This window comes from Corvus cornix, chromosome 1, assembly GCF_000738735.6.
Source record: "Corvus cornix cornix isolate S_Up_H32 chromosome 1, ASM73873v5, whole genome shotgun sequence".
Taxonomy (NCBI): domain Eukaryota; kingdom Metazoa; phylum Chordata; class Aves; order Passeriformes; family Corvidae; genus Corvus; species Corvus cornix.
In genome coordinates, this window is record NC_046332.1 from 114,039,046 (window position 1) to 114,182,830 (window position 143,785).

The window sequence follows — 143,785 nt, forward strand, 5'->3', positions numbered from 1 at the left end:
ACACCACAGCTCTAAGCTCTCCTGGCCTCTTTCACCACCTTATACTTGCACTTAATTGTACAGGAGAGCACTCTGAATGACATTCTAAGTCGTACTCTTGTCCCGAAATGGCTTTTTTAGTCCTGTGTGCAGGAGGCTGATCCACACACAGAATTGAGGTATTTGGTTTATTTACAGCTCTGCACAGAAGGAAGTGCTGGGTGGCAAATCCACAAAGCCAGCACAGCGACTACCAAAACTTTTCACTATTTATACACAAAGGCATTTATGTTCACTGGCTACAAGTCACAGAGTTCTCTTCTTAACTAGTATTTTATCTTCTACTGATTAAATGATTCTCTCACTTCTTTTGCTAATTAGTCCTCATGCTCAGTCTTTCTCCTCTTTTGAATCAGTGAGTTTTTTGGGTAGGTGGGTGGTGAGTCAGTGGTTGTGATCTCCCCTTGCCAAAATTACCCATTCCCGATTTAATGAGCTGGCCTTGCTTTGTTCCTTGCTATCTGGCATTATCTTAGTTTATTCACCAAACGTCCTTGGGTTTTGGTTCAGCAGTGAGCTCTGTCTGGCTGCAGTTGATACATTAGCTCAAGTTTCTTCTATTCTTTTTTTTTCTACGGCTGCTGCAATTACTGAGACACACTAAACATAATTTATCTTTTAGGGAGTTGTTCATCATTTCCTCCAGCTGAGGTTATGAAGCCACAACAGCACTCAAAAGCCTCACTTTTTATGAACATCACACATTTTCCTGAAATTAATCACAGGGATGACTGGCAAGTTAATTGCTTCAGGATTTTTCAAATGCAAATATTCAGTGCTGCAATTAAGACAAAGCATAATAGGGTTAGCATTAAGAGAGCAACAACAGGGTGAAGTATCTTACTGGAAATCCCTGTAAGCAGTTGGTGACCATCCAAAAACAGTGTCCCACCATTGATGTTCTGCAGAAATAGCTGCACCTTTCTTTCTGTTGTCAGATTTCCCCCCTCAACACAAAGTCTGGCTCTGCTCATCCTCCAGAATGCAAAAAAAAGCATCTTTTAAATCCAAAGCAGTCAAATAATTATTTGTCCATGATTGTTTTACTGCTCTTAAATCCTGTACCAGCCTATACTGCTGAGAACGAGGCTTCTTTTCTGGGGTCTGATTCAGACTGACCCTCTCCAAGCAGTATTCAGGATGCCATTCTCAGGTTCCTCTGAGCTCTGGTTCATTATTAAATGGATTCAAGCCTCCCGTGCCTTTTCTTGTGAAATACATAGAGGTTTTCTGAAAAAGGTTTTCAAGCATTTAACTTGCAGAGTACATCTTGTCCTAACAATTAGGGGACACCCTGGCATACAGAAACTCGTCAGTTAGTTTAGTGTCTCCAGCTGTGCATTCCATGGGTTGTAAGAATGCCTGTGAAGCTCATTTTCCCATTACCCCAACAACCAGAATTTTAACTCAGCAGGCCCTTGCAGAGAGTTATTACTGAATGTCTGGCTCTGCTATCCACCAGAAATGCCTGGTTTCAGCTGATGTATTATCTTAAATTTCTGTCTTCTACTCTTTGTTTTCTATAGCTGATGCAATTACTGAGACACGTTAAACATAATTGCTCTATTTGGGATCCGTACATCAATACAAGTGATTAACTTATGAATTTTCAGCAGTGCCTTTGTTATGTGATCAGTTTTGTTTAATCACAGGACTATGTTTCAAAAAAAGGAGGAACTCTGAGCAGTATCACTTGCTGTGAAGGGTGAAATCAGGGTTCTCCTTTCTCGACACATCAAGTACTTTCGTTCTCATATTTTGTCCTGAAACAGCAACATAAAAACTTGAGCCCCTTAGTGGGAAATGTTTTAGTGTAAGGCACTGAAAACAGTTTTCATGTTTATGTAATGATTTATAACAGCTTGTTTCACTGGCAATACAGTTCTACAGATTAACACAACACAACAGGGATGTTTAAAATAGACTAAGCAAAATTTAATTTCAAATCTGAGAGCAGAGAGTATGTTTTGAAATAATTTTAATGAACAGAAAAAATGGGGCATGATGCAAAAGATGAATGACCAAGCATTTTTCAAAGCCATTTCACACCATAATTTAAAAAGAAATCAAAATATAGTGTAAATGCAGTAGTTGGCAGGATCCTTATGTGACAGAAACAACTAGGCAAAATCCTTACTCATAAAATTATGCAGGTATTATACAGGATGTTGTCTAGTCAAACCTTATAAATCAAAGTGGTTCAGACCATGTTGCCTCAGGCTTTATCCCAGTGAGTCTTGAAAACCCTCAGGTATAGAAATTCCACAGCCTCACAATGATATTCATTCAAATGACTGACTAATAACTTTTTTCCCTTCTTCAGATCCAGTTGGATGTACTCCCCATGTTCCTACCCCGTCTCTCATTCCCCCACTGAGCATCTCTGCACAGATCCCAGTGCCACCCCATCAGACAGGGGTGCTGGGGGGCTGCTACAGCCCCACCCCCAGAACCACCCCTTCCCCAGTGTCCTGAATATGGCTGGGACAGAGTTAATTTTCTTCCTGGTAGCTGGTGCAGAGCTGTGTTTGGAGAATAGTGTTGATACCACACAGATGTTTCATTGTTGCTAACTACTGTTTACCCTCAGTCAAGGACATTTCAGTTTCCAGTGCTCTGCCAGTGAGGAGAGGCACAAAAATCCAGGAGGGAGCACAGCTGGAATGGCCAAAGGGATATTCCATACCATGGAATGCCATGCTCAGTGTTTAAATGGGTAGAGTTAGCAGAGGGGTCCTACTGCTGATCAGGGACAGGCTGGGCATCAATCATGGGTGGTGAACAACTCCACTGTGCATCACTTGGGCTTTATTTCTTTAAATTTCAATTAGTAATTATTACAATAATATTTTACTTGTTCCAATTATTCAACTGTTCTGATCCCAACTCACAAGCGTTTTTTGTGATTCTCTTCCCCATCCCACTGTGGGGGGATAGATGAGGGAGTTACAGCTCCTGCAGGAGCTTTGCAGCTCCAGTGCAAAGCTGGTTCAGTGCAAGCAAAAAGCAGCATGTCCCACGTGGTGGGAAGGAGTGGGTGGGGATTTGAAAGGCTTTAAAATAAACAGAGGAATGGAAAGATCAGAGAGAAAATATAACTGGCAGAGGGTGCATTCTTGGGGGGGGGTGTGTGCATAAAAGGGTCTGAAAAATACATCAGTGGGTAGAATGCTCTCCCTGGTTTGGAGCAGAGAGAAACACTTAAACCCGAGGCATTCTCTTTAGTTACGTGTTCCTGAGCCTTGTTCTTCTCTAGTAAGGGATGAGCTATAGGGAATTGGGTGATTTGCTGTGTATGAACTCTTCCACCTCTTCCTGCAAATGTCTCAAGTGTATTTGTCTGCTGTTTGACTTGGCTGAAGTTTGGGTCACAGTGTTTGACATGCAGGTTTCATCCTTACAATGAGAAGGACAATTCTGAAGAGTGTGAAGGGTGGGGTGAAACCAGTCCTCATTCATGTGAGAATCCATCCCTGTGTGGCTTCCTGTTAGTCACAGAGAGGGAGCCAAGAGTGTCTTTGTCTGAGTGTGGTTTGGTGGGCCTGATTGCCTTATGTAAATTGGATATTGTAATTAAGGGGATCTTTTTCCAGTACAAAAATACCTGAAATTTGAGAGATCCAAATTACTTGAAGCAGTCAGAGCTGCTGACATCACTAATACCAGGGTAATCCCATGTGCATTGGACTATCCAGGTAATGAGTTTTCTGCAGTCTCAGGTCCTTCCTACCATCGCCTTGTGGGCTGTGTTCTCTTCAGCTGCGTGCAGAGACTTACGGCTCCTATTACCTATTCACTGTCTGGGGGCTTTCCCTTCTTCCAGCTTTCCTGCACATTTGTTAGGCATTTCTGGGCAGAGGGGGTGATTCAAACTGTGCAGGGCAGACAGGGGAAGTTCAGGTTAGACATCGAGAAGAATTTCTTCACTGAAAGGGTTGTTAAGCATTGGGAGGGACTGCCCAGGGAGGTGATAGTGGTGTTCAAGAGACAACTGGATGTGGCACTCAGTGCTGTGGTTTAGTTGATATTATGGTGTGTGGTCAAAGGTTGGACTTGATCTTGGAGGTCTTTTCCAACCTAATTGATTCTGTGATTCTATGATTTGTTAGACTTCAAGCTTTCTGGGCAGAGGGGGTGGTTCAGACTGTGCAGGGCAGATAGTATCTCTCCTGTTTTTACTGCAGTGATCCTTCCTTCCACCTGCCCTCCCTTCTGCCCCCCTCCTCTCTTCCTCTTTCTCTTGTGTAATCCTTGCATGGCTCCCCCCACTTGGAACTTTCCACCCTGTGGCATGCTAGCTACTATCAAGGCAGACAAAGAACGCCACAACAACGAGTTTTGATGTAAAAAGTCGTTGTCTTCGTCTGGCTTTATTGCAGCATCAGCTACATTTATACTGGTTCAATATACATACTGTTCTAAAAATAGCATAGCGTTATTTCCAAACATGGCATAACAATAACTCATTAATTAATTTCAGCTTCTTACACAGTTGTCAGTTCTAACATCCTATCTTATCGTTTGCATCCTGTCCACAGCAACTATCCAACAGTCGACCTCCCTGCTTCTCTTGGCTTGCTTCTGCTTTCTAGTTCCTCCTCATGTCTCAGGGGTAGATGATGATTGGTTTGTGGTCAGAGGACAACTCTGCAAGGTTATCAAGCCAGCTGACGGCCTTCACACCACCCCACCATGGAGCCAGGCACATGGAGCTCATCATCCTGGAGACCCTGACCCGTGATCACCAGCGGGGATCTGCAGGGAGCAAAGGGACCAGACCCAGATGTCACCCCCAAGGTAGGTGTGTGAGGACTCCAGTGGCTTCTGTGGTGGACAGAAGTGATTCCTATGTTTGAGTGTTGAGCAGTGGTTTATTCTATATGAACAGGACAGTTTGAAGAACATGTGGATCTTCTTGGGGTCCTTTACTGCAAATTTTGTGGTCATCGGAAGTGATCGTGGTAATGGGTAAAGCAAAGTGAAATTCAGATGTTCTGCTTGAGAGGCATGGAAGAGACTGTGGTTTCAGTTGATGCTTTAGCAGAATGTTGAGTAAATATACAAATCTAATGATGTAGAAACTTGGGTTCAACTTTTAAACATAGAGATTTATGTTTCCTTTCTGCTTTAAACAAAATATTTCTTTATTTCTCATAAATATTTATGGAGAGTCCTGTAGCTAGTCCCAACTCCATGTGAATTCCCAGGCTGGTTACTCTCAGCCAGAGCTGGATTCATCAACCAGAGCAATGATTTCACCTGAAAATGCTGTAACTGTTGGCTCTGTTTACAAATTGTCTGTGCTGGTGCGTTTGCCAAAGCCATTTTGCCTGCCTGGACACTGAATATTGACCTAGGGCTTTTCTTTTTTACACTATGAAAACCTCCACTCCTGGCCCAGAAGTAGCTTAAAAAGAGAGTCTGAAGTCAGTCCAGGAACTAACATCTGAACTCCCTCTTAGTTGTTGTTGTCCAGGCTCCTGAGCTTGTTTTCAATTACATGTTGCATTTTTTTATCTCTTTCGAAAATGATGAAATTTCCTACTGTACAGGGAGTATATGGTACAAACTTCACTGAATAAAGGAGTAAAGATTTGCTGAGAAGCAACAAAGAGCCTAACCCACCAACAGCTGATAAGGTGATGTATTTTTCTGTCTTCAAATTGCAAGGTAATCAGAAGTAAAAACTGAACTAATGTATCAAAAAAGAAAGAAGAGCTTTAACTGTGCAGTGGATTGGACACTCCCCCAAAGCAAACTCTACACAGCAAGTCCCAAAATTAATTAAATAACCCCAATGAGTAGAAGCTATCAAAAATGGGGAAGAGGAAAAAATGAAGAAAAATATCCCCCCTCCAAGACAGGGACCATTTCTTCAATTTATATAGGACAGTGTGACTAAGAATTAAAACTTTGTTATCTAGAATATTAAACCTATTTGTTCAAGGGGTATTGAAATCTGTTAATGATCATTATGATGACGGTATTTAAACAGTTGCCACCGGGACATTTACAAGTGGTGATATTTTTCTCTAACCATTTTTCTACTTCCCTGGTTTCTGATAATAAAATAGGAATAGAAGAGTGCCATCTGTTACCGATAAGGCAAATAAAGGCAGTTCCTCACAGCTGTTTAGCATTAAAATATTACAATTTGGGTGGGGCAGGGAGAGTCTGAAACCTAAAACACAGCACATGGTGTGTTTGATTGTCCGTGAACTGCTCAGGTGCAACTGGCTTTGCATCACCTTCCTCCTGCCGGTCCCTTTAATCTTGTTACATTAAAAATTACAGAGATGAGCTCCTCCATTCATGTAAAATACTACTGCTAACAGGAAATTAAATGGTAGCAAAGGATCCAGCAGAACAATGTTGGGAGACTTTTGTATCCCTCGAGGTGGATTAAGCATGTTTGTGCTTAAATGCAAAAACATTTAATGAACAATGTCCAGAGCAGAGTCCTACTGCCATAACTGGTTCTACAAGGACAGTGCAAAGATGTGGCACGGGCTGATTCCTTACATTTGCCCTGGAATCCATCGTGTCAGTGCTGGCACAGGGCGCCTCATCCCTGTGGTCCAGTCCCCAGCACCAGCTCTGCTTCCCAAAAGTGGCTCCTGAGTGCCCCCATTGCACCACTGCTACCAAAATGCTGCAGCATTTCTTATCACCCAGTGGAAACTCCCTCCCTCCCTCACAGGGAGCAGCCCTGGCTCTGGCCAGGGTCCCTGCCTCCAGCCAGGGTAACCCTTTCTTGCCCTCATTCTGTCCACGCCAGAACATTCCTTGGTCAGGAATGACCATTGCTAGGCAGTTACAATTTGAATTATCCCTTCTATGCCATACAAGAAAACATGTTATGGACTTAATTGATGCTCAATCTTTGCTATGAAATACGTCGGTATTTCACTGACATATTCACTTCACTGCAGTAAAACACAAATAGAGGCGCAGACACCAAGCAGTGGACTGTGAGAGAAGGAAAATGCTTTCCCCACACCACAGAGTTGAGGAATACAATCAGTGCAGGTGGCTCAGGATGCAGCTGCAGGAGCTGCAGGTTGAGCTCTGGTGGGTGGGAGCCCCAGGCAAGAACTGGCACTGACCCTTTGCCCCTCAAAGGTCACAGGAACCTGTGGCACCAGCAAGGGGAATAAATTGCTTTAAGGATCCAGATGCCTGAGACTCTGCTACGGGAAACCTGGGCTTGAGCTGCCAAGTCCACAAGGAAGCCATGTTATCTCAGGAATAAACATGGGAAAACAGCATCATGAAATGTGCAGGGTCATATCTGAATTGCACCAGTTGTGCCTTATAAACGTTCAAGAACACCAGAAACAGTCTTTTTCCAAGGAGCAACGTGATCCCTGACTGATCACATACACGTTCCACTGATGTTTTCTGGCTAAATTACATATATATGAAACAAACCCTGTAAAACTCTAAATGCAAATTTCTCTGTGGGAAATCCCTGGGATGTTAGACATCAATATCAGCAGCATTAGAAAATGATGATCATAGTGAAATATGCATAAACAAGGAGTATTTATGCTCTTCTGAGCAGGGTGAGGAAGCCTTCCTTTCATTAGTTTTACTGCATCCCTAATGGAGTTAGAGCCAGCCCAGATAGATAAGGGATATGTTGCATTCCTGTTGAGGTGCTGTGCAACAAAAACTGTGGGAAATTATATCTTAGGAAACTCTTGAGCCCTCATTTCTAGTACAGTGCTATGAAAGTTTTAAGATAACAACAACAAAATAAAACCTCCCCTTTTTTGTCCATGGGATTGTTAGGCAAGGGATCAAAGGAGTGTACCATTGGACTGGGGTCCTATCTGACTGGAATGTTACATAATCCAGAAGGGAAGAGCTGGGAAATTTACTTTGTTGAAGTTCCCCGGGGTATTTAGGAAAGTCCTTGGAGCTGTACATCGACATGGGGTTTGTGACAGGGAAGCCATGAACTTTCTGTGATCCTGGCCCATTTCCTGAAATGACACCAAAAAACCCTCACAGTTCATCCATATGAGCTCTGAGAAGTGGGACTCAGTAAAGAAGAAGAGATTGCTCTAAATCAGTTGCTGGTTATGTGCAGAGCTGCTCTCAGGCCAGTGCTAAGTCGAAGTGAACAGGGATGCAGGGCGTTCCGGTGAACCCTGAGCTCCACACATTTTACATATCACTAACAATCATCAGTTGTTTATTTGTGCAGGAGCTGTAGCTGTGTCCCCCAATCCTGTCTGTCAAGCTGAGCAAACAGTTCCTAAACCAGGTCTAACTATAATATACTTGGACATGCACATATACGATGAGTTGTAAGTGAAGGAAATGAAAAGCTTGATCAGGAGATTCTCCATGTCAGGAGAAAGCAAGCACCACAATAAATGTCAATTCCCTGTTCTTTAATATTGGGCAACTGCAGAACAATTATGGGGTGTGCCTTAAAAAGATGAAAGACAGATTTGTGATGAGTCACACAGCAGTGATCTCTGAAGGGCAGGTGAACATTTGTTTTTCATTCATCTGTAAAAAGGGGTTGCTTTCATTTTCCTTTTAACACATCAGCTCCTGCAGCACAGTGAGGGAGAACTGATTTTCTGTTCTGATTTATTTTTGTAGCTCCTCTGAATAAATATTCCTGTAGATAGAGTGAGTATTTGGCCTCCTGTCTCTAGACCAGGATTTAATGGTTGCTAGTGGAAGGGCCTTAAAGATCATCTAGTCCCAACTTATTATCTTCTGCTCTGTCTCTGAGACCTCTTTCCTATTTCTTTCTATCTCTCTACCTCCCCTTTCTTGGTAAATAAAATCCATATTAAATAAAATCCCTATGTTGTCCTCATATGGTCTCCTTTGCACTTTCATTCGGGCAGAGGCATCTCTCCCTCATGGGATCCTAACACCTGCGCAGGGTCCCTTCCAGCCACAAGCATTCCCGGGTTCTGCCAGCTCCTCACTTCCCTTTTCTTCTTCCCTCTGCTTCGAGCTGGGGCTGTGCTTGGGAATGTCCAGCAAAGAAGCCTTTGCTGTTTGCTCTGGGAGCCCACTCAGCTTCGGGACCTTGTCACCTGAAGGTGTCTCTGTCACACCAGAACGCCTCTCCTGGCCTACTCTCCCTAAGGAAAGTGCCCCTTTTTGCCCATCCTTGGCAGCGCTCTTCTCGTCCCATTCTGCCCGTTCTGGATGGTGGGGCAGAGCCTGCCTTCAGCGAGTTTGCTGGTGACACAAAACTGGGAGGTGTGGCTGACACGCCAGAGGGTCGTGCTGGCATCCTGAGGGATGGGGACAGGCTGGAGAAATGGGCTGAACCTGGCAAAGTTCCACACGACAAAGTGCCAAGTCCTGCACCCGGGCAGGAACAACTGCAGGCACCGGCACATGCTGGGAGCAGCTGGCTGCAAAGGAGTTTTGTGGAAAGGACCTGGGGGTCTTGGTCCACAGCAAATTTCATACGAGCCAACAACATCTCCTTGCAGCAAAGAAGGCTAAGGGCAGCCTGGACTGTATTAGGAGCGTTGCTGGCAGGCTGAGGGAAGGAGCCCTTGCCCTCTTCTCAGCAATGGTGAGGCCACTCCTGAAGTGCTGTGTCTCCACTGGAGAGGGGCCACTGAAAGGCCATGAAGATGATTCACAGGCTGGAGCATCTCTCAGAGGAAGAAAGGCTGAGGGAACTGGGGAGGAGAGGCTACAGAAGTCCACGGGGGTGTAATAAATGAATTGGTTTCAGGGTGTTGGTTATTACTGTTTAGATGAGATATAAAAAAGGGGAGTTGAGGGTGGAATAGATGGACATGTTAATTGAAGGGAAGTTGCGAGACTGTACGGGTGTAATGCTGGAATGTAACCACTGGAAGGGGATATAACAAGGACCCAATGGGTTTAATGGAAGGAACTTTCTAGTACATTGCTTCGTAGGGTACAAGGGATGAGGACGATGCCCTGGACTGGGATTGGAGAACGAGCCAACCAATGAAGAGAACTCATTTGAAAATGATTGGTGAGGGATGCACGGAGGAATGGACCAACCAGCGAACAGGAAAGGGACCAATCAGCACGAGGATTGAGAAATGCACCAATCCGGTGGCACCAAAGGCTTTAAAAGCTACCAGGTGCTCTTCGTCTGGTCCTCCTGCGGAACTTGGAGTCCAAGGCAGCACCTAGTGGATCTCACTGTCTTTTCTTTGTGTATTGTTTTACTCTGGTTTGTCATGTGGAGCCTGGGCTTATCCTGGGTTCCCGCTCTCAGCAGTTAATAAATAAACGAGTTGACTTTTCTTCTCAAAAGTCTCAGCCTTGTTTCACAACAGGGGGGCTTGATCAGGGTATAGAAATGCCTGAAGGGAGGGTGCCAAGAGGACAGAGGCAGGCTCTTGGCACTGGTGCCTAAGCGACAGAACAAGACACAAAGGGCACAAACTGAAACACAGGAGGTTCCCTCTGAGCAGGAGGAAAAGTGTCAAGGCCCCGCAGGTGGCGGCCGGCCCGGAGCCTGCTCGGCGTCCTGAGGGAGCCACACGGGCTGCCTTTGATGTCCAGGTGTCAGGGACATCAGTTCCTTGTCGGGGAGAATCTCCTGGCTGAGGCTTAGGGCTTGACAGGCACCAGTGGTGTCAGAGCTAAGGGCAGGTGCCCAAAGCCTGGGGAGAAGGAGCTCCTGCTCAGAGGGGACACCAAGGATGCAGGAGGGACAGGCCACCAAGGACATTCGGCAGAACTTCCCAGATGAGGAAGAAACTCGTAAAGCCAACTCAGCAGCTGTGCTGAAATCAGCTCTGACCGGGGATAAAAGTGCTTCAGGCACGGGGAGACGGCGACCACCGACCCCCAGCTCAGTGACCCCAGAAACCCAGCGAGAACAAAGGAAACTCTTCAAAAGAAGAGACAGACCGAGCACAGAGAAGGACTAGTTAGCATAAGGAGCAAGGAAACCTTCTAGCCAACAGAAAAATAGTAAGAAATTAATATCGAGATATTGATACTAAGGTATCAGTAACTTACTGCAATTTGATACTAGTTAGTAAGAGAAAGCATTAATTTAATATTCAATAAACAGCAAAACTGGCTAAAGGGTCTATGTTCTCATCTTCTGAAGAAGGAGCTGCTAGTGTAAAGCCTGTATTTTTGAGGAGAAGCTACATTTCCTATGCTGCTAAAAATGTCTCCCAGAAAGAAAAACAAGACAAAAAACCAAACCAAAACAACCAAACAAAAAACCAAACCAAAACAAAAAACCCAAATCTAAAGCAAAACAAAAACACAGCACAAAGAAAACCCCAAAAACAGAGCAGAGAATTGAAATCAAAACTTCAGAGTCCCCAGAAATGACGAACTGCTGTCACTCAAATGTTATTAAAACCACCCATCTCAATCCCCTGAATTCTAGTCATTGTTCAGCATTTCACTGCAGCTAAGAAGAGATCACATAAATCACAGTCATATATTACTTCCCTCCCTCCAGGCACTATGTTTAAGTAAAAGCATCAGCTTCTCTTTGCTTGTCTGGGTGGATTGCACTTGGTCAGAGTCTTCCTTTAAGCACAGCCTGCCTCAAAATGAGCATCTTTCACCTTTCTTTCCTTTCTTGTATTTTGCTTTTAAATATAGTGGAAACTTTCCACTTTGAGTTAGGTAACACTACACAAAGAACATGAAGAAATGGTTGCCACTGAGAAACTGAAAATGTTACCTATTATTTGATCAATATTTCCTACGGCTGCCATTGAGTTGGACCGCCAGGGATCCATGGAATTTTAAGAGACATGTCAGGACCCTGAAACTCTTCTCATGCTCTTAAATGGAGAAATAAAAAAGGAACTCTGTCCGGGTACTTTGTTCTTTATAGGACTGGTTGTTATGTTAACATAGGAGATAAAAATGGGAGCATCTAAAATGTGTTTCTACATGGTCAGGGGGTACGAGGGACCTCTTCCTGTGGAATGCTCTGCTAGGGATATTTGAAATGGGAGCCTGCCCCTGGCAAAGTGTAGGAAAGGAAGGTCTGGCACATTAGGGACAAAGCTGCTGGTGTCCATCCAAGGTGACCACCACCCATGTCTGTGGCTTCCATTGTCTGCCCAGGACAGGAAAGTACCTAAAGGTTGGATATTTCTAGAGATGTAGACGATCTGGAAGCCACTGCTGCCACCTGCTGTGCCATCCCATCTTTAAATCCACAAACCCATGCCTTGAGTAGTGCCACAGCCTAAAGCTCATGGCTACCCATGGGATTTACCTACTGGGGTTAGAAAAAGATGGATTGCTGTGCAGGCTTTAACCTTATTGCATGGTGGTGACCCCACGTGTGTAATAAGCACCCCGAGGTATTACTGCTGGCCTGGTTCCTACGGTATATCACCGTGTCCTGCAGCCATAGGGAGGAGGAGGAGGAGGAGATCCAGCAGGCAGGAATTGTGCAGCAAGATTGATTTATTTAATTATTTTACAAACTCTTTATAGACTTTTTTCTTCATAGTCTAATTGGACAAAGGACCAGCCACCCCTTGGGGGTGATTGGCCAAAATCCTAAAACATCCATGTCAAAATATTTTTCTACTATACCGTAAACAAGACTTTTCAAGGTTGCAGGTGGCTTGGTTGTTTACATTCCCTGCTACCTCTTCTGTGAGAGAGAAAAATCTCTCACGGACTTAGAAAATAGCAAGAAAATCCTTGCTAGCAGCATTTTTGTACCTACACAGAGGTGTTTCCCAGCCCTTTCCCAGCTCAGGAGAACACAGGAAATCACTTCCTACCTGCTGCCTGTGGTTGGAAGCGTCACCTGGCATGGAGAACATTGACCTCCACCACTGCAGCTGTTTTTTTCCCCCAGATTAGTTTTTCAGAATTAGGATTCCATGAAAAAGCTTTTCACTTCTTCCTAGGAGGCAGTTCCCTTGAAAGTGTTCAAGTTGTAGGTGCCAAGTCAAAATCCCACTTTCAAAGCAACTCTGCAAGATTGCTTCTAATCTGAAAAGTGACTGAAAAAGTGGCAAGTGGTCACTTTCCCATGATTTCTTCAGATCAGAGGGTTGCCAAAGTATTTGAGGGTCCTCTGCCTGCCATATTTAAGTACTGTGTCATGAACAAATGAAAACAAAGCTGATGATGGCTATTCAGCCCTGCAGATTATCAACACACTTCAGTCCAGTCCAGGCGACTCAGCTTCATCTCCGAAAAAGTGAAAACCCCATGGAGTTAAAGACCATTTTTCAGGAGTTTGTGCTGTGAAAGGTTCTCGGGGTGGTTCGATCTTTGATTCAGATGACTTGGATGATGATTGCTTTTACTGTTGCAAAGAGTGGAACACTTGCACAGACCATGAAGAACAGAGCAAATGTAAAGCCATAAGAATGTTGTACTTCATGGTAACTGCTAAACAGAAAGTGAAGTAAAATTTAATTGTAATTGATGCGAGATTAATTGTGGCCTGGAGCAGAAGGCAGTGACTGCCAGACTGCACAAAGCTCGAGGGCTGTCTCAGATCTTGGCACTCTGAGGACTGCCAGCCATTAGCACTGCAATTATGTTATTTTTACAATTCAGGCATGTAGCAGAGGGTGACTATGATGAAAAGGAATAAACATCCTGCCAGTAACACAATCACCACCAAAAGAATTATTATTATTAAGAAGAATTACTTAATGTGGAAAAACATTGAAACAGCTATTGAAGTGCTCAGTTTGTATCCACCTCATCAGCAGCAAGGTGCTAAGGAGCAACCACTGAGTCTGCCAAAGTCAAATTGAGTCAAACTAATTTAAGTGTTTTTTTGGTAGTGCCCCTGGGCTATGGAGCAGTTTGCCAACCAGTACCAGGAAACTTCAGGGACTGGTGAGGGACACACCACCAGAAAGCTGCTGGGAACACAGCAGTGACCACAAGTGGCAGCCATGGTTGGAAACTTGAAGCTTTCAAGCTTCATTTGACATTTCAAAGGCGGCTTCAAGCAGGAACCACAGAACTAATATTTTAATGGTGAGAAAAATGTAAAGAAAGATTAAAACAGGTGGGTTCAGTCTAAGGAGGAGAGAGTAGATGAGGACAATCATCAGACACATAATGGACCAGTATAAAAAGAATAGTGATGAGTTATTCTCCTTGCAATTGGCTTGGTCCTTTTTGGCTAATTCCATATATGGAATGCTGCAGGAAGCAACTTAAGTTAGGGAATCAGCTATATGGGAGACTTCTGAACAACAGGGGGACACCACTTACAGCCAGTCCAGACACTTTCTGTGCTTCAAAAAAAGGGAAATTGAATAAATGTTCCTACAGCTTCCTTTCAGTCATGTGCTTGATTCTATAGTTAACATGAACAACACTTAAGCTTGCATGAAGTCACTGCAGTTTTTAAAGTAAGTTAAACTTACAGGAAGAAAAAATAATTACATCAAACTATGTAGACTTGCAGCTTAAATTTGGCAAAATAATTCAGGTAACTGGATCTTTACATGTTAGCATTGCTGTTCTGTGTTGTCAGCGTCACTAAAATCAGCTCAACAGATCTAACTGCTCTTGCCATACTTTCTCCAAAGAGATGTTATTAATAAACTGACATCAAAGTAATTTGCTGTATTGCTAGTGTTTTTATATTACAATTTACATTAAGTTCCATTTGCATATTAGTATTTAAAGGGAACCAAAAGAAAAGACATACTAAAAAGAAACAAGTAAAACCAACCCCCTAAAAGTATTAATGATAATGTACACTCACTTTCAAAAATCCCACCATTTTATGACTAACTTCCTGAACATAGTAATTCCAAACCAGTCTATTCCAATTCCAGACTATTTTATTTCCACTTACCAAAATACCTATTTGTTTTCAGATTAGAATAAAACCACAGAGGGGAAAGAAAGGTTAAAAACTGTGCATTTGACCTGTTTTATAAAACTTTTATATACTAAAAAGCTAGGAGCAGAGGAATTTTCCAGCTGCTGCAGCATCCTGTGAAGTTCTTCTTTCTCATGCAAGCTAACTGAGAAACAGTTTGAGGTTTTTGTAAACCAAGGCTTTATCTCACAGGTGCTAACTTGTTATGCACAGTCTTGTTATGGTACACTGAAGAAAATATTTTGAAATGGGTCAGAGCATTCCACCAATTACCCTGAGAGGTGGATGGTCAAGCAACCAATGGTGTTATGCCACCCTTGCAAACAAAGCTATATAAACTGATTTCTATAATTAAATATAGCCACTTATCCTGAAACTGGACTCATGTTGTCTTTTCACTGTTCTCGGTACAACAGCGACAGTTTTACTATTGGTGTTTGGATGCTTACTGAGTTCTGGAGGCAATTTAATAGGAGCCATAGATATAAAAATATAGAATTGTCTTTATTAATGAGGTATGCATTTGTTCAGATCAGGTTTCTTGGGATACAGCCTTCTATTTGGATTTCGGCTGGCCAGCCATTGTATCTGTTCTTCTTCTGGTCAGAGTGGTTTATCTGTAAAAATAAAATAGTTTTTTAAAAAAAAAAATCAATATTTAGTTTTTTCGATTTACATACCAGTTTGTCAAACCTCATACAAGAGGAGGGGGTACTGAAGGAGGACTGGGAAGCTGAGGAGAATGTTGCACATCTTGCTTAATATAATGGGTGAAGATTCTGCCAGTTTCTCTCTTACACAGAGTGCTTTATTTATTTCCCAGATGGCTGTCATGATATACACTAAAATGAATATCTTTGTCCAGCAGAAGCTCTGGAATGTGAAGAATATTGCAACAATATTCTGCACCAGCACAAGCTGGGGGTGACCTGCTGGGGAAAAGCTCTGTGGAGAAGCACCTGGGGGTCCTGGTGGACAATGAGCTGTGCCTGACCAGCAGAGCGCAGAAGGCCAGTGGTGTCCTGGGGTGCAGTGGGAAGAGCATTCCCAGCAGGTCAGGGTTATCCTGCCCCTGTGCCCAGCCCTGGGGGCACCTCTGGGGTGCTGTGCCCAGCTCTGGCTCCTCAGCCCAGCAGGGCCAGGGAGCTCCTGGAGCGGGGCCGGCGGAGGCTGCGCAGCTGAAGGAAGGGCCTGGAGCAGCTCCGTGCCCAGCACAGGCTGAGGGAGCCGGGGCTGCTCAGCCTCGAGAGGAGCCCCAGCTGAGAGGGGCCCTCAGCCCTGGCTGTCCCTGGCTGCAGGGAGGGCTCAGGGCAGGGCCCGGGCTCTGCTCCGGGGCCCGGCAGCGGCACCAGAGCCACGGGCAGGGCCTGAGCCCGGGCAATTTGCCCTGCCCAGGAGGCAGAACTGCTGCCCTGGGCAGGGCCAGCCCTGAGCAGATTGGCCACAGAGGCTCTGGGCTCTCCTCCCTGGGGATATTCCAGAGCCATCTGGACACAGCCCTGTGCTCTGGAATGGCCGTGCTGGAGCCACCGTGGGAGGTGGAACCAGAAGACCCAGCATGGTGCCTTCCAGCCTGACCCATTCTATGAGTCTGTGATATTCTGGGAAAAGAGCCCCATTGTGGAAGATTGACATGACTGTGGAGGGAATCAGCATCATCCGTGGACCTGACCTGTGTGTTGGGTTTTCTCGTTTGTGTCTGCCTCAGCCACACAGATGAATGTGACCGGGCTTACAGAAAGTGAACACAACAAGGGCACAGATGGAAACAGAAATCTCTGTGAAAAACAGTATCTTTAGTCCTCCTGAAACCTGCAGGCAAGTTATTCCTAAAGTTTTTGTTTTGGTATGCACACAAATATGAAGTGAAAATAAACCAAATCTGACCTTTTCTTTTTGGAGATTATCTGGCAGCTTGAAGCCTTTGGCAGCTATAAAAACCCAGCTTGACCTGAACTTTATATTCTTTATTTCTGTACTTCCCAGTTCTTCTACTAATTTTTTGGCGTCATCTTTCAACCTAGGAGAACATAGTGAAAAAAATAAGTGTTAAAAATTCAGGATGTGAAAAATGATGAAAAATATCATGGCTGATTCATGCTTTACATTCAGCATTAAGCCTGCAGAAGCAAAAATAAGATTTAAATAGTCCTGAGAGCTGTGGTAGTAGCATGACATTGAATTCACAGAGAATTGAATTTATCAATGTTTTTCCTTCTCAGTAAGTTCCTGATGTTAATACAACAGCATAGTAACAGCATAGCAGAAAGAAAAATGTATCTCAAAAACTACCTGATGTTTCAACAGAACAAAGGACAAGGGCATTAAACATGGATTAAGTCTTTTCCTGGACAATTATCATATCATGAGCTTAGCTAAAAACCCTTGAGATTCAAAAGCACCTGAATAATCAGGTTAAATGTAATAAGGAACCTAAACTAGAGACATCATAATTGGGGGTGTGGATAAATAACATTTCAGAATAAAGAAGGTTATAACCCAGAGGTAACAGCAGTGCTCTTTGGGGTGCTTTTAAACAATGTAATTTCTACCCATCCTAGGGAGCACCAACACACAGATATGTGCAATCATGGGAAAAGACATGGAAGTAAAACTTTCAGAGAGGAAATGAGAGAACAACACTGAGTATAGAATGGAATTTACCATTCCTTTACACCAATTCACAACAGTAATTTCCCAGCTTTTAACTGCTCTGCACCTCAGCCTCCATAACCTCCTTACTTGGTGCTTCCATCATCGTGAGTGGCCATCAGAAGGAGGGTCCCTTCTGGTGCATTCCTGACAAAATCCGTCATCTCACTTGAGTGGTCTGTGGAATCAGTCACACAGCTGGTTATTCATGGCACACACACCACACTCCTGTCCATGCACCCATGGTCACGAGCATTTTTAGGGAGTCAGGGAATCAACTTCCAGTGCCTCGGAACGTTCTGTTTCTCCTCACTAATAGGTGAGGAAACTTATTGTTCAAAGTTTAGGAAATGTGTTAAAAGCTATTCTTTAAGTAGATTATCTTTTCAGATATGTGGAAGGATGTTAAGAGACAGATTAGCAAATTTCCTATGATGATTTTATAGCTATGATGATTTTGTAACTAAACTAGTACAAGATACATCAGGAAAAGGAATTTTGCTGAGTGAAGTATCTGGATGTAGTATCTGGTTAAGTGCTATTCCTACCACAATGAAATAAAGAAAAAGACAAAACAAAAAAAGGGAAAAGAACAAGATAGTTAATTTTTTAAAAATGATCTCAAACAGAGAGAAATTCAGCTTTTCAGGCAAAATTTGTCATCATAGCTGGCCAGAATATATTTTATGAAGACAGCAGCTGTTTGTTTCAAGCTGATCCCTATTGATAATACAATCAAAGTCAAGCAGGAAAGAGGAGGATAATGATGTGAATATAAGTCTTTTATTAATGCTGAAACACTGACAAAAGCTCTATTACCCTCTTTTCCTTACCTCCTGTCCACATTTCAAAAAATTTTGTCGATATAGCTTTTCCTGTTTTATCTGTAATTAAAAAAAAAAAAGTCTAAATATGAGGAAACATTATTCAATCTGCAAACATAGCATTTTCAGCTAAAGCTAAGCATCTCTACTTTTGTGTATTATTTGGCTTCTTTTGTTTCAGTTCTTAAATTGGAAGAAATACGAAATAGCACAAGTTTAAGATTTGGGGAGAATATATTTTGTTTCATGTAGTCTCCAAATCATCAAATGCAACTACAAAATTTGTATTACTTTTATTTTAAAGAAAAATTCTTTTTTTGGTGTGTGCTTCCATGTTTTTATATCTAAATGCACTATCCTAGGTCACAACCATAGATAGGAAAACTGGTTAAGCCAAAGACTATTTGCATGAGCTTAATTCTGTGCAGTGTTTGAGATGTCCAACCCTTCATCCCATTTGAATGCCATAAGACACTTATTGAGAACAGTCATTATCTTGCCTAATTAATTAGTGGACATGTGAAAAAATACGTTTTACTACAGACTGGTGCAGGATAGTGGACAGATTTACCTGCTCCTATTTGCCATCATTTTTCTTGTGCATTCAAGATGAGTGTTTCTGCTCTTACTCTCATTTTTAACTCATTTTTATCTGTTATACCTACCCAGTAAAGATTTTATGATTATTGGAAAAAAAGGCAGTAGTTAACTGGGAAAAAATTTGGAACAGATTCTTGTCCATGGTTAATTGAACCTTCAACAAAATCATGCAAGTTTAGAGAAAGCCAAGAGCTTAGCAATAGTGAGACAAAAAAATTGGAATATAAGTATTTTGTAATCAAAGCCTACTTGACTGTGCCTGTGAACTCCCTTTCTTCCTCTTGCCCACAAAATTTAGGGATTCATTCTTCCCTGGATCTGTTGTTGAATACACTGCACTTCATCACCATTCCCATTCATCTAAATCAAAATTTAGGATTTAGGTGCCTCCAAACCTGGAATAAAGTGCACCTGCTGCTTTCCAGTGGCTTTTACTATAAGCAAAGACATGTAACGACAGTTTAATATTAATTAAACTTTGAGTTTGTCTTTCTGTACCCTGACCAAGTCTGGAAAAGGAATTTGTACCATGGCTACACCTTTAGGCAGTACTGCAACTCTCAGTTCCTGCTTCCTCCTTATCAGTGGAGCAGCAGATGTATTTTATCAAGGACTGAAGCTGAAAGTTGAGTTCTGCTGCTGGAGATCACAGATATTCTTGCTGTGCTACAATTCTTTTGTCTAATAAAATACACTTATACCACTTCTGTGGACACATTTTCTGTTCTGTTTTCCTATACTGATTATGAACATGTTTCTTTTGTTTACCCAGAAGACTGTTTTTATCACACTGATTTGTTTTTCTTACATTAATGTGAATTAAGTTTGCAGTATTTTCCCTTCCATACTAGCTATTAAAAAACCCCACAAAACAAAATATCCAACCCCCCAAGAACATTGGTAATTTATTGCACTACAAAAGTATGTCTTTCTCTAACATTTTTTTCTCGTACTTACAATTCACAATGGCAATGTTTATACCACTTCCAGCATCATCATTCCCTTCACTTACAAGCCTGGAATTGAAATTAACACAATATCAGTAAAATACATCTGTTTGGCAGGGCTGGTGCAAAATTATGTTTACCAGTGCTAAGTAATTTTCTGATATTTATGTTTTCTTCAGTTATTTAATTCAAGAGTTTGTTGTAAACAAGAGCTTAAAAATCTTGCACAATGCATCAGTCAGTTTCCTTCAGTGACTCTTTCAAAATGAGCCATATAAAGAAAATATTCCATACAAGTGCAGCCAGAAAGATAAAGGAGAAAAAAAACCCCAAAACCAAGATAAAGTGGTTTTGTGGCTGTATGCTCTGTGGATTGTGTCTCCAGAAAAGGTCACTGCAAGGTTTTGAAGTTATTCCACCTGTCCAGTAAGAAAAGCCATGAAAGAACCTGACTTTCAGAAGGTGCTGAGCAATCAACCTTCTGTAAATCTGCTATCCTGCACCATGAAAATTAAAAATCCCACTGAAAGCTAACAGTTGTCTGCAGCTTATGTAGAGGAACAAAGAAAATCACTGGAGATTAGGTTAAAAAAAAAAAGATAGAAGAAGAAGAGTTAAATGTTGTCAGATAAATTCTGATGTTTTCTACCAGAATAGGAGCCCCTGGATGGAGCTCAGTTGCTGCTACTGAACCAAACCCAAACACCTTTCCTCACAGTACAAAGCACTTGCTTAGATGCCAACTTGGAGTGGTACTCACTGCTCATCCTCAAAACAAATTTTAGCCCTCCTCTGTTTGCCACCGCCGCTGAGGATGCGATAGGCAAAGTTCCCAGGCGGGCAGGGAGACCAGTGGTCACACTTCTGCCTTTTGGGGGCTGGGGCTGCAACAGCAAAGATGAAAAAATGTTTTACTGGATCCTGCATGAACAATTTCTACATGGGATCAACCCCCAAAAGTCAAGGTGCTAAACTCAAACATCTAAACACAGAATCCTGACAGTTCTCTGGGATCATGGCAACATTATCACAGGTTTGTTTGGGCTGAAGGTGATCACTGATTATCAAATAGATGTTGGGTCCAAGTGCAAGCTTATCCAGGGAAAAATGCCCCATATGGTAGGATTTGGTATGAATACAAGGTAATTGTTATCTGTTATTCCATCCACAAGGGCTACAAGGATAAAGGTTTCCTACCCACAGCTTGAAGTGAATAGTATCATTCTTATTTTAAGCCCTTTTTTTACACAGTAACTTAGTTGTAGAATGACAAAAATATACACGTAAGTCACCTGAGCTAAAAAATAATGAGAATTTAATCACAAAGTTTAGTTAGTGGTTCAACTGCTTATCATAAATATAAACTACATGTGATGGAAGATACAGCTTTGCACTTCTATGCCAGCAAACAGATACAGTGTTCTTATATCAGTGTTCAATTAATTACATTTACACACTGTCAGATACAGGCTGACATTGTGTTTCTTCAAAAACAGTGTCTAAGAAAAAGTTTAGCTTTGCTTTAATTAACTTTACAGTCAATTTTACTCTTACAATAGCACATAAGTAATTTCTTAGCTAACAAGCCATCTGTCATTTAGCACATAAATACACAATATCAGATATAAGAAAAAAAAGAGGAAATAAATACAGCTACACACCCCTCAACACTGGTTTCTTTCCCATCTCTTGAAATACAGCAATAGATACTGTGTTTTGGGGTACATGAGCAGCAACAAAGTACCCCAAATACCAAGCAGCCAACGATGTCAACAGCAGTCCGAATAATCTCCAAACAGCTGTGAAGGCAAAAATAAAAAAAACAACACCCCACAGACATAAAAATGTTTTCTTAGCAACAAAAAAAATCTTGTAATATTTTCTGGATTGCTACCCAAACTGGCTGTTTTCTGTCTGATTCACTGTGCTAACCACAGCCTTCAGAGATGTGGCAAATAGAGTATTTGTGGCATTCCTATCTAGGACAACCCCTTTCATTTCTAAAACTTGATCTTCAAGCAGAAAATTCCCCCCAACATTCCCTTTAATCCACATCTATAATACCCCAAAGAAACAAGAAATTCAACTTAATCCTAGTAGGATTTTGACTCTGAAAAGTAAGTACCAGCTATTACAGAGGTGTTTTGCAGTTACTATTGATTTTTTGAGACAGGCAAACACTCCAGGAATAGTTTTAAATGCTGACCACACAGGGAATTCCCTGCACCCACCCTTGCAACACGCTGGGTTAAAACAGCAGAAGGCCCAAACAACCCCTTTCACACCATGAGCTCTGACTGCATTCAAAGAATCACAGAATAATTGGGATTGGAAGGGACCCTCACAGTTAATCTATTTGACCTCCTTTCAATGAGCAGGGGAATCTTCAACTGCCTCAGGTTGCTCAGAGCCCTGTCCAGCCTGACCTTGGGTATTTCCAGTGATGGGGCAGCCACCACCTCCCTGGAGAACCTGTGGCAGTGTTTTACCACCCTTGTTGTGAAAAGCTCCCTCCTCATATTGAATATCTACTTTTCCTCAACACCAGAAGTGCTAACAGGCTTTCCTGATGAAATACACCACCTAATTTTATGATGCTAAACAAGGAAATATCACACTGCAGTAGTGGAACAGGCTGTTTGAGGCATGAGTCACTTCCTGATGTGTAAAGAAACGTGTCCTTGAAAACAAGGGTCTGTTAAGTGGAGAAAAAGAAAATTATTAGTTTTATAGTCCTGAAAACTGAGTTTGACAGGACCAATGTCCAAAAATACCCAGTATGTTCACTTTGCTAGCCTTCTAGAAAATACTGTGTATTATCTAGTCTAAATCTTCCTTTTAACAGTTTACACTCATAAGATACTTCTTTCCTTTCCTTCTTGGAACTGCCTTCTATAAACATTAAGATTTCTGCCCTACCCTTTCTCTAGAATAAGGCCAAATTTTTCACTTGTCCTTGTCAAGTCCTGTTTTGCTAGTTCTGCCACTTTCCTGTGAATTCTGCCCATCTGGTCTGCATCCAAATTCTGAAAAATTCTGCAGAATGAACACACTGCTCCAACACAGACATTCCTGAGCCTTTGCTTCTGGTTATTCATGCCAGAAGGAACTTTGATTTTTTTTTCCATAAGAGGAGACTTTACTGACTCAGGTTCTGTTGATAATCCACCGTAAAGATTGAACTTTCCCTCTTTAGCTACTCCCTATTTGTATTTGTCCACATGGTTATTCCTGCATTCTACCAGCTTTAAAAATAAAAAGCCCAGAAAAACATTGCAGAACCATTTGCGTGACTGCAGGGAAATATTATGAGAAACTTGCTGTGTTTTCATCAAAGGATTGAGAAAGTAATATAATGCATTTTCAGATATTATAAATTTCCCTGTGTATTCCCCATGAGAAATCTCTCATTCCACCACGAGCAGTGGTGCAAACCCACTCTAAAATAATACTGAAGATTACTCTGACACTTCATTTGTGCAGTGATGTGAACACAAACACTGACTAAGTTCACATGCACAAATCAGGAAGCTGCTGGAACCAAGCAGAATGACACCAAACTTTGCTCTTTCTGAACGTTCAAAAAAATTACCAGATTTATACACAAAATATATTTAATTCATAAAGGAGGCCAAGTCACAAGTTTCAAAGACAAAATCCAGGAAGAATGACGTGAAAGTGACAATTCTATTGAGAGATTTTAGTGACTGTTTTTGGGGAGGGGATGGGGCGTGGTACATTGCAAAGATCTATGAGAGCACGAGTCAGATTTTGTTTTGCTCATTCCATAGTTAGCTTGGCAGGTTTACCCTAACAGTGATTTTGCACTGTTTTTCATCCTTATTATGGAGCAACCCTGTTGCAAAACAGACTCAACAGTGCAGCATTTTACCTAAATAGACGAGAAAGTACAAATGTCTAACTGCTGTTATGCCTGATGTTATTCCCTGGTGGCTGGGAAAACCATGGAACAGATCATCCTGAGTGTGATCACATGGCACAAACAGGACAACCAAGGGATCAGCAGCATCCAGCATGGATTTAGGAAAGGCAAGTCCTGCCTGACCAACCTGATTTCCTTTTATGATCAGATGACCGCCCTGGAGGATACGGGGAAGGCTGTGGATGTGTGTACCTGGACTTCAGCAAAGCCTTGGCAGCATCTCCTGGAAAAGCTGCAGCTCAGGGCTTGGACAGGTGCCTGGGTTAAGAACTGTCTTAATGTCCAAGCCCAGAGAGTGCTGGCGAGTAGTGCCACACCCAGCTGGTGTCCAGTCACGAGTGGTGTCCCCCAGGATCACTTCTGGGGCCGTCAGGTTCAATGTCTTTATTGATGATCTGGGTGAGGGGTTTGAGGGCACATTCAGTCAGTTTGCAGACAACATGAAGTTGGGTGGGAGTGTTGATCTGCTGTAGGGCAGGAAGGCTCTGCAGAGCCATCTGGGCAGGCTGGATCGATGGACTGAGGTTTGGATCAGGAATAGTGTGGCCACAGGACCAGGACCCACCTGTGCTGGGCACTGGTGGGGCCACACCTCGAATCCTGTGTCCAGTTCTGGGCCCCTTGCTACGAGAAAGACATTGAGGGGCTGGAGCATGTCCAGAACGGAGCTGGGAATGGAGCACCAGGAGCAGCTGAGGGAGCTGGGAAAGGTGCTCAGGAACAGGGACAGGAGGAAAGGGAACGGCCTCAGGCTGGGCCAGGGGAGGCTCAGGCTGGACACCAGGAAGAATTTCTTCATGGAAAGGGTGGTCAGACCTTGGAAAGAGCTGCCCAGGGAGGTGGTGGAGTCCCCATCCCTGGAGGAACTCAGGAAACAACTGGATATGGCACTCAGTGCTACTCTCTAGTTCACAGGGTGGTGATAAATCAAAGGTTGGACTCTATGAGCTTGGAGATTTTTTCCAACCTAAATCATTCTATATATATTCTGTATTTTACTTAAAACACAAGCTTCTTAAATATTTTTGAAATATGCCTTTTAAGGCTCATACATTTACCAGCCCTCCCGCACAGTTTGTACTTGGTTCTCAAAACTCATGGAGTATTTTCACTGTCGACCAACTTTTGGTTTTGCTTTTGGGGACTCAGAAGGCACTGAGGGACCTCACTGACCCAAACTGCTGGGTCCAGCTGGCTCTCTTAGGTTTAAATTTACTGAGGTTATTTATCCTGCACACGTACATCATTTTTGGGTTTCTCCATAGACACGTGCAAACCTCTACACAGTAACAGCAAAGCCATAAACTCAGACAAAGTTAACATAGCCAAGAGAGCTTGATATTTGTGATTAAGCAATTAAGAGTTATAAAGCACAAAGTCTAGCCAGCACGCAGGAAAGTCAGACTCTGCTTTTGCTGCTAGTAGAGGCTGTGGCTGCTCAGCAACAAGGAGCAGTGTGGGGACTGTGAGCTGCTTGCTGTGCCTCCCTTGCTCCATTTCTGCCACGGAGGAGCTCCCTGAGAGCTACTGCTCTGTTACTGTCATGAAGCAGAGATACTCGGTAATACTCACAGTGCAGGCAGAGAAGGCGGCAGAGAGGAGCCAGGAGGAAGGACAGTCAGGACGGAGGTGTGGCAGGACACATAAAACAGCAGAGCGCAAGGAAAAGATGGCAGAATCACAGAATACCCTGAGTTTAAAGGCAACGACAAGGATCATCCAGTCCAGCTCCTGGCCCAATACAGGACACACCAACAATCCCACCCTGTGCATTCTTGAGAGCGTTGTCCAAACACTTCTTGGCGCTCTGTCAGGTTCGGTGCTCCCCACTTCCCTGGGGAGCCTGTTCCGTGCCCGACCACCCTCTGGGTGAGAAACCTTCCCCTAATACCCAACCTAAACCTCCCCTGAGAGAGCTTCCTGACATTCCCTCCGGGTCCTGTGTCGGCAATCCCACCTTTCAGCAGCGCCCAACTGCCCTTCTCGCTCAGGTGCCCCTTGGCAGCAACTAAATCACCAAATATAAGCCCAGTATTGGGTTATTTTGTGTTTAGCTGATTCAAAAACCCCACGTAGCCACACCTCGCTAATACACACACCCACCCGCAAGCAGCTGGGCTTGAACAGAGGAAAAAAAGCAAAAAACAGAATATATTTAAGACTCGAGCATGAATTATTCCAGACTAAGAGCTGGGTTTTGAGGCGGGATCCGCCTTCTCGCCCCTTCCCCATGGCGAGGGGGTCTCAGCCCGCCCGGAGCGGCTCCGGGACGCATCCTACTCACAGTGCCGGATCAACTTCATTATTCCTCGTCCTCCTCCTCCTCGTCCTCCTCCTCCTCCTCCTCGTCCCTCTCGCGGCCTTCCCGTGCCAGCACCGGGAAGGGAGCGGGAAGGGGAGCGGCCGCCTGTCAGCACCGCACCGCCCCGGTTAAAGTTAAATCACTTTAAATTATCTTCCGCAGAAAGCACGCAGCTGGCCGGCGGCACAGAAGGAGGGCTCATATGCCACTCACTCACATGCCCGTTCGGAAAGCTGGACTTCTTCTTTTTTCTTTCTCCCCCTCCCGCCAATGTTAAAATCATACAATCACAGAATGGCTGGGTTGGAAGGGACCTTAAAGATCATCTGGTCCCAGCCCCGCTGCCGTGGGCAGGGAACTTCCCACTAATTACATCAGGTTACTCAGAGCCCCGTCCAACCTGGCTTTGGACACTTCCAGGAATGGGACAGCCACAGCCCCCACTGTTCCAGTGCCCCACCAAGCTCACAGGGGAGAGAATTCCTTCCTAATATCCGATCTAAACCTTCTCTCTTTGAGTTTGGATCCATTCTCCAGATGAGCCAGTTATTTCTGAGTTGAACCCAACCCAGGACTTTTTTCCACTGGAGACCCCTCCTCCTTCTTCCACCCCTTGCCACAGCATTGGGATGACACCAGCCCACCCTTGGTTCATCTTTTCTTGTGTGCCAGGTGTTACACACCATCATCTGTAGGTTTCCTTCCTGCTGGGATAGCTGGAATTTTCATTTAGAAAATCGCTCCAACTACACTGTGATTCTGTAGTTGTCCTTAAAACATCTCAGATTTAGTTTCCATTTTCATCCCCTCTGCCTCTAACGATGCACAGGAATTATGTTTAGCTCTGCAAAGAGATGAATAAAATCCTACAGGAGGATCCATACAGGAACAGAGTGGGGCTTTTGCATTCCTCCCAGGACACCCCTTAAAGCTGTAAATGTTTGCAGTCCCTGGAGGAGAGCTGTTTCTTGTCCTTGTCTGTGAGTTGTATGTTATAATATCCCATCAATTGCGGATGAAACCTAAGGGAGTAATTGCTGCTGGTTATTTTCAAATGTACTGGAGCTTGCAAATGAAAAAGCAACGTCGCATAAAAACTGGGAGCGTGAATAATTAAAGAGGTAGCATGGGACAAATAAACTTACGGAATGAAAAGCATAGGACAGAAAAGAAAAAGAGTTCTAAGAGGGCAGGAGGAAGTTAAGGACAACACTAGTCTGGCATACTTTCCAACATATGCAATTATTTCTGCAGGAAGTGTTATCCTGCAAGTTGGCACATCAGAAAATTATGCCTCTGTTAATAAATGATTGAAACTGTTGAAGACTGCAATTCTAGCCCTTAAAGTAACAATAATCCATCTCTAAACCCAAAACCCTGTGTGATAACCAAATGAAAAATTCCTCTATTTTTATTAAAGCCAGGAATATTAACTAAGACTTGGAATAATTTAATTTTGAAATAAATTTCTTGTACGAGCACTGGTGGGTCACAGATTCCATAGAGAAAAGTTTAAGCCTTTAGGAACTTTGTCACCACCTCAATACGGTGAAAAGACCACTTCACTGGCAATCAGTGTCTATTGGAAAACTGCAATTTTACCTGCTTTTACCCACAAGAAAAGTGTAGCAGGTTACTTCCTTTTCATTACTGCCTAAACTACATGGAACTACACCCAGGCATTTGCTACAAATCCTGGTTTGCTGGCCTGCCAAATCCCAGGGATCCAGTGGCTGAGGGGATTTTAAGTGCCTAAGGATGAGGAAACTCTAAAATGTTTTACTTCAGATATCTCAGTTTTGCATCTGCAAAAAACCAAGCGATGCTGTCCTTTCTTTAGTGATTAATAGAAGATGTGGGGTGCAGAACCCTTCTGAAATACCAGTTCTGATTTTATCCTGCAAACATTCATTCTGTCATTTGAAATCTTAGGGGAAAACTTACAAAATATTAATCTTCACTCTCAATTCACGTGAGGCTGTAAGACCCTTTGGTGATAAGCAGGACAGGAAATCTATTCAGGAAACAAATGGCACTGAATGGAGCAGGTGAACGCATCTACAAGGTCTTAGTCTTGTCTTATCATCACAAAATCCAGTCAGCAGAGGAAGTTTATGGGCTAACACAGTTAAAACTACAGCAGAGAGCAAGTTCCTGCTTTCCCTTTGAGTCATGGCACCAACAGAGAGCTTTTCTGCAAACACCCCACTTGAATAACAAATGAGCAGAAGTGTCATTGCAGCCCTCATAGGAATTTAATTTACATGTTTTCTGCTTGCCCACAAATGGCCAACAGTGCGTTTTCAATCCTGCTAGGACCAGTTCAAAGAATTTAATGATTTGAAATGGAGGCAGAGTTTGCAAGGCAGGGAGAGAATGCTGGACTAAATCTTTGCTTGTAGAGCTCACAAGAACTTAAAAAAACAGACCTCCTACATAAAGTGTGCAGCTGATGACTAAGTTAAGTAATTTTACCAAGACTTGGGGCAGACAGGAACATGCACATGGACAGCAGGGGCAGCAATGTGGAAGAGCAGTTATTTAACTCACCCGTAATTCGCCATGTGCCTGTGCCATAATTCAGGTAGAAACTCAGCATCCTGTGTGGTGGTGGCATGAAGAGGAATGTGGAAAAATAGAGATGTAAATGTGTATTGTAATACAATTACTGTTTTTTGATTGTTTTTTTCTGTTCTGGTATACCTTGACTGTCTTTATGAAATCCAGGAGCAAATAATTAAAACAAGATGAGAGCTTTCAGATAGTTCTTTTGTGGATATAAAAGATTAAAATCACCTTCCCCAAGATATGCAAAAATGGATCATTTAACAAAGGGAAAAAAGCAAGCCTTGATTACTTTCAGCTGATAAGGTGGAAAACCTGTAATGCTTGTGAGCCTGGGACATTGCCGGCCTGCTAACAACACAAAGGTGGGGCTAATTTGTGTGTTTTTCTTCTGCTTTGTTAATTCAGAGGAACAGGTGGAAAATATATGGAATTGCACTTCATCCAGATAGAAGACAGTTACATCAGCAATCAAAAATAAATCAGCAGCTAAAAAATCAATATAAACTACCAGCCTAGAGAATGTTCAAGATGTCCAACAATAAAAATAATTTCATACAGTAAGAATACAGAAAGCTGAAAGTAATGTTAAATTTACAATTAAAAAGCACTCAAGGGAAAAGTAAATAGTATTCCTACTCATAGTACTTCAGAACAATTCTGTGTGCATGAAAAGAAAGAATTTGAAGAATCACAATACCTTGTTTATTGAGAAAAAGCAGTCTTTTCTAGCTAACAGCTATAAAAATCCAACACTCTAACATTTGTGTAGGTACTGGCAGCACAGATCCTTGCATTCTTTACAACAACCTGCGTTTCTTGGGGTATGCTGTTGAATTCCCTAGACAAACAAATGATGAGTCAAGGTGCAACCAGATGGTATTTGTCAGCCTCTAGAACAAAAAAAAAAAAAGAAAAAAAAAAACAAACCCACAAGCCACTTATTTTTAAAGAGTTTCTTTTGGTGGAGAAAGGGAAGAATGGTTAACGTTTACTGTTTAAGTAACACATTGTCCTGAAAAATTACACTGAGCACTTGCATCGTCAGCCTTCACATATTTGTCTACACTCCACTGTCATTATCAAAAAAAGCCGTATTCTTGCAATAAATTCTTACTTTTGTGTTTCATACACAAAGTGAAAAGCTGTTTTGTTTAAACAATCCAGTTTTCATGGGCAAAGATGAGTAAGAGAAGTGTGAATAAACAGTTCTGCAGCTTTGGATTCCATGAGCCTGAAGTCTGGAGGGTGCCCTGAAGATGATGGTAATTTCAAGAGCGTAAGAGAAGTTTAGGCACAAGTAAAAGAATGAAAAGTTGTGAGCAGAGCTGTGTAATAATAGAATCATGGAATGGTTTGGGTTGGAAGGAATTTCAGAGACCATCCACGTAGTCTCAGCTCCCATACCATGGGCAGGGACACCTTCCACTATCCCAGGTTGCTCCAAGCCCCATCCAACCTGGCCTTGGACACTTTCAGGGATGGGGAAGCCACAGCTGCTCTGGGCACCCTGTGCCAGTAATGGAGAGGCTTCACTGAATATCAGGACAGAAATAAGCAAAACCTGCCAGCTTTGAAGGAAAAATATTAAACAGTTGGTGCCACTCCATCGTACTTGACCAACGCCCTTAATTTGCAACATACACAATAAATACACCCTGCTGCCTTTAAAAAGCTCAGGGCTTGAAATAAGGGACTTTTTAAGGAGGCGTTTAGGTGGAGGGAAGAGGGAGATGGTAAACGATCAGAAGACCCTAAGCTAAGGGCCCTTGAGGCCGGATATTTAGAAAAGAAAATGAAAGTACTTTTAATGGGATTCGGGCAAGGAACAGAAACTGCTGGGAGGGTCCCGGAGTTGGGAAACGCCCCTTGGGCTCCACCTGGCGGGGAAAGAGCGCGGAGCAGGGCGGGCTCTGCCATGGGGACGGGGACAGGGACAGGGACAGGGATAGGGACAGGGACAGGGATTTGTGTCCCTTCCCCGCCCGCAGTACAGGGCAGCAACAGCCCAGCTATGAGCCGAATCCACCCCAAACCAGCAGCACCTTCTCAGTTTCATGCTTTCTCTGCTCGATGCTGTCCAACACTGACATGAAAAGCTGAAGCAGAAACATCTGTTATTCGGGAATAAGCAGGGAAAAATCACCTCGGAGCTAAACATGGCCACCTCCTCCTCCTCCTGCCAGGGTCAGATGGGACCTAAAGCAGCTCTGCTTTCCCCGCAGAGCTACAGCCAGAAGGTGGAATTGAGAGTCACAGGAGGAATCTGGACCGATAAAATTGATCAGCTTTGAAGTTCCATCTTAACAGGATTTAAAAAGACACACAGAATAGGCTGAAAGAATTAATAATTTATTTTACGCAGCATAAAATTTGATTTTTTACATAGTGTTTATCTGAAAATGGCAAGACCTGAAAGTACAAAGTATCAATTTTTGAAAAACTGAGTAATGAGGCTTGACAGTAAGTGGGATAGAGATCCTAACATAACCTGAAGATTGAATTAGAAAGACTATACCCCTGTTTTCAAAGTTTTGATCCCATTTTCTTTTCAGTCAATGTTAAAAACATTGTCTAATAAAAAACCAAAACAAAGCAACAGGTGAAGAAATGCCTCTCTAAGTTGGAATAATTTCCTTAAAGGTGAAATCCTTTCCACACTTCCTGAATAACTATCAAACAACAGTTAATGTAGTGTTAAAACCTTAAAAGATCTCTGCATCTCCATATAAAATTTGCAATAAAAAATGTGAACTGCCTGTTTCAGGTAAGTCTTAAACACTGAACTTTGTATAGTTTATGCACACACACAGAGTACTGGCTACCAAAGCGATTTTTTCCCCAGCACATATTGCAGTAATCCATGCCTTTGTGCTGTCAAGAAATTGTTAGTTGTCTTTTTATTTCCTCTTCAACATTCTCAAGTCCATTTTTCTTTTACCACAGAATTTTCCAAAGGACAACCATGCTGCAAATAACCATTTAAACATTCAGCTCTATAATCCCTCTCTGAAAACACAGGGATAAACATGCCCTTTGCAGGTTTGACTTGGCCCTGTGAAAATTTCCCTCATCAGAGGGGGACACGATGAGAGCATTGTTACAAACAATGTCATTTGTTCAAGTGTTTTGCCTAAGTACACATTGCTGTAAAATCAGAGCAAACTCAGTTGCTCAGCTGGAGTTGTTTTTAGGACAAAAGATGTCACGGAAGGAGCTCTCACAGCTCCTTGTGGTCCTCTTCTCCACCCTCGTATTTCCCAAGGGCAGAGAAAAATGAGAATGTACAGGACCAGGGAGTTATTTCCACGTGGGAAGTGAAAGAAATCCAGGGAACGTAGTCAAATGCACAAAGGAGTTCTTGGCACACAGTAAAATTCAGGGAGCATTGGCACAGGTAAAGCTTTGGCTCCGATTCTTCTCCTAATGGCACTGCAAGTATTTTCAACCTGCAGCTAATTTTTCAAGTGCTAAGGAACTACTTTAAAACAGGTCTGTGAAATGGTAAACAAGAAAAATGTACCTTTTGTTAGAAGGCCGAATTTGGAATATGGAGGTCGTCAGCTTTTAGGAACTTTTGGTTTTCTGGGAAAGAGAAGGGGTGAGTGGGCCAGAAGACAAATTAGAAAAATCAGATTTACACCCAGAAAATAAGTAGGACAGCAAACATACTAAAATATATTTATTTTAAGTGATTGTTATAAAAAAAAAAAAAAAAAGAACACTTATTGAGGGCTACTTCTTTTTAAATTCCGAAAATTACCTTTTGTGTTTTACTCATTGCCTAGCTCAAAAGAAATTCTGTGTGTGCTTCCCTAGTCTAATCTAAAATTCCCAGTATTTCAAAGACTACCTGACCACAAAGATCCAGCCAAATGCAAACCATTTTTGTATCACTACTGCACAGTCACTGATGTCAGCATGTTTTATGAGATCCTGTCCTGTTGCTTAAAAACTGGCCACTGCTGGGGGTGAGAAACAGCTGTGTGTGCCCTGTTATATGGAGAGGGGAATATTCAGCAGGTGGGCAACGATCCTACCTAAAGATGATCGTTGCCCTTTGTTCACCTGGGAGTGGATAATTCCCAGTAGCACCAACAGGCACCTTGGAGTGCTGGTTTCCAAAACATCCAGGCAAGTGGACCCTTATCAAAGGAACTGGGGACTGGCTGATGTTGCACCTACAGCAGCTTCTCAGCAGCTGCTGTTGCTCTCTGGCTTTTGTGTTTTGGAGCCATCCCATCCAGAAGTTTGGCTGAAGCCAGGTATTTCTGCTAGCATTCCCAAAGCTATAAGCAGGATGCTGGATTGCTCACAAGCCTGGATTAGCATCTAATTAGGCCTCAAAAGCCAGCAAATCTAACTGGCTCAGAAGATTGCTTGTATCCCATTACCAATCTGTCTTCACTTCTCTCATCAGCAGCAAGGGCTTCGGCAGCCAGAAATGAACAATTTATCAATCAGAGAGTCAAGTCTGACAGCAACTAATGTCTTGGTAAAAAGTACAGTACTTCTGAAAAGGATCAACCTGTTACGCTCTTGCCATTTTTAATGAAACTAAAGGCATCCTATTTATTTTTCTTTCCATAGTTTCCTTTACTTCTACCTCCATAGGTCACTGTACCAACACCTTTCATTACACAGCTCATATTGCCATTTATATTCAGGGCTGAGATGAGGATATGACAACCAACCAGCCCAGTTGTTGGAAACCCTACAGAAATCAAAGAAACTTCCAGCAGCACAATCATTTTGTAATATTGGAAAATTTAAAGACTTCTCTCTCTCTCTCTCTTTCTCTGGAAATGTGCTGTGTTAAGCAGCTCTCACAAGCTTTTTAATATTTAAAAGGAAAAGGTTGGCAGACAAATGGCTCATCCTTCAGTGAAACAAAACCAGCATACACAACAAGGAACTGGGTGGGGTACTCACAGGTTAACTTTAGACGATAAATTTTACAGTTGTTGAGCACAAGAGATACCAAAACCCCTTATACGTTGCATTTAGGTTGATCCAACATGCACATCCTAAGCACAGTCCTTCACCTTAAAAACAGAACAATCCCCTCTGCCTAACTTCTTTTACAGCACCTAAACAAAAGTCTTATTAAAATGCCTCATTTATTTCCCTCAGCATTTAAATTGCGCCAAAAAAACCCCCATGATAACTCTAAAACTTGCGAAGGCAGGGGGATAGGATTAACCTATTCCGAGGGCTGGACTCAGGTTTAACCACTCGAACTCAAACCACACCCCCTCAAATTCCTGGCGATTGCACCGATGACATCAAATTACCTGCAGGGCTGTAGCCAGGGGCACACGGCTTTCTGACACTTTCCGGGGACGTGGTGTTACATTCCCATCAGAGGAGAGCTGGGTCAGCAAGAAATATGGACACGTGTACAAGGGATGGTTTGGAGTGCTGTGATTTGGAGCATCCTGCCTTCCATAATAAACAAAGGATATTTTCCAGTATCATCTTTAGTCAATGCTCTGGTTTTTTTCACTCCTCTTCCCTCCTTTTTTTATTTTTTTTTTCAAGGTGTGGTTTATTCTTACACCTGAAGTTGGTTAACAGGAGCATAAGATACCTCACAACATATGTATTTTTTGAAATATATCAGGGAAAGAGATCACTGCAAGTTACCAAGTGATTACACTCGGTTATAGTGTAGTCTGTCACTGTGTTTCATCTTCTGTACAAAACTGCTAAAGAGCATTATTTTTCTTAATGTGTTGTAGGCTAAAAAGGAACCCTCAAGGGTTTCTATTGCTCTCTTTGTTGCCAGAGCAACAGAGCAATGCTCACCTGAATATCTGCCAGTGTAAGTATCAATTTACAAGCCCAGATGAAGTTTGTGTTGCTCACAGGTGTCACTCCCAGCATTTTTACTAGAAGCCACATTTTAATTGTGAAGGAATGGCAGAAAACCCAAGAATATGTTAGTATTTCATATGTGCTACTTGATTATTGCTCCTCTTCATTCAAGTGTTTCTCTTAAAATACCTTGACCAATGATATTCTAAGGGAAAGAGTAACACTTAAACCTTTTAAATGAAATCCAGTGCACTAAGAATACTTTGTTAACCAACTCAGAAGAAACCTCAGCTGTCATTAAAAACCCTCCTCAGAACCTTTCCCAATGAATTCCTTCAGGAAACTCATTGTGGTGAGGAGATAAGAGGTTCTGGGGTGAGGGGAGCAGTGATGAAACTTTTTAAGAGCATACAAGTTGTTTTTACTTTCTGAAATGAAAGAGGGTTTATTGTTTAACACTGTATCCACCCAAAATCCATACTGTGTTTCTGTTTGAAACAAGTGACAGAAGAATAACTTCTATTGCCATACTGTAGAAAAAGAAGGAATACAACTCTGAAGTTATTTGTTACGTGTAAAACCAAACCCAGGAGGACAACGTGGAACTCTTAATTAAAATATATTAAGAAAGAGATATGGAAAATAGAACACTGAGAAAACAGCTAAGCTCTATGGCTTATTTCATGTAATTCACAATTTTTCTCCTCCTAAAAACTAAGAGGCAGAGGAAGAAGGAGACAAACTCAAAATTCCCTCCTGTTTCCAACTCCGAATTCCAAGAGAAATCATTTTCAGATGTTGGATCACAGCATCAATTATTTTACTCTATTGAGCCAAGCAATCTGAAAGTGCAAGAATTGAAAAGAAAACCACAGGCACTTCCAGTTATGACGTGAAAGACACAAGTCAGTTAAAAAACCCCCCACAGTGTTTTATTTTCGCACACATGACGTGCACCTCTGTAAATGCACCATTTCTGGAAAAAAAATTAAAAAATCTTTCCTTACTCCATGCAGAGTCAGATGCAGAGGCAGTGTGAATCAGAGCTATATGAAGGGATTTTGGGCAGAAAATCGTCTAGGCGAGGGATTGGGAAATTCAGAGCTAAGCTTTTTTTCTTTTCTTCATTTCCCATACAGATATGCCAACTGCTCTGCTATCAAAATGCAAAGGAATACTTTTTCCTTTTTCTTTATAAAAAAAAATCCTCAATGTTGCATTGTTTATCTTTCCAATCCAAACACTTAGGCCGGTGTTACAGAGAAGCCACGGAGGTCCTGCAACTAGAGAAAAGAAAAGAAAAATTGTCCTATCTGCAAAGAAAACACCTCGTTCTGACCTCAGCATGACGATGTGCACTTGCAGAATGGAAGCCTGGTCAAATACATTCTGCCCTGCTCTCTCCCACTGTTGTTTCCAGTCCCACCTACATGTTTGTTTTCAGCCAGGCAGGACATACGCTTTTCATTTGATTGACACCAAAATGAACACCTCCAACTGCTGCTCAAGCTGAAAAACAAGCCAGCATAAAGACTTTCACGTCACAGCCTGTCCATAAAGACAGGTACTTCTCCCTTGAATTTCTAGGTTGCTGAGCTCAGCCAAATTAAAACAAAAAAACGGTGTCTTATTTCGTTTTCTTTTTGTTACATGCTCTCTAGAAATACAGCAGAACACAGACCTTGCTCTCTTGTCTGTCCATACATAAGCAGATCAGCCTTTTCTAAATATCAAACTCAACTCAGAAAAAAACCAACAAACCCCACATGAGGGGGGGGGGGAAACTGAAAGGTTTCTTTTTTTTTTTGTGCACCAAAGTGGAAAGTCATGAAGTATTAACTTTTATAAAATCCAGAAAAATTTCAAAGCCAAGCAGTTCTGTTTGGTTCTATGGAGCATCTTTGTGCTTCAAGACCAGTTCTAATCCACACACTTACCAGTGGTAGCATCCTTGTAAATTAAGAGAGGTAGTCTTGTTTTACTCTAAGGCTGAACAAGTTTGTTTCCCAGTTTTCACCACCTTGGACTATTTTGTTACAATTCTCAGGGAGGGTGACCCTCTCAAGTGGCAGCAGTGATCTTGAGGGCAAGAAACCACAAACCAACATTTCTTCTTGATCTCACTTGCTTTCCTCTGCTGCTTAAGTCTGACTTTCTCCCTCCCCCATACCATAAGCACAGTTTCAAAATAAACTGATGTAAACAGAAAGCAGTATTCATTTAATGCAATTAATAAGAAAGATTATTAATTTTTTTTCTCTTTTCCTACAGTCAGGGCTTGATTAGTTAGAAAATACTGACAGCTCCTTTTTCTTTGTGAAAGAGAGATGGACAATTTTGTTCAGACAGTGGAAGAACATCATGGTGTGGTTTTTTATCTTTTTTTTTTTTAAACTTTTTTTAAAGTTTTTTTTTGTTAAACAAGGTACTGTAGAGACCATAAAGGCTTGTTGTACTGCAGTAGCAAATCCAGTACTGTAGCACTTCAGAGGTGGTTAACAGTGCTTTGGTTCAGAACTGGTGTTAGAAAATAAAGCTATAAAAGTCATGATGCAGGATATTTGGTGGGATTTTCAACAGCGTTTTGTAAGGAACGTAGAAAGGACTGAGGAGGCATTGGCTTCTTCCCCTTGGCAGAGCTCTTTGTCCTTGGTCTTGTTTTAAGTCTCAGTTTTCAGGATCCAGCCTCTCATTTCCACCGGTGGCGCACGAGGGAGGACTCGTCGTTGACCACGTCATTGTCCGTGTAGCGGTGCTGGCAGCGGGGTGGGATGAGCAGCAGGATGATCAGGACGAGCAGGATGATCCCACACAGGCTCATCAGGGCATAGGAGGCGATCCACAGCACCGGCTCGTGGAAGGAAAGGCTGGAAACGCAGTTGCTGGCGACGTCTGCTGTTGAGAAAGGGCCTTCGATCTCCGACACGGGAGAGCCGTCAACTTCTGAGGAGTTACAGACAGAAAAAGATCAGGTCTACAGACACCATTTAAAACCACTTGTATATCCCTCTCCCTCTGTCACCACACATCTCAGCCCATTCACGTTTTACTGCATTTCTCGTTGCAATAAAAATGCAAGAATCTCATGTTTATAAAAAGGAACTCTGAAGCATAAGGAGACCGTGACACTCCCTCATCTCCACAAGCTATCTAGGAGAGAACAGACATTTCAATCAGTCAAAGCCCAAACCACTGGATCACTTTTTTCTCTCTGGACTAACCTTTCAGAAATGTCCTTTTAAATATCCTATGACAACCACCCTGGTGTAGGGCAGGGCCTGGGCAGTTTTTTGTTTGTTTCTGATATTTCCAACAACTGGAACAGCACCACAGGTGATATTGTGATCGTCTGTGTTTGCTGTCTTCTTAGGGAGCAGCAGGAAGGTTCATCAGTCCTTAAAGGACTTCATCCTAAACACAAGGTGCAGCGTGGAAAGCAGCACAGATACTCTTGGGGGTGAAAATCCAGAAGGAAGGGGAGGTGAGGCAGGAGAGCTGGGTGACAGCTGTCCATGAAAGGGGAGTGGAGGAGAGGAAGGTCAGTGTCAGGAGTGAGGAACAGGAACATGAAGGAGCAATGGTGCTGGGCAGGGAGAGCTAACCCAGCTGCTCAAAAAATGATGACAAAGTTAAGGCAAGAAGCAGTCATAATTCACTTCTCTAGTCAGCCACTTCCAAGACACATCTGAGTATTTTTTTATAAAGGTCTCAGTTTTAACTGTCCTGCTCAATTTCTCACACATTTTATACATATATACACAGGCACACTCTTTCCTGATTGGAAGTGATCCCATCTACTGAAAACTGGATTTCTTATTTTCACATATCTTAGTCATGACTGCTGAAACCATGTTTGAAGTGATTACCATAAAATATCCCTTGGAAGGAAGAAGGGAGCCTGGATTTGCAAAGGCAGGAAGGTGGTCTTCAAGGTTCTTTGTGGACAAAAAAATGCAGAATAGGTTGGTTGCTTTATCTGCATAGATTTTAGTCATCATTCAGTCCCTGGCCTCATAAGACCTTGTATTATTTTAAGATTTATGTTTTGTTAGACTTAATTCAACTTAATTGTGGGCTGGTGTTGAAAGGGACAATCCTGCACCCTCACTCCTGTCTCTCAGAGCCTCTTTTGTGTTGGTGGAGGGAATGGGAGGCTGCAACTTGCAGATCAGATGGGAAACCAACCTTCACAACAAACAAAATGCCCAAACAAGGAATTTTCTGTGGAATCACTCATCTGAACCAATCCCTTCTCCACCCCTAAGTGTGGGAAGACTCCTTTAGCAGGAATATGCCGTGAGAGCAAACCGGGGGAACCCGAGGCTGCACCCACGAGGACCCTGGCACTGGTGAATAACCAAACACCCACTCCCTAAATTCATTAGATGGTAAAATTCTGCCTAGAAGGTCTGTGGCAGAAATCCTTTTTGTCCAGAGTCCCAGGATTTCACTTTGTCTGCCATGCAATTATTTCTTCTGGACATCTCACCCCCACACACCGTTTGTTTGTCTCTATCAAGTTCTGCAACAACACCACTCAACCACATTTAACACCACTCTGAAATGCAAGGCCTAAGTATCATTACTTAGTAGTATTTTGAAAAAGTGGGGGGAAAGAAAAAACAGTGCAATTTCCCACCTTGGAAATAGCTTTGAAAATAAACAGTCTCTAATTACTCATTATTTGGCTTGAGCACAGTAATTACTCCTATTAAAGAAGAAAAGACAAAACTGTTTCCATAGTGGCTGACATTTTAAACTGCATTTTGAGAATGCTTGATAGCAGCACAGACTCTGCTTTCTCCCCTCCAAAAGGCAAAAAAGACTTCCCTCACACTCTTCCACCCCCAGAGAAATTGAGAGGAAATTTGCCTAAATTGTTCAAAGAAGCCCTTAACATAAACTAACAGTCACACTCAGCATATTACACATTAACTAAATTAGAGTATTTTGGTGTATTATTTTAGAGTATCTGGTGGTACCTAACTACAATACTTTTATAACCTTGAATAAATGAGATTTTCTTCTCTGTTGATGATTACAGGACAAAAAGGCGCCTCTGTGTAGAACTCAACACATGCTAGCTCACCCACTTGGGTGGTTACCAAGGAAAAAAACCTGGGATTAGATCAAATTCCTCATAAAATTGTAAAGTACAGCTTGAAAAGGGCCCCTGGAAGTTACCTAGACCAGGATCCTACTCAGAACAGGACTGTCAGGATCAACAGATCAGTTCTGCTGCAGATTTTATTTATCCAGCCAGGCCTTGTAAAACCCTGAGGATGGGGACCTGTTTCAGTGCTGTACCACCCTCCTGGTGAAGAAAAAACTCCTCATGTCCAGTTCCTGAATGTCCCTGGTGAACATTGCTCTATGTTATGTAATTTCACCTTCACCTGCCTTGGCTTGCATTCAACTTAGGGCCTACCAAAACTTTCCCACAGGGCTTTTTTTTTTTTCTTCCTTATTTTTTTTTCCTTTGTTTGGGTTGGAAGGGACCTTAAACATTATCTAGTTTTAACCCCCTGCCATGGGCAGGGAACTTTCCATTAGACCAGGTTGTTCAAAGCCCCATCCAACCCGGCCTTGAACATTTCCAGGCTGCTTCAGTGAAACCAACTCGTTGATCTGAATATCCTGTCTCAAGAAGGGACCTGATCCAAAAACCTGTCCTAGTCATCCTGTAAACAGTAGGTTATCAATGGGCAACTTGAAATTATTTGTCTAAGTCTTAAAGGGTTTCATGTAATGAGGAAAAGGCATATTTCCTGCTACAATGGAGTATCTTCCTGCAGCAGTCTATCTAACTTTCCTCACTGTTGGTACATCCTGGAGAATTACAGCAGTCCAAGGAATATTGTGCGATAAGCCAGTTCTCATCTCTAGCCAAATCTGAAAAGTAACCAGGAAGTTCAATGAAATAAAGGTTTTTAGTCCTGTTCCCTTAATTATTCTATTCATCAAGTACAGCTTTAACACCTTATAAAAGCACGGATTTAACTTAATGTTCACTCTAACAAAGCAAAGGTCATTGCAAAGCCACACCAAACTGTCTTTAACATTTCTCCATTTCTGAAGATTAAAGCCATCAGCAATTCAGTTTAATTTATGCCCACGAACAGCCTGGAAGGCTCCAAATAAATGGGATGAATGTAGTTGCTGTGGAGGGCATGGCTGGCCTCCACGGGAAGCCAGTTTGGCAGCTCAATCCCTCACCCTGCACCGAGGCGCTCCACTCGCAGCCGTGGCTCTCTGATGAAAGTGCTGTTAAATATGGAAACCACAAGCTGTGAAGAAGTGAGACTCAGCAGAACTGGCACATCCAGCGAAATGTCATCTGCCCCATGTGAGTGGAACCTGACAACTCCGTGCATCTTGTCCCGGCCAGTCAGATGATTCCTCAGGAAGCCGAGTTCCTGTGATGCTGGGTTAGACATATGCAGAAAACGTGGACGAAGAGACAAGGAGGAAATGTCTTGGAGCACCAGCTGGGTGTAATCACGTGTCCAAGCTCATGTAAATTCCAATGGCAGTTCTGTTCAGCAAGCTCAGTTCTTCGTCTCTGGCAGAGCTACGTGAAGTGGTCAAACTATGCTTGCAGGTAGCAATATTAACACCGAGGTGTTACTATGCTTCCCCGATTATTTTCCTCAACAAAGAAGGGCTGTCAGAGCAGTTCTTATGCACAGCAGCTGCCTCGTGTCCCCTGCTGACCACACGTGGTCAATATGTTCTGTCAAATGCCCCCTCCTCCCCCCACTGATGGCTGCAGCGGGACAGGGACAGGAGGCAGCTCCACACTTGCTCCCGCTGCAGTCAGGAGGCACCAGGAAGAATGAAAGGCAGTGAAACCCGGCCTGCATTGTTTGTCCAGTTACACTCTCCTGCCAGATACATTCATGAAGTGTCTTTCATCACTGCATGGCACCTCACAGGGGTGTCCATTAAGCAACTCTCACCAATATCGAGATTTTCTTTGGGAACGAGCTAAAACCTGACAAGTCTGAGCCTGTTAACAATGTAGAGATCAAAAAAACAAGCTTTAAAATTGCCCTAGAGCTGCAACTCAGCCAGCCAGTTCTCTCTTCCTCCTCTCTATTACCTGATTGCATTAAGCACGTCCTAACTACCTTCACCCTCTCTAAGAGCTTAAAGAAGCACTGTCAGTTCCAGTCCTTTTCTCATGCAAACCTCAGGTGAGACAATGTTTTTCAGGGCACAGACCACTCCTGTTTGGGACAGAGACCTGCATGTGGGTGCACATCCTTCCCCTCCTCTCCCACTTGGATGTTCTTGTCATGTTAAAGCAATGTCTGAACAACAAGGGGAAGAAACCCCAAAATTTTTGGATTTAGCTACCCTTGGTAAGAAAAGAATAATCATGAAAGTTACCCAGCACAGTAAAATCAGCCAAAAATTACGAGCTCTTTTATATCTCCTCAGCAGCTAGTTAAAAAATTAATGGCTTTCTGCTTACACTGAGAAAAGTATTTGTTTAGAACTAACACAAACACTGCAAGTCTAAATGTGAGTCCAATTTTCACCTCAGCTCTTTCTTTGCAAATTTCTGAGGGGCTGAACAGGCTCAATTTACATGAAGAGAAAAGTGTGAGTAAGGCACTTCACTGCACACTGCAAGAGTTGGTTGAAGAATCCATTTACGCCCAGCTTTGAGCAGGAACTAGCCCAAAATGAAGCTGCATTATAAGCAGGGACTCATTTGATGTAACTGTTGGGGAAACTCCACACACAGACAGATGTTCCAGAAAGACCATCTCTGTGAGAGGGAAGAACCCAGCACAGATACCCAGAGCTGAGGCTGATTCACTTCATGCCAAAAGATGTTGCAATACAGTTGGGGTGGGTTTTTTTGTTGTTTTTGTTTTTGTTTTTTGTTTTTTTCCTTCCTTTGAAATGTGAATGGCTCGGAACTTCTTCAAAATACACCCTTCACACTGCGGGAGTCACCACGCTTTTCCCCAACAGATAAATGGCAAAGGTGTTTCTCTGAGTTTCCTCACTCAAGTCCTGAGATATGTTTCTCTTACCTGCACAGGGGCTCACTGCAAAGCCCACTCTCCTCTGGGCTCTGTCAAAGATGACATAGAATCCTTCCATGACTGTAGCACCAATGACCAGAGCGTTTGTGGAGGAGGAGATGCCGAATCGGTAGCACTGCAAATTATCTCCTATCACAAGGATGGGTTGAATATAAAGCTGTTAAAAAGAAAATTAAAAAAAAGAAAAATAAATTAAAAAAAGGAAGCCAGAGTGTAAAAAGCAACACCTCACAGCAGGTAGAAGTTCAGACTTCTTCGTTTTTATAGTTCAAGCACACAAATCCCACTGGAAATAGAGAATGGATTGGGGCAAACAGATTTCTGTACATGATTTAAAAACAGTCAAAACTGACAGGCAGGTAAGAGGTAAAGCTTGTGGATTCTAAGATAAAGTTGAAACAGTCAGTCACAGCATGCAGGTCAGCAGCAAATTCTCGAGATTCTCACTATTTACCATATTTTCCATAAGGGAAGGATGGCTGAGGAAGAACTTGGGATATGAACTCAAATTAGAGAATAATTTAGTTGTTAAAAAAATTACTAGGATGGAGTTGATTCAGAGAGCATTCAGTGTCAGCTTCAAGGTTCTAGATCTTACAAATTCAAGTCACATTTCACCCCCTGTCTCCCCGAGGAAGATGAACGATTGCCAAGCTACATGATCAATACAGAAAAAGCTTATCATAAGGCTGTACTATATTTCAAGTTAAAATGTACTTAATAGGTTCATTCTTTCCTTTGCTCCTGCCTGTTCCTTGAGGTAAAAGAATGTAATAATGTTGGAGGATACCAGCCTGTAGTGCACCTTATACTGGGAGGAGAAGACAGAGAAGAAAAACAAAAGTGGCACATTATATTCTAAAAGTTGGGATGGAATATTAATAAAAGATAAACCAAGTGAGTTACAGAAACTGGTGAAGAGCTCACAAAGGGTCATTGCCAAGATTTTCATATTCAGAAGAAGTGCTCCAACTCAAAATGCCTGGAGAAACAAATCAATTCCCTTCGCAAAACGAGAAGATCAAAACGAGCAGAGACATTCTGTATTGACATCTGATGTGGCCAAAGCTCATGAAAACAAAACAATAACTTGCCTATTTTTCCCAGCAAATTAAAAAAAAAAAAATTCCCAACTAGATGGACTGCACTGAGAGGGAAATTGTGCTTTGTGCTTTTCCTTTTTGCTTTTAGGTTTGACAAGTTTGTTATTTTCCCTACTTAAAAATTGATTTTTAAAATTTGATTAAAAAAGGTTTCCCTGGCATACAATAAGCCAGTCCCCTATTACTGCTAAAAATAGCTCCTGTTTTTTAAGAGCTGTATAATGTGCTTTACAATAGTAAAAATAAATGCACAGATGAATAAACAAAGAAGGTTGAGACCTGTGGTAGGATAGAGATCCGAAACGACCTACTGGAGTTTTCATCCCTCAGGTAAATGGAGAGTTTGGGAAATAAGGACCAGGGTTTTTCAGTTCTATCCCAGCATGCAAGCTGTGAACCAGTCCAGAAACCGGAAGAGAATTCTTGTATCTGTAAAACAAACCAAGCAAACAAAATTACACTTACAGATTACAGACATTTTGATAGATTTTTGTAAATGATCACTGCCACTTGGATACTTCTTTCACTCCCATGGAGAAATTCAAGCATGAACACAAATCTCAGCTGCTTCTTTAAGGACCAAAGCAAAAACCCAAGCCCCAACACCCAAAGTGAGGTGTGTCATAACCCATCATGACTTGGGAGAAGGGGGAAGAGGCAAAAGCCAGTTTAGCTCTCCCTTCCCCCTCTGTTTGTGTCTCACTGTTTCCACTGCTGCAGAGAACATGTGTGGTGCCACAGAGCCAAAGCATCACTGGGATTTCACTGCCTCCCTACCTCCTCTCAGACCAAACACCAACGTTTTGAAGCAGCATGTTACATTTTATAAAATACACAAACCAAAATACAAACCACGTGAATATGTAACGAGGTCATCCCTGCTCCTCATGCACCTACAGCTTCTTACTCAGCTTCAGAGTTTTGAAGCCAAGGGCTAAGCCAAAAATCTCCTGGCTTCTAAGGGAACCAAGGTTTGCTGGAATGGAAAAGAACACATCCCTCTGTCTCTTTTGCTGCCCTGTCACTCCCTACCAGTATAACCTGACATGCTTTTGAAATAAAATTGATTAACAGCACTTAATATATCCATGGAACTAACAAAACAAAAAGCAAACTCCTACAGAGCTTGTTTGGCTAAGACAAACATCTTGCTCAATGCTCCTGCTCCCTGAAGTTGACCTGCTGCCAGATCTGAGCAAAAACCTTCCTTGTTTCACTGCATTACTTTGGCTGCTGGTTCTTGTTCCCCCACAAAGCATCATTCAAGGGAGGAGCTTGATCTGAGGCTGCCCAGCCAAAGCCTCCCATCTGGGTGAAGAAAAAGATGGAATCCAGCCTCTGCACTGTCCTCATTTGTATTTATCTGTGATATTGATTATTCTGTAAGCACCAGCTCATTCATTAATATATGGCATTTTACTGCTGACAGGTACTCGCCACACACCTGCCTGTGAAGTGTTTGTTGGGGCTGCACAGAGACATTTTCCTATTTCCAAGTGCTCTGCTCTGTTCTTGGGCCAACAAGCACAGACTCATGTGAACAAGGAGATTTACCACCACAAACAGGCCTTTTACCCGTAACTCTCAGCACAGGCTGAAGTGCATCCTTGGCAAGGGGCAGAACACTCTTCCCTCACAGCTAAGTCCCAGGCCAGACCTGCTGAGAAATACAGTTCTTCTCTCTTTCCATTTTGTCTTGAAAAGCAGATCTGAGAAAAATCACAAGATACCACCCAGACAGGTCAGGCCAAGCCTGTGAAGTGCTCTGTTTTAAGTGCCTGCTTTAATTTCCCACAAAGATTGCTTAATGCACTGCACTTCTTTCCCTTCCTTCTGCATGCTGCAGCAATGCACTGGGGAGATGTGAGTGCATGATACCCAAAAGGCTATTAAAACAAAGATTTTAGGATTATCTGAGCCTTCCTTTGTTCAACTTTTTAACTTAGCATTGTATTAATGCTGTCCTGACTTCAGCTCAGTGAGGTGTAGTAGCTGCCTGGCTCATCTCTGCTCATCTGCCAAAATCACCACCCTGCAACACCAAACTACATCTTAACAGCTGCTCCCTAAAAGACTTCAGTCCACAGAAGTAAGGTTTAAAAAACCATCTGCACCACTAAAGAGCACAGAGCTCACAGCCTTGTTTTTTAACGGAGCTGAATACAGGGATGTGTCACACACAGTTAACCCAGCGTACCTGAGGGGGAAATAACTTCTGGCTGGGATGCTCATAACAAGCTATGAGGAGCAGGAACTTGTTAACCTGGCTCGCCTGTGGTCAGAAAAGTGTGTCTGACTACAGTAGATGATTTTTTTTTCAGTGGTACATCTCCTGCCAGAAGCACAGAGCCGCAGTACAATTGCTGAAAATACCCGTTTTCCTGACATTGCTCCTACACAGCTGGAATCCCATCCTTGCACCCTGTAACTACTTTCTTATTTAGCAGGCTATCTCCTTTGTTTAGAGCTGTCAAAGTAAATTTTGGGGTGTGTGGAGGGAAAGGGGTACAGCAGGCAGGTCTTGAGATTAGAAAGAACTCCGAAAAAAAGCTACTGTATGCATTTTCTGTAGGAACAGAAAAAAAACCATTAAGCAGAGTGAATGGTTCCCCTCTAACACCTTAGTGATCTGTCCACTATTTCCTTGTCAGGTGGAAGGCCCCAGTTCAAATGTCCTGACCAACATCAGAGAGGAGTGTGGACCACTGTGACCCACTTCCCAGGAGGATTCCTTATCCACAGGGTGACGTTACAAGAGCCCTTGGGGTGGCTTCTTTCAGTTCCACCCCCATGGACTGAACTTGTTCCAGTCAACACTTAAGGGTTGTGCAATAGAGAAGAACTTGTACCTGGTACATTTATTTCAGATACTGGACATCTGCAGGCAGAGAAGAACACTTCATGCCACATCTCTGCTCTCAATCAAGTAGGGAAAAGGATCTCAATCTTGAATTGTCAGCACACAGGCAAATGCTCTGTCTTTGGGGCAGCTGCTTACTGTGTTTCCTGTGATTTGCATCAACAGCCACTGTCTGACTGTGAATCCATGACAAAAATACCAAGTTTGTTCACACTGAAATAGCTGGTATTTATTCTTCCTCTTTAACCTTCTTGGTGCTTTTCCTTGTATTGAACAAAAATGTATGAATAGTTTTTATTAACCAGAAAATGCTGCTTCAGCCACTCTACATACAGAGAACTCCACCATCCCCATGCCCTACTTCTAAAGCCCACTCTATTTCCAAAGAAAGATGCTTTTGAACATAAATAATTCAATAATGAAGGTCAAAAGCAGCTTTATTGATATGAATAATCCTAATGAATGACATTTATTCTAGACAGCAGTAAGAATTACACTTGGAAAGGAACTGCTTGCAGCAGCAGGTTCTCCTACTTTACAAACACTCTGTTTTGAATGAAATGACTGATTTTTGCACTCTTAATACTTTGACTCAGAGCAACAGGGATTATGTCCTGTGTTTCTGAAATGCTTAGAATAAAATACTCCATTTCTGACCTATTTCTGATGCATTTCCATACACACACTTCTTGTCTGCACTTGGCCCCCCGCTTTTCCCTCCTCCCTTTTTTTTTCACCTCTTCCTTTCCATCAAAGGCCATCAGTCATTTCTGCCTTATTAACAGGGCTAGACCAAGGAAGATTCTGCTCCCCTCAGGTGAAAAACCCACAACTTGCAAGGCAGGCAGCAGAGATGACACTCCTTTCAAAGACCCTGTGATCATTTCCCAGGAATTTCACATTTTTGAGCAGGTTTCATGGCGTTATCTTACCAGGGACGTGCGAGCTATTGCCTGCACCACAGCACTGAAGACTTTCTCAGGCAGTCGAAGGAGAGTGGTTCCACTGTCTACTATGGCTTTATCAGCATTGTACTGGGGAGGGGAGAAGAAAAAAGGAGAGAAGTTGCACGCTGTAGTCACTGTAATGCACATCCCACTGTCTCCTAACCAGAACAAAGCTGCTCCTTTTTGGCAGCTGCCTTCCCAGAACTGCATGTCACACTTGTCAGCAGCTCTCTCCAGCTGATAGCTTCAATTCCAATGAAATCTGAGAGCAAAAAAAGCAAGATACTATCAGCCCAGACGCAAGAGTGGGTTTATCTGCACCAGTCAGGAAATTACTGTGTCACCACAGCTGGTGCAAATGGTCACACTGCTGTAAAAAAGTGAAGTCTGGCCCCTCTCAGAGGGGGCAAAAGCACTTTATTATTCAGTAGAGAGGTGCTGAACATCCTGATGCAGCTTCCTGAATCAAGGTCTATGCTAGCATGGGTACAACTCTAGTTTAAACACAGCAGCCTCTTTTAATGGCAGGCATATCTAATGTAAGAATAGTCAGAAAAAAATTAGGCCTTATTACATGTCTGTACTGGCTCAAGAGTACAAATGCTACACCTTCATCCCTTGACTGCTGAAAACTGCTAAAACACAAACAAAAGCAAGAAACTTGAAATTTCAGTCTTGCTGCCTTAAAATCTGCACCACTCCCCCCAGCAAACAATGCTCTTATTATTAAAACTTCAACCCTCAAATTAAGAGATTTCAGCAAACTTCAGATATGGTCCATGAAATAGAAACTTTTTAAAGGGTAAATCCTTTTTCATGAACTCTTTAAAAACTATGATTAATTGTGGGGAGAAAAAAAAAGGCAAGCAGCAGTGGCAGCTATTTGCATTAACTACTTTTGCTGCCAGCTTAGGCAGCAGGATTAATATAACTGAGCTGTGACATGTTTATGGCATAATCATAAGACACAGGATGATATACAGCCTAAGCTACTTAGGAAGAGGTCAAATAGCAAGTGAATTTAAAATACACTGATTTAGATGTTATCAAGTCACATGGAGTCCCTTTAGTGCAGTGATGAAAATAAAACACACCAAAAAAGTAAGAAAAAGTAACTCTGATGGTGATTTCTACATTTCTTTTTGAAAGAGCTGCTGTAGGGCTGCCATACAGAGCTGACAGAAAAGCAAACAGGAAACCATTTATTACACACTTGGAAATACTGTTAAAGAGTGGAGAGAAATACCATGGCAGTTTGCAGTTCATTTTAACAGATTTGTACCACAAAATACACAATCACTGGCATCCTGGAATGCCACCCTTGGAAAAAAATAGTTAAAGAAGGTCGACCATTAATATAAAACTGTGCAAAAATCTGGGTGTAACGGGATTGTTCACACTGGGGCTAAGCACCTGGTTTTGCCTTCTTGGCTTTCCTGGTTAATATTTACCAGTGCAAAGTGCACTTTTGGCAGCTCAGGACTTCTCCCGGCCCCGGCTGCCAGGCTCAGGGCCACTGCTGTGGTGTAGCTCTGGACAGATTCCCAGCATTGAAGCAAGGGAACAAGTTTTCCCTGGCAAGGAAAGGAGCAGTCCCTGGTGAAGGCTGCAAAAAAATGTTCCATTTCCTAGAAAACAACGGAGAGGAGACAACAACATAGCTCCTCATCCTAGAGTGAATCATGCATCCTCTGCAAGCTCCTAACCAGCCAAAATTTAATTGTACTACTCCCATGTTACTGCTCTTCCTCTAAATTTCTGTGGGAAGGTCTCCTTTGATCCGGGAAGGTTTGATCCTTCTGCATCAGTGAAAGCAACCCCTGGCTCAGAAGAGAGCAACAATTACAGGAAACTTTCCTAACACACCACTAAATTTTTCAGTGAGTTGTTTTCTGGCAACAGCATGTATTAAACCACTGAAGGGCTCCCCTTCAAAAACATGTTGATTGTTTTTTAAGGCAAGAAAGAAAAGCAAACATTTGTTTTAAAGGACCAGTGGTTTTGCTTTCCTAACAGCACAATAGAGGCAGCATTTAAATAGACCTTGTTTTGCTTATTGAGTTGAAAGATGCTGCGACTAATTTTAAATAATTTATATGGGATTATGATTTCAATATTTTGCATGGAAATATAATATTTATGCACATGTAATATTGTAATAATGAATTTCACTTAATTTATATGAACTGTAAGAACTTTAAACTTATCATGTCCCATTGATCTCCAACTAAGAGCATGAGCGTAAAATGAAATTAGGATGCCTAAAGAAATTGGGGCATAAAAATTACAGAACCAAAATCAAAACATGAATAGCAACAAGCAATAGTAAGAAAGAGATAAAACACACACATACACATATATACTCCACAAAAAAAAAAAAAAAGAAATGGCTTTGGAATAAAAATTGCAACAGCACGGTCTCATTAGACCGATCCAGATACAGCAGAACATTATTCCTAATAAAAACAGAAAGCTTATCCATCAGGAATAATAACTGCCAACCACAGGAGAGCAAAAGTTGATTGCAAAAATATAAAATCGAAAAGGAGGCATAGGATGAGAACTTGATGAAGCAACCCAGGATGACACCTGTGCACTGCCACCGTGAACTGTGAGCTTAGACAGCTCTACAGGGGTCAGTCCAAAATCACCCACTGCCTTTGTTAGACCAGAATTGCTTTAATTTAATTCTCAGGAGACTGCGGTGCACATCTGCTTGCCAAGACAAAACTGATCAATCAGGGTTTTTTTCTCAGCCAAACTTGCATTTTATAGAGACAGGAACACAGAAGAGCCAATACCTCCCTGCAGTCCAGTTCGAGGTTCTGTCCCCCGACCTCCAGTTTGAGGATTTCAACCTGGTAATACCACTCCTCTTTGATGGGTGTGTACCAGATATCCCCCGTGTACAGACTTGGCTCAATTCCACCCAGGACCTAAGGGAGAGGAGAAAAGAAGTCACATACTTTAAATTCCCAAATGTTCACTTTTGGGGCAAGTACACGCAGAAAGGGGATACTTAGTTGTGATACCCAGGGGCATGAAAATTTTAATTTAGCATCATTTGTAAGGATTTTACTGTCAAGTTCTCTGTCAATAATAGAGCAGTATGAAACATCTAGACATTAAACAAACTGTCCTTCAAACAGAATTCCCATACTGGGCCAAATTAGCAGCATCTTCATCTACAACCTCACACTGATTTTGTTGTGAAAACTCCACTGTTGAAAATCAACACAGTGTCTTCAGTGGTTAAATCTAGGTAATGTATAAAAATGGGACAGAATATTGAACTTACACGTGAAAAACTTGCTTTATCAGATCAGAAAAGCTTTAACACTATCTAAGAACATTTCATTTTTTCTTACACACAAAATGGAATCCCATCCTGTCACTGCTATCACTATTAGCTTCCATCAAAACCTAGGCTGAGGATGGCTGGGAGCATTTGTGGACCCTCAGACTCTGAACTGAACATAAGCAAATTCTCTCTTGGTCTTCAATTATATGAATAACATTTACAATATGCTAATTCTCTTGAAAATGAGTATTTGTGATCAGCTCCTGTGCTGAGATGCTTATTTCAGCATCATTTGGGAAAGTCATTCCATCTCCCAGTTCCAGATACATAATGGCCAATTCATGGTCCCACTACAGCTGATGGAAAGACTTTCCAGAGTAACAACAAGCAGTAGATCTGATCTACAGATTTCTCCCCTTTAATATGTTGTCGACAAAAAAAGAAAAGCCCCTTGATTCCTCTCCCCCTTTTCACATCATGTACCAAAAAAAAAAATTACTGGAGCATTTTGATGAGATTGAACAAATTTATCAGCTGAATAAGGGACTACTCAGTTTGAGAAATATAGCAGAATCTGCCCTGAGGAAACACCACAACATTCATGTTTTCCTTTGTTGAAAGATGAAAAGTTTACTCAAACTTGAGAGAAAAAAAAGAATCGAGAATGAAAATAAATAACACTCGAATTTTGCCTAAGGGTTTAATTTTCTTTCAAAAAAAAAAGATAGAAAGCATATTTAAAATATGAAAATATATTTAAACACTAAATTTGGCAGAAGTAGGGGATAGTCAGAGAAAAGAGGGAGAGAGATGAACAAAGATACATCTTCCCTCTCCTATTGACAGATACCCACAAGACTACCTCCGTTGGTACCACTTCCAGAAACAGGGAGTCCAGCACCACACATCTGCAGGGAGAAAATGTTGGGGATCTTTGCCTGCCTCACAAGGGAATCAAAGAATGTCTCCACAGAACTCGAAGGCTTGAAGGTGTTGAAAAACAAAACAAACAAACAAAAAAGAATTGCAGGGTTCATTAGAAAGTTTCTCTGCAGAAATCAGCAAATCATTCAAACAAGACCACTTTTCATGAGTAAATTGAATTTCTGACAACCAACTGATGAAAATTCTAGACATAAGTCATTGAAACCTCAGTATCTGTCACTTTTCTGTTTCTGTTGTTTTTAAAACATTTTTACTCTTGACCACTGTCAGTGCTGCCGCCACCAAATCCCTAAAACACAAGAGTAATTTTCAATTGCAGTTTTCAAACTCAAACACCAGTTTCAGACAGAAGCTCTCACTGATAATTTCTGTCTGGAAGAAGCTTTGTGTTATTAGAACACTAAAATGTAACTTGTTTTTCACACCTTTCCATAGTTAAAAAGCAGAATTTTAAAGTCAGGATTTTCAGTTTTTCAACACTACTGAATTCTAATGAACTTTGAATTCAGTGGCCCTTGTTTCCTCTCTTTTCTTTTGCAGAACTTCATGTCCAAGCACACTCTCTTCAGCTGGTTACTGGCCAACAGGCTCTTCCCTACGCTGCAGGTCCTGTTTTCCTTTGCTATCACTGGAGTGCTGCAACTTCCCTGTAATTCACATTTCTGTGCACGAAGGTCTCATGATGGGCAGAGCCCCTGGCTCCCTCCAAGGGGCCAGGTGCTCTCACTACACAAACCCAGAGCAGCCTCAGAAGCCAACAACCCCTAAGTCCTTGGAAGAAGAGAAGAACAAATGCCCTGAGTACTCTGTTTGCCCAAGCCAGGGTTTGAGAAGAAGCTCTTCTCTTCCTGCTGACAGTCCATGAAGTCAATAAATACAACGCTCACACAACTCTGGAGTAAAGCAGAGTCATCAGGCAGAGTTGAATTGTTTGTTCTGTCTGCGTAGAACTCACTTTGAAAATTGTAACTATGTAGCGTTCCAATCACGTTTTCAGTTTTCCATTTAAGGTTATGCATTTTGGACTAAAAATTTCAGGTTTTAATTGAATCTTCTACCTGAATTTCCTACCTCCAGAGGAGCAGGATGTGCTTGGTTCTATGTTCCTGAAAACACTGTAGCTAATATTCATTCTGAAATTATCCATCCACCTCAGCTTTTACTTGATGAATGGACAATCTCCTAGAATGAACTGCCAAGGGCTTTGCCTTGGACCAGTCTTGAGAAATGTCATCAGAGCTCCAACACCTCCCTCCACACACATCCCAACACCACTCTGATACTACGAGCTCTGTAAAAATGTATTCATTCCAGAGGAGCTAAAATCAGCATTTTCAGCACCAGAAAAGCCAAAATCCTCACATGGGACTGTGGTACCATCACAACCCAATTTACTCTTTCTGGAACAAAGACAGAAGATCGGTAGGAAAGAGTGGCTGGAAGGGTGGAGTCTAATGCTGACAGATGATCTGCTGGCTTTATTTTAATAGATTTCTGTTTACTGTCCTTGTGGAAGACAATCAGTGGGGAAGGGATGGTTTACCTTGGCTAAGGCATCGTAGGCAAGACCAAGGATCCCGTGCCATTTAACCCCTGGCAGGAAGAAATTCTCTGACTCGAGGATAGTGGCAATGTTGATGGTGTAGCTGCCATAGAGTCCTTTGGGCATGGTAATGACATCTGTGCCCAGCACTCCAGTCCAGCTGCCTTGGCTGTACTTCACTGTGACTTCAATCCCTTCAGATCTGTATGTGCTTGACCTTTAAAAGGAAAGGATACACTCATGCACGAGCTGTTCATTTACAATGCAAGGCAACAGAATATATTTGAGCTCAATTTTTCCCAGAGAGGGGAAAAAAATAAAGTGTGTAAAATATATATTCATACTGTTTGTAAAAGCAGTAAAAAGCAGAAATTAAACCCAAGACTCAAGGCCCCATTTTTATGCAGAAGCCGTCAATAACTCAAATCTTCACAATGTGTGTTTAAAAAAAATACATTATCTAAGATATTATGTCACCTAGTGCAGTGTCCCTGGCTCAGACTGGTCCATCACAACAGGAGCAACACTTTTAACTGGAGAAGGAATGCATTAGATGGCACTAGGAAATGAAAAGCTGCTGAATTCAAATCTAAAATTGAAATGCCAAGCTAACTAAATAGCTGTAGACTAATACCTCATTAATATTCTTAAAAGGTCCGTTTTGGGTAAATTGGAATATTATTGTGAGTATCAACAGCAAGACAGAGGTTTCCTAAATCTGCAGGCTGGCCTATCTATGACCAAGTAATAGACTTGGATATTATTAACAAAAGATTCACTGACTTGGAGGAGGAAAGGAACTGATTTTTTCTAGACCAGGGAAGCAAAGGAAAAGAAGCAGTTAAGTATGGCAAGCAAAGGAAGGAACAGAATCCTGTTTAAAAGGCTTAACAAAAACATTAGTAAAAGCTTCAACAGATTTTTCATTTTAAAGACCTGTAATCTGTAAGTATTGTAATCATATTCCACCCACAGCTCTGCTGAAGAGCTACAAAATTTCTAGATCCCTTACAATTTATTTTGGAGCCACTCCTTGGCATACAGCTTCCCCTTTTGAACAGACCAGACTCAGTGCATCTGAAAAGACTTTTCACAGCAATCCAGCTTTAATCTAACAGCCACGTGAAGTGGCTTCACAGCCCCTGTGCCTGAGCTTGCCAGCATGAATTTGGTGTGATTTTCATTATTATGAGGAACAACCTTCAGATGGCAACATGGACAAGCCCCATAATTCAAACACTTTATCCTGAGGGACACTTTGGCCATATGGATCATGCAACTGAATCCTCCTAGCTGAGGGAGGGAGGAAGGAATAAGGAAGGAATAAGAGGCCAGGTTCTAACCCTAAGAAGTTCTGGATACTCCCAAGACCTAACCCTTCAAGGGTTAACATCCAAGGCAGCAGAAATACATGAGATAATATTCAAAAAGGCAGGAGTTCCAGAGATATTACCTGTATCTGATAATTTCCACTGCTACTGTGTAATTCTGCATTTGTATGACACTTACACAAAGGGACATCTCAGCTCAGGCAGGGTCTTCAGAACACCACTGTGACACTGGCAGTACATTTTATAAATCAAAATAGAGTCTGAATAATTAGTGGCATAAGAGAAACTGGGGGGCAGGAAATGAAAGGGAGAATACAGGGTTCTTCATGTAGAAAAGTGTCAGGCTGGGCAGCAGAAGAGGAAACATCTGAAATCAGAGAGAAAATTGAGTGCTGGGAGAATAAAGCGAAGCAAATCTGCAAATACAAGTAGTGCATGACTAGAACAGCAGCAGCACATGGCTCTTCTTCCATAAGCAGGAAGAGCCTGATGGATCAAGCTGTGGACCAGGACACAGAAAGACTGGATTCATTTTCCAGCACAGCTGGTGACCTTTCTTGTGGAAAGGCACGGCAAGTCCCTTCCTCACCATTTGTGCCTCAGCTTCCCCACCTGTAGAAATGGATATGAAGACACTCATCTTATTTGTAAAGCTCACAAATGTCATATTGAAGAGAAGACTTTATTTTTCCTTCAAGGAGTAAAATTGCTAACGTGGGAAGGGATCCCGCATAAACCTTGTAGCAGTAAATTATATTTTGTTCTGCAAAACCACCTCCTGCCCCATCTTCTTGCCTGTAATCAGCCAATCTGAGTTTTTTCACCTTTCCACCTCGCTGATCTAAAGCAAGAAAACTTTAGAGGTCAAAACTAGAGACTTATTGTAATTCATGGGCAGAGGTTTTTAAAACAAACACACAGCGCAGAAAAGAAAATTATAAACAAGCTGTTTTGGCTGTGATGAGAAAAGAAGAAATTCACATCTTCCAGCAGGACAAAGTGTATCTTAGCCAGAGGCAAAGAATAAGGTCTCCTAGATCGTGGTGCTGTAGTGACCCCTACTCCCTCCTCCCTCTCCTTCCCATTTCTATCTTCTCTCCAAAGCACCCACCAGAAACCTGGTCCTCAAACCTCAAATGGATCTCAAGCCTCAGCTGAGCAAACTAGCAATGGGGTAATTTTCTCTTGCAGAGTTAATCCTCATTACCAGCACACAGCACAGAACAAAACACAACCAAAATGTTATTTCTTATGTCACGAACCCTTTGCAGCAAGCTCAACACGGCAACAGCAAATCCACCACCTGCAGTAACACCAACCTCACCAAACAACTTTAAGACAAAGCAAACATGAAAATACAGCAGAAATTATTGATTTCTAACCAAGAAGTCCCATTTAATCTGCAGGGTTCCCACAACAAGTTTATAATTCACCCCAAACCACCAGCTGTACAGTGCACACAACCAACGCCACAGGATCACACTGCAAAAGCAGCAGGTTTTTTTGTTTGCTGGTATATAACTTATGGTATTACCTCAATTTATTGCCTATATTTCTCTTACCTCCCTATCTCTTGGAAAGATCAACACTTGAGCAGCTTGCTTTTGAACCTTCAGATGGTGAGGCAGTAGTACTCACACTGAAAAAAATGAATACTGTTCCTGAATAGTGAAAGCCCTGAGCATGTCATATTTACATATTGCTGCAGAGCCATTACTGATCACTTGGGTTCAAGTGTAAAAATCCCTCTATATGTCTGTTTAAGTAGCTCTTTTATCTTAAGTAGAGTACTCAACAAAACTACTTGTTATTTTGAACGGTGTGAGAAACAAACACTGTGATTTCTTTTCAGTTCAGGACAAATTTTGCAAAACCTTTTACATTGTGGTGACTTAGCGTGATTATCACAGCAAACTCAAAACTTTTCACAGCAAAGGTTTGTCAGAGCCACTCAAAAGCCAAGTTGTGAAAGAGTTCATGGCAACAGCTTTACTCGCCTTGTACAGAAAGAGCCAGGCAATTGAACAGCAGGATTATATCACATACATTATATGATACACAACATCATTTAACAGGTTAGTTCTAGAATTGCACCAGGAGGGCTCTTCCTGAAAAACACACTCTTCAGGTCCTTTGAAACAGAGATAATGCCTTTCCCATGCACCCCCCTCTATTTCAGTCAAAATAGAATCATGCATTCAATTTCTGATTTTGATCATCTGAATAAAATTAAACTAAGAGTGTGGCATCAGGAAATTAAGACCCATCACTCTCTCCAACACAACATGAATATTCTAATAAGCACACATCTATAACTCATAACCCATTAATTTAACTAATTACTAATCTTTCTTTCCCCTTGTCTTCAACTTGCAGTTTAAGACGTCGGAAGCACTCCATGACAATATAGGGAAAAACTGCAGGAGTGATTACCAGATGAGAGGAAACCTCTTTATCTAATCTTGAAGTGTTCCACCTAGGAAGGAAGAAAAGTGCCCATAGGTCATTTTTCTCATTTACACATGGGCAAAGGTCGCTCTTGAGTAATTTTACAGATCCAGCTGATGTGATATCAATGCCCCTGTTTACCATCTCTGCAAAATCATGACAACCAAGTGTGCTGGTTTGGGCTGGGGATAGAGTTAATTTTCTTCACAGTAGCTAGCACAGGCTGTGTTTTGGGTTTGTGCTGAAAACAGGGTTGAAATATAGAGATGTTTTTGTTATTACTGAGCAGCTCTTGCCCAGAGCTGAGGCTTTTTCTCCTTCTCACCCCACCCCACCCTTGCTAGGCTTGGTGTGCACAAGAATTTGGGAGGGGACACAGCCAGGACAGCTGACCCCAGCTGACCCCAGGGATATCCCACACCATGGTGTCATGCTCAGCATATAGAGCTGGGGAAAGAAGGGGAAAGGGAGGGATGTTTGGGGTTATGTTGTTTGTCTTCCCAAATCCCTACTACATGAGTTGGAGCCCTGCTTGATGGCTCAACACCTGCCTGCCATGGGAAGTGGTGAACCAATTCCTGGTTTTCCTCTGCTTGTGCACACGTCTTGGGCTTTACCTGTTACACTGTCTTTATCTCAACCCAGGAGTTTTACCACTTCTACACTTCCGATTCTCCCTCTGACCCCACTGCTGAGGGAGGGAGTGGCCGTGTGAGGCAGAGCTGCCATTGAGGTTTAAACCACGACACCAGGGAAGGTGTTCCGACTGCTCGGAAAAGTCTGTCCTAGGGCCAGTCTCAAAAAGAGACAAGCAGCAGGACTCAAGGGACTGGAGCTGACTGGGCTTCACCTCAGTTCAGAAAAAGTCTCCAAGAACAACCTCCCAGAACTGTTTCCAAGCACCTGAAGGACAGTAGTGCAGTCACAGGCACTCAATGAGGAATTTCACAGGCATATCACACGTGACCAGTCTCACTGCCTTCTACAACAAGACTGGATGCACAGACGAGGAGAACAGTGGCTGTAGCACATCTTGGCTTCAGTCAGGCTTTGGACACCGCCTCTCATGGCATTCCCATGTGGAAGCTGAGGATGTGGGACTGAACACATGAGACACTGTGTGGGCTGAAGATGGGCTGCACCCCTGGGTCCAAAGGGTGGTGATCATTGACTCATGACAAGCAGAGAGCCCCACAGGTTGTGAGTGGAGGAAAAACTGTCCACAGCCTGAAGGAAAGGAGGCTCAGCAGAGACTTCCTCACTCTTTACAACTCCCTGGCAGGAGGGTGCAGGCAGCTGAGAGTCAGTCTCTTCTCCCAGGCAACAGCAACAGGACAAGAGGACATAGCATCAAGCTGTGCAGGAGAGGTTCAGGCTCAACATCAGGAGGAATTTCTTCATGGGAAGGGTTGTTAAACACTGGAACAGGCTGCCCAGGGAGGTGGTGGACTCATCCTGCGTGGAGGTGTACAAGGAAGGCCTGGATGTGGCACTCAGTGCTCTGGGCTGGGTGACAAGTGGGGATTTGTCACAGGTTGGACTCAATGACCTTGGAGGTCTTTTCCAACCTAAACGATTCTGTGACTCTGTGAATGTCTTCATCAAGAACCTACATGAAGGACAGGCTGCACACTCAGATTTGCACAGGTCCTACATCGAAGGGACTAGTTGACATGCTGACTGCCAGAGCCATGAGTTACATTTTTTGAGGTTCAGGTTGGACAACAGGAAGTATTTCCTCCACAGGAGATTGTGGCACGGCACTGGAACACGCTGCCTGGATACAGCATGGATTCTCAGAGGTTTATAGGACTTGGTGGAACACAGCCATGGCTCACCTGCTCTGGTGACAGCCCTGCCTCATTCAGGATGTGTGCTAGGTGACCTACAGAGCTTTCTTGCAACCAGTGTTTTTGAAACATCTCCCTGATTTCACTGGGACCAGGATGCCTCCGAGACGGCATTTATTTAAATGTAGTTAAAATATTTAAAATGGAAGCAGCATGGTGTACCCAGGAGTCTGCTGATGTTTGTATTCTGAGCACACTGCAGGACTCCATCAGTGCAACCCAAACCAGAAACTGTTGCTGCAATTGCTCTGGAGCGTAATGACTTGATTTGGAATTTTACAAAGCACTCTTAACTAACTAACTCTTCAGGGTGCAGACTCCAAGGTTTCATTATCAACCTTATATTAAACTTCTCAAAACACAGTATCCACTGAGAACACCGACCAGAGGCTGTAACCTTCACATGATTCCACAGTCTGTCCTTTTCCCCACACAAGCTCTGCTGTTGCTGTTTCTAATGGTTTATGTTTCTTATGAGGGAGGCCTTGTCCTTCCAGTCTCAATAACATCAATTAAGAGACAAGGGAGAAAGAATGCTTGTGCTTTTAATTCCTTGCAATTAAATTTTCTCTAGCCACTGCCTATGGAAGGGGATAACTGGCTGGCAAGGAATACTCTGCAGTAGCACAGAAATAGTTATCAAGTGCAAATTCTGGATTTTCCAGACTTGTATCATATCAGTGTGATGTGAAATATCTCTGTTAACATCTAAATATATGACAGGAGGTGAGGCTATTCTAGTAAGCAGTATGGAAATAATGGATTTCCCTCCATTACCAGTGCATCTTACTGGAAAAAGTGTAAAACCCCATGTTAAAACACCTATGAGGTAGTGAGAAGGGTGATACTCTCCAGTTTCCCAGCCCTCTAAGTATTTTTATCCATATGCTTCAGCTAAAGATAGACACTGCATTTTGGAGAAGTTTACCTGAAATAATTGAAACTAGAGAAAGGCAGAAAGGGAGGAAGAAAAGAGGGAGAGTGATTCAGACAGACAAAGCTGTGCTTGGCTGTGATTAATGTCAGCTTATGTTAAACACAGCAAATTTAGTGCATAACAAACACCAGAACCACCAAGCTGTATTTTATAAATAACAAGATTCATCAGGGTCTGTCCAGATCACTGACTGATTGAGGCCTGAGGCCTCAACTAAACAACAAATTAGGTTTTGACTAAGTAATTTTGCTTCTGGATGAAATGTCAAGTAACTGCTACAATTACTGGGTTTTAATTTTTGTTTTCAAACCAAGGCAAAGCATATTGAAACTTTTAATTTCTTGCAAGTCTATTCAGGTAAGAAATTGGCTGAAATTGGTGTGATTTGCAAATGATTTTTTACCTTCTCTTTTCTCTAGCCCTAATTAGTGCTGCTGATGTTCAGCCAGAGCTCAGCTGCACTGCCATCAGTGGGGCTGTTCATGGTGTCAGGCAGGATTTTGCATCAGGCAAGGCCAAAGTTCCCACCAGGCAACCAACATCCACGGGATGTCACAGGTGTCCCAGGAGCTGCCTTATCATCCTGTCTTGCACGGAGGAGCCAGAATCCAAAAGACGCGCTAATCTCCACCACGGGGTGTTGGGGTCCCTTCCCCCCTGCCATGTGGTCCTGGGAGAGGGGCCCTGAGGGGACAGACACGGGCTTTCCCTGCCCCTGGTCAGCCTCGTTCCCCGTTGGTTGTTTTGTGTTCCCCTGTGCGGGCAAAGACCCTCGGGTCCCGTGATTGAGCAGCTCCTCGGCAGAGGCCCGGCCATGCGGCTGGAGAAATAAACATCTCTCTGAAACAGCTATCAAGAGTCGGTCCATATATATTTCTTTTCCACAGGCCTTGTTGTCTGATACACGTGTTGCAATATCCACACTGTAACAAATGGTGGATAATGCAGGCAGAACAATCCCTGATCCCTAAGGACAGCGACTGATTTGTGAGTAAACTCCGGATTTCTCTTCTTGTTTTTGTTTTGCTGTTCCATCTCTAAACTATGGAGGAACCGTGGGAAGACTCTTGGCTCTCAGAGCTGCATATGGACATTTATCTTAAACTTGAAAAGATTCTTGAACAACGATTTATAAATTTTAGCTTAATTCAAGCTCAAAAGGAACTGAAACATTTCCTTTCATGGTTGTTTAAGAACTTTTTCTACATTTCTTGGGATTTGATTCTTACCAAAGACTTTTGGAAGACTGTTTGGACACAGTTAATTTCTGAGTCAAAATATATGCCGATGGAAAAATATTTTCGTGAATATTATTTAATTACTGAGACTGTTGTCAGCTGTGTCCTGGTGAAGGCAAGCCTGACTCAGGGACTGTGTGACCCAGGCCACGTGCACCGAGCGCTCTGCGAGCAGCAGCAAGGCAGTTCCCGCGCGCAGGCGCAGTGGCGTGAGCCGCAGTGTCGGTGGCAGAGTGAGGCGCAGTGGGAGCAGCACGACCCGGCGGTGCCCGCCTGGCCCCACACAACATGTGGTGGAGCGAGCCCCGTGAGAGGAGTGGTGGCTGGTGGTGGTGGTGGCGGAGCAGAGCCGCGCCCAGCCGAGACGTGCGCTGGAGCAGGGCACAGGGGGGTCAGCGCTCGGGGGCCTGGCCAAGACGTGGGTGTGGCCCCAGGGAGTGGCTGTGCAGCTGAGAGCAGAGGAGACGGCACACAGGGAGCTGAGCGGCGCGGCCCGGCCCCGGCCCGCGCGGCCCTGAATGCGACCCCGGGAAGAGCGCGCAGGCACCAGCAGCCCCGACGGCCCCCGCAGCCCTGGCAGTTCCAACATGGGAGTGAACGAAAGCGAAAGAGAGAGCAAAAACGCAGCGAGACAGGAAACAGCTGCCACTCGGAAAAAGGAAAAAATCACCGTAGCTAAGGTTTTAGGAATAGTAAAATGGTATAATGTTAAACAAAATTATGGTTTTATAACAAGATGTGACAACCAGGAAGACATATTTGTTCATAGACCTGCTATTAAAAAGAATAACCCTGAAAAATACATCCCAAGTTTAGGAGATGGAGAAGTAGTAGAGTTCAAAATTGTACAAGGTAGAAGAGGGTTACAAGCAGCAGAGGTCACTGGGCCTGATGGTGTTTTTGTGAAAGGCAGCATATATGCTAAAAACTGTAGTCATGTTAGACAGTATCCGCATTATAAACAGTCCCTACAGTCTCCCTTTCCTAATCCCACCTTTTACCCTATATCCTATTACCCCCAGTGTATTCCCAATCCGTTTTTTCACTCGTGGTTTCCCTCACAAAACCATGCCTTTGCCAATTGTTTCCCCAAAAATCCCTTTCCAATGCCAAGTGGGGGATGAAGAGGGGGAGGGAAGAAATTAACTATTGTTGTTTAGAGTTCCAACAGGTACAAATGGAAGAAACCCTCTCCTGCCTCAGTTTCCCCACAAAGCATGCCCGGAGAGTCATGTCTCCCTTCTGTCAGCCTTAAGATGTTCCAGAGAATCTGTTTGGACATTTAAAGATGCAGGAGGGTGGCTTGTTTTGTTTTGAAACTGTTCTTGTTATGTTTATCCAGTTGTTTTCAATGTTAAGTTTTAAATCTCTTTTTGTTAAAAATAAACGGGTGAAATGTCAGGGTCTCCCCCCGCCGCCATGTAGTCCTGGGAGAGGGGCCCTGAGGGGACAGACACGGGCTTTCCCTGCCCCTGGTCAGCCTCGTTCCCCGTTGGTTGGTTTGTGTTCCCCTGTGCGGGCAAGGACCCTCGGGTCCCGTGATTGCCTCAGTTCCTCGGCAGATCCCGGCCATGCGGCTGGAGAAATAAACATCTCTCTGAAACAGCTATCAAGAATCAGTCCATATAAATTTCTTTTCCACGGGCCTCGTTGTCTGATACACGTGTTGCAGTATCCGCACTGTAACAACGGGCAGCAGAACAGGTACTTACAGCTCAGGATTGAAGTAGGACGTGACATCAGGATCAGGCACACCTGCTACAGCAAAATTGCTGCTCCCAGTGTCAACCAGAATATTTAACTGCCAAAAAGAGAAGAAAGGAGAGGTAATTTGCATATCCAATTAAACAAACGAACCAAAAAGATAAAAAAACCCAATCATTGCAGTTTTTATCTAAACTCCCTTCAGTTTTAAAATCATGGTGAGCATTGCCCTGAGAAATACATTTAGTGTCACTTTTGGGAAAGATATGCTGCTGCGGCCCCTCCAAAACAGCTGATCATGCTGAAATGCTTTAAAATAGTCCTGTTCCTGGAAGGGGGAAAACCCGCCAAGCCCACATTTGCACAGCAGATGAATTCTTGATCATCTCAAATTTTTTTGGCCCAACCCATGAGTCTTGGCAAGCTGTCCAGGAGATAGGCTGAACTATGGACTGCTTAAAGCACTGTTTGCCTTAGAGCTTATGAAGATTCCAAGGTAGGGGCTGAGTGCAGGTCTGGACAGAAATAAGCAGGAGCAGGAAGCTGCCTCATGGCTTGGAAAACATGGGAGCGATGCCCAGTTCATCCCAAACAGCAGCAACCTTCCACAGCCTTCACCACCTTTAAAAATGAGGGTGGCAGATTTATTAACACCGTGATTGAAAGGTGGCCTAAGAGGGGGCCACTTGTTTGGTTAATTGGGAGGGTGATTTAGGCTGAAAACTGCCTCACAAAACCACATGGACAAAACAAGACACCTCCTTTCCCCATCTGGCTCAGGTAACCAGGCTGGTCCATCACAGCTGCACAGTGGCAAAGCTGAAGGAAAACGCAGCCACATGCAGGATCACTTCTTTCAGTGAGACCTGGAAACTACATTAGGTACAGAGCCATTAAATGCTAAGTTCAAATCAGTCAGGGACTCTGCTGCTACCAAAAGAATGGTCACACTTCTTCTCTGCTCTTGGCTGGATGCTTCCCAGGGCTCCCTGGCGCAGCCACGGGGCTGTGATGCAAATCAGATCAGGTTCCTCATCTACAGGTACCAAAAAAAAAAAAAAAAATAGCAATCTGCCCTATCAGGCAGCTACTCAAATGGAGATGGTAGGAGCAGATACCAGAAAAAGGCAACCATGCCTCCTTTGGTGACAACACGGTCTCAGATTGGCTTAAAACACCTGTCCCCAGAAAAATATTACGGAATTAAGAATTTTCCTGTAGGAGGGAGTGAGACACAAAGATTTGGTTGCCCATGCCTTAAAGCCAGCTCAAACCAGCCCCTTTGGTTGTCCTCATCACTCCTTAAGACGTGATGTACCTTGGGATCTAGAACCGGAAGGGGAGGTGGGAAGGGCAAGAGAGAACAATCAGGGAAACAGGTTTGGTATTGACACGGGAAGTGGAGAAACAGGGCTGAACTGAGAAATGAGTGTAAACACAAAGGAGAAAGCATTTGAAGAAGACGTGCTGAATCCTTCTCTAACAAGACTGAGCGTAGACAAAAAGTGTGAGTCAATGCTCAAAAACATCTTTGGTTTGCTCATGGAGGGGGAGGGAGGTGACGGTTACTCTCGTTTTACCCCCTTAAAGTTTTACCCCCTTAAGTATGGGAGTGAGGATCCCTGAAATTTAGACAAGAACACAAAACCAAGCAGTAGTTTCTGAGAATCTCTTCTCAACTGCACGCACACTCTGTCATTGGTATTCCCAGCTCCAATCTTGCAGAAATTTTAAGACTAAAAAGAAACAAACCTACAACCTTAGCCAAGCACCTCGCTGCATCCCAGATTTTAGATTAAGCAAAGACAATACATTAAAATTTATTTTGCACCCACACGAGTGAGACAGAGACATCTAAAAACAAAAGGACATCCTCAAGTTCACCTGGCTCCAGGAGCTGGGGCTTTAAAAGAAAATAAGAACCTCTGAGACACTGCAATAAAATCCAAAGTTTGCTACATACTTCATTTCAATGATATCAAAACACAAACATTTTTTCAACCACCTAACAAAGTACAAACTATTCATTTCCACCCCCCCCCTTCCCTGGCATAGAAACCATATGAAAAATAAATAACAAAGACCAGCTACAATGTGTGCATCTATCAGGACCGACAAAATTTGCCTCAAAGGGGTGCTGCAGGGCTTAAATTAATTAGCCTTTCCGAGGTAGTCCATGAAGCTTGAGTAATGGGCACTGTACATCAGCTGCATAAATACATGTAGGTGTTACCTTAGCCTCAGTGATATGCATGGCACCGTACATGGAGGAGAACTTGGGGAAAAAAAAACAACCAACCAAAACCAACCAAAAATCACTAAATATGACACATATGAAAGATATTTTATCCCCGCACCTTAAATACAATGTTATTGTCAAGGAATTCACAAACCATCGGAGGAAAGAGCAAATTTACTACCCACAAGACGGAGCAAAATCAAGATTTCCAGAAGAAAATAGATATCCCCCACAAAGAAGGAGGGAAAGCACAAAGCCGGCTAACCATGCAAGCTCCAGCCCACTCAGACACAGCAGAGCTCACATGACAGATGCTATTGAGGCTGACATTCTCTATCCACATGTTTGTGCATAATGAGATGCAGGCGGCCAGGGCAGACACTGATTTATTGTAGTCCTCACAATAGCGCCAGTGATTAGCAGCTCATTTTGGGGTGGGTATAACTTACTGAGTTCTCTTTCTCTCCTGGCTACCCTTCGGGTCTGAATTTTCTTTAGTGCCTTCACGTCTCATTAAGAGCCACTTTCATGTTGTGAAGGCTCCACTGGAGCCTACTTCATTCCACGGTGCCCGCCGGGCTCATGGTGCTGCTGGGGCAGCTTCAGGCAAGATCTGGAGAGTCACAAGGTGGCCACTGAAGGAGCCATGGTCCAGGGCTGTCCATCCTGTCCTGTCTTGATCAACTGTGGAGAGCAGCCCTGCCGAGAAGGACTTGGGGGTGCTGGTGGCTGAGAGGTTGGAGATGTCCTAGGAAATGTCAACTTAAAGCCCAGAAACCAGCTGTGTCCTGGGCTGCATCCAAAGCAGTGTGGGCAGAGGTGAGGGGGGGATTGTGCCCCTGTGCTCAGGTGAGAGCCCACCTGCAGAGCTGCCCCAGCCCTGGGACCAGCACAGGGAGGACGTGGAGCTGCTGGAGAGAGGCCAGAGGAGGCACCAGGATGAGCAGAGGGATGGAGCAGCTCTGCTGGGAGGAAAGGCTGTGAGAGCTGGGATTGTTCAGCCTGGAGAGGAGAAGCTTTGGGCTGAGCTCAGTGTGGCCTTGCAGGGCCTGAAGGAACCACAGGAAACCTGGAGAGAGACAATTCCCAAGGAATGGCTTCAAACTGACAAGAGTGGGTTAGATTAAATATTAGAAAATACTTCCTCCCTGCGAGGGTGATGAGGCACTGGAACAAGTCACCCAGAGCAGCTGTGGCTGCCCCATGATCCCTGGCAGTGTCCAAGGCCAGGTTGGACAGGGCTTGGAGCAGCCTGGGATAGTGGAAGGTGCCCTTGCCATGGCAGGAGGGTTGGATTTGGATGATCTCTAATTTCCCTTCCAACCCAAACCATTCTATGATTCTGTGATCTCCAGAGGACAGCCCTGCCCTCTCCTAAAACACGAAGCCACACTTTGTGCTCACTCCCCAGCTGCTGCACTTTGCTGCCCGGCTCACAAGCAAAAACTGAATTCCATGGCACCTCAGCCTGATTCCCTGAGCAATCCGCTGATAGCTGGAGGGTGACCACACCTCTCTGTGCCTTCACCGTTCTCCCACAGGGACAGAGGACCCTGACACCGAGGCAGAGCCAGCAGTGGTGGCACGGTTGGTAAATCGGAGCTCTCACGGGCAGGCAGAGCAGCTTCCTTGGGTTTATCATGGCCATCCCGAGTGGAACACTTCCAGTCACCCAGAGATGCTTGTTTAGTGATCCCCTTGTTCTGCCACAGATTGTCAGATGAAACCAGGTTTTGCACAGGTCACCTTCAGAGAGACTTGGCTGGATGAGGCTTTGGAGTAAAACTGCACAAAGACTGCTGACTGATCATGTGCCCAGCATTAAAACCAATGAAAAACTACTTTCCTTTTTCTTTTGGAAGAAGCAAAGCCTTGTCTGGGATTTTTTTTTTTTTTTTTGTGGTTTCCAAGTGCAATTTCAGACCTAGACAGCAGACACTGAGAGCAAATGCACTAAATTGTTTCTTCCCCTCAAAGGTCATCTTTACCACAGCTGTGGGGCATGAAACCTGCACCTAGTAAAGCACCTGGAGATTATTTTGCTGTCTGCATTTCCTATATGCAAATAGTGTTATTATTAACAGGAGGTTCACAAAGATCCCTACTTTACAGAAAGCAAGACAGGAACATCCACCTCTGCCATGACAAACTTACAGAGGGAATCTGGCACTATCTATATGCCATTAAGTTGTGGCTATAAAAACAAGCAAATCCAAACTTCTTTACTGAAAGTCACAAACACTGAAAGCAGAAGCCTCGGAGGTTATGCATTTTACATTTTTTCTACTCTGAAAGGGTAGAGACACTAAAAAATCCCCAGTCCTAATGATTTCTTTCCACTAGAAGTCAAACACTTTGTCAATTCTTCAAGGATCCCTTAAACTTCCCACTGCTTGATTTAGCACCAGCATCAAATAGCACTTACTGTATGCTATGCTGCTTCAATAATTTAACTTACCACTATGTTTTTAATATTTCTTAGCCTTCCATTGCTAAATATTGTTGTATTTTGCTACCAGAAAAAAAAAAAATTGCCTATTGATGTGTTATCTTTTTTTCATTCAGCAAAGCTTTGGCACTCTGTGCTTCAGGCACCTGCCCTGGAACAGCAGGTGATGTCAATATGACGACATCCACACTAGAATGGTTATTCTTCATGCCTCATTTAACTGCCTGGCATAAAACAATTTGCAGTTATCCACCATGCATTCAGAAAGTGACTTTCTTCACATTTTGAAGGAAAGTGAGAGCAGCAATCATTCATTTTTTGCTGCAGAGTGGTTGCTCGTATCCCTTAGCTGGGACAGAAGTTGCCTCTGTTCTCATACACGGCCCGCTCAGACTTTGTAGAAGTTTCTCTTCCCTCTTTTAGTTTGAGGCTGGGAGGTTTTGGTAACTTCCAGAAAAATATACAAAACAAATCCCACAGGCTGAAAGTGCAAAATGCACTTCTTTGAAGCAGCTGTCTGCATGGTTTAGCATCCACAGCCTTTTCCAGGTGTGGAATCCTAGGGCTTGCCATCAAACCTCCTGCTTTTGATGTGATTCCCCAGGTCACCCACACTGAGCTAGGGATACTCTTCATCCTCACTAAGAGACTGGTCCATAGAAAAAACCACTTTATTTTTTTTTCCCCAAGTTCACAGGTCTGATCAATCCCTTTAGGTCAAGCAGTAAAGTTCCACAACTGGACAGGCTGCAATTTCTACAACTGCTTGAAAGGAGGTTGTAGTGAGCTGGTGTCAGTCTTTTCTCCCAGGAAGCAAGTGACAGGATGAGGGGGAATGGCCTCAAGCTGCACCAGGGGAGGTTTAGACTGGATATTAGGGAAAAATTTTACTCGAAAATTGTTGTAAAGCACTGGACCAGACTGACCAGGGGAGTGGTAGAGTCACCATGCCTGGAAGTGTTCAACAAACATGTGGATGTGGCACTTGAGAACATGGTTAATTGATGAACATGGAAGGTGGTGCTGGGTTGATGGCTGGACTGAAAGGTCTTTCCCAGCCTTAACTATTCCATGATTCTGTAAAGAAACCAGATTGCAAAAATGTATTTGGCTCTTCATTCCTGCTTCAGCTGAAGCATAGGCAGTAGGAAGAAAAATAAAAAAAGGAATAGGATTTGCACAGAAAGGTCCATAAATGCAATAAACAATCTCATTCAGCCTTACATTTACTCTGGGATTCAGACAAAACCTTAATGATAATTGATAACTTTCCTTCACAAGGCAGCAGAGCGAAGAATCTGGCTCTGTAAGAATTCATAGAATCATTGAATGGTTTGGGTTGGAAAGAACCACAAAGATCATCCAGTCCCACCCCCAGGGACACCTTCCACTATCCCAGGTTGCTCCAAGCCCTGTTCAGCCTGGCCTTGGACAGTGCCAGGGATCCAGGGGCAGCCACAGCTGCTTTGGGCACCCTGTGCCAGGGCCTCACCACCCTCCTCAAGGAAGAATTTTTTAAAATATCTAATCTAAATCTACTCTCTTTTAGCAATGATATCTCTTTTCCTGATGAAAACTACAAGCTATCATGCCTCCTCTGGGATTTTAACTCGACCCAAGGGCGCCCCTTTCTCTTGTCCTCAGTAAAGAGCAGCCATTCCACACCAGTAACGTTCATGTGCCACTCAAAATCTTGTCCTGCTGTGCTTTCATGATTTCTCCCAAAGCACACACAAAATAGGGCTTGTAATTCTACTCTGCTTGCTGAAGCATGTCACACAGTGAACTATGACAAAGTAAAAAAGTTTTTTTCCCCATGTAGAGACCAGAAATAGGAATCCTCTCATTACCTGCTCAGGAGCTGTTACCACACATCACAATGTACTGGCTTAGTAGAAGTCCACCCCATCTCACCCCTGAACTTGTACCATCTCTTAACTCTCTTTCTTATTTTGCCCTACACATAATAAACCCCCCAGAAAATAATCTGCTAGACAGTACTTAAAAAAAAAGACTTCAAAGAAATGCTGTTTCTTGTTAGGGATTAGCAGCTAGAAATCATTTGGGTAACAGCTCTTCTTTTTCAAGCTGGTTAATAGATAGGAAAATTAGTTGGCAATTTAAATGCTGCCTCATTTAACACAATGATTCCTAATTACATTATCACCCCATCTGGCAAGAATTGCTTACAACCATCACACAGAAAAGAAAACACCAGTAACTATGTGCTGTGTTTGCCCACAGTTATTACGTGTTATTATTGGCACTGACTGTCAGGTTATTTCAGCAATTTGTTTCTACAAATTAGTAATATTACAATATGCGGTGGCTTTTTAAGCACAGACACACTGTATGTTTTTTTTCCCCTCTGTGTTACTCAGAGTTAGCATTTACAGCCTACTTTCTAATAAAAAAAAAAAATCAGAAGGCTAGGCTTTAATATAGGTTCTTCATCTGTTCCCCTAAAGATGCAGAAATAAAAGCAATTTAAAAGACAAGTTAGAGAAATCTTTGGAAGCATTTCTAGATGTAGAGGACTGCAAAGTCAGACATAAAACTTAAAAAGCCTCCACAGAAACACATTTCTGCTTGCAGAATAACATGTACTTTGTTTAAAAGGTAAGACTGAAAATAAAAATAGATAAACTTGTTGGGCTGGCACACTGCCCATGAACATTGGGGCAGGGATGGACTCTCCCATTTCTCACTGCTCACAAGCAGTCCCTGCAGCAGAGGAACATCTCACCCCAAAGCCAAATGAGCCTCTGCACCTTGGATGGAATTATGCTTCACCTTGGAGAAGGAGGAAGAGAAGGAGGAAGGGCACAGACCCACATTTTACACCAAGTCCAGGAGGAGAAGTATTTCCAGTGTTGCCCTGAGTGAGGTCACCTCACCAGAGAAAACCTATCTGCTCCTACCTCCAAAAAAAACCCCCTCCAGTAGTCATAAGAAGGGTTCACCCATGCACCCAAGATAAGAGAGGCATTGTGAGGAAGTAAAAAAAAAAGAATGGAGATAATTTTCTAATGACGTTTGTTCAGCAGGTGGTGCCCACATTTCGCTGCAGCTCCAGGGATGCAAAGGAAGGTGATTTATTGCTGCATGAAAACGTGGGCAAACCAGAAGGTCAAGTTTATCGCCAAAGATAATTCCTGCTTTCACAACAGCAGAAGTTTGTCACAGAAACTGTGCTGTGTTTGTAGTCTGGGGAGTCAACAGGAGAACAAGCGGCAGCAGCAGGCCAAGCTCTCCAGAGTGTGTTTGGCCTTTGCTGCCATTCCCCTCACTCCATCCCCAGCTGGTGCCAGGACCTGGGATTTACATTTGCTGCCTTTACATTTGCTACCTTCACATTTACCACCTTCACACTCACTCTCTTCCCCAGCCACTTAAAACATCTATTCCCAGAAACTCTGACACCCTCACTGGGCCCCACAGAAGATTTTTTCCCCTCGATCTCTTCATGATCTGCACTGCTAGACTGGAAGGAATACTTTCTTTTCCCTGCCTGAAAAGCAATAATCTCTTTGCCAGAAGATTACAAAGTACTATCTGGATTAGCCAATCTATCCGTGCTTAAGAGCACTGCATGCTCCTGTAGTGGAGATTTGTATAAAAAACACAAATGCTAAAATGACAGATTGCTCTGAAGTATAAACTTGCTAAACTAAATTGTGAGTTGAAATATGAGCATCTGACTGCAGGACTGATGAATAGTCATTTTGAAGAAAAATATTACAGGAAGTGCTTTATATATATTATCATTTTGACAATAAGGGAAGGCTATTATGGTTTAAAGACAAAAAAAATAGTCAGCCAATCAATCCTTGTAACAAAACAAAATATCTATTCTTCATTTCTATGCTCTCCTTCCTGCCAGTGCCCTCGGTTTCCTAAACATTAGCATTCTTTCTGCACATGCCATCTCATGTGCTATCTTATTTTTCAGGCTGAAATTTATTTGCTGTGTCTAGATTTATCATACAGCACATCCATCCTATTCATGCTATATGAACATGCTTTGCTGTTGAACATGAGCCATTACTTGCTTATCTTAGAGCTGTGTGAATCGTAGCAATTTTGTCTCATTGCCTTTTCAGAAAAGATTAACCTTTTTTTCCTCTTTTTTGTATTTTTCCCCCCAGACACAAGTCTCTCTCCCACCTCACAACCTAGAGCAGACAAAACCAGGTGTGTGAAGCAATCCTGTGGTTCACATAAACCAGCTGCAGCTGAAGTCCTGCTCTAGGCACTGGGTTTTGAGTAAAATCTGGACTTATTAGAGAGTAACAACAATGATCTAGAGAGCTAGAAAAAAAATCACCTGTAAATAAGCATTGACAGGCTTTAAATGGCTTGAGAAGACTAAGGGAAAAGTGGTAGTCTTTTAACAGATGTAGGGTGCCACAGAGACCCCCAGGGAGCCAAACCCTTCAGAAGGAAGGGGTTGCACAGAAGCCACGAGGTGCCTTCATCAGCCTTCCTCAGTGCAGCCACCAACACTTAACCACAAGCAGAGTTAGCGCTTACTGAGAGCAGCAGGTTCCTCGAGGGCTCCCAAATCTGAGTGAGGAAAATCTGTAAATTTCACTGTACTTACACCACACACGTTCTTGAATGGAAAGATAATGAGTGCCTAGACAAATGAGGGATTAAAAAAACCCCCACAAACACTCTGAAATTCAAGAATGAATGCGTGAGACATCAGCTATTTGCGCTCAAGTGCACACAAAGCTCTTGTTAAATACAAAAGCCTGTTTCCACCTGTTAGTAGGTGTAAAGGAACTAAATTAATCAATTTCCTGGTAATTACAGCACAGCACTGACGAGACAGGGAGGCTGTAAGCCGAATGCCACTGGGAGCAACTCTCACATTTACCTGCAAGCCTCATGAGGAATCCCAGTGCCCACGCAGCCTCGGTTTAGAGACGGGCTGGCTACGTCTAAGCTCTGTGCCATGTCCTAAATTAGCAAGAGTCTCATCCAGAGCTCACCCCTCCCTCCCTGGAGAACAGGGTGACTTAAGGTGCAGGAGAGACAGCTACTGATTCAATAATTCCCCAGCTAGAAAGAGCCTAACTCTTGGAGATGTGCTTGTGAATGGCATCACTCATCTCACAGGCTCCTTCCCAGCATAAAACTTTCTCACTCGGAAACCCCAGACTGTACCCACCTCAGAGCAGACCTGCTGGGCACTGTCCAGCAGGATCTTGAGCTCTATGGGACAAGGGCCAGCCACATCAGATGGAGCTAAGGGTGCTGTAGGAGGACCTGAGGAGAGGGAGAGCTTCCAGCTCCACAGTAAACACGGCACTGTCTGAGGTTAAGTGTCTGCTGTGGCTGTTCTGTTCACCAGCACTGCTTAGGGCATGCTCCTTCTAAAAAAGCAGAATCATGTCAAAGAATTTTAGAGGTTGGGTTTTCTTAAGGGAGTAAAAAAGAAAAACAAACAAAAAAGGAATTATGCTAATACGTTACCTTTCAGAATACAATATTAAGGAGGGCTTTTTGCTCTGGTTTTTTTTTTTTTTTTTTTTTTGGTTAAGGTAATGAAATCAGTAAGCCTACATTAATGTATTATATCCAGTGAATGATTACAGTTAGAAGCTGCAAACAGTTCAGAATTTCAATTTTCCGAGGCTTTTGCTCTCCAAAATTAGCTTCCAATTTATTTTGTCAGGTCATTCTTCTCTTTTCCTCTATCGCTCATTAGATTCAGAGAAACTGCTATGAAACTGAAAAAAAAACCAAACAGGCATTTTTAACTCTTCTTCTCTACCTAGCCTCAGAAGTCCTACACTACAGAAAAAAAAAAAAAAAAGCTTGTTTTGAAACTAAATCAACAGCTCTCCAACTGCAGTGAGACCAAAACAGTTTTATACATATGTACACAGCCAAGACATGCTAGGCAAACTCAAGAAGGCTTGAAGTGACTAATCTTTAAACCTTCCTCACCCTGTAGGTGAGTCACTGCCCATGTTTACTGTGCCATCTGGAAATAACAAAATTAATCAGGGGAATGAAGCCCACTCCTGATGTTCTTGAGCTTAGGCTAGGAGGCATCCCTAGCCTCATGAGCACTGCTATTTTTTTGGTAATCTCCCTTTTGCCAAAGACACCACAGTCCCTCTGTCCTTCAGCAGCAGGCAGAAACCCTTCAGGAGAAGTTCAGTCTCACTCCTTTATTTCTACCTCTATTTAAAGGTCTGCCTCACACCACAGATCTGAACTTCAAACTCAAATTTAAGTAAGATCCCAGCTTTCAAACTGCATTGGAGATGTGAAACCAAGCGCCAAAGCTGCTCCTTCAGTATTTAAGAAGGTGTTTTTTTGTTTTGTTTTTGAGAGAGACTATTTACAAGATCATGGGGAATGGCTTCAAGCTGACAGAGAGTAGGGTTAGGTGGGATATTAGGAAAAACTTCTTCCCTGTGAGGGTGGTGAGGCCCTGGCACAGGGTGCCCAGAGAAGTTTCCGATGGCCCATCCCTGGCAGTGTTCAAGGCCAGGCTGGATGGGGCTTGGAGCAACCTGGGATAGTGGAAGGTGTCCCTGCCCATGGCAGGGGGTGGGAATGGATGAGTTTTAAGTTCTCTTTCTACCCAGGCCATTCTATAATTCTGTGATTTGAAGGCAGCAAAAAACTTTGAGAAAAGGCTGTATTTCGGAGGCAAATAGAAAGAAAATGAAACTTGCACAGGACAGCAGTGAGAAAAATCAGATTTTTCAGAAGGCTGCATGCCAGGTCTGATCTCTCACCTCTCCTCCCCCCATCACCTCGCTTTTGTAGTGACACGATTCTTTCCAGGCTTTTTTTCCCCCTCCTCTGTCAAGATGTTAGGTTTGGAGATGAGGTTTTGTTAGCAAAGGTTTTTGAAAGCCTGGAGAGCTGTGAGGAGGAGAGGTGAAAGCAGGACACTCCTGACTCATCAAGTCTTATCTGTTCTCCCCAGAATGAGCTCTTCCCAACAGCACTTCCATACCCACACCGTGGGGCACCACTCATTAGAGAGAACATCCTCCTAGCTGCACTTACTGCCTGCTTTCAGGAAGTCCTCCTTATGTTTTTTTAGTGCTTCTCTTCAAGGGCACTGAATGCTTAGAGACATTTTCCAGTCTGTTCCCCTAAACGCTGTAACAAACCCAAAGTGGATAAGCACAGGTTTCCCTGGGTCCCCTCTATCCACACACCACAACAGTGAAGCAACCAACCTCCCCTAAACATGAAAGTCAATGGATATGATTCCATGGGAACACCCACCTTGCTGCTTACGTGAAGTTCATGGCTCTGAAAGCAGCCTGTCCCTCCTGGAGGCCAGGAAAGAAAGTACAGACATGTTCACGCAGTGAGATCCCTGGATTAGCTGGGATAGTTGGGTATGGAGAGGTAAATAAAGAAGAACGCACCTTGGAAAACCAGCTGTGAACTCCCTGTACTTCAAGGCATGACCTCTGCTGTAAAAATGCCATGACTTGTTCTTCAGGACTGAACTGCAGCACTGCCAGATTTTACTTAACACGAGATCTGGGTTGTGTCAGCCTGAGGAGATGAAAAGGCCGATCCCACCCTCTTAACTACCTTGAACCACCTCTTCCTCACCTGTCATAGCAGCTCCCACCTCTTTCCTCCCTTTCTGCCCAGAAACAGCCACCATCCCACACTTTCACACACCTACTGGGCTGGTAGGGTGGTAAAGGGACATGACTGGATCTGCCAGTGCAGGCGAGGGAGGGGAAGGAGGGAAAGATCAGGCTAAAACCCCCAAGTTCAGCTATGTCAGTCACAAGGACTGGAATTTGGTTATTCTGATTGTGTTTCCTGTTAAAAACGTTGTGCCACCCCTCTGGGGAAAAGGTGTAGGGCCAGGCAGCTTCCCACTGCTCCGTGCCATCTTCGGTGGCCACAGGAATGTGCACAGGCAGTCCTAGGTCTCAGAGCACAAACAAGGTGATGCAACTCCAGTGGTTTTATTTCCCCGGCAATTAATAAAGGGAATACAGCAGATGGAAGGCTTTTGCTCCCCATTGCACCTGACCTATTTAGGATACTGCCAAGCAGAATTTGATTGTCATCGTGGGTGTTCCTTGGAATTATACAAGGGAGTTCAAAGGCACAAACAGAAAACAGCTTTATGCTCCATATTATCAGGAAGGACTATTTGATTGAGAAAAGAGAAAAAAAAAAAAAAAAGGAAAGGAAAAAAAAAGCTGTTAAGCAATGTCATAATGATGTGTTCGATTAATTAAAAATAAGAATCATGTTTTATATTCATATTTGTTCTAACATTTTTACTTAAAAATTTGGCAGGACAATTTAAAAGGCAGTTTTGATTCTCACATGAAATAAGATATGCTTTTAAAAAAAAAATTCTCTTTTTTGAAAGCAGCACTGTTCCTCCCCCTGCTATTGGAGTCATTTATTTTGCTCTCTCCTTCTCAAACATTCATACTTTACTCTTTCCCCTGGCTAATACTGGAGAGGCAGCAGCTCTGGGAAATGAACCAGCTTTGCCCGTGGCTCATACATCATTACAATTGTTAACCAAGTTCCACTATAAAAATCTTGATTACACAGGAGAACACAGAGGCATGCAGGAACACAGCTTCATTTCCAGATACCAGATTGAGTTTGTAGGGCAGGAAGTTAAAAGACTTTGTTATGCTCTGGGGTTGGTAAAGCCTGCCAGGACACACCATAACAGCACACGCCAGACTACAGCTTCCTGCAACCCATTCCTCCACACAGCAACCTGCAGGTAGGACTGAGCTACCTTCTACCCTGGCCAGGGGTTACCTCCTGCTGTGAGATGGTGGATGTGTGATGGGAGCTGGAATTGGGTGATCCTGAAGGTCCTTTTCAACCCAAACCATTCTATCCATACCACTGGAGCTGATGGTGCTCAGGGCATTGGAATTGTGGAATTTCGCCCACTGGCAACAGCAAATGTTGTTGTGCACACCTGCCACGGAGAAAAGCTCCCAAACCTGGATTAAAAGCTGCAGGTAGTACCACTGGCATCTGGTCACTTGCCAGTGACCAAAAGTCATTCCAGGTTAACCTGAAGGCTCAGCAGAGTGCAAATGAAAGTTAATTTTAGCTGGAACATGTAGCACACACCAGCGTTCATAACCACAGCTCCTGAGCAATTTTGGGAATTTTCCCCATCCCCAACATTATTTATCACAGCAGTTCAAATGCAAAAAATCTGGCACTTTGGATCATGTGAAATGTTTGTGTTATTCCCTGAAGGACTTTGCTTCTGAGAAGTAATGAGAAGATTACTCTCTGACAGTTAAACTGAAGCACTGTGACTGCATCAGATGTTACATTGCTCCAGCAGCTCCCAGACTTTTGGGAAGTGTGACCACCTTTGAACTCCTCTGTCTTATTCGCAACCCGAGAGTCACTGAGAAGAAAAATGAATGAATTAAATAAAAATATCTTTAGCCACAGAAAAGGTAGGATTGATGAATCATTCTCTGACACGCCTCACACCTCACTCTTTCCTGTAGCAGGCATCTACCAGGCAGCACAGCAAACAAAAGCACAGCCTTTCCAAACCATGCTTAAGCAGCACAGTAATACTGCCCTGAAGAGCTTCCAAGTTGGTGTAGTGTGCTCTGGCTTGAATCAGAGAATCATGGAATGGTTTGGGTTGGGAGGGACCTTAAAGATCATCTCGTTCCAGCCCCCTTGCCGTGGGCAGGGAACCTTCCACTAGAGCAGGTTGCTAAAAGCCCCATCCAACCTGGCCTTGAAAAGATGCCACAACTGTTAATTCCTTGTACTGCAAACACTGACAGTCAGGGTTTCTGTATCAGCACGTATCATAACGGAATTTTGGAAGTAAAGTTTCCATTTACATAGGAAAAAAAATGTGAGGGAAAAAACCTCCCTCGAGATTTCACAAAGTCACAATTTTGAAAATAGATCCAAATCCCACAGTCGAAACGAGACACCCTAGTATTTTATTGTCTGTGTCAAAACTATTGCTGCCAATGGCATTCTTCAAATTCTTTTCTTCCCAAACAGCACAATAAAATTTTCAAGTTGGCATATGCAGGACCCAAAGCAGGTAAGCCTTTTGTTCCTGTAGAAGCCCCAAATCCTGATTTTCTCTGGTGTGAAGCTTCTTATGGCAGCAAAGTAGGAAACAGAAAGAGCCTGGGTGGTGAGAAAATGCTCACATCTGACCTTGACCTGAGCCTGAGCACCAGGTGGGCTCCAAGGTGCTCTTCTGAGAGCCACTCTCACAGGCAGATCCACTCACAAATACGAAGGAATTATCTGACAGACGGCTGCCAAAAGTATCCAATTATTTTTCCCCTGTCAAATGGCAGGAGCTGGCCTTTAATCCTTCCCTCAAGTGGAAAGGTGACTCTCAGTTCTTGAGTTGTCAAGTCTTTTTCTTTGAAGAAAAAATGCCAGTTTTGGAGTTTTGGATCCCTAAGGATGGATTCTTCTCTGTATTTAGGGGGGAGGAGCTTACCAAGTGTTACTGCAGTATTAATACTTTTCCTCTTTTAAAATATGACCAGCCTAGGATGTGAGACCAGCATTTTCCCTGAAAGCATGCAATGTAGCTCAACAGCAGTTTTTGCTAGTAAATAGGTATAAAAATAAGCCAACCACAAAGCTAAATAAAATCAACTAATTTTAGTACTTGCAAGCTGAGCAGAGAGGACAAAATCTACAAGTAATTTGTTTTTCACAATATCAAATTATTAGTAAGCAGCGGTGAGGGAAAAAAGGGATTGCAGAGTGCAATTACTGTCTTAACAGATTCCCTTCAAAAGGGCCTAATTATGACACATTAATTGTATTCAGTGAATTGTAATTTTCACTCGAATAAGATTTTTTTCCCCTAGCTTGTTTTATTCAAGTTCCCTCCCCATGATACCCCACAGGTTTTATCTGTTTGAGAAGGACTCTTAAAAAAAAAACCAAAATAAAAGTCTAAAACATTTGTCCCCTGCTGCCCTCCCCAAAAAATACCCTTAGACATAAAAAGGCAGCGAGACCAGTAGGAAAGACAGGCAAAATGAAGAATGAGGGAAGAACTCTGAGGGAGGAGAGAGAACAGGGGGAAAAAAGGTGCTATTTTATCAGCCTTTGGCAAAAGAGGAAGCAAACATTGATTCTGGCCCCGAGGCTTTCTGAAGGCTCCAGGGCTGACTTTGCTACGTGGCTGCTCTTGGACGTGCACGGCCAAAAGTCCATTGGACAGCCACGCCTGGAGCAAGGCTGCTGAACAGGCTGGGCATGTGGGCAGCAGCAGCTGCCATGGCCAAACTTTCATCCTAAGAGGGAGAAGTTTGCAGAGTTCCTTGGTGAGGCTCTCAGGTGATCCCAGGCTGCTGCATCTTTCACTGTGCAGAGCACGCAGGAGCTACTGCAGCAAAACCAAAACCATGGGGTTGGTGCAGACTCAAGCTCCCTCAGGTGCTGCCAGTGGTAGAGGAGCTCCCTGAGTGTTGCAAGTCAAGGGAAAAGCACAGAGGATTGCTCATGCTGAGGTCCTGGTCTCAACTAGGCTGTTACTAGCCCGAGTGAGCTGGGTCCTGCCAGCCCAGTTCCTTAATGCCACGATCCAGTCACACGGCGGGCTGTGATGGAGGCACGTGCAGAAAGGAAAATAAGATCTATCAAGTTGTGGGCTACTTTAAGTGCTTTGAAAAGCACTGAGCTAATGGATACAAATTCAGGTGTAAAAGTGACCTTAGAACAAGCTCTGTGTTTGCTTCATGAGCTGGATCTGCAGAGCAAACCCAGGCTGGGAAGCACCAAGACATAGGACAGCCCCATCAATGGCAGGAAAAAACACTTCCTTTTTTAAGGCAGCTGAGCCTTACTTTTTACTGCCTCCTTTACTTTGAAGATTTGATCTCAAGCCTTAATCTATGCTGAAATAGAAGCAACAAGTTCCTTCACTTATTTACACAAGTTGTTTGTATGATTAAAACTGTATTTTACAGCCAGTAGGAAAAGGGAGAGAGGTCTGTCCATCTCGTACTGGAGAGGCACACGTGCAAGCCATTGTACCAGCTTCCTTCTTCAAACAGAGCTGTACTTGACAATGACCAGACAACATTTCAGGTCAGACTCGTCTCACTTACACTGAGTGAGAAAATTTCAAAGATAATAATATGTGGAGGCAATGTAATAGCTAATGTGTCCTCACATACTCAAAAGTCGTAACTGCTCTTCAAGAAAATGAAGACTCCTGAAAGGTGTAGTAGCTTTTAAATCTCTCTTGGCAGATGCTGTCCCTAGAGCTCACAGTCCTCTAGTTGGGGGGGGGAGAAGGAAGAAAAAACAAAACAAAAACCCAAAAACAACAAGAAGAGAAAGATTTCTTCCTTAATAATTCAAATGAACGAAACACATGGAAATTCCACATGGGCTTTCTTTCGTCCACTGGTTCATTTTCATCTCATTTCTACTCCAAATCTCAACTAATTTACACCTTAATCAGACAAAACAGTTATTTGCTCACCCTCTACTTTCCTCTTTCCAGATTTAACTGATGCTTTTTCCTTGATAGAGAATGAAATGCAAAGAGTGTAAAAAATGTGAGCCTGACACTTATTCCCACCACCCCTGCTCCTCACAACAGCTCTTCTGCACCAACCCACCAGGATCTGAATTCAGGATTGCCATGACCAGAGACCCTGGATAATAAAGCTTCCACTAATCCTCTGAAGAGGAGAAAGCACCTTTAAAGGAGCAGTTAGTGGGGCTCTAATCCCTAACTCTGGGAGAAGAGCACATCCTGAGGAATGACCACGGTGAGCATCTTCCATTTACTGTAATTAGCACTCGTATTTTGGGTTATTCCATAGTACAGGCTCTACTCCCTCCATGCAGTCCCTTTTGCCAGGGCTAATTTTGAATGGAAGGAGGTGCTGGAATGCTCATTTGTAAAGGCAGGGATTTTTCTGTCAACCCAAACCTGGTATGTTTGTTTGCTTTGTCTTGGGTCAAAAATACAACACAGCCCACTAGGCCGCAGCTGTTCACTGAATTAGTCGTGAATTATGACTGCCAGGTCTTTGTCCTTTTTATTTTACAGGTATCCAACAGCAACAACCACCAAAATCTACTCATCTCATCATTTAACAACAGGCATATTTTGCATTTCAATAGTGTTTCTGTGAGACAGATCTGGAGGGATTTTGATGCTGCCACCTCAAAACACTCCAGTGCACCACAGAACTCGTCGTTGCTTCTCAACTCTTTGTTTTTTCAGCTTTCATTAAGAAATCATAAATAAACACAAAAGACCCTAGTAATCACTGAACAAAATAAAATTAAAAAGACAGAAAGAAGGAGAGATTTGAGATGGAACCTGCCTTCTAATATTTGAACCAAGAAAGATCACATTTTAAAACTGCTATCTAGAAAGACAGTGCGCCCCTTTTCAGCAAAATTAAGAAAGTGGAGCTGAGGTTGTTGGGGAAGAGCACACCAGAAATCAGATTACAAGAGCAGCTGAATCTTTCCTCACATCTTCATTCCCTCCAACACTCAGGGAGTGAGAGCCACCAGCAATTAAGGAATAATGGCTGCAAGTTCAGAACTTGTTAATGTGTGTGTACATCACCTTCAGAACACGAAGCCATAAATTCTGAGTCCGTGACACACTAGAGGTATTTAATACATATCCTTCTTTATCATTCCTTTCTTTAATAGCTGGAAGAAATAGAAGGGAAAATAACCTCCCACCAATTATGTGGGAACTGAAGTTTGTGTTTTGCAGCGGAGGCCGTTAGACCCAACATCCACGCTGACCTTAAAACTTGGGAGCAAGTTTATAGAAGGGGTTTTTGCTCACCCCATGCACAGAACAAACTGCCATTAGGATAAACAGCAGATAGAAAAGCCTCTTCATGCACAGAATGAAAAACTGACACTGAAAGAAAGAAGCAGTGGCATTCAGAGTACAAGTTGGATCCTTCTGTCGTTAATCAGACCCGGAGCTCTCAGGGGCCACACACCCAGCCACTCTTTCACAGAGAAGTTGCAGGAGTAACATTTACCTGTTCTCAATAAAAACACAGCTCAGAAATGCAGTGGGACCAGCAGGACTACCACCACCTCATACAAGAGACAAGATGAGGCAGTGGTAGTGTCCCTGCAAACATTTAATGCAGTCCAGATGGACTTCAAGAAAGCTGTGAAAAGCATGAGTTTTTTTAAGAGTGACTATTCTTTTGGTCAAAAGCTTGTAGGAGAAACAAAATTAATATGAAGAGAACTGCAGCGAAGATAGCAAAAAACCCTAAATGATCTTTGATTCAATTTCTCACAGTGCCTTTAATCTCAGGATAGGCAAAATAATAAAAGATAGAGCAAAGGAATTCTATCGGATTATTTAAAGAAATAACTAAGAACACTGCATACAATTCATATTGGGCTCTTGCCACCTCTTATTTAAATCTGGAATTGGAAGAAGTGCACCTGTACAGACAGATATAAAGCACATCATCCATCAGAAGTAGGACACATAACACATCCATGAAATAAGGGACAAATACACCACACCCTTCAATTCAATAGACTGTTTTCACCTTTCACATAATCTTAAGTAGGTCTACATGTGAATGAGTAAGAATTAATGGGAGTAATAACATTTGACACCGACCTGGTAGCTGGGCTGGATATCTGATAGGATTAGGAAGGATACTGTATCATAGAACTGGAAATGATCAGAAAAACTTTGGCTGCAAACACTTTGCAAAACTGGATTGACTGCACTGAAGTTTCCTGTCTTGGAAATAAAATAAATTTTGACTTCACACAGCTGCTCTATTTTTGTACCGTCAGAACAAGTGTTTCAGAACTGCCATTGTGAATCGCAGTTCTGTGCTGTGTTTATCTGCTGTATGACAAATCAGAATTGGAATGAAAGCCAAAAAGTATGCCTTAAATGACCTGAAAAACGAAATTCTGTCATCGTAGCTTCCTTCCAAGAACAGAAATTAAAAAAGGAAAAATTCTAAAAATGCAGCTGAGCAGTAAAGCAAGCCCTGCAGTGCTGAAGCCTTTCACAAATGTTCATTCCCCATTCTGGCACAGCAGCTTCCAACACTTGACGCACACGCTCCTGAAGTCACTGGGCACCAACACTGATGTGACCACGACATCAAACCTGGTGCCTCTTCTCACAGCCTGCTACTTGGTCATGGTCCCCCACTGCCCTGTGTGCATTTCCCCATCCCCTCTCTCTCCCATCCAGAGCAGCAGCCGTGCCATCCACCTTTCAGTACAGAAGCGCAGCCGCGCTGCTCCTCCGCTCTTCCTTGCCAGCATCCTCCTTCCTCCTTGGCAAAATGTCAGGGCAGTGTTCCTGCTCTCTGGGCTGGCAGTCCTGGGGCAGGCCTGGCTGAGGCAGGGAGCTGGGAAGTCCCAAGCTGGAGGGGTGCAAGAGCAAAGGAAGGTGTCCAAGCATCACTTAACAGCGCAGCTTCTGACGTGAAGCGAAGTCAGGTTGGGAGGAGCATTTAAATCAGGAAAAGATTTTCCTTTTCTACATGATCATGCACAGCCCACTCCCAGCTCCAGCAACGACTTGCCCAAGGAGCTTAACACAATCCAACGCTTGGCACTATCCAGACACTTGCTTTTAGTAGCAGCATGTGAAGCATTCCAGCACCAACAGTAGCAGCTTTGTAGCTTTATACTACTCATTGCAAAGCAGAAAAACAGCAAGTACATTTGTGATCTTTAAGTCTTCTGGTTTTAGCCAGGGAACGAGAGAACAAATTCATCCTCATCAAAAGTAGCGAATAAATTCTAACTGCTCCACTGAGTCATTACACACCAAGATCTGATTTGGGAAATAGAAGCATTTATAACCTTACTTACAGCCTCAGTGGGTCTACTTGTAAATAAAGCCTCACATGTGTCAAACCAGTGGTGGTCTTTAAAATAATTAACTTTGCAAGAAGTCTGAACTAGTTCAAAATAGTAAAAGCTTTGCAGCCAGATTCAAAGTATGTTTTTTTCATGTGGAAAAAATAAAAATCAGAGACAAGTTCAGCTGAAACCTTACATCACCCATCATACAAGTGATACGAGTTGTTAAGCATAAGTGAAGCCTCTGGGTGTACTGAGGGCAGCACATTTCTCCCTCTTAGACCTCCAGTCATATCATTAAAGGCCTGTCACATTTTTCCTTCTCCACTTCTTCCAATTTCAGAATCCCCCAAGACATGTAAGGAGATAATATGCTTGATAGCCACTTTTTCTACCTGAAATTTTTTTTTTTTTCATTTAACACATGCTGAATTGGGTGATTAGTCCAATCAAATCTGGTGCCTCGATTCTGGCAGAAGCCAATATTGAATGTTTGAATGTTCCCTGGGGTTATGAAGCACACACCACGCCACACTAACAGAACTACTCAAATATGCATCACTCAACATGGAGGAAAATTTATTTCATGGCCTCTGTGGCTACTGGGCCACACCTTGATATGTCAGACCTAGTTAGATTTTTTTTTTAAACCCTATTTATTGATTATAAAACAATGCCAGCCTTTCTCAATGCATGCATTGATCCTAGTGTGATACCTTTTGATTAGAGAGATGATGTGGTCAATCCTCATACATTCGAGGGTCAAAAAAAAGAAAGAGCTCACAGACGTCCAAAAAATGCAATGACGGCTGAACACTCCCTATTGGCTGCACATTTTGGCATTCATTGGCTTTTTATTACGTAGGGGAGTTAAGCAGAAGAATAAAGAATTTTTTTTTCCCTGTCTACACTGGGAACATAAGGACCCAAACTCCTGAAGCAAACAAAAAGTTCTGAAGGAAAGCCCCGAGGGCTCTCAGGAAATTAATCCCAACTCAGCTGACTAGTCATCCCCACCAGCAGCCCAGCACCGCTCCTCCTGGGATCTCATGACACAGATGGAAGAGCAACTACACGGCAAAAAAAAAAAAAAAAAAAAAAAAAACCCCTGAAACAAACTTCAGCCACTCTGCTGGAGGCAGAGAGGGAAGATTCAAGGCAACACGGTCTATTTGAAAACAATATTCAGAACACACACATTCTTTGCCCTGTTAATGAGCAACACATGGATTCCCGACAGAAGGGGCTGGTTGTGCCCAGCCATCACTTAGTTTAGCAGGAAGATGCCGAGTGATTCTCCCGGGAGCACCGGGAAGATCTTCCAAAGCATCCAATCACGATGCAGAGCAGCTTAAAAAAGCAAAGAATAATAAAAAAAGCACCCTCTGTCTCTAGAACACGGTCAGTTCGACTGGCAGAACAACTCGCTTCGGATCCAAACGCCGTGACACAGCCTAAAAAAAAGCCTGGGGACCAGATCTGGAGATTTCCAGAGCAGTGCCCGGGCCGGGGCAGGACAGGGCAGCCGGGGGCTGCTTCTCTGCTTTCTTCCCTCCCTGCCGGCCGGCGGAAAGTCGCTGCCGCCGCCGCCGCTCCCCGCGCCGGGCACCGGCCCCGTCTCCCCGGGAAGGGGGAGAAAGGGGAAGGAGGAGGCGCCAGCGCCGAGCACGGCGACAAAGTTGCGTAGGAACCGGGGGAGCCCGGCAGAGTCGCTCCCACCCAGGACAAGTTTGGCCCTCTCCTTCCTTCCCTTCCCCTCCCCTCCCCTCCCCGCGCCCCCAGCCCGCAGCCCCCGGCCCGCTCCTACCGCCTGCGGCGGGGTCCCGATCAGCATCTCCAGGTAGTAGCCGCGGCCGGAGTCGCCCTGAAGGTTCTCCACCATGGCTAAAAAGTTGAGGGTGCCGCCGGGATCCGAGGCCAAGGCCAAGCCGTCCGCAGCCCCGGGGGCATCCTGCTGCCGGCTGCCGCTCGCCGGCCGCAGCACCACCGGGGCGGGCGGCGAGCCGGCGGGGGCGGCGGGGTGGGACACGCGGAGCGGGAGGGAGAAGAGCGCCCGGCAGAGCCCCGCGGTGCCGGCCAGGAGGAGCAGCAACCCGGGAGCCGCCAGCGGCGTCCCCATCCCGGCGGCAGCGCGGGGCCGGGAATCGCTTCCCAAGTGCGGCGGCTCCGGCCGGAGGCAGCGGCCGCCTGGCTGCCAGACTGGAGCAGCCGAGGGGGAGGAGGAGGAGGAGGAGGAGGAGGAAGAAGAAGGGAGCGGCTTACCCACGCCCCGACTCCATCTCCCCCTCCCCCGAAGCGAGCTCCTCCTCGCGTTTCTCCCGCACGGCCCCGGAGCTCCGAGCGCTCCGGTTGCCCGGGGGCCGTGCGGGAAAGTTGCTCCGACCCAGCGCCCACGGGAGAAACTTCCCGGCTCGGCTCAGCCCTGCCCGCAGCCCCGCTATCGGAGCGTGACGGCACGGTGGGGAGAAAAGTTTCCGAAAGCCTTAAAGGGAGAGCGGCGGAGCGGGGATGTGGTGGCGGGGGTGACCGGGGCTCCAGGCTCCTGCAGCCTCCGTGGGGAGCCGCTGCCATCACTTCCCCGCGGCAGCGGAGGCTGTGGTCGGGCAGGAGGAGGTGGAGGTGGGAATTCGGGGTCACTCGGGGATGCGGGAGCGTGTCCCCGTGTGCCAGTTCACACGGCGGCGGCTGGTGTGAGGAGCGGGCGTGTGTGTGTGCGCGTGTGGAAATTCATCTGCTGCACCGGCAGGAGCGAGGCACGCAAGGCGTCTCCTTGAGAGAGCATGCGAGGCTTTAAATGTCTTCATCATGCACGGAATTAATAACGGCAGTCAAGTGTGGCCTTTTGAAAGATGGGAACACTTAGGATGGAATTAGTCTCGACATCTCTGGACTAATGACAGTGCCTGATGGATCGTTGGATGGAGCAGATAGTCCAAAAGCCTTGAAATGTAACACTGGGCAAGTCTAAGCAGAGTCACTCTGTGGTTGTTTCTGGCTCTTCCCCCAAGTCCTGGCTAGTAGATAAAAGTTGAAAAATATCCAGCTTAAGTCATGTGTTCTCTCGGTGTCCCCTGATCACTTTGCTGTCCTAGGCAACCACCTGGTCTCTCCCTGTGTGTGAATCTGTGCCAAACTGCGTGGACTAAGATCCCTCCCGTGCCAGAGTAAACTGAAAGAGCTCCCTCCTTCCCTTCCTTGAGCTGGAGTAATCGTCCGCAAGATTTCCAGGTGCTTCACAGGTATTAAATGAAGTTTCCCTAAGAGGTAGACAGTAGTGGTGTTCGTTCCTGGGAAGGCTGAGCAGCCTGTTTGGGGGAAGGATACTTGAGTGAGGCTGTTAATCGTAGCCATTTGTCAGAGTTGCTTGAAGATGGTAATTCTTACAAGGAAAGTGAGAGCCCACCTTCCCTTGCTGAAGGAAAATAGGTGTTTTCACATTTTTTCACTGATGTTTTCATTACTCTGGCTCTGCCACCTCAGATCTGGAGCCCTTGTGGTCACTTTGTAGGGCCTCCCTTGGATCATTTCAGTGCTTCTGGTGCAGCTGGATGCTTTTCCTCCTGCATCTATGGCAGGAGGGGCTTGCAGACCCTGTCCTGGCCGGTGGAGCTCTCTGCAAGAAGGAAAGTGCTGCAGGGGATGTGGGAAAACCTGCAAGGACCTTGGCCTGGCTGGGGATGGAGGAGAGGATGTAAATGAAGCTTCCTCTCAGGAGGTTGTTGTGCTTGTGGGAAACCACACACCTCGCTAAGAGGTGAAATTGTGCAAAGTTCCCCTGCTGCACAAAGCTCTCTATTTGCCTGACAAGTAGGAATGTGAAATATCACAGCCCTGCTCTGTCTAGTCTCACCTGCTCCAGACAGAGGGAAAATGCTGCTGTGGGCTGATGGTAGCTGAACACCTGAGGGAGTGGCAGCCAGGCTCACACAAAGAGGTTATCTCCGGGGTGCTACAGTAATGGCTTTTCCTAACGTAGCTGGGATAGTGACAGGTTACATTGTGGGGTCTGTCTAGTTGCAGATGAAGCTGAAGGGAATTAAAATGCTTGGGGCTCTTCATGGGTGAGCTGAAAACTGGAGAAATGCCCCCGCCCCTTTGGAAAAGGGAATGTGAAAAGTAATCAGGAGTATAATTGAACACCCCCTCAGAGTGGTAGGGATGTATTTAGAACAGTCAGCAGCTATGTGCATTTTGTTTTAATTCTTTTACAGTACAGTAAGTCTTCCCCCTTGCCGCTGTTGCTAAGATACGTTACCACACTCCTGGCTAAAGCAATTCCAGTCCAAGGAGTGTATAGTTTTCAGAGCATAGAAGATATAGCATAGCCTTTAAGTGTTTAAGAGAAAACTTGTCCTTTTTTTCATGCTGTTTGGTAAAAGTTTTTCTCATCCTGTATTCCACAGCCCTGGATCGGTCTCGTAGTAAATACACATCAGGCAGCTGCTGCACAGGAGATGCTGTGTGTGAAACCTTCTGTGAACCATCCCAGCAGGGCCTGTTGTGGGGTTTCTGCCTTGCCTCCTCTGTTCCTTTTATTTATTTAAGCATCTGATAAGGATTAGGCTGTGCCACGTACAGGTGAGAAGTTCCAGTGCATTTCTGAATGCTGGCAGGAATGGGCCTTAGAAGAGCAATGTGAACAGCTGCTCAAGAAAGGAGATATAAAAAAAAGTCCTCCCAGAGAGCCAAATGTAACTACATCCAAGATGTTCCTTGGAGAGGAAGTCATCTGTATGCAATGAATGCCACAGTCAACATGCACATTTGGTTTTTTATGTATCACATACAGAAAATAAATGAAATGTCAGAAGTAGGCACAAGTTTACGTGTCTATATGCTTTGTATTCTACAATATTTGGTGAATCTTGTTTTTCTCTATTTTTGTGATTCCAAATATGTGTTCTTTGAGTAAATAACAATAAAAATAATTTAAAATATCAGCCTCTGTGAAAAGGTGTTTTTTTTTTTTTAAAAGTCAACTGTCCACATATAAATTTTCAGGTAAATCTTGACTTTAATCCAACTCTGCATTAATTTTATTCCTTGGTACCATGGTGCTTTAAACCGTGAGGCACTTGACAGTGAATTAACATCTGTCTCTATAACACGATCTTCCACCAATATTTACAGGATACAGAGCATCATAAAAATGCAACTGCTCTGTGCTGTGGGCAAGGTGTCTGAACTCAGTCAGAGGGGACAGTTGCTCTGTGGAGATGTTAGATCAGGCCTGCTGAGAAAACAAGCAGGAACAGAGAAGGCATCTGAAGATGCAGAGGAAGTGCTGGAGCTGATCTGAGCAGAGGAACTGTGTGTGGCTAAAAAGAGATCCTCTCCTTCCCGAAGAGGAAGCTATTAGGGGACTGCTCAGATCGAAGCGCCTTCTGCTGAGCTTCTGAAGGAGTCAGACTGACCTGTGCTATCGTTACACAATGATAAGGGCAGACGGACACAAAGACCTCTGTCCTAAAATTGCTTTGTCTACTTTCTGTGTTCTTGCTCTTAGCATAATCAATACTTTGGTTTTAAGAAGAGTGATTGTTCCTTGCTGCTAATTCCGCACTGTTCTGGAAGGAAGCCCAGGTGGACCTGCAGTGTGCAAAGGGTTAATTCACAGACTTCAGCAGCCCTGGGAGAGGGGAGGTTTTGTTCTTCCTGAACCTTACTGGGAAAAGGTCTTCTCTGTCTGTAGTTGTCTTGCAATCAGCTTTTTCATATTTTGGGCCTAATCCAGTGCAGTACTGCTTGTATGAGACAGAAGTGCAAACAATCAAGTGGCAGCAGAGGCCACAAGGTCTGGCTCTGTTTTGTGTCTGCCAAGGTTTGGCTCTGTCGTCAAAGGCCACGAATAAAACAGCTGCCCCATGGGATGAGAAATGTGCCACCCAGGAAAGCTGTTCCAGTCGTATTCCTGGGGCTCTAAAATGTCCCCTGTGCCAAAGGGAGGGCAGGGACACTTCTGGACTTTTATAAGGATGGAGTCTGTGCCCTGTGTGTAGAGCTCATGCAGAATGAATCTTGTGGCTGAAGACTCTGTGCTTGGGGATGTAGGTGCAAATCCTTATCACCATCCATCTCTTTATTTTGGGTAGAGGATGTGTGGGTGGGGGTGTCTTCTCTGGTCACTGTCTGTGCAATGAGTTGTCTGAATGATGATATCACCCTCTGGCTGCAGGTGAAAACGTAAGGTGGTGTAGAGCCAAGGTGAGCAGAGGGATGGAGCTGCTCTCCTGTGAGGAAAGGCTGAGAGAATTGGGATTGCTCAGCCTGGAGAAGAGAAGCTTCGGGGTGACCTCATTGTGGCCTTCCAAGAAAGATGGGGAGAGGCTTTCTACAAGGGCATGCAGTGACAGGACAAGAGGGAATGGCTCCAAACTGACAGAGAATAGGTTTAAATTAGATGTTAGGAAGGAGCTCTTCTGTGAGGGTAGTGAGGCACTGGAAAAGGTTGCCTGGAGGAGCTGTGGTGGCCCCATCCCTGGAAGTGTCCAAGGCCAAGTTGGATGGGGCTTGGAGCAACCTGGGACAGTGGAAGGTGTCCCTGCCCATGGCAGGGGGGATGGAATGATCTTTAAGTTTCCATCCAACCTAAACCATTCCATGGTTTTATGATCCTTTTTTCTCTAACAGAGTGGTGTGTGACCAACCAAAGGGCAGAGATGCAAAATACACCGTGTTTTGTGCTTGTCCCAGTGCTAAAGCAGAGGGGCTGTGCAGAAGCCATGGTCCCTCTTTGTGGAAAGGAGTAGGAACCAAGGAAGGGGAGGCAGAAACAGCTGCAGGTCCAAGTGGCTCCAAGCAGGGCTTGCTCAGGCCCCACAGTCTCAAAGGGCAGCAGAGAGCTGAGGTTAAGGGAAGGGTCATGAACACCCTGGTGCTACAGCACCATCAATATATTTGGTATTATGTTTGTTCTGATGGTTTATCACCTTCTGTTTGAGTGTTTCTGGTCTGGTGTAACTCGCTGCTGTCTGGGGAGCTGCTGTTTGAGCTCCTGCTCCACATCTGAGGCAACCTGCAGAGCTCTAGATAAATGCATTGACCACTCTCACAAAAGTGTTATTTCTCCTCAGAAAGTTCTGCAGGCTTCCTCAACTCTGTTCTCTAGCTGGCACAGGGGAAGAAATAATTTGTGGGTTAGACCTTCAAATGATCCAATATCGACCTCCTGATTCCAGACCTTCCTACACCACAAACAGCAATGGTTATAAATTCATAAACTATGAAAAATTAAACATGCAGTGAACTATAACAGGGCTTTGAAAACAACACATTGAGAGCTGGCACTGCTGAGATTACCCAGACATAAATGTGGGGCTGCAGCCCACTTGGCCAGAACTGCTAGACTGTTCATTTATTGTTAATAGTAAGAGTAGTAGGAACAGCTTGTTACTGAATGTTCAGGATACCCCTCAGCTAGGTCAAGACTTTTCAGAAGTGCTTAGACTCCACAGTATTTACTTGGAAGTGGAGGACATGGGATAGAGAGTCCTCATGGAAGTCTAGGCAATAGTTGTTGAACTGCAAAGTTCAACAAATAAAGGAGCTCACACAGAGCAAAATTAGTTCCTGCAACCTGTCTTTATAACCTGCTGCTTTTTTTGGTTCACCTTTCTTTATGACCCTGGTGCTGACCCTGGCAGAGCCTCTGAAGACTGGTAAATTTTGTCATAATCTATGAAAACCTGCAGTTTCCTTAACTTGGGGGCCTCAACTCAGTGACTGCCAGCCGGGCAGAGAGCTTCCTTCCTTTCCTCCCTTCCTGGGCCAGTGCATCTCTGGATTCTGGTTTAGATATGCTGCTGTAGTAAATCAAATCTGAAATGCTAAGGCTGAGCATGAACCACGTGCCTGAGTGATTCTGGGAGGAAGGAGAATTTAGAGGGGCAACCTAGGGACATGCAATTAGCAGCAATTTTTAAAAAGTTTGTTTTGATAGAAGATTATTTGCAACCTGACAATGAGCTCTTTATTTTTCGTTTTTGGCTTTTTGGTCTTGAAATGGTACTTTGTTTAAGAATTTTGCTTTTTTTTTAAGTTCGGTTTTTTTTTTTTTAATCCAAAAAAGTAACAAACACTGGAAAAAAATTGTTACACTCTTCCCAGTGACCTTGATCAAAATAACTTATTTTGTATCCTATTTCTTTCTAATTAAAATACCAAAACCATAAAAAAACCCAACAAAACAAACGAAATGAAACAAAACAAAAACAACAAAACAAAACCAAAAAACCCAAAAAAACCAAAAGCCAAAAAACCAACCAACCAAAAAAACAAAACAAACAAACAAAACCCCAAAAAAACACCCCCCCACACACCAAAAACCAACCAAAAAGACCAAACAAAATTGAGTTCTGTTTTTCCAGAAGTCTTAGAAAGGTTGAAGTTGCTCAGTTCATGCATGTAAAGAAAAACATGTACATGACAAATGAAGATGTCACCAGCAAAGTAAGTCCACAGGCACTGAAATATTCTGGGCTTCTAAGCCATGGGGAAAATCTGATGCACCAAAGAGAGGTTTGCATCTATCAGCTTTGCAAAATAAGGTCGTCTTGTCATCCTTCTGGGCCTCTGGAGATCTCTGGAAATGCCAGAGAAAGGTGGAATGGAATTGTGTTCTACAGAATGAACTTTGAGTTCAGGATGTACCAGGGTATATTTAGACTTTTGAGTGTTTGTGCTAATGATAAACCCAAAATGCTACTTAAAACTCATGCATACTCTAAAAAAAAGTGATAATGAGCTCTTTTCAGCTGTGAATGTTGGACTTTCTGCAGGATAGAGCTGAAAAATGGTTTAGGTGCTTTAAGGTTAAGTAAGTCAATTAGTAAAAGGACTGTTATCCTACATTCACCTGGTAATGACAGTAATGAAATGGTCCAGAAAAAAATGTCCTAAGGCAAAAGACTCTGATCCCTTTCTAGAAAGATGAGTAAAAAATGGTCAACTTAAAAAGTTTGATTATGTTATTAATGTGTAGAACGTTACACAACTTTGCACTTCAATTTTTCGCTGTCTTTCCAGCAGTTCATTATTCCTCATCAGACACAGACTTAGAGGTCTTCTCATCATTTATGTCTCCTGCCATTTGTTCCCAGAACCCAACAATGAGAATAATTATGCTTGCCTCTTAGAATTCTTTGTTTTCAGGAAACAGTGCATCAGGGAGGCTGTTTCAGAGATGCAGCCTCTGCCAGGTAGCCAGCCAAAAAGAGGCAGAAGGCTGAAAATAAAGCTTAAAAAACTTCAGGTGATTCTTCCCTCATTTGTAATGGTAGAGCCCACTGAAGTAAACCAGATTGATTTGCTGCTTGTAAGGGCAAGATCTGGTAACTTTACTTCAATTTGTCTTTCCTTCTTAAATAGTTTGCACTGTTTCTTATGTTGGGCATCAGAAATATATTTCTTGGAGTTGTTTGCATGATTTCTGATTAATAATGCACAGAACCTCAAATTAGAGAAGCTTGTAACTGCTAAACTCAGAGGCTGAAGTCCTTTGGGCTGCAGGTCTGCCAGAGACTCACCCTATTTTCTGCAAGTTTGTTCCAGGCAGTTCTGAGGAATGCACTGGAGAAAAGCATATTGTGCTGCAGTTTGTGTTTTTTTTTTTTTTTTTTTAAATCAGTCCATTTGGGGTATTCATGTGTGAGAAGCAAATCTGGGATGTCCAGGTGCTAGAAAACAAAAAAAAAAGACTCAAAGGAAATTTGCCTTTGTATGAGGTATATACAATAAAACCAAATGTGACGTTATTTTCCTGCAAAAATCAGTTTACATGTGCTCAGTGGCAACCCATCTGGCAGCTCCTTTCTTCCCAGGGTCCCTTTTACACCACATTCCATTCCTCTGTTGATCTGCACCCTCAGGCTGGAGGAAGCTCTTTGGTCCTGGTGTGGGGCTGAATCAGACTTTCCTTGGAGGTTCTGCTCTTGGGCACTGCAGTGCTGAACACGGGGACAGAAATCACAGAAGTGACAAGAGGCTCTCAGGAGAGTGCAGGGAGGGAGACAGCTTCCAGCTGAAGTGGCCTGGCGTGCTCAGGGGTGGACAGAAGAGCTGTGACAGCACAAAGAGAAAGGGACCTGTGCAGTGACGTGACTTGGAGGAGGAAAAGGGCCCTGTTGGAGTGACAGGAACAGGCTGTGGACACAGAGCACAAGAGCTTTAGAGCACTTCTTACCCAGTGAGGGTGTGAGTGCAGGAATCCAATACGCCTCAGATGAAGTGGTTTGGTAACTAATTAAGATTTTCCATACAGGAATCTGTTCTGTCTCATTTTGAGAGCAACGAGACCTTCTGGATTCTCCCTTTTCCTTCTTAGTCTCTACTAGATGAGTTTATTGACTGCATTTTAACAGTTTCTGAAGGACCACAAAAAAACCCTTCAGGGTTTCACCTTCTACTCTGGTCCCCATGGCAAAGGTTTGGCTGGTGTTGCTTTTGAATATGATTTTCAGGATTTAGTACTGATAATCCTATTAGTCTATTTAGGAAATGGAAAAAATAAGAAATAGAAGCTGACTCAATGTTGGAGGTAATCTCCTTTATTAGACTTGTGTGAGAGAATACATGTTTCAAAGAGGAAAAGCACTCAGGATTTTCTGCTTCATCTTTCTAGGGTCTCAATAGAGGTAGGCTGAATATAATGTCTGTGCAAAAGTGCTGAATAAGTTTTTGGTTACCTCGTATTAGCAATACCCTTATCCATCTCCTGTACCCTATTAGCACTTGAGTAAATCTTACCCATTTACAACAAAAGAGGGCTGTAACACGTAGTTCGGGTTCACTCCACCTTGTATAAGCAAGTTCTGCTTTAAATAGTTCATAATAAGTATTTGGATTTGAAGGGAAGTTGGCAGGAATGCCTTCTGCTAGGTGACCTTTGCAAATGCTTCTGCTGCTGCTACATGTAGTACCTAAGGAGATGGTGTTTACTGCGCTGGTTCTCTCCTGGGAGCTGGGAAAGAGGACAAAGCAGCTCTTTGAGGCTTGGCAGAAGATAACCAGAGGTGTCACTCCCCACTCCATTCCTGCCAAATGCAATTAGGACTTTTGCCGGGGAGAAAATCATTTAGGGGTTGCAGTTAACATCTTCGAAGGCACATGTGAAATGCTTCATTTTCGGCAGCTGATGCTGTTAACAGAATGTAGATACGAATAATGGAGTAGAATTTGTTTTTCTTGCAATGAATACAAGGTATAAAGTGTTTATTGACTTAAAAAGAAAAACTGAACAAACAGAATAAAGAAGAAAGCATTCATGGCTGCTTTGAAGGAAAGAATGTTTTTATTTCATACTTTGAAGAAATTGTTCAAGTAGTTCAGCTGTGTAAAAATGTGACCCCCTCTAATGCTGCCAAGGGCAGTGAGATCAGGGATAATCTGCTGAGGAAATGCAGCTCACGCAAGCCAAAGACAGAGTTTTAAACTTACAGCACCAATTTTTTCCAAGAGTGAAGCATGGGCAGAAGGGGTTTTTTTGCTTCCTGAAGAATCCCATTACCTGTTTTGATGAATGTTCTCTCTTTGCTGTAGATGCATGTGGATGTGAGGGACAGTCTGACACATCTTCTCCCTCCATGCTCTCTGTCTTCCCAGTTAAAAGCTCCACATAAGAGTAAAGGGGCTTTAGGAAAACTATATAAAAGTTACTTTTCATCTTGCATTATTCTTCTAAAAGAATTGCAGGGTAAGTGCCAGAAAAAGTAGACCAAACTGGTACTTTGCAGCACTTTTATATTAAGCAGGGACACTTTCCACTATCCAGGTTGCACAAACCCTGTCCAACCTGGCCTTGGACACTTCCAGGGATCCAGGGGCAGCCACAGCTGCTCTGGGCACCCTGTGCCAGGGCCTCCCCACCCTCACAGGGAGGAATTTCTTCCCACTACCCAATCTAAACCTATTCTCTTTCAGTTTGAAGCTGTCTCTGTGGCTATAGAGAGATGAATGCTGTTGTCACTGCTGTGGTGAGAGGTGATGTGCACATGCCAGGCTCATCACGGTTCTGGGTGTGTGCAATTTACTCTTCATATTTGTGTGGTGCTGTAGGGTGCCCTTGGACACTGCTGCCTGTGCCCTCTGGTTCCCAGTTTCCGCTGGAAAATTTTGGCAGTGCTCCCCCTCCACAGGAAGAAAGGATGGCAACTTTTCCTCCTTACCTCTCCCTTTGGGATCAGTGCTGCCAGGTCTGTGTGGTGCTGTGAGTACTGAAAGAGTGTCTGAAAGAAGGGTTCTGTGACACAGGTGGTCCTACAGTCCTTGCATTGACACGAGAGAGATGAAGTATCCTAGAGCAGGTCTTTATAATTAGAGAGAGAGATACCACCTCCAACACTCTGCTTCTCCTAAAATGTCACTGACTTCTTGTTCCTGGAATATTATAACATCTCTCTTTGCTATTCCTGTTGTGAGAAAACTCCAGTGCAATTGCTCAGTAGTCCCTCGCAGTTCCAAATATAAAGTCCTATTTAAAACAGGCTGCTTCAGAGGGCCAGAACCCCCAAGTAGTTTTCTGTGCAGTGAGGAGGCACCCTCTGGCCATGCCTGGGATTGGGCTTTCAGGATTTCTGTCTGGGTGGGCTGTGAACCTGACCTTCAGGATGGTGTTTCTTAGGACAGTGTGGGTGTACGTGTTAAGAGCACTGGTGAGGCCACACCTCGAGGGCTGTGCCCAGTTCTGGGCCATGCAGTACAAGAGAGACCTTGAGGGGCTGGAGCATGTCCACGGCAGGGAAGGGAGCTGGGAAGGGGCTGGAGCCCCAGGAGCGGCTGAGGGAGCTGGGAAAGGGGCTCAGGCTGGAGCAAAGGAGGCTCAGGGGGGACCTTGTGGCTCTGCACAAGTCCCCGACAGGAGGGGGCAGCCGGGGGGGTCGGGCTCTGCTGCCAGGGAACAGGGACAGGAGGAGAGGGAACGGCCTCAGGCTGGGCCAGGGGAGGCTCAGGGTGGACACCAGGAGGAATTTCCCCATGGAAAAGGTGGTCAGGCCTTGGCAGGGGCTGCCCAGGGAGGTTTGGAGTGCCCATCCCTGGAGGTGTCCCAGGAAGGGCTGGAGGTGGCACTCAGTGCTCTGGGCTGGGGACAAGGTGGGCATCGGGCACAGCTGGGACTCCATGGGCTGGGAGGGCTTTTCCAACCTCAGGGATTCTGTGATTTCTCTTTCTCCATGTATTTCTTTCTAAGCTTAAAAGGTTCCCTACCATATGAGCAGCCATCAACACTTGCCTTAAAGCAATGGCATCACTTTCTGAAGCATCTTTCTGTCCCATGGACAGCAGGCTGCTGGAGTCTTTACATCTTGTTCTCATCCTTGCCCTGTAATTTGTTTTGGCTGTTGTCACTGAGCACTTCCATTCTCTTGTTTTCAAAGTCTTCCCCAGTGCTGCTTATGCTGTAGCTGAAGTCTGTAAGGTCACAATATCAATTTGCTTGAGTGGGCAGTGCTGCTGTAGCTGTTGTAACACAGACAAATGGTGGTGCTATACTTCCCTGCACATCAGACTTTGTTCCTTCACCCTCCCCTGTTTCTGCTTTTCCCCTTCTGGGAAGAGAACCCCAGACACAAGTCAGTGGAATTTACCAAGTTAGGAGCGTGCCGAGCTAGAAAGAAATGCTGCAGGATGTACAGAAGGGTACAGAAATGTACCCTTAATGATAATCCTCAAGCATTAAGGGAGGAGCTGCTTTGTAGCACTTTTCCCTTCAGTGCTCTTGCTCTGTGTCATCCTGCTACCAGACATCCTTGCTTTGCTCAGGAATCACATCTCCAGTGCTGTGTTTGACCCAACAGTTTGTTCCTCCTTCTTTATCGTGGTGCTGGGGTTTCACTTCACCTCATTTCCAGCTTGACTGCTCAAGTTCTTAGCAGTTTTGAGGTGCCTCTTTTAGCACTGTGCCCAAGGTAGTGTTTTGGCCTCTGTGTTGTCTCTTTATTTACGCTATCAGCAGCACTTTTGCTCCTGGCCAGTGATATTGGTATGCTCACAGCACCCAGGTATGTTCCTTCTTTCCTGTCTGCTCACGTACTCATCAATAATTCTGTTTCTGCCTCCCTTATCTCCCTTTTGGAGAGATACAACTACTTTAAAGATAACAAAACCCAGAAATTCTATTCTTCCCATCTGATTCTCACCACTCATCTTTCTCCCCTCACTAGCAACGGTTGTGTCATTTTTGTTGTCACTGCCAAGAAAATACCTTTTTTAAAAACAGTGGTGCTCTGCTTTGGACCCGTCTCGCCCACACTATCAAAACATGCCATGTGTATTTTTAGGCACAGTTCATCACAATTCTTAATTTTGGTTCAGTGGATAAGCCCTTCCATGTGCCTTTGTTTTGTGCCTCAACATCACCCATATTATCTATGATTATTTCTTCATTTCCCTGCCCTGCACTCTCGTAAAGCTGATACAAACCAGACTGATTTTTTCACTTTTTTTCTGTTCCTCATAATCCCCATCTTTTCTGAAGACTACCTTTTGTAGTCTGATATTCTCACCTTATGCTTATTGTGGCTGTTCTGTTTATTTTTCTCATCTCCCTCACCACCTGCCAATTCACTTTTTTTTTTCATTTTAGCATACTTTTCTCAATCCTTGCTCTTTCTACATCAAGCTTTTCTCATTTTGTACTTTAGATTTTTTTTTTAATAACTCCTTTCACTTCTTGTCTGTTTCCAAAGTTTAAATCCCTTCTTAAAAGGACTTTCTGTGTTTTTCTCCTTAATCCCAAGCATATTGTCTCTTATAGATCAGCATTGGTTGTTTTCTTTACTAGGCTATATTGCCCTGGAAGATACTGAGCTTGCCTGATGTTTTTATGTTTTTGTTGTTGTTGGTTTCTTTATATAATCCTCCTCCAAGTGTCATATTAGAAACCTTTGCAAAGGGTATGGACCTTTATTTCCAACTTCATCATTATTCTGTTTCTGCTCAAAACTAGCATAATTTTAAGACTATATTTTCCAGCAAGACAAAAACATAAGAGGGCTTCTTTTCAAAGGAATCAAAGATATAAGAACTCACAAACAACTTCTTCAGAGCCTGAAAAAATATTGCATTGGGCAATCCAACTGTGGAAGGGAAAGGGAAACTTTGGAGACGGTTCAAGGCCCAGCTAAATGTAACACCTTGGGCTGCAGACAGTTTCTTGGCCTTTTTTTATCTGGTGTGTTTTCATCCCAAATGCCAAGCACAGCTGGTCACAGATTTCTGAAGTGCTGAATGAGACACAAGGAGAAAGAAAAAGACTACAAAACTGTGCTTGATGGGTGGCTGTAAGCGTGGAGGCAACACCCAACTCTGAAAGCCAGAGAAAAATACTTCTGGTTTGGTGATTCAATGTGTTGTTTAGGGTGCTGATTCCATCTCAAGTCTCTCTGTGTTTGAGACAACACTCAGTTCCTGAAGACAGATACTTTCCGTGCAATTCTCCTCTTTCACTGGAAAAAAACACCAAACATTATCTATCCTTTACATCTCTAGGGGAAAGAACATTTGATGTGACTGTGTCTGAAAGATTCATAAACCGGAAGGTGTATGAAGTCTTTTAAGATTTAAAAAAAAAATGATGCTACAATTTTTAAATCCATCTTCTTGATTCATGGGACAGGTGATTTGTCATTTGCCATCACAATCAGAATACAAATACCTCTCATTCCTACCAGAGGTGGGGAGATGTGGAAAGCCCAGTTCCTTCAGAAGGCCTTTGTAGGCAGATGGACAGTGGGGAAGAGGAGTATTTCTATGGGAAAATCAAGGAAGCTGCATTTATGTGGCAGAACTACTGGGAAAAGCTCCATCAGGTACAAACTGAGGAAACTAGGGAGAGAATTGTGAGATACTGTTCCACATGGTGGCATGCCTGGGAGGATTAAGGTCTCTTAAAATGCTCTTAGCTGTAGCTAAGCCTGGAGTGGGCTAACACCTCTATTTCAGGCTTGGAGGCTTGGAGATGTGTAAAAAAGCTCACAGGACCTTTAAGGACCTGGAAGGATGGTGATGTTCCCTGTGCAATCCAGTGATGCATAGCTGCAGGGATTTAGACCAGGCATTGGATTTCCTGTCTGGCTTATAGAAACCAGCAAGGGAAGAGGTGGGGGGAAGTGCTCCTGGGAAAGGGAAAGGTTATGCTTTGGGTAAGGGAAGATTGAGGGATCCTGGTCTTCACTGTACAGAGCTGCCCTGGGCTTTTTATGGGGGAGGACATGAGGTTTCTCATAAGGTTGTTGTGATCCTCCCTGTCCTGGAAGATGAAAGCAGCCTGTGGCCCCTTTCAATATGTTATCAAAACAGTGGGTCTGGCTCAGGGGCTCTGACAGTGGATTTGCTGCTGCCTCCTTGGCACCCCAGGGGTGTGCTGAGGTGCAGGAAGGGTTCTGTCAACTCAGAGGGATTCTCTGGAATGTCACACTGCACAACACAGCTGTACTCCCTTTGGGCCTCAGCCAGGATGTGTAGGTGCTGCTGTGCTGAGCAAGGCAGATTTGTTGGTCTGGGGAACATCTGCTTGGTGGTCTCCTGAAAAAGTAGAGACAAATCTGCAACTTCAGGATGGATGCAGATTGATGAAACTGGTCTGAATGCTGGACTCAACATGCGGACCCTTCTCTGTGTCCTGCACTGCAGAGTGTTGTATTGTCTGCACTCCTAAAATAGCTCTGGTAAGAATTGTTCTCCATCAGAAAACCTTCTGAAATGTATTTTCTTCCATGCCGTGGAAAAGCCTTCATGCAAACTCACACCTGGGCTGTATTTTATCAATAAAGTATAGAAATTGGCAGTAGTCCATATGGGCTGATTTAAGGGGTAGGAAGAAGAGATTTTCATGTGCTTCCCACCTGCCTGCAGTGGCACGGGAATATCTGTGTTGAAGGCAAAAGTCACAATGTGGCACTGTGGTGTCAGTCCTGGATTCTTATTTTCCTCATTGTTTTCTCACACAGACACATTCAAAAGCCATAAAATCCTTACGTGGATTTTAGGTCCCAACTATGATATTGAGGACCTTGTTACCATATTAACTTGTAGACTGCTGAGGGTTTTTTTTTGTTTTCTCTTTTCCTTTTCCCTGGCATTTTGCTCCCCTGAAATATACCTGAATGAATGTCTCTGCATACATAGAGACACAATCATATCAATATCACAGAATCATGGAAAGATCTGGTTGGAAAAGACTTCTGGAGGGTACAGCAATCAGATTTCTTTTCTTGCAGTGAACCCAAAGCCCAGCTCCTCTCAGCTTCTCCTCGCAGGTCCTGTGTTTGTGCACCCTGAGCTATCTGGTAGCCCTCTGCCTGTCTCTCTTGTGCCAGAACCCTGCTGAACTGGGTTCCCACAGCTGTCCTCAGTCTGTGATCTCACCCGTGCTGACCAGAGGGGAAGAGTCACTTCCTTGGATATGTTGTCCTGGCCTCCGGATGTGGCCTGGTGAGGAGCTTGCTGTGTGCACAGGGTGAGTTGCAGTGCTGGCTCTTTTTCAGCCTGGTGTCCACCATCCCCCCAAATCCTTTGGAGCTCTTTTCCGTTGTTTCCCAGTCTGTCCTGATGCATGGAGTTGTTTCCTCTCAGCTCCAAAACTTTGGGCTTCTCCTTGTTGAATGCCAGAAGGGTTTTAGTTGGCCCAATCCTTCTGTTTTACAGGACTCCTCTGAATTCAAGCTCTGACATTCAGCATGTGAATTACTCCCCTTTTCCTGGTAGCCAGGTCATTTTCCCTGATTGTCATGAATTTGCATAGATGGCAGACAGGGGCCTTGCTATCACATCAGCCAGCACTTTCAGCACTCCTGCAGGTCTGAGTGAGCTTTTCTGTATCATTTGCAACCAGTTGCTCTCCCACTGTTTGCTGTCCTCCTTCCCAGACTCCATCTCCATGGTAAAACACTGAGGAATTGAACAAGACTTTGAATTTGAATACTAAGGAAAAAAAAAAAGCATTGAGCACGCTGCCACTTTCTGCATTGCCCATCTCTGTGCCTTTTGCTGAGGTACACGCTGAGGTTCACGCTGTCTGTGCAGGCACTGTTGGGATGTGCTCAGAGAGTTTTTAGTGTAAACTGCCCGTAGTGATTGAGAAAATAATACCTTTGCATTGCAGCAAATTCGCCCTGTTTGTAGTACTCAAAACTGCCTTAGCTGAGGCACAGCGTGTTCCGTCTGAAAATGTCACTGGAAACGACTCAGGCAGCCTTCATTCTGATGAAACAATCATGCTCTACAACTCCATCTAACGCAAAAGAATGTGCACCGGTGTTAAATCTTTTCCCTGAGGATTTATGAGGTTTCAGAACACAGGAATGCTGATGTAATGGCCATGGCTCAGCTGGTACACGTAATTTGTTAAGGTGCAATGTGATGGAATCCCCAGAGGGCTTTGGAGGGGGATGCACAAAAGTAATGGGGTGGGAGACAGGCTAGTCTTCATACTCAGGACATTTGCTGTGTTTAGGGTATTTGTATTCCCATGAGGACAAAGGCAGCAGAACTGTGTGAGACTGACATCCTTCTGTGTTTTGCTTCTACTGACAGGCAGTGATCCAAACAAGAGTCGGGCAGGCCAGTATTAGAATCACAGAATCCTAGAATGGTTTGGGTTGGAAGGGACCTCAAAGATTGTGTAGTTCCACTATCCCAGGTTGCTCCAAGCACTGTCCAACCTGGCCTTGAACACTTATAGGGATGGGACAGCCACAGCTTCTCTGGGAAACCTGTGCCAGGGCCTCACCACCCTCACAGGGAAGGATTTCTTCCTAATATCTAAGCTAAATGTCCCTTCTTTCAGTTTGAACCTATTACTCCTTGTCCTATCACTACAGCTACTGATAAATGGTCCCTCTCTTCTATCATTTGAAACAAGAAAAAATCAAATTATCTGAGACATCGGACGCATTTGATGAAGGTGGACCAGAGCTGCCATGCTTCTGCACGAGAACCTTAAACACAGTGCTTGTATAACTTGCTAAAGAGTTCCGATTAAAAGATTATGAAACAAGCTTTTTTTTTTTTTTGTCCTCTGAAACTCTCTCCCACTTCAAAGAACGAGAAGTTTCCTTACAAGAATGAAAGGCGGTGCATTGATAACAAACAAGTCAAACCACAAGCGCTTTGTGTAGCAGCGACCTGCTGCAGGCAGCAGAGATGAAGGGCTCATTTCCTTGTAGGAGCTGAGGGTGGCTGGGGAGGTGCACTGGACCATGAACCTTCTGAGCTCAGAGCCTGGCAAACTTCCACCCAATGCCTGGCTGGAGCTGGAGCAGTTCTGGGGAAGCTTCAGTTACCTGGATCTACGAGCCATGCTTCTCCCTGTTGTGTCCACGTGCCAACATCATCTCACAGGACCCTCCCTCAGCAGGGAGTGGGAGAAATGCCAGAAAAAGGCCATTGTGTTAGCTCTTCCTGGTGGAAAAGGAGCCTTGTGTAAAGCCTCATGTTGCCTTGTGCTACTTCTTCCCTCCCGTAACATCAAAAAATAAAGTTTGTGTCCATGCTAAAAATACAGTGGAGAGCAGAGCTGACGTTTAACATGCAGAATTCAGCTCTCAGAGAGTGCTTCCAGTCACAGAACCAAACTAATGTTGAGCTTGTTCTGGGTTTCGTTTTTTCCTTGGGAATATCTGAAGTTTAGTGTTGTAACAAATGCTGCACCTTGAGTCACAACTCTTCTCCTTTTGTCTATGGAAGTCTGTGTAAGTGTGTGAAGGTTGAAAAACACTTCCATCTCTTTAATAATTAAAACTTCCCTGACTTAATAAATGTCCAGCAAATCCTCTGTGAGGCAATTAATGTGCTGGGGTATTCGCTTCAAGACAACATTGTGATGATTTGTAGTGCCAAACTATCTCATCTGAAGGTGAAAATGCAGCAGGCTCTCACTATTCTTTGTCATGAAAAACCCTGCACTTAAATACCTGGTAGTTTTCATATCTTTAAGTGAAATGTAATAAGGAATAATGGTCCAAAAGGTGAAAATATTCAGTACTCTGAAAATACTTTTTGCTATTCATGAACTGTTTATTAACTGTATCTGGACTCTGCAAATCTGTTCAGTGGATAATACAGATAAACAATTGTCAATTTACATGTGCAAACTATCTCGTTTGACTTTTTGCCCTCTCTGCTATGTTGCTGGTTGTGTGGCTTTGTAGTTATTCATGGACTGGAGCACAGATTTTTGCAGTGGAATACCAAACAGCAAATATTTGTGCTGCTGCATTGAAAAACTCAATTATGTGCAGGCATTTTGCAGGGAATAGGTATTTTTCAAGCATTCACATGAATCAAAAAGCTATTCACTGGAATGTTTATGAACTTCAAAGCGGTGGTACATGAACAGAAAAGAGCATAAGAGTGCTTCAGAATTCAAAGAGACATTCTTAAACATCGCTTGGCAGTGCCAGCCTTAGGCCAAGTGTCAATGCTATCTCCCTGCTTAGTATTTATTATTCTGCTGATATATGCACTGAGCAGTTGGGATGGCAAAGTATTCTAAGTTTCTGTTTTGCTTAAAATATTTGTGTCAGCGAGGGGTTGTAATCCAGGGAGCTGCTTGGAGCTGCAGGCAACCAGGAAGGGGAATCAAGACATTAAATCTCACTGCCACTCTTCATAAGAGACAACATTTTTTCCTTATCCTCTCTTCACAAAGGATACCTGGAAACTATTTGACTGGGTGAATGATCATGGGATTAGGGAAGAGCGTGAATAAATTTTCATCTGTTGATTTTTGAAGGACTCCGAAAGAAGTCTGGGAGGAGTATGGGCTGATTTTTGGCTTGTTTACATGGAATTTCCCAAGTTGCACCAGCCTGTCTTGGAGAGACAGAGGAGAATAGAAAGTAAGCTGGAGTTGGCCACTTATCAAAAGAGGTATTTTGGACTACAAATGTCATCCCTGCAGCATGGTGTAGCTGTTTGATTTATAAATTACCTGCAGACTTATCACTCACCTCATGATCCTTTGGTGAAGGATGCACTGGAATTGGGGAGGGATATCCCACACAGGAGAGTGGCTCAGTAGTGGAACAGGTGCTTGGAGATGGCTGTGATACCTGTGTCCTGGGAGATTTCCAAAACCCTTTTGGATGGGGCCTGGATCCACGTGATCTCACTGTGAAGATGGCCATGCCCTGAGGAGTGGGGTGGACCAGAAGTCTCATCTAACCCAAATTTTCTGTGGCTCTAGGTGCTGAGAGAGGTGTCCCCAGGGAAAAAGCAGAGGGAGAAAGGCATGAGATTAATATCTGTTTCCTATCTGGGCTGCAGGGCAGAATTCCTAAGAGCATAAATAGCTGGAGTCTCATCTCTGCGCAGTCAGCCTTGCACAGATTCTTTATTCAGCCTCGATTTTTCTCTTGCGGATTTTATCTCGTCTCTAAAGTCATGGGAACTGAAATTTCATGTTACAACTTTTCTCCTCTTATCAGAGGTGCATTGCTTTGTGTTATGTTATCTGTCTTATCTACAACCATTTTACCCTGCTGTTTTTTTTTTTTTTTTTAAACAGCATAAATATCAGACCAGGAAGTGAATTATTGTGTAATTAGATACTACGGTATGAAACGAAGAGCAAGCTTAAGGGCAGACAACAAGGAACCCTTTCACTGCAAGACTTCAAGGGATGTAGCAGCATTAAGTCATTTAAAACAAGTCTGAGCAACTTCTTGAGACTAATACTGTGGAGAAATACCCAAGATTTCTTGTCTGGAAACTACTGAGTTCTCTCAGTCCAGTTGTAGAGGATAGAGCGTATATTCAACTCCAGTCTTTTTACAGCCCAACAATTTCCACAGTAACACACTACAATAACTTTATAAATAACATTAAATTTTTTATGTGCTGGCCTAAACTCTCGGTTTTCTTATCAGAAAGTATTGAATGAGACCTTTGGTGGATCGATGCCGTGTTTGACCCTGCTGGGTCCCTTGTGGACACGCTTAGGTGGCACTCTGCCAGCACCCACGTGTGCACCCATCTCACCCTCACAGGTGGTTGTGAACAGCAGCTCACACACACAGTCTGTGCATGAACTGGAGACAGAGAGGGGTTCTCTGCATGCAATTCCGAGGTGTTTAATGGAACCAACACACCCAAAGGGAACAGAGGCAAGGAGAACCCAGAACTGAACGCCTGTGCTGGTTTTATCCCGAAAACGCCCAAAGGCGGGCAGAGCATCCAAAACCAATGGTCTGAGGGCTAGGGGGCAGAGGCAAGGTTGAATGGCATAACAGGGGCCAATGGGAAAAGGGATGGGAGGGGGAGAGGGCCTGTGACCAGCAGGATCTGGACAAGGGAGAACTTTCCAGCACAGTGTTGTAAGGAGAGACCACTTTTAAGGCAACTTGAGGGGTGTAAAGTGGACTTAGCCACCACAACATCTCCCCCTAATTTACCTTAAAAGGAGGCCTCCCCCAATTACTCCAAACTAACCAAGGTGGGAACTGTTCTTCCCCTTTCTATGAATGAGGAAAATGTATTTTGATTTTAACAGGGAGGGTCCAGGGTTGTGGCAATACTTCAAACAATGAAAGGATGGCAGAACAACCAGAAACACCCGCAAAGCCTCTGGAGGGAGGCAACCCCTCCCCCAAATTCCCAATGTCCCAACAAGTCCCGAGTTCCTTTGACGGTGTTGGATGTGGTTTTGGGCTACTGAGGCTGCTGTTTCCATGCTCTTATCAGCCACACCAGTGTCTCTGGGTGCTTGCTCAGGTTAGGGACATCTAGGAGACGGCAGGGTGATGCGTGCCAGGCTCCATGGGGGAGTTGGGGCCGGTGTCTCTGTAAGGGTCTCAAACAAAGTTGTTAAGGATCATGGCAAGATCATTGAAAGGTCGAATCATTTCATTCTCCCTTTGTCAACTTCCCTTTTCCATCCCCCCTTTTCAAAAAAAGAGGGCAGGTATGGGGTGTAGGAAGGGGAAGGGATCCAAACCCAATGTTCTGAGGGCTAGGGGGCAGAGGCAAGGGTGAGTGACATAACAGGGGCCAATGGGAGAAGGGAGGGGAGGGGGAAGAGGACCAGTGGCCAGCAGGATCTAGACAAAGGCAGAACTTTCTAGCACAGTGTTGTAAGGAGAGACCACTTTTGGGGTAACTTGGGGGGTATAAAGTGGACTTAGCCACTGCAGCAAGAAAGGACTTGGGGATATCTAAAAGCTCAGCAGACTCTTTTATCTGCACACATGGGGGAGAAGTTTGGTAGTGTTTGTTTCTATTGGAATACAGAATAGAAAAATGAGTAAAAATCTTGCTTTTTGGGGGGCTAGATTGAAATGGCTTGATTGAAGCTAAAATATATTTAGGGTATTTAAAATACAGGGCAGGCTACGTTCTCATGGGAGTACAAGAAGTTTTGAGGTGGAAAGTCCAGGTGGGTTTCCTCAGCCAGGACTGGACAAATAAGGGCTGGACTTCATGTTGCTTCAGCTGCTGGAAAAGTGAAATTATGAGAGCAGAACTTTGGTGTGACCTCTAATCCCCCTGGGGCTGTGCAGAGGATGGTCAGCACCTCAACCATTGGGGTTTTCATTGGGGTGATGACAGTTCAGGACTGTCCTGATCCTGTGCTTGCTCACCTTTATAAATTCTCTGCTGTGCCAGGCCAGATGTCACCAGGTCTCTCTGAAAGCTGAAAGGCTGATACTGAGAGTCCTGGGTGGAGCTAGCACATAAAGACATAACATTCCCTCATAAAGCTATTACCATTAAAAAATAAATTAAATTTGAGGTAGTGTTGTCTCTTACTTCAGCCTTGAATAATGCCATCAACATTTTAAAAAGAACAGCTTGGAACTTTGTTTTGCAAAATATATGCAACCAATGTTCTTGACCAAAGAAAGAAATTAATAAATAATTAACCACTTCCATAGATCACAACATGTTCAAAGCAAGGGGGCCTGCTTTGAGATGACAGTCATAAATTGCAGAGCTAAGGCAGCTGAAAGCTGATGAGGACTGGGCTTGAACTTAGGCAGGGGTAACTCTGTGATCTATGAGAGTCCTTCAGTGAGACAGTTTCTCCACGCTTGTGCCAAGTATGCTGATGAAGTTTCAAGGGGTTACCAGTCATGCATAGTCCACAGATATTTGTACTACTGAGCGAATCAGATGTGAAAGATAGCTGTTGTAGTCAGGGAAATGACTAATGAGGAAGGTTACCAGGAATTTTGCATTTTAAAGCCTTCTCAGTGAAAAATGGTGTAGGAGACAGAGGCTCCTTGCATGCTGATGTGTCAGGTCTCCTCCCTCAGCCTCTCATTCAAATCATGAAGCTTCCTACAACAGTGCTTTGTTTGATGGGCACGATGTTGTGTGCATGAGGCAAGATTTCCTACCTGGAAATGGAATGTTTTCCAGCATTTTGGTACATGCTGTGGTTTGTGAAGCAAGATTTTGTTGAAGCCCAGAGTGTTGATACAGAAGCTTGTGAAAATGGTGATTGTAGCAGAGGACAAGGCTAGACCACTGAATTTCTCGCTGATAAAAGCTCCAGACCAGCAGGAGTATGGCCTGATGTCAGGTTGAGGCAGGAATCTGATATTCTTGTTATGGTCTGAGGTGGTGAAGTGTCTGTGAGCCTGAAAATGGGAATCCCACTGTCAAACACCCTCAATACAAGAGCTGTCAGTCCCCAGTAGTTACTGTGGTGATGTGCATGGAGGAGATTATAGCTCTGATCTCGACTTCAGTTGCATTCAGTTGCACAGGACTTTGCTCTGTGAATTCAGGCACCTTCCTTCTCCCTGGAATGTTGACTTCTCCAAGTTCTGGTCTTTCTGACCACTAATTATTTTTCTAATGGAACAATATAGTCCCAGGTCATGTAAATGAGATAACCAGTACAGCTGATAAAGAGCTCAGACACTCATCCCATAATCTTGTCCTTGCCACTTGAATGCTTTATCTTTTAGAAGATAAACAGAATCACAGAATCATGGAATGGTTTGAGTTGGAAAAGACCAAAAAGATCATCCAGCTCCACCCCCTGCCATGGGCAGGGACACCTTCCACTGTCCCAGGCTGCTCCCAGCCCCAATGTCCAGCCTGGCCTTGGGCACTGCCAGGGATCCAGGGGCAGCCCCAGCTGCTCTGGGCACCCTGTGCCAGGGCCTCCCCACCCTCACAGTAAATAAAATATTGCATTTTTTTTGTGTTTATATTTTGCATACTATATGAAAGAAAAGCAATTTAGTTCTGGTTGTACCTCAGAGCAAGCTGACAAGGTAGGAATATATTTCCAGTTTGATTTTGCAAAGATGGGAGCATCAGCCTCTGTGTGGGAAAATGTTTGTGAATTGATTAATCATAAAAATAAGTAGTAAGCATCATAAAAAAATCCGTTTGACTAATAACCACATATCCTGTATGCATTTAGTTTTTAGCTGTGCCTATTTTATCACAAAAACAAAAAGATAAAAAATCCTGTTTAGATTTCTCTAATGAAGATACATCTAATTTTTTTTTTTTTAGTTGTCAAAAAGAGTCTAATTATAAATAATTTTCACTTTCTGCTCACATGTTGACACTTCAGGATGCATTTTTGTCTGCAGTAAAGCAGGAGCAGCCAAGCTCTCTCACCGAGGTCCATTCATGCTCACGGCCACCGGGTGTCACTATGATATAGATAAAAAGAGGCTTCAGCAGAAGAAAAAACAAATTCCAGCTCTGCAAAGCTTTTCTGCCAGAATTGATTAGTCGTGGCAGTCTTGTAAAGCACATTCATCTCTTCAGGTCCAGGGTAATGGAGTCTATAAGGAACAGTTTTGACTCTGGTGGTGCTGGCACTCATTCAGGATTCCAAAATCATGCCAAGGTTGAGTCTCTGATTTTGAACTCGGGCCCGGGTCTGGAGTGTTGGGATGTTCAGTAATTAGGGCACGTGGCAGGAAGGAGCAGCATTTGTTTATGAGCATAGTGGGGTTTCTGGTTTTACTGCTTTTCATTATACATTCCTGTGGCCAAAATGTGAGGCAAAACAGCCTCATGCTTCATCTCTCCAGCACCCCCTCGAATTTGTAACTCTGGAGCTGTAATGACAGTTAATTGGAACCTTTTGTCCTTGCAGTGCTCCCATTTCCCAGTTTTTCCTGTATTATTCCAACTTCTCTTCACCCTGCCTCATCTCTGAGATGGGCCTTGATCTGCAGATGAAGATACAGCCCTGGGAAAGGCATTCATTCCACATGGGAACTGTGCTGCTGGGAGAAGGAAGACATCTTGTGGAATCACTTCTTTGTTTGTTTCTTTGATTTTTCTGTTTGTTTTTCAGCCACCTTGTCTGGTCCTTGGCAAATTGAGTCCCTGAAGACTCCTGAATTCTGCCTGTGTGGGTGACAGCAGTGCAATTAAAGGAAGGTGCTACTAAAAATAACAGGCTTGGGGATTTTTTCTGCATGGGACAAGATTCCTGTTGGTTGTGCCTGGGCTTGGTGGGTGGACATTTACTGGTGGGACACAACAGAACTCTATTGCTCTCCTTGCCATTTGTTTTTCATGCTTTCTAGGAGAACGTGGATGCTGTTCTGCAGCCTCTGGCTTTTCCCACAACTTTAGGCTCCTCCCTATGATAGGTCATGGTTAGAGGTGGAGATTCTTCACCTCCTTCACACCAAGCTCCCTTTGTCTCTGTGGTAGCAAGGTGGGGTTGGAAGGGACCAGGCAGGTCCATCTTAAACAACTGGCAAACAGCACATGATGCTTCAGACTTCACAAAAAAAGATCAAGGAGACAACTGCCTATCTCCTGATCCTAGTGAGGAGTTCAGGGTGTATCTTATCTGGATACTATTAAAGGAAACATTTCCGTCTACTCTGCTTTGTGGGGAAGGAGAAAATCCGGAGGTGTGGAATGACTCCCTCCCGATCAGCCTTGGAGTTTGCATCTTCCATGATCCTAACAAGAGCTTGATCCAGCTTCCATAGCCAGACTGGGTGGCATGTCTTGTATTGTGCAAACTCTGACATTCATTTTTCAAAATTACCAAGGAGTGTTGTGCAGCAGGCTTTTTTTATATGCCTCATTATATTTTTTTGCCTGGTGCATTGCTGGCTGCCATACAGCTCAATATAAAAATCTTTATGGGTATCTGCTGTCTCTCATAATACATAAAGTTATATTAATTAACACTAATTAAATCAATCTAAAACATATATGAAACATAGCCCCACAAATTAGATAATTGAAGTGAGCTGGCCAAGTCCGTAGATTTTTGCTAAGGGCTGTTGGTGCCTCACGAAAGCACTGATAGCACTCTCCTACTCAGCTTGTGCTGTGCAGACATTCCTGGGCAGATCCTGGTGCTCCTGAGTTTTCTTATTTGCTGGAGGTGCAGGACCAGGAAGGTAAATGCCTGTTGTCATTTTGAATACAGCTGGAAAACCTAAGTTGCAGCACAGTGGCATTTCTTGCTGTTGCTCTGAAATTTTCTCAAGTGTCCTGCTGACATCAGTGGCCAAAAGTGGCCTATGGTGTAGCAGATTCAGCAGGGCTGAATGTATAACCTGAGTTAGGAAGTAGGAAACAGAAGGCAGGTTTGTTTAGATGAAAGTATCTGGAAGTTTTTTTCAGAATAATGAGGAAACATGAAGTATCACAGGCAAAATGTCTCTACTCAAGGAATTTCACTTGATTTATTGTTATTTAATATAACCCCCTAATTACTGATTCAGACATTGAGAAAAGATGGAGAGAGAAATGATTAAGCACTTAGGGAAACACTTTTCCTCCCCTTTCTCAGGATAAGCTTCACCCCAGCACATCTCCTCCTTCGTGCCCCCCTCCACATCCCTTGTCCCTGTGTGCCACAGTGAGTCCCCACTGGCTCCTTTGGGCAGGTGGTGGGCAGAGGGAAACTTCTGGCAATTCTTGCCTTCCAGGAGTGCTTCTCCAGCTCTGTTCTCAGGAGCATCTTCCACGTGCCCCTTCCATTCCTCCAAATCTCTCTTTTTCCTTTCTCTTCACAGTTTTTTTGGCATCCAAAGAAGGTGCCTTTATCTCCTTTGTCTCCTGCCCTCAGTGCTTGCCCCTGTTTCTTAAATATGTTTGAGCAGAGGAGCCAAGTACTCCTCTGGCTGGTTGAAATTTTGAGATTTAGGTTGTTTTCATGTTCCAGAGCTGTCTGGATGTGGCTGTAATCAGCTCAGGGCAGTTCATGGCCTCCTCCCACACAGGTCACCCCTGCAGTCCTCTGCTACCCAAATCCTGCCAGTGATGCCCGGTACAAGTATTCCCAGTGGGGTGTGAAGAATGTCCTCACTTGCCCTCCAGGTTCCTCTAAAGCACTGAAGCACAGCTCTGTTATCCAGAAAGAAATAGCGAATGCAGCAGTTACAAAATGGAAAAGAAAGTATAAAATAAGAAAGAATAAAGGTGGGTTTTTTGGTTGTTGTTTGTTTTTGGTTTTGTTTTTTTTTTTTGTCTAAAAGATTTCTCCAGCTTGTTTATTTTCTTTCAGATTACTTATTTATTTTAAGGAATAAAGTGTTTGCTGACAGAGGCATAAGACCTTTTATAGGCTAAAATAACAGCAATCCATCTCCTCCTGTAACTCTGTGACAGCTACTAAATCAATGACAATAAAGCATCAATGGTTAACACTGTACAGTTTATTCTGGAAAAAAATAGCTGTGAGGGTGGTTATTGTGATCCCATAGTTATGGACAAAAGGGAACTCAGTCTAAAACTGGGCATTTGGCGTCTCCTTATGCAGAAAAACATAACCCTAACCCTAACTCAAACCAACAGGGTTACAGCTGGACCCAGACAGAATGTTGGAGCTCAAGGGCAAAATTCCTGAGCTGGGCACTGCTTTCCTGTTTGACCTTGAGAAATGGCTTCAATCTTTGATGAAGGCAGGGCTGCTGGTATTTTACCACTGGTGAAATGAGAATAGCATCAGTTTTTGATCAGTTATTCGAGGGTGCCTGATGGAAGGCACTGAGCAGGTATTGATTATAGGAATTCAGTTCATACTTTTCCCACAGGAACAGGAGGGTCAGCATTGTGAAAGAACCTGCACATGATGTGAATAACTTGGTTTTCTGGTTTGATTGGGGTTGCTTACACATAAATCCTAGTTTGGAACGAAGTGAAACAGCATTTATTTGGCTGGGTTTTTTTGCTGATAACGTTACTTACTAGTAAATTTTAAACTTTGTTGTGTCTCTGAAAAGAACAGAAAGCACTAGTAAAATATTGCATCTGTTTAGATTGCATTTTAAACAGGATTAGCTATTAAAGGAGAGGCATGTATACATTTCCTGAAACAAGACTGGTTAAACACAAGATAGAATTTTGCCAACAGTGAAAGGAAAAGTCATTTTTAAAAGTCTCAGAATTAAAAACCAACCATGTTGCTTATGCAGAGGAAAGAGCTGGACTCAGAAAACACTTTGATCATGAGGTGTGGAGTGATGGGCAATAGGCAGCTTGGCTGGAGCTAGGTCACTCATTAAGATTAGGGTTCATTTGCTGTGGTCAGCTTATGAATGACATAAGTGTTAAGTGTAGGGCAGAGAGGAAACCCCAGAGCTCAGGTGGTCCATTCCCCTGAAGAGGATCAAGCAGACCTTGATGATTTCTGACACGTTTCTCTAACGTACTCTTAGACCTCCAGAGATGGAGAGACAGCCCCAGCAGGAGTTCTGCTGTCCTCCTTCACCAGGCTTTCCAGTAAAATGTTTTTCCTAATGTTTTAATCTTTCTTGCTGTGAATTAAACCTTCTCTCCTAGCTATATTTCCACAAAGAACAGCTTATTCCCTGCCTTTATACGACAGCTTTCTATGTGAAGATGGCTACCTGGTACATTTTCCTCTGTTTTCAGCTACATATCCCAGTTCTTTCAACGTTTCCTCCCCTTTGGACTATTTTCTTTTACTGCAGACTTTCCTGGAGTGCAGTGCCCAGCTCAGCTGCGTTCTTGCCAGTGCTGGGCAGAACAGAAGGATTGATTCACGTCTCAGAAACCTTATTTTTGTTTCCGTATCTCAGCGTGACACTTGCCATTTTCACAACAGTGTGACACTGCTGACTCATGCTCGGTTTGTCATTGACTCTAACACCTACACCCATCTTTGCAGAGCTGTTACCTAACCTGCTTCTCCACATCCAGTATTTGCACTGTCAGTTGAGTGTAGGATATTGCAGTTGCATTTATTGGACTTTATTTTTTTCCCCCTATTTTGCTAGTTTGCAGACACAATTTTACGTTCTATTCCCATGTGCCTCTAGTTTCTTCCAGCTTTATTCCATGGTCGTAGCTATGAATGAAAACACTGAACTGGACTGAATCTAGATTATATCTACATAGTTCCTCCTAGACTGGATTTTGCAACTTGCTTGTGTAAATGTTAGATCAGTTCATATAAAAATTCTTATTGAAGTCAAAACAGAGGACACAGAATCACAGACTGGTTTGGGTTGGAAGAGAGCTTAAAGATCATCCCATCCCACCCCCTGCCATGGGCAGGGACACCTTCCACTATCCCAGGTTGCTCCAAGCCCCATCCAACCTGGCCTTGGACACTTCCAGGGATGGGCCAGCCACAGCTTCTCTAGGTAACCTGTGCCATGACTTTCCTACCCTCACAGGGAAGAATTTTTTCCTAATATCTAATCTAACCGTACTCCCTTTCAGCTTAAAGCTGTTCCCCCTTGTCCTGCCACTCCAGGCCCTTATAAATAGTCTCTCTCCATATTTCTTGTCTGTCTCTCCTAAATTCAAAAGACGTTTCATCATTTAAAATTAACTGACTTGAAGTAAAAACCTTTGTAGTTCCCATTTTTTTTAGGGAAGACTTGATGCAAAAGGAGCATTTACCATTGTGGTCTTCTTGGTGTCACCTGACAGTCACTTTCCCTGCCTGTTAAATAGCAGAGTAACACTCTCCTTGTTTATAGTGAACAAAGCTTTTCTCACTCTCTATTAGTGTATTTATGGAATGTTTCTTGTTACCCTCTGTGTCCCCTGATTATGGCTTTCTCCTTTATCCTTATGTGCTTATGTTTTTCTTTTCTACTTGTCCTTGGCAATCTGATTTAGTTTCCATCTTTTGGGTTCCTCTGACTTCGGTCTGACATCAATGAGCAGCTTATGATGTATCTTAATTGGTCCATTATGCATGGTGGCAGAATGAAGGATAAACAGTTTCAGCTCCTGATAATTTTTTGCCTAAATTGCTGCCGTGCAATTAGGGTCACTCACTGATAACCTTTATCATTCATCATTTTGGGAGCTTTGACAAGGTGAATGTTCAGAACTCGCTTTTCTTCCCCCACATTCCCTCTCACTGCAAAATCATAACAAATGCCTACCCAAAGGTTCCTAGGTGTGATTAGAAGTAGGGTGACCTATGGTTTATTCTGCTGTTCTGCAGAGATAGACCTCTGCTAGTGCTTTGTGTCCAAAGAGGTGCCAAATGTTCTCTTTGCTCCACTTAGTGGCTCATAATTAACAGGCACTGATCTCTTCTCTCTGTCACCAGGCACAGGACCTGAGGGAATGGCTGGAGCTGTGTCAGGGAAGGTTGAGGTTGGATATTAGGAAAAGATTCTTCCCCCAGAGGGTGTTTGGGCACTAGAACAGCTCCCCAGGGAATGGTCACAGCACCAAGCCTGGCAGAGTTCAAGAAGTGTTTGGACAACGCTCGCAGGCACAGGGTGGGATTTTTGGGGATGACACTGTGCAGGGCCAGGACTGTGATGATCCTTGTGGGCCTCTTCCAACTCAGCATATTCTATGATTCTATGATTAATAACAACGCTGAATCAACCCTAGAGCTGACTTCAGTCTGTGTTTTGGTTTTAGATCCATATTTGAACTTCCAGGGCTCAGTGTGGTGAGATGATGGCTGTGGTTTTACACTAATGATGATCGTCTGCAACTCCCACGGGGGTGAGCAGAATGGTTTATATTAAGTGCTGTAATTCAGCATCTCATTGTATATGAAAATGAAAGAGGATTGTGCATTTGTGCTGAATGTATTTCCACATCAGTGCAGTGAGGGTGCGGTGACAAGACAGCTCTCTAAACCCAATTAGCTGAATGAATCCCAGAGATCTGGTCCTATCTTGTCTGAGAAATGTCACCTAACACTGTAACATGTGTTAGCAGGAAACACAGCTCCTGATCATGTCAGGAGCCTTCAAGGAACCAGTGTTCAGGTAACCTGCAGATCCTCTGTCAGCAGGTATGTGAAGGGAAACACGAGGCAACTTCAGAGAACTCCTTTGCAGGGCTTTAAATCAATGCAACTCATCAAAATTCTCCGACAAAAACCCATTTAAAATGAAAATAAAAAGAATACGACCTTAGATGATTAATTTCATTAGTTTGACTAATGCTGGTTGGGGATTTTGAAGATTTAAAGCACCATATGAAGCTCAGTATTCTTTTAGACTGCTGCAGGGTTGGATAAATGATCTCACATTTCTCACCTGCCTACACTCTGTGTTTCCACCCCCTCTGCTCACAATCTGGGTTTTGCTACTCTCTCTGGCCTAACGTCTCAGCGTGTTCTGACTCCTCCTTCTGGGTGCCAAGACGTTCCGAGGAACGGGCTAGAAATAAAGGCAGAGGCAGATTCATGTTTACTTTGTACCCGTACTCAGACATTATGTAATTTCTATGGATCCTAATAGATGCAGGAAAAGACACATTTGTGGGCCACTGGAAATACAGATTCATTTTTATGTTCAGTGTACTTGATATTGAGCTGGAACTCATGCTCGGATATTTTCTTAGAAGACAGTGCCCAAAGCAAGGACCAGAACAGTCCTTTGTACAGAAGGGGGGGTTTGTAGCAGGGGTTTCCTGCACATTGTTGTTAAACAAGCAGGAGAGTGCTGCTTGATACCTCTTAAAGCCCTCATTTTGCAGAAAAAAATAATCCTGCAAGGCCCCATAATTTGGTTAACTACTCAGGCCTGACACTGAATCCTTGGAGACATCATGAAGAGGCCTTCATTCTGCAGCAAACAGATTGGCACTGCAGTGATGATAATTGTAATTATCATGAGCATAATAAATAAATGGCAATGCATTTTGCTAGCTTTAGGAGACTGAGTAATCTGGCAAACAGCTTGCTGCACTCTATCACACAATAATGATATTCACTGCCAGCCCAGGAAGTTTACCTAGGGGCTGTGACTCATGTTTGTTTTGAAAGGCACAGCATTAAAGGCCTGTGAATTATGTCTGTATGTCTGTTGTGAAGAACACTGCATTTAAGTAATTACAAATGCAAAACTAAAGCAAATCCACCAGGCAAAAAAAAAAAAAGAAAAAAAAAAAAAGAAAAAAAAAGAAAAAAAAAAGCTAATTGATCTCCCTGTTCCACACCCTTTCAGTCCTCGTTTTTCTTCATGAAATTTTTGCCGCTGGGGTGGTTTTCTTGGGATGGTTTGATTTCTGGTGCATCTTCTGGGGTCACTCTCTGGTCACTGGCTGACTTTCACTGTAGCATCAGGGTTGCTCTGACTCTGGGAGCCAGCCCTGGATGAGCCTGAATTTGGGGAATGCAGAGGCTTTTTCCTGACCTTCTACTTGGGCAGATAATCTGTGACAGAAAAGGAAAGTGAATTCCTGGGGATGTAGCAGGGAGATGTTAGGGACACATTAAACATGCATTTGTCTGAGAAACTGCAGATGTTTATGTTTTACTTTAAAGAGATTGGTTATTATAGGAGTGGTTTCTCCCGTTGTTTATCTCACCTGCAGGTAACCTCATCAGCAAATAAAAGGTCACCTTGGTGCTGAGAGGATTTCCAGTGCCAGTGTTCTGCTGTTTTTCCTGCTGTTAACAAGTACATGAAGAGTCCTTAAAAAAAGGTGCAAAACCTGAAACCACATTAAAATCACAGATGACTAGTTAGTCAAATAAGAATGGTAGAAGAGAAATGCTTTAGAATAGACTCTAATAACCAAGAGCAAAATACAATTCTGCATCTTTTTTTTCTTTAAAAGTTGCTCCCTGGGACGTGTTGTATACACCCAACTGAAAAATTCACTTTTACTTCTGATCCTGCAAACAACTGGGCAGGCACTGAGCAGCTTTCCTGAACTGGGACCAGAGCAGGGAATAAATGGTAACTCCGGTCATTCCTTGTGTGCTGAACTGTAGGTTTTCCTGTTGTGGTCCCTGGAGCTGTGGCAGGTGAGCTGCCATGGCAGAGCGATGCCTGACCCATGGATTCGCTCCAGCAGCTTCTCCTCCCTGCTCTGTGCTCCTCCAGTTCATGCCTGGGATTTCACCAGGTGCATGACTTTGCAGATAAACTGGGAGATTTATTTTTTTTATCAGAAAACCCTGTTACCTCTGCCAGCCTTCTAATTTTTCACCCAAATGTTGTTTAGAGTTACTGTCAACCTTTGCTATTGCCGAGCTTTTAGTCAAGATGAGTCAGGCTAAAATAGGCATTGAAGAGTAATGCGTAAGACTTTGGAAAATAAGTTAGAAATCTTTCACATTTGCCTTCTAGCTTCTGAGTTATTCACAGCACATTTGTTTGGCTCTTCCCTGCAAACTTTGAGGCTGGAAATCGTTCTGGAAAAACAAGTGAGTTAAGGTAGCGTTATGGAATCATCGAATCCTGAAATGGTTTGGGTTGGAAGGAACCTGAAAGATCATCCAATGCCACACCCTGCCATGGGCAGGGACACCTTCCACTAGACCAGGTTAAGCAGAGCTCTGTCCAACCTTACCTTGGACACTTCCAGGGATGGGGCAGCCACAGCTTCTCTGGGCAACCTGTGCCAGAGCCTCCCCACCCTCACAGTCAAGAATTTTTTCCTAATATCCCATCTAACCCTACTCTCTGTCAGTTTGAAGCCATTCCCACTTGTCCTGTCACCCTTGACCCTTGTAAAAAGTCTCTCTCCATCTTTCTTGCAGGGTCCCTTCAGGCCCTGCAAGGCCGCAATGAGGTCACCCCAAAGCTTCTCTTCTCCAGACTGAACAATCCCAATTCTCTCAGCCTTTCCTCCCTGCCTCCTAGACTTGAGTCATGATGGAAACCCCCAGGCTGACCGGCCCAAGCTGAAAACTGCTCTTGTACCCAGTACCTCTGGCATTGTCAACAACCCTCTATCAAAGAGGGAGCCTGTGGCCATGGCCCAGTGGCACCAGTTCAGCTCTGTGGCCTGTTCTTCTCCCAGGTTGTCGTGATTTCTCGGGGTCTGAGGTGGTGTGTTCCATTCCTGCAGGAAGAAAGATACTCAAATTCCCTGGAATTTTTTGTGCATTCATGCAATATGCTATTGTTTTTTTTTCTAGTGCATTTAGAACAATTAATTTGGTGTCACATCTTAGGTCAGCATTAATTAGAGATGCCCAGCGTTTGCTGTGTGCAGCCCTTTCATCTGTCAGACACTGACATGAATATACAGGAATGCTTTCAGGAGCACGACCTGCTATTGCTGTGTATCATTAATGTGTGATACTCATTCTGCATGTTGCATTATCTGTATAGGACATCTTACTCATTTTGATTGCATTCATTTAATATAAAACATTGAGAAAGTTTAGGAGTTGCACAGGTTAAGTGCTGCAGTAACCACGGAAAGTTCACCCAGGAGTAATGAATTATCTCCTGTAACCAAGGAGTGCTGTGTGCTTAACTGTAGTGAATGTGGAGTAATACGGACTAAAAGCAGTAGTTCAAAAATACATTTCCAGTTTGTTGGATGGTAGCTCAATAATAATCCCTCTCTGTGTGTTTTGATTCACAGTTCCATTATGGAAACTGCCAATTTCTCTGCCAAAGTCTTGGCTCAGAAGATTCACAGTTGATCCCCGTGAAAAACAGGTGATTGGATTTTACTCTCATTATCTTCCTTCTAGTTGTGTTGCTTTAAAAATATGATTCTGGAAAAGAAGAAAGGAGGAAGGATGGAGTTTAAAACTACCCTTAAGCATCAGAAATCAGAAAGAGACTACTTGGGCAGCAGAATGGCCAATGTCTGCCTCTGGAGCAGTTGATGTTGGCCAGTGTCAGAACCCAGAGGCTGAAACAGGAGGGCTTTGGATCTCATCAAGTTCCTTCTGGTAGAAGAATTATCAGAGGGATAAAAACCTAAACCCAACCCTAAGACATGTGGGTAAATAAAACTCAGAGTGGAAAGAGTGCAGACTGGAGGAGAAGCCAGAGAAGGAAAAAAAAGATTGGCGTGGAGAAGGGATTTAAGGAGGACAACTTTTCATGACCTGCTCATGTGGAAAAAAAAAAAAGGACAAATCAATGAAAAGAGAATGAAAACAGTTAAAAACTGCATGTGAGTATTTTTTTCTTTGTTGGCAAAACAAGAACTGCCTGACACTTGTGATAACATTCACTGTAGACTTTTAGCAAGAAAGTTGCAAAGTACTGGAAGAAGCTAATGATATGCTAATTTTTAGAAACTTTAATAGGTTTAATGCTAGAAACTTTAAACTGGCTCATTTGATATGAATTCCAGGAAGATTCCCAGAAAACCTTTTGCCTCACCTTGAGTGAGGCAAAAATTAAAATGTGGTGGTGTAATGCTGTCTCATCCAACAATCCCTCCAGGTAGAATAATATTCTCCAACTTCATAGTTTTTAATAAAGCAAGAAGTCACTGTTAACGTGATTTACTCGGATTTCTGAGAGGTATCTGAAAGGTCCTGTGGGCCCCTTTGATAAAAGAAAAACCAGTACAAAGGCAGCAAACACACAAAGGTTGGTTAAAGTTGTCCTTGTTTTTGGAAAATGGGAGTGATGCGGGTAATAAGGGTGTTAACATCAGGTTTCTCCAGGAATCTGCTCTTGGTTCAGTCTGTTGAGCATCTTCAGAGCTAATAACAATAAATCCCAGGTGAGGACACAGACATGAATAAGCAGGAAAGACAACTGGTTACTGATACAGCCTTGCCTCGATCTCCTGAGGAGCTGCATTCATCTGAAGAACACGCATTTTACTAAGGTGACATGCCAGGGCACACATCCAGGGACAAAGGCAGGAGTTCTCACTTGTAGCATGGGGCAGCGCATTCCCAAGGCAGCGGCTCTGGAAAGGAGGCAGAGGCAGGAGCAGGTAATCAATCAAGCATGAGCTGTGGTGCAGAGGCATTGCTGAACAGCAATGAAAAAAGGAGGCAGGGGGCAGGACTTCTGATTATTAGCGAGATCACCCCGGGAATGCCATCTGCTCCAATGTCAACGCCTCGACAAAGGGATGCTGACAGCTTGGAGGTGATGAACCGTGTGAGGTCTGCGCAATTTGCCTCAGCAGAGGGGAAGGTGCAGCTCTCAAATATTAGTCCAGATAATAAAAAATACAGCATTTGAAGTAATAAATGCTTCAGTCTGTCAAAAGCTGGCGATGTCAAATGACTTGAAGTTTCAAAGGTGCAGAGTTCCTGCGGCTGCTGTGAGCATAAATCAGATTTGCAGGTGCTCCGTGCCTCTCGGAGCATTTCTACTTAGGAGCTCAGACATGAAGCCAGGAACATGAATTTTATTGACTGCTTCTGAAATTCTTGTCTGGAATCGGGGAATATCAAGAGCAAGCTGGTTTTGTCACACACACCTTGAAACCATCTCAGAAGAATCTGCCTGTTTTTCAGCTAAAGGCACGTGGGATCCTGCAAGCCTTCCTTGCCTTAGCTGTGTGTACCTTCACATAGAAGGACTGATTTGTTTGCTCAAAAAGCCAAGCAGCAGCTCCAGCGGAACAATCTGCTTCCGATGCCAGGCTTCCAAGCTAATCTGAATCCTGGTATTGCAGTCTTTCCTCTCTGCTCTGCTCAAATCTGGAGTTTTCATCCAAATTTTCCTAATTTTGGAGGAATTCTTATTTGGCTAGGGATCCCGAGTTACCATCTTTGAGATGTACTTTGTCAGGATGTTAACTTATAAATATGGCAGAATAACTGACTAAGTTTCCTCCTCTCCAAGCACTAAGCAACCAGACAAGGGAAAATGTCGAGTTTTTGGCCGTATTTGACACAGGAGTTCAGCACAGCTTTCAAATTTTTTTCCTTCAGATACATTTAGCAGCATCTATTCAAGGAGCTGTGCAGAAATACTGTGAGTGCTTTGGCATGTTCTCTTGCAATCCCAACACTGCTCTTTGAGGGAAAGGCACCACAGAAATATTTCAGGTACCGTGCTGCCCATGAATCATGCAAAATGCTCCCGCTCCAGTGAGGGTTTCTTTTAACAGTGGTTTTTTTTTCCTGCAATCTTGGACTTTTAAGTGTTTTTCAGAGTTCCTGGTAATGGAGGCTCTGTTCTTAAAATAATATCTGGCAGCAGAAGTGCACACAGAGCTCTCCCTGCAGCTGGTGCACAGGTGAGCAGCAACACCAGTGCTGAAGCCGTCTGGGCTCAGTGGCAGGACAGAAAAGTGAGGACAGTGGCAGGGCTGGGACCATGTCTCGGGGTGAATTGAATTTCCTCACTTCACAGAGCAGGGGATACAAGAATGAGAAGCACCAAAGAAAGCAGAGAAGTGTTTTACTCGGCTGCTTTTTCAGAAGAGTGGCGTCATGTCAGGGGTTCTCAGGCACAAGGGAGTTAAGCCACACGAAGCAGAAGAGGACGTGTCACCCACTGGGGCCACTGCAGTGCCACATCTGATACCTGAATGTCCCCCCCTTTGGAACACACTGAGGAAAACCAACAGAAATATAGGGAGATTGCTAAGGAACCACTTGAAGGGAATGAAGAGAATTGCTTATGAAAGGATGAGTCTTCGGTGGCAGATCTATAAAAAGAGGAATAGAAGTCTTAGCAGATCAAAAATAAGTGATGCTAGCTTAGACAGTCATTTTTTTTCTTCATAAAATGATTTTTTATGAGAAAACAACTCGTTTTCCTTCTGGTTTTAATTTCCTTCGAGGAGCTGTAGGTTTTTTCTAGAACTCAAATTACAGGCGAGTCTTTTCTGCAAATCTTTCCATTTTCAGCACTGAAACCTTTCCTTGTTGAGCGAGGAGAGAGAACATGGGATGAAAAGAAACTCAACTTGCCTAAAAGTTTATGGGTGTCAAATTGCATTCAGAACAACCACAAACCAACCATTTATTCTGGCCAATTTAAAAAAGAAAATCCTGTTCTCTTCCTTTGTGCTCTCCCAATTTCCAGGAGCAAACCAGTACCACCATGGGGTGAATTTTTGGGTGCCATGAATGTGACAAAGCTGCAGAGGGAGTGAACTGCATGGACACTGTCCAGGAAAAGGGGCAGGGAGACCAGTGAGGGTAGAGGAAGCATCATCATCATCATCATCATCATCATTATCATCATCATCCCCGATTACTGAGGAGAGGGAAACAGCATGTTTTTTAGGAAGGAGGGCAGCAAGATGGGAGCTATACACTGGAAGGAGGGGGAAGTAGGACTTAAACAGGAAGAACTCAGGGGAAGGATGGGGGTTGTATCACAATGAGAGTGGATGTTTCAGCTCTGGGTAGTTTTGTTTTTTTTTTTTTTAAGATTAAGTAATGGAATTAAAGTGTTTCTTTGTGTTAGCTGAGCTCCACTAGGAGACACTTTGTAATTATTTTTATTTTGTTCGTGAATAAAAATATATTCGGAACTGATATTTTTAAATCTCCTTCAGATGCAGTTGTTGCTTTCCAAGCCCCCAGGAAATCCTGGACGCATCCTTAATGTCTGCTAACACAGAGCTGAACACAATTTTCAGGCGAGGAACCATCACCAGGATATAACCAGGTAAAGGTGAGCGGTTCAGGCAGTCACCGGGAAGACTTGTGAAAGTACTGATTCAGCACTGTAATGTTTAGGTAAATGCTACAACAGCTCTTTAAGAGAGAAAAGCGAGACACTTCTTATGTATGACTCACTAATCACTGTCTGTGCTGTAGAGCCTGGAGTACAAATTCCTTTTGTCATGAAAATGCTTGCTCCTTTGATCCCCACAACATCATTAAACAGTTCTAAAGAGTAAGTAAATCTTTTGGCACATTCTTTGCAAAATAAGCGTTTCAGGATTCAGACGCATGTGGGTGTGTTTGTGATGCTGAGGAGATTGATACCGATACAATTTTTAGCAGCGGGCGCAGACTGTGCGCGTTGCTTTGCTGAGGGAAAAAGGCAGAGAGGTTTTTCTACCTCCTTTTCCAAAGCAAATATGTCAAAAATTGAAAAGCGCAGGGCAGCCATGCAGGATTTCTGCACAGAGGCTGCTGGTGCAAATTAAACCTATTTTGCCTGGCTGTAGAGTGGCTGTGGATGTAGACCTTGCCTGTTGACACGTGGAATGTGCCTCCCAAAAGGTTTTGAAGACTTTTATCTTCGTTCTGCTAGTTCAGATAAAATACATAGGTGGTCTTTCTGGAGACCCTGATGCTGTTAAGGATATTACCAGCACTTTTCCATGAAAAATCAGGGCTACAGAGTGGTGGAACACACACTCTGGGTTGTCCCCTGTCTCTTTGAGGAGGACCTGGTGCAGGCTGAAGGCACATGGAGGTTATTTCCTTTATCAGAATTATGCATTATGGTCAATTTATCACTTTCTCAGCTGCTTTTATACCTGGCAATGGTGTTTTTTTCTGGTCCTGTGCACATCAGCCCAGTGCCTGGACCAGCTGCCCTGCTGATCCTTTGGAGCTTGGCATCTAGAAAACTTAAGGGGCAGGGGGGCAGATTAATTATCCATAAAAATTTCACCAAAGGTCCTCTGGTATTTATCTATTAACTTCACAAGGCTTTAGCTAAAATAGGAAGAGCTTATGAGCTTACTGAAAGAATACTGGGGATCTAAACCATTCAAAGAAGCACGACTATTTAGAAGTGTCAGAACAGCATTCTCATGCCACATAGCACTCCGTGTGAAATAAGTTTGTACCCTTCCAACACGCCATCTGGCAGCAAACAGCACATTGGTTTGCATCCCAGCCTGTGATCTTGCAAGAAAAATGAAATCATATGTAATAAAATGTGCTTTTAAAAGTCAACATTTTCATAATGGTCAGTGAAACTAATGGACTTAAGAGTGTTTTCAGTTTTCTGTCAGAAAATGTTTGGGTAAACAAGTGTCTGCTCTCAGTTGTGATGTGCATATGAGTAAAGGGATTTGTGTCACACTCAGACACGTGTTCTTGGTGTGCATCTGCACCTTGGAGTGCTCAGAACATTCAAATCTGCACTCCTGCCTGAGCCATTGCAGTGGGAGGAATCAGATTATGGGCTTTCAACTGGCACCCAAAATATGGGTGGAAGGAGTTGGATGTTTGAGAGAAAATGGAGCAATTCTGTTGATTCAGGAAATGAGAAACTGACTGGAGTGAGATGCAATCTGTGGAAGTTCACATGCCTGAGTCCCCCTAGAACTACTTCCTCTCTCTTATTTTGATGCCCTTAAATTTTAGGGAAGATGATTCATGTCTGTGTTGGGTAAGGCATCTCTCCAATTTAAAGGATCTTCCTTCCTAGCACTGTGATATTTCGAGGGAAGGCAAGTCTGGTGAAAGGAGGTAATAGCCACTTATTTAAAATTCTCAGCAAATCAGGCAAAAAGCTTTTATGTAGTTGGATAATGGACAAGTGTGTATCTTGGAAAATAAACAAGATAAAATACAGGCTGATAGATCTGTTCTTCTTAGGTTTTATATGGGGAAATTAGTCTGGCCACTCAATAGATGATGAAATGATTAGGTAGAACCTTCTATCTAGCTGCATACATAGGGTTGTAGAGATTTGATTATGTGAAAAATAACAATGGAGGCTCAGCTTTTTAGGGATGAGGATGGGTTACAGAGAAATTACTGTAATTAAAACCACTCTAGCTGGTATTCAGTCTGTTTGTCTCCTTCCATTAAGGGTGCATCCTCAAGTTTGCATTAATATTCTCTGTGCCTCATGGTGTTCTAGGAACTCTTTCATTTGCCACTCCATGTAAATTTAAATTCCAGCCTCCCAGTCAGTGTTTTGAATCACTGGGATATTGAGTAAGTATATAATTCTTAGCTTAGACTCTGAACATCTGTTGCCATTTGTGTCCAATATGTAATTACAGCAGGGGGAGCTGGACAATCGGAGATTAAAAAGATGCTGCTTAATCTTCCACCACATGTTTCTACTTAAAAAGAATAACAGACTGGAGAAATCTCATGGCAGCTTGTGGTGTATCTTCTTCTCCCCCTGTCCTTACTCAACAGATCAGGCTTCGTTTGATCTCTGTCTGAGATTGCCACAGTCCTTCTGTTTGGATCTGGGAGTGTGTTCACTTAGACCTGGCATAGCCCAGGTTCTGGGGCATGTTCTGAAGGACTCCATTCCTGGTTTTCCTCGATTAAAATATTGTGCCTTGTGGTAGTCCTTTCTCCTCTAATAATATATTTATATAGAGTTATTTTACCGGCCATTTGGAGAGAATGGGCGCTAGGAGAGCCTGTTGAAATGGATAACACAATTCTCCCTCAAGAGTTCTGCCTGTGCCATGGAGCGTGCCGGACATCAGACCAGGAGGAGAGCCTGATGTGTTTTCTTCCTTTCTCAAGATCAAGCTGTTGATTTTCCAGTGGGAGTACTCAAAAGCTTTTACAGGAGAGTTAAAAGCAGCAGCTGTGGTGCAGTGGAGGCAAAGCATCAGGAAAAGGGCAGTAACCAGAGGTTGTAGGGTCATAAACCTGGCACAGTGTGATTTGTCTTACTGTAATGCAATGTGGCCGACATCCTTTGCAAAAGTTACTTACACAAATGTTTTTTACCTAAGAGCTGATTCCAGACAGTGACCTTTAGGAAGAGGCTGGAAGGACAAATTGAGTGCTCAAGACCAGGCTGGATGGGGCTCTGAGCAAACTGGTCTAGTGGAAGGTTCCCTGGTCGTGTCAGGGGGTTTTGAACCGGATGATCTTTAAGGTTCCTTCCAATCCAAACCATTCCATGATTCTGTCCGGATCAAGGGATGTTGCAGAAGTAGTGGGAGAGAGAAGCAGTGACGTCCTGCAGAGGAAGGAAGGAGGGAGGCTGTGGGTTTCTATCACTTCAGGACATGTGGAGACACATTAAAGGAGCCGTTCTCAGGGTGCTGCCCACGTGGACTGGCTGTGGGTCGGCTGCCAGTGTGTGTGTCCCTCCCACGGGAGCCTCGTGAGATGCTGCGGGGGTGTGTGTGATGCTGAGTAAGGAAGTTGTGCCTCTTCATTGACTGGGAGAACTTTCTGTCCTCTGCAAGTCTTTGAAAAAATGTGAGTGCAAAGTTGTAAGAGATTGACAAAACAGTTGCTGTATTTCAGTGAAAAGCATTTCACTCATTTTGTACTCAAGAGGGGAAACTGATTTTACTGCTGGTTGGAATAGCAACAGCCAGTGAGATGTGCCCAGTATAGACAGATATCCATTCTAAACTAACACAGTTTTCATATTTTTGCTGTTGGCTGGTGTGCTTTTCCAAGTACATCCTTCTAGTCTCTATTAAAACTCCAGAAGGTTGGGGTTTTTAGAGTTTTTTTTGCTTGTTTGTCGGGGGTGTGTGTGTGTGTGTGTGTTTTGTTTGTTTGTTTGTTTTTGGGTTTTTTTAAGAGCAAATCTACTGAAAAATTCATTTCCCCTGATTTTCTTTAGGACAAAACTGAAATAATTTTTTTTTTTCCCCAAAAAGAAAATTAACTTGCATGTCACATCAAGAGAATTGTGGTTTTCTTAGAAATGGTCTTTGGAACTTGAAAGGATTTATTGAGAGATATTTATGAGACACTGAATTTCAAAGTGTCAGATGTATTAGGTTCAGCCCTTAATATAATGACATGGTAAGGTGGTCTGCCAGACTTACCCCCTTAGAGAGGGTTTTGCTCAAGCACTGTGTTCTTTCAGCTGCATAGGGACAATTAAAGAATCACTATTTACTTGTTCACTTTGAAATATAAACACAGCTATACCATAAACATCCTGAGAATTTCTTTAGATGGGAAATGAGTAACAGTGACATGGATGGAGGAGTGCACAATGTTGGGTGTTGGAAGGCAGTCACAAGTAATGCTTCCCCTTTCCAGTCTCACTGCATTTTATCCCCTCTCCTAGTGCATCTTTAATCCTGGAATAAGCAAATAAAGATAGAAGAGACCTGGGCCTGGACTCAAGGCTTGCTGGAAGCAGTTGGGAACAGTCTCTTTGGCTTTGGTGTGACCTGCAGCTGTCCCTGCCCTCCCGTGTGTGCATCCTCTCTGTGATTGAGATTTCTGTCCCTTCCCTCCTTCTCCAGGCATGGACATCATCTTTGCCTCAGCACCGAGGGCCTGCACAAACATCTCCTTGAGCTGCTTGCCCTGGATTAATCCACTTAGAGAATCCCAGAATCCCAGAATCCCTGAGGTTGGAAAAGCCCTCCCAGCCCATCCAGTCCAAGCTGTGCCCAATGCCCACCTTGTCCCCAGCTCAGAGCACTGAGTGCCACCTCCAGCCCTTCCTGGGACACCTCCAGGGATGGGCACTCCAAACCTCCCTGGGCAGCCCCTGCCAAGGCCTGAGCTCCCTTTCCATGGGGAAATTCCTGCTGCTGTCCACCCTGAGCCTCCCCTGGCCCAGCCTGAGGCCGTTCCCTCTCCTCCTGTCCCTGTTCCCTGGGAGCAGAGCCCGACCCCCCCGGCTGCCCCCTCCTGTCAGGGACTTGTGCAGAGCCACAAGGTCCCCCCTGAGCCTCCTTTGCTCCAGCCTGAGCCCCTTCCCAGCTCCCTTCCCTGCCCTGGACATGCTCCAGCCCCTCCAGGGCTCTCCTGCAGGAGCCAGAACTGGGCACAGCCCTCGAGGGGCCTCTCAGTGCCCAGCACAGAGGGACAATCCCTGCCCTGCTCCTGCTGGACACACAATTCCTGATCCAGCCCAGGGGCCAGTGGCCTCCTGCCCACCTGGGCACCCCTGGGCTCGTGTCCAGCCACTGGCACCAGCACCCCCAGGGCCTTTCCCACTAAGCCACTTTCCAGCCATTCTGCCCCCAGCCTGTATCATGAAATTAGAGCAGCTTCAAGGGGCTGAAATGGAAAAATAACAGCATACAGGGAGTTCAGATATGTGTCAGACCGCTTTAGTGAGGGGCACATCAGGAAAGCTGTTCCACATAAGCTGAATTCTATGTTTCCTTCATCCAAGATAACCACCAGACCCTTTGCCATCATGAACTTGAGGCCCTGGTCCTGGCCCTGGCCAGGTGAGTTTAAGCTTGTGGAGCATTTCTTGCCTGAATCAGTTCTCTGGTTCCAGTAAGACAGTGTGTGGAACAGCAAAATGCAGACATTGAACTTGAAGCTGACAGATTATTTACAGAAAATGTGTGGGTGTGTGGCTGTGTGTGTTTGTCTGCAGTTTTTGTGCTGCCTAAATGCCAGTGGCCATTTCACTACATTTATAAACTTTGCAGAGTGTTTAAACCAGCCACAGGAAAATATGGGGAGGTTTAAGAGTCAGCAAATTCATGACCTGCATGGTTCTGGATGTAGCTGGCATGGCTCATTCTCAGCTATTGTTAAACTTGCTTTCACAGCCAATACTGAAAAAAATAGTCTTTTATTGCACCATTACTGTTTTCTAGTTATTCACTTTTTGCCTTATTTGTTCTTTCTAGAGCCTGTTTTTCCCAAGAACCTCCAACCCACCTCAATTTCACAGAACTTTGATCGCCTCAAGAATATTTCAGAAGTTTTTGCTGTAAGCTTACATTTTTTAAGGGGTTGTATAAAGCATTTTTCCATCTTCTATGGCGTCTTCAGAAAAACATGTCAAGAGAAACATACTTAAGACAGTAGAATTTAATTATGCATTAAAGTGCATCAAAATCCATTTTACTCTGTGGACCAGAATAATGGTACAAGCATCTTCACAAAGATTTGTTGGATTTTGCCAATATATGTTTCTTAGAGTAGCCTGTGCTACTCCTTTGTTTTGGACATGCATGAAATCTTTATTTGTATGAGCTCTTAAGTCACTTTTACTCTGTCTGTATAGAAACAAACGAGAGCATCTCAACAATGTGATTTCATGCATTTATCTCAAAGTTTATGATGAAAATGTGGTGACTGAAATGTACCTATGTACTTACAGAACAACAGACATTGTTGGAGCCTGATAGCATTTCTTCCCCTTACTTTAAAGACCTACTTGTTTTAGTGATTTGTGATTTTTTGCTTCAGTGGTAGTGATATATTACAGAATAATTTACTCCCAGTAATGGATATGTAGGTATTCACAATCCTTTTGATCATTCTAAGCTGAAGAAATCCTCCCAGTGGAAGATCATGAGGAAAAATCAAGTTCTAATTTTCCATTGATACATCTGCCCTCACTAGGTGGTGGCCTGAGTTCAATTTATCTAATACTGTGCAGAAAATTTGTGGCCAAAGGTAGGCTGGGACCCTGAGTTTTGTTTTTTCAATTGCCCACAACAACATTGTCTTACGGAGAGGTCTGAGGGTTGTGTAGTTGTGTCATTTCACAAACAGAGCAGGCTGTTTCAACATGAAAATGTCCTTTATTTTCATGATTAAATGGGCCCAGTTTCTTAAATGCAGAATGAGTTGTCTGCCCTTCTTTCCTCCTAAACATGCTTATGTCAAATGACTGCACATTCTTGCAGAGCGATTAGAGTGACAGCTGCAGGAAACCTTCAGCTCTGCAAGAAAATGATTGATGGTCAGTGGTGGACACTTGCATATTGTGCCCCTCTTAAAATGCATTCACTTAATCCCAGGGGCATTAATTTAATCTAAACTGTGTTTTGCAAACTTGAGCACACTGCTGAAGCTGAAGGGGGGAATTTGTTTGTGGGGAATAGTGTGTAACACAGAGTGTGTAATACTAAACTTGTCTCAGAGTAGAAAGATCCGGACATTTGCTGAGGATGAGATGTACTTCCAAAGTCCTGTTCCTTAAAATGCAGGTAAAAATAGCCAAGCTCTTCCCTCACAGACACCACTTAATTTTTTCACTTCAGTGACAGTCGTTTAGTATTTCAGGGGCTGCAGAAGCTGCAACTTGTATCTCTTTGGAGAAGAAAATTTTATCTTCTGTCTCATTAGCTTTCTTCCAAGTTCATAATTTTTTCCCTGTGCCAGGCAATGTTTGCAAAGCTTCCAGTCTCAGAAATTCCTTATCACTTTCACAGTGCTGTCACTGTTGCAGTGTGTTTTTCCATTGACTCCACCAGGCCAATAATGGCTATTTGTCAGTGTACCCAGGAGTTATATTGACCTGTATCATGCCAAATTTCATCAGTGTGTTTGCAATTCCCAAGCTTTTTGGCACAGTAAATGCGTTACATAGTTGGCGATGGTCAGAAATTGCAGTTTTGTGGTGCTAGGAAAATAATCAGAATAAAACTGTATTTCCTATCTGCTAATGGAAAGCATGAAGTTCTTTTAATGAATCCATAGGCTGATGTTCTTATGGGGGCATTCGTCTCTCCACCCCCTCCTGCCCCAACAAAATGGATTTTCTGACATTTCTGTGACCTCTTAGAGAAAGAATTAGGTGCACAGTTACCAAGCAACAGAAAGTCAGGCAACACACTTTCGAAGCCCTCTAATTGCCCATAATGGTAAGAGCAGCATCCATGTTCACAAAAGCTTCATCTCCTTGGTACTTTCTCTGCTTCAGGAACTCATTTACCTTTTATTGCCGGGGTGGTGTTAAGAAGCTCTAACCACCAAAGGAGGAGCAGGAAGTCTGAAGGCTCGGGAGCCTTGGAGCTGCTCTGCATATAGAGGGCCATAAGGATTGTCATTTTCGCAATTCATGCCTCACATTTCACTTATCCAGAATATTTTAAGTGCTTAACTCGCAAGAGAGAAGGCACATTCATCTCTACAATATTAAAACCAAAGTGTATGCGAAAAAATAACTTACAAAGTCTTTCAAAGATTTAAATGAGAGACCAAAGAAAGGCTTTAAAGCACAATGTATTCTGACAAGTTATCCTCTAAGGTTTTAAAATGACATGTTTCATGAGTCACACAATGAAGTCTCTATGGGGGGTGGGGGAGAAATACATGAATACATGTTTGAGACTTTGAAGGATTTCTTTTTTTTTTTTCTCCTCCAGCTTGTACCCTGACTGCATGTGAGGAGTCAAACTGTCCCTTCCTTGCGTGTCATATCTGGGACACTGTGTGCAACTCCTTCCTGAAGCTTTTCCAAGCTTTTGCATTTTATCCAATGACTGTAGCAGTCGCCATCCACTTTTCACAACCCACTTTCCTCAAGGGGGATTTAGGAGTGTTTTTCTTCAGGCACTGCATGGCTCCTCATGGAGACCATCATGAAGGGACAGTCCTAATCTTTGCCACTGGGCATTTTGACTTCCCTGTGCAGGATGGTGCTGGGACAAGTGGCAGTCACTGACTTCACTCTGCTGCTGCAGTTCCTTAGGGAAGCCCTTTCAGTCCTGGGTGGGAGAGGTGGTGTGTCTGTGCTCTGGGCATCAGTGATCTGCTTTCCCTCTCTCCAGCAAGGGGTAGTTTTTGTGTTCAAAAAGGGCTTATTGGTATTTCTGTATGTACTTTCATTTATTTTCAAGCATACAGACATTGTTCATTAGAAACAAATAAAGCTCTGGAGCTTCCTTCTCGTGTCATTCGCACTGGGGTTAACTCTGGCAAAGTTAATAGACATTATATTGGCATAAATGAACACAGGGCCACAAACTAAAGTTTTTTGTCCCAAGACCTAAAGAAAACCACACTCTGAACTTGGCACTCTGAGCAAGAAAGCACCTTGCACATGAGCTGTCCCTCCAATATTTTTTTCCTTCTGCTTCTGTCCTCCAGCAGAAATGAGGTTTAATGGAGTGGTATCATATAGTGGAGGTGAAATGGCCACACAATCTGTCACATGCTGTAGCTCCAGCCCAGCAAAGCCTGTAGGCATCTAAGAGCTTTCAGAGAGTCTCACAAAATGACACAATTCTTCAAAATGAGCCATGAATTGCCAAGAAATGTGCACACAGGGTAGGTGGGGGCTCAGAATTTTGAACTTAGAGAGAATAAAAAGAAGCTGAGGTTAAAGTATCTACATGTACACAGACATTTGAGCTGCATTTTCTATTTAGGGCCTTTTTACTTCAGTGACTCTGCAATTACCACCTTTTCCAGTGGAGTTACTTCGAAAATACTATGTAGCTTCTTGTATCTGTCTAATTAACTTGTCTCATGACTGTGAGTGGAATGTACCATAATTTCCAACGTGGAAAGAACTTCCTTGGAACCATGTTCTGACAATTCAAGAATATTTCTGCTATTTTCAGTTCTAAGGGTGGGTATTGTTTGGAGACACACAGTCTGGAGGTGTGAAAGTGAGAGTTATTGTATTTGCCCATTGCCTAAAATGAAGCTATTTTTCCTGGGTTTGGCTAACCTGTTTTTAATAGGAATTGATCATACTGTGAATTAAAATTTTCATTAGGAATTACATGTTAGAAGAGCAGTAGTAGTTCTGGCTGAATTTGGATTTTTATTGCTATAGGGTCCCTTAGAGCATATTTCTGCTGAGTCTTGCTGTTAATGTGGAAATATGAGGGGTATCCTCTTACAATTGTACTAACCCCTTAAATCTCGCCCACCTTCCTGTTATTATAAAAATTTTAAATATTAACAATGTAATTAACTACTGTTGGTAGATACATCTGGAGAAATATGCTGTGGTTCTCTCTAATTAGGCATGTTTTTGTTGGTATAAAAATACTGACCAGCAAAATAATGGTTTTCTATTGGAAATGAAGAGAAGATGAAGAATGGGATTTTCATTGCTCATTCTTCTCCCCAATCCAAAAGGGACACACATCCATACGTGTAACCATCCATATGTGTTCTCTCCAAATGCTTTGTAAAAGCTTTGTAAGCCTGAGCCACTACCTTCTCTCTTTCTCTAAACATGCTGCAAGGAGTAAGTCCAACATCCTTCTGGTTTTTTTCCTCTTAGTGGTTAGCATTATACTTCCCAGAAGAATATTAACCATCTGCCATGGATTTTATCTACTATTATTGCAACTTGGATAAAGTCCCTGAAAGATTTTTAGTGGAACTTTAATCCCCCCCAACTCACGTCCCTGAGCATTTCTACGTAGGTTACTTCAGAACAGTGTTGCAGCCATATCCTAATTGAAGGGTTCTACCTCTACACCACAACGAATTACATGGGCTGCCATCAGTCAACTGCCTTAGGGAGATGCCAGATCTCTAGGGAAAATTTCCCTTTTCTGGTGCATGTGGGGGGGGGGGGGGGAAAGAAGTGCATCTTTTAGAAAGAACAAGTTCCTCCATATTGAAATGTCTCACAAAGCTGGGATCTGTGTGCAAATTAGCTGGATCTGCATGCAAAAAAACCAGGGACTGAAAATGGGTTGAGGAGAATGGATCCCTTTTCCATTTCTGATATAGTAACATATGTTTACTTTCATGAAGCTAAAAAAAGTCTCCTTATGGAGAAAAGAGGATGGGGGATCCTAACTTTTAGCCCCTTCCTCCACCTTCATTCAATTATCTGCAGAGTTAAACAATTCATTTCTGTGGGGAACAGTTCACTCTGTCCTCAAAGTATTTTCAAAGAGGAGCAGGTCAGACCCTCATCTCCTTTGCAGCACAAACTCATCTGGGAAGTTTTCTATCTCTGTCTCCCACCTCAAGGACCTTTGGCCCTGGTCTAGAGACCCCATTTTTTTTCTGTATTCAGGGTGGAATCTAGAGCTGTCGGTAGAGAAAAATATGAAACCATCTGTCATTCTCAAATTCCAATCGTCTTTCTATTGATGGCACTTCTGGATTCTGGACTTGCAGCCCTCAGCATCTCACCCTCTGCAGACTTCTTCTCTAGCTCTCAAAAATAGAAACTTGCTCTGGGATTTTTCCTGGAAGGCACCATGAGTTTGCAAAAATGATTGCTGCGGAGAACCTCAACTGAATAGCAACCCTTTTGAGCGTGCTCAAGAAAAAACACTCCTGTATTGCTGTGGAGTGTAACTGTAACTGTATTTTATTTATTTCATGAACACCATGCACTATTACAGGCATAGATTAGTCAGTCAAGTCAGATGTAGGCGTCTGGGGCTTTTGGCACTTGTTATGCAAATAGCAAACAGCAGTAGTAACTCACTCCTATAGGTAATGACAACATGTATCTGCTGCCTTATTTTGTGTGCTCATTCTGCTCCTTGGAGCTGTCTGCACCTTGGGGCAAGTGTCAGGGGAAGACTTACTAGCTCCAGCCATGCACACGTAATATTAAAAAGCCAGGGAGCTGTAGATGGCATCTCCCTGCTCACTGTCACACCCTCCTCCTGAATGCAGTGAGTACCATTTCACAGCGAGGAATGGCCTTGTTACCCAGCTTGGAGCGTGGCAGCAGTACAGCTGTGACTGATTGCTGCTTGTCTTCATCCGCTTGGCTCCAAAACTGTCACACTTTCACCCTCTGACGTCTGGGTCCTGCTACAGATCATCTTGTGTCTGGTTCTAGTTCTTGAGGGTGCAGATCATGAGTAGCTTCTGTGTCTGGCTTTCACAGACCCACTCCTGGAGGTGTGATCTTGGAAAGGGGGTTTGAACAGGGATTGAGAGAGGCTGAGGCAGCATGGAACTGGCTGAGGTCCTCGCAGCTGCTTCAGTCGCTGCAGTGAGGAGCTGTCCCTGCAGCTGGTCCTGGTGGACTCTGCAGAGCTGGGGCGTGTGCTCAGCACAGTGCTGGGCTCTGGGTGCCTTTGTGGAGCTGTCTGGGACATCCACCTGGAAAAGGGAGCTTTAAAGTGCACTTTGGGTTTGATCACCCCAGGTGTCCCCGCTCCTGGTGGGGGCACAGGGCCGGCAGTGATGGAGGACTGGCCTTTACAAGGGAACTGACACTATTTCCTGGGAGCAGTTTTGTTTTAAAAAATGAAAGCTGTCTCTTCAGCCAGGATGAATGAAGACGGAGGGAAAGATTTTTATATTGCAGAGCAACATTCTACAAAGTCTCTGTGCCCAAATTATTTTCAGCTTTGGCAACCAAGAGGCTGGGTCATCAGAGTCAGAGCAGAAATAAAATGGGAGAAAATCTCAAACTGAGGAGCCTTTCTTTTCTCTTCTGAATTTCCCCTACTCAGGCAGATGTGGTTCTGTTTAGCTTTTTCTTTTTTTTCTTTCCCCTGAAAAACTTTACATGAAAAGAGTTAAGCAGTCAGCTTTTTGGCTTTGACTTGGTTTGTCCTCATTGCCGTGGAGAAGCTTTTGTCTTCTCACCTCAGATCCTTACCAGCCATCCCTGTGTACTCCCTGCATGGGCTCAGCATCCCTGTCTGTGGACTGGATTTGCAGAGCATTTTCTGCAGACCAGGCTTCCAACCTTTCAGGAACACTCCTCACTCACAGTTTCCATGCTCAGGTGGGGAGCAGAGTGCCCAGCCCTTTGAGTAGGGCAGCTTGGCCCCTTCTCACTATACTGTTTTTCCTGAGGAGAGCTGCTCCAAACCTTCATGGGTGACAGCTTTGCTGTTCCTCAGGGGTGACCTTCAATGCAGGTTTGGCTCAGGATGCACATTCTTGTGCACAAGCTCTTGGAGAGCGCAAGCTGTCACAGGGTGACCGGGTTGCAAACTCCTGGGTGCCCCAAATTAGTTGTTAACACTTCACACAGAATCTTCAGGTGCTTCAGTCAGCTGTTAGCTCCATCTCTGAGTTTTTTCTGGAATGCTTTGCCAACAGAAGGCAAGATCCTCTAAATAACCTTTTCCTTGTCTCCTGGAAGGCCCTCTAAGTAAGACAAAATGAAAGTATCGTTTTTGATGTAAACATGTTCACTTTCTGGATCTGCTTTTACAGATTGGATACATCTTATTGTGCTATTTACCCATGAATGACAATGAGGCCAAATCTGATCCTTTTCAGAGGCAACACAGGTTTGATTTTCAGGCTCACAATGACCTCTGAATGCTCAGACTTGGTGGAAGCTGGGAATATTTTGTAGGAAAAAGGTTCTGTAGCAGCTCCTTCTCCTAAAGGCAGGGGTATGGTCTATTATGGTCTGTTCATGGTCTGTTGAAGAAATGAGTGGTTTGATCCAGCTTCGGATGAGTCATTTCATTTTAACCAAGAGAAATGCAATGTTTACTCCTCCTTGTTTTCCCCACAGCAGAGAAGGTTGGTGCACTGCCCACTTTGCAGTGGGTGGGAGAATGCAGGGTGCTGTGGGAACAGGGACAGGCACTGTCTTTGTCAGCAACCTCCAAACCTGCCCACAGTCCAGTGGACACGTAATATTTTACATCAAAGGAGAACCAAGGCTGCAAAACTCTGACTAAAGGCAGCTCTTGCAACCTGCTTTCCCAGGAGTGTGTGCTTAGTCCTGTCCTGTTCAGAGAGCTCATAGATCAGAGTATGTGATTGCATAATGAAAGCTATGCATGAATAGAGAACTAGATTTATAGCTTCACACGGTTCCCTTTTGTTTGGCTTTTTAAAAAAGCGTTTGGTTGAGCAATGCAACATTTTGAATGTAGTCCTTTAAAAAAGAATCCCGGAAGATTGAAATCAAATCACATGAGACCTTAGTGAATCCTTTGTACCAGTTGTCATTAGATTCCCAGTTCAGGTCTCAACCACATAAGCCCCATGAATGTCAGGGAGCAGTGACTGCTTTTTCTTCTATCTATTATCCACAAAAAAAAGACTGGAAGACAGACATTGCTATGGGGTCATATAGTGTTTGCTAGCTACAAATGTTTGAAGGGTATTTCTTAGATTTTATTTGTGACTTTGGGGAGTTCGGTCACTTAGAGATGTCACTGATGGGGACATGAACTTCATACATTCATGCAGACAGACCGGATGAGTCATTGGTGGAGACCTGAATCTGCCACCTTGCAGCTGAAGTCATAATTTCACATCTGCAGGGAGTGAAATATTCAATTGGCAAATGATCCCATATCTAAGATGGGCAAAAGTTTACAATGGCCTGCTTCTCTCATGAAGGTTTGAAACACAGCCTTTGTCCCTTGACTGGAATCATACACAAGGAAGTAACAAGGAATTCCCCTGTTTGACTGGAATTTCTAGTCACTAGTACCCTTTTCTTCGAACAGGAGCCAATATATCTGCATGTCCTGGACACTGGCATGGCCAGTGAAGGGAGCCCACAAGAAAGGTGGAGAGAGGCTACTTATGAGGGCCTGGAGTGACAGGAAAAGGGGAATTATATAATAGAATCATGGAATCACAGAATGGTTTGTGTTGGAAGGGGTCCTAAAGATCATTCAGTTCCAACCCCCCAGCATGAATAGGGACAATTGCAATATCCCAGGTTGCTCAGAGCCTCTTCCAATCTGGCCTTGAACATTTTCTGGGGTGGGGCACCCGCAGCTTCTCTGGGCAGCCTGTGCTAGGGCCTGCCCACCCTCACAGGGAACAATTTCTTACTAATATCTAATCTAACCCTACTCCGTGGGAAGCCATTCCCTGTGTCCTGTCTCTCCAGCCCTTGGGAATTGTCTCTCTCCAGGTTTCCTGCAGCTCCTTCAGGCCCTGCAAGGCCACACTGAGCTCAGCCCAAAGCTTCTCCTCTCCAGGCTGAACAATGCCAGCTCTCGCAGCCTTTCCTCCCAGCAGAGCTGCTCCATCCCTCTGCTCATCCTGGTGCCTCCTCTGGCCTCTCTCCAGCAGCTCCACGTCCTCCCTGTGCTGGGACCTCAGAGCTCAAGAGCTGATATCTACTCGCTGTGTCATACTATAAATACAATAAATATCCGACCATGCACGTGTCATTTGTTCCTGCCCCTGACAAATGGATGCTACTTTTGGTGTCTATAACAGATTCCTGGATGAGCATACACTAATAACAAGTGAATCAAGAGCAAGTAGGGGAATAGAAATTCAAGGCAATGCGAAAGAATTCCAAGCAATGCAATTCAAAGGTTGAGAATGAAACCAGTCTGTGAGGTCTGTGGGCAAATGGGGGGGTGGGTGCTGCAAAGACTCCTGGCTGACCCACTGGCACTGACACTGATTTGGGACTAGTGGCATTTGGTCCCGTGCTTTAAAGGTCTAATGACATCTCTCGCTGTCCCAGCTAATAAACATGAGAGGTGTGGACTGGCTGCGTGCTGATTGCAGTTTATGAAATAAACAGCAGGTGGGAGAGAAGCAATAGGCATCCTCCTAGACCTCCAGCTAACAATGCCACATCTGACAGTATGTAGCCTGCTAGACCCAAAATCAAACCTTTTATACCATGCTCCTTGGAAACGGGGAGGGGTGGGAAGGAGTAGAGTGGTGAGGCAGAGGAAGGCGGAAGGTGGAATAATGGGATTTGTGTATGAGATTATTTTTCTTTTTGCTCTCTTTGGTCCTTCTTTTCCCATTTCATACTCATATATTTCTCTGTTGCCTGACAGTTTTGTCATCTGTTGGCCTTTCCCAAGCAGTCTGCCTCCAGATGATATCTGCCTACCTTGGTGGGAGGCACCTCCCTGACTATTCATCTGTCTCTTACCTCCTGCCTTTATGTTTTGTCAATCTGTTTATTTCAAATCCGTTTCTCTGGGCCCCATCTTGCTCCTGTCCTTACGCCTATCCATCTGTCTCCATTAAAATCTGAATATTGAATATCAATAAAAATAACACAGCCTGTTTGGGGAGGAGGTCATTTGCGTGATGCTTTATGACTGACTGTTGATTTGTGGTCAAACTCCACGGTCATAAAGGGGCTGTGCATCAGGCAAATGACATAAAATGCACACATCAGCAATTAAAATCAGCTGTATTATCTGGGCACCCAGCAGGGCTGCCTAGTTAAGGCCCTGCCAATGTTTTGATTATTACAACTCTGTACAAGAATTCACGCTGTTCCTCTCTCCTCACCCCCACCTCTGATACCCGACCCTTCCTCTCTTTCTGTGTGCCTCACGGCTGACCCTGCGCTTGGCTTCTCCCCTGCGCGATGGAGCTTCCTCGATCTTTCCTTCCCACCCTCCAAATCATCGCAGTGCGATGCAAAATTCTCTCCCTCCTCCCTAAACACAGATTGCATTTCTCCACTTCGGGATTCCTGCCAGCAGCGATGTTTTCCTACCTGCCGCGTCCATTCCAAACGCCTCGTCCCGGTGAACCCCACCTGCCTCTCGCTCTGTCCTTCCCTGTGCTCAGCCCCCCGGCTCCTCCCTTGCAGGGCAAGGCGTTCTCATCACCTGAGCGCTGCAGGAGGGAGGATGCCAGGAATTGTGCGGAGCTGCTGGACCGCAGCAGGAACCCCGGCTCTGCCTGCCCGCAGCTGCCTGGAGCGGGGCTGCACGGAGAGGGTGTCTTTCTCCATCACCTTCACGCTCGCTGCACGCTCTCACATCCCTCCTCTCAGTGTGCCTCACCTTTCTCCCTGCTGCATCTGACTCCCTCCCACAGGCTCTTCTCCCATCCCTTTTTAGTCTCCCTGGATATTGAGCTTCGCCACGGAAATGTTCCCTGACTGTGCCACCCTCTGTTCCCTCTGTGCCGCAGAGTATTTTTGGAGCCACTGGGCCATCTACCACTTGCAGCATATATTGAAAAGACCTTGTGGTGCACAGACTCTGTGGTTATATCTGAGCACTCACCTGTCTTCACATCCCTGTATATTCCTTAATTGTAAACGCTTAGGCTGCTTTTAATGAAATTATTTCAGAGTGGAAACTCCAAGGAAGTATTTAATTTTGTGCTGTGGGTTTTTTTGGTGTCTGGCCAGTAGACACTTTAAAGTAATTCTGTGCCTCTTATTTTTCACTGTGAGGGTGGTCAAACACTGACACAGGTTGCCCAGACAAGTTATGGATGCCCCGTCCCTACAGGTATTCAAAGCCAGGCTGGATGGGGCTTTGAGTAACCCAGTCTAGTGGAAGATGTCCCTGCCCATGTCAGGGAGGCTGGAACAGGGTGATCTTTAAGGTCCCTTCCAACCCAAACTATTTTGTGATTCTATGATTTTGTGCTATAGATTTCCTTTTGGTCAAGAAGTTGCAAAAGGGGATGGAGAAAAGTACTTCCTGCACCCTCTTTGTGGTCATCTCTGGTCATGGAGTGAATCAGAGATGATATCACCTAACCACAGGCAGGAAACGCCATTTGAGACTCTCCAAAACATCAGTCAGCAGCTGGAAGATATGAGGCAGGCCCTAGAAGAGGCATCTGTGGGGACAGTGACTAAATGAACTCTCTCTTGCTGCTGAATCCTGCAGTGGGTGTCAAAACTAGGCTGTCCTGAGGACACACCCAGATTCCATGCTGCCTCCTTCCCGCCTGAAATTCTCCTGCAAGGTGCAGGAATGGGCAGGTTTAGATTTTTCAGCTCCTTTATTTCTCCATACTAATTAGTTGCCTTCTGTGTAGCCCTAGGAGACCAACTACTGGTCCAATAATTAAGGGAGCGAGGAGAAGGAAACCTTTGAGATGTTTTGACAATCTTTGGATGGATTAGGAGGAACTCCAGAAAAAAGCCACCTGCTTCCCAGAAAAACTTCTGCAGTCTTTGAGATTTGAGCCTACATAATAGTCAGTTAACTCCCACAGTCTTTGTTCCACGATGGTCATTCCCACTGGCAGACCAGGAGAAGGGAACAAACAATGCACCAGCTTATGCTGCCCACATGGTGCATAAGAAAGAGATTTTACTGGGTGTTTTGCATGAAATGCAGGTTTTTGCATGAAAGGGTACAAAATAATGTTTTTAAGTGGTAAATTCTGAACTTTCAACCCCTGATCTGTCTTGCTTAGACATATATCTTACATGATTGTAATTTTCTGGTAGAAGTTTTAGAACTATCAAAGGTAATTAAAGAGGAAAACCAAGGCAAAAAACCCCCTTTTCATTCTCCTTTTCCTACTGTCTAGCATGCAAAGAAATAAAATCACCCAGGCAGCTGCACACCCCTAACTTTGTAATTGCTGGAAATGAGTTCTATTTACCTAGATCAGTTCTTCTATTCCCAAACACTTGTGTCTATCCTGGGTTTGTTGGAAGCAGTGACAAAATTCTAACTATCTACAGTGCTGTTGGATCCAATATTCATGGGAAATACTTATGCTCTGGATGGTTAGGAAGATTTCCATTTCCCATGTGCCTTACTTCCATGTTTTGTAGATTCACAAACTTTGCTTTAATCTGTGGTGTTTGTTTTATTGCGACAGTGAGCAGTAAATTACGCCTTAAAACGAATGCTTTCAAAGCTCTGAGACCAGCCTTAGAAATGTTTCATAAAGTTCTCTGTATGTTTACTTAATGTTTGGCTTTAAAACTGCTTATATGTGCTCAGTATTGTGTGAGGTCAAGCCAGGATGCCAGGCTGCTTGCTGATTCACCATTCAGAAAACAGGGGTCTTCCTTAAATTCACAGAATCGGAGAATCACAGAATGGTTTGGTTTGGAAGGGAGATCATCTCATTCCAATGGAAGGCAGGGAACCTTCCATTAGCCCAGGTTGCTTAATGTCCCATCCAAACTGGCTTTGATTGACAGGAATTTATACCCCATCAAAACAGATTTCAGTAATTTATTTTGGTGTCTTTTTCTCCATTCCTTTATGAAACAACAGGTCAAATGAGGTGCATTTCTCTGGAAGGAAAGAAAAAGTGGTTTTCCTGTGTGTGTGATACAAACCTGAACAAACATTTGTTCATATGCTGCTTGGAAAAGTGAAGTCAGCACCCAACCACAAGGGGAACATGTTAAATAATATTAACTGAGGTGGAAAAGCAGGGGAAAGGCCCACCTGGCCAAAAGTGTTTCCCACTCCTTTGCAAGAGTGTGACATGAGCATGGCCTCACGCTCGAGTGTGTCAGCAGGGTGAGGCAACTGGGGCTGGAAGAAATTTTCCCTCCTCCAGAGCAAACAGCTCTGCTGCTGTAGAGTGAAGTAGGAGGAGATGGAGGGGGAGGATGAGGAGAGAGCACTGTCCCAGAGGGAGGGATGCCAGGCAATAACAGGAAGAACAATTCCAGGGCTTAACTGAAGTCCAGGAAGAGGACAAGATGATGGCACAGGGGGCGTGTTGCTCTCAGCATGCAAGAGGCTGCATTCCATGAGCTGGAAGGGTACCTGCCTGAGGAGGCAGGCAAGGAAATGAACTTGGCATGGGGTGTCATCAGCATGCCAGGCACGAGGCAGGAGCCAGCAGCAGGGTGCCTCCAGGAAACTTGCCTCTCTCTGCAACCTTCAGCAGCCTCATCTCCCCTCCATGGAAGAACCTGGAGGGATGTGAGGGCTGGGCTGATGAGGTGATGGTTGTGCTGATTGGGAGCTTCAGAGGTGAGACTCTTTTCATCGGTGTGCAGGTGCCTGGTAATGCTCCTGGCTGCTGCTTGGGAAGAGGTGTTCTGCTCCCATTTTAGTTTAGAGAGGTGGCCAAACACAAAAGAAATTAAACATCAAAAATGCATGTTGGGAGGATCCGAGACAAGCTAACAAAAGCCTGGAAATTTGGGGCTACTTTCAGTTTAATGCTGTGATTTTTACCAGCCTTGGGAGAACAGGGAAAAGGGTAGTCCCAAGGTCACTTCAAATTACAGGGCTTTGTGGACCATTGCTACTGCTAACAGAAGAGTTGAGCTGGCAGGGGAGAATTGCAGAGGTACAGGCCTATAAAATGTATTATTAAAGAAAATCTGAGTGAAATGGCAACCAGAATGGAAAACAGCAAATAATACTTGCAGCATAAGAAATTCATTTCAGTTTTATGTCCTATAGCTTGGGTATAAATATAAAGCATTGCATTAAAATTCATGATAACAGATTATGGTCTTCTCCCCTATCTGCATCACTGCAGACATTGTGCTTGCAAGAGAGTTGTGCTGAACAATTTAGGTACAGGATGGATTACTCCTGTGGCACTTTGTGGTGGCTTCCTCCATTCACCAGTTCAAAAGTAGCCAACAAGCAGCAGCACCATGCCCAGTGACAGCCATCCAGACAATCCAGCCCGACATCAGGAGTCAAACTGCTGCAGGTGCTGAGTGATGCTGAGAGGAGCTGTGCTGCTGCATGGCAGTGGAGGACATGGAGGGACATGTCTGCCTCCCCCTGTCACTGCCAGCTTTTTGATCTTCTGCAATCTTAATGAATTATTTTCTACAACTGTAATGTATTCTAATTCTCTTTAAGATTGTTCCAGATGAACGGGACACGTATCTATGTGAAACAGAAGTAGCAGCAACACAGCCAGCATTTTGTCACGATTTTCCTTTTAAGACAGCTTTACTGAGCTTCTCACTCTGTTGCTACTGGAGGTTTTTGGTGTCGTGTGTGAAAGACAGAGATTGCTTTCTATTTCCCAGAATTTCCTGGAAAACATCATTAAAATTGTCAAGGTGGGATGGGGATGGATGGTGTTACCCAGTATGTGGAGGGCAGGGATGGATGTAGCTGTATTTTCTGTGGCTCCAAGTTTGAGAAGCAATTAGTGTTCCTAACGTGTAAGGATGACAGGGGTGACATGTTCAGCAGCCTCTGATGGGACATCATTTCTCAGTCAGTTGACGGCTTTGAGAAACT

At 43.8% G+C, this 143,785-nt stretch overlaps 2 protein-coding genes and 1 long non-coding RNA gene across 6 annotated transcripts; 1 reads left to right on the top strand and 2 right to left on the bottom strand.

The window, feature by feature from the left end:
• Window positions 1-15,355: 15,355 nt before the first annotated feature.
• FAM3B (FAM3 metabolism regulating signaling molecule B) lies at window positions 15,356-26,447 on the bottom strand. 2 transcript variants are annotated; one of them, XM_010394654.4, is made up of 9 exons: window positions 26,123-26,446; window positions 25,411-25,528; window positions 21,557-21,694; window positions 20,656-20,779; window positions 19,906-19,964; window positions 18,358-18,408; window positions 17,615-17,702; window positions 16,760-16,892; window positions 15,356-15,489 (listed from the first exon to the last, which is right to left on the bottom strand). In XM_010394654.4, the coding sequence occupies exons 3-9, from the start codon at window positions 21,579-21,581 to the stop codon at window positions 15,400-15,402; spliced, it is 570 nt and encodes a 189-aa protein (XP_010392956.1). In that variant the 5' UTR covers window positions 21,582-21,694; window positions 25,411-25,528; window positions 26,123-26,446; the 3' UTR covers window positions 15,356-15,399. The 2 variants fall into 2 exon arrangements, with proteins under 2 accessions (XP_010392956.1, XP_010392955.1); XM_010394653.4 differs by lacking the exon at window positions 25,411-25,528 and having other exon boundaries at window positions 26,123-26,447.
• Window positions 26,448-31,036: 4,589 nt separating this feature from the next.
• BACE2 (beta-secretase 2) lies at window positions 31,037-85,583 on the bottom strand. Of its 2 annotated transcripts, none has more exons than XM_039553234.1 (9): window positions 85,146-85,583; window positions 62,798-62,886; window positions 53,282-53,498; window positions 51,648-51,776; window positions 50,294-50,428; window positions 47,478-47,579; window positions 43,965-44,114; window positions 42,571-42,739; window positions 31,037-37,465 (listed from the first exon to the last, which is right to left on the bottom strand). In XM_039553234.1, the coding sequence occupies exons 1-9, from the start codon at window positions 85,455-85,457 to the stop codon at window positions 37,212-37,214; spliced, it is 1,557 nt and encodes a 518-aa protein (XP_039409168.1). In that variant the 5' UTR covers window positions 85,458-85,583; the 3' UTR covers window positions 31,037-37,211. The 2 variants fall into 2 exon arrangements, with proteins under 2 accessions (XP_039409168.1, XP_019138501.1); XM_019282956.3 differs by lacking the exon at window positions 85,146-85,583 and adding an exon at window positions 74,887-74,964.
• LOC104686277 lies at window positions 85,124-88,278 on the top strand. 2 transcript variants are annotated; one of them, XR_005602096.1, is made up of 3 exons: window positions 85,124-85,178; window positions 86,085-86,577; window positions 87,742-88,278. It is a non-coding gene; the product is annotated as an uncharacterized LOC104686277 (long non-coding RNA). The 2 variants fall into 2 exon arrangements; XR_751323.3 differs by lacking the exon at window positions 85,124-85,178 and having other exon boundaries at window positions 85,964-86,577.
• The last annotated feature ends 55,507 nt before the right edge of the window (window positions 88,279-143,785 follow it).

What these genes read in the sequence shown, in the direction of transcription:
- FAM3B (XM_010394653.4), bottom strand. An exon ending in AAACATTGCCATTGTGAATT is followed by an intron (nt 18,409 to 19,905) that starts GTAAGTACGAGA and finishes TTTTAATTACAG; the next exon opens with ATAAAACAGGAAAAGCTATA. An exon ending in ATAATCTCCAAAAAGAAAAG is followed by an intron (nt 15,490 to 16,759) that starts GTCAGATTTGGT and finishes TTATTTTTACAG; the next exon opens with ATAAACCACTCTGACCAGAA.
- BACE2 (XM_039553234.1), bottom strand. Translation starts at nt 85,457, where the DNA reads ATGGGGACGCCGCTGGCGGCTCCCGGGTTGCTGCTCCTCCTGGCCGGC. An exon ending in GGATCTCTATCCTACCACAG is followed by an intron (nt 42,740 to 43,964) that starts GTCTCAACCTTC and finishes TCTTTTTAACAG; the next exon opens with CTTTATATTCAACCCATCCT. An exon ending in TGCAGTGAGCCCCTGTGCAG is followed by an intron (nt 37,466 to 42,570) that starts GTAAGAGAAACA and finishes GTAACTCCTCAG; the next exon opens with AAGTTGACGGCTCTCCCGTG.